The 144,179-nt window shown below is 40.9% G+C and overlaps 5 protein-coding genes across 7 annotated transcripts; 3 read left to right on the forward strand and 2 right to left on the reverse strand.

Annotated features, from left to right (window-relative positions):
* Positions 1-9,012: 9,012 nt before the first annotated feature.
* Positions 9,013-14,635, reverse strand: LOC120056565 (myotubularin-related protein 8-like). Of its 3 annotated transcripts, none has more exons than XM_039004751.1 (14): positions 14,457-14,635; positions 13,876-13,998; positions 13,407-13,569; positions 13,131-13,288; positions 12,826-12,954; positions 11,556-11,690; positions 11,328-11,460; positions 11,047-11,156; positions 10,737-10,862; positions 10,553-10,602; positions 10,156-10,356; positions 9,904-10,032; positions 9,626-9,752; positions 9,013-9,532 (listed from the first exon to the last, which is right to left on the reverse strand). In XM_039004751.1, exons 1-14 carry the CDS (start codon positions 14,478-14,480, stop codon positions 9,326-9,328), a joined length of 1,815 nt encoding a protein of 604 aa, XP_038860679.1. In that variant the 5' UTR covers positions 14,481-14,635; the 3' UTR covers positions 9,013-9,325. The 3 variants fall into 3 exon arrangements, with proteins under 3 accessions (XP_038860679.1, XP_038860678.1, XP_038860680.1); XM_039004750.1 differs by having other exon boundaries at positions 9,013-9,535; XM_039004752.1 differs by lacking the exon at positions 14,457-14,635 and having other exon boundaries at positions 9,013-9,535; positions 13,816-13,914.
* Positions 14,636-24,277: 9,642 nt separating this feature from the next.
* On the forward strand, positions 24,278-40,753 carry LOC120057175 (probable ribonuclease ZC3H12B). The gene is made up of 6 exons (XM_039005650.1): positions 24,278-24,669; positions 36,012-36,802; positions 36,957-37,096; positions 37,475-37,709; positions 37,795-37,901; positions 38,001-40,753. Exons 1-6 carry the CDS (start codon positions 24,472-24,474, stop codon positions 39,443-39,445), a joined length of 2,916 nt encoding a protein of 971 aa, XP_038861578.1. The 5' UTR covers positions 24,278-24,471; the 3' UTR covers positions 39,446-40,753.
* A 2,987-nt stretch (positions 40,754-43,740) lies between these two features.
* LOC120056566 (ribosomal biogenesis protein LAS1L-like) lies at positions 43,741-45,156 on the reverse strand. Its single transcript, XM_039004753.1, has 2 exons — positions 44,770-45,156; positions 43,741-44,595 (listed from the first exon to the last, which is right to left on the reverse strand). The coding sequence occupies exons 1-2, from the start codon at positions 44,831-44,833 to the stop codon at positions 44,309-44,311; spliced, it is 351 nt and encodes a 116-aa protein (XP_038860681.1). The 5' UTR covers positions 44,834-45,156; the 3' UTR covers positions 43,741-44,308.
* Positions 45,157-62,047: 16,891 nt separating this feature from the next.
* LOC120057176 (moesin-like) lies at positions 62,048-99,729 on the forward strand. Its single transcript, XM_039005651.1, has 13 exons — positions 62,048-62,316; positions 78,164-78,247; positions 84,598-84,693; positions 84,804-85,078; positions 85,184-85,267; positions 91,438-91,584; positions 91,743-91,839; positions 92,514-92,677; positions 93,089-93,219; positions 93,497-93,657; positions 94,008-94,100; positions 98,914-99,144; positions 99,281-99,729. Exons 1-13 carry the CDS (start codon positions 62,305-62,307, stop codon positions 99,443-99,445), a joined length of 1,740 nt encoding a protein of 579 aa, XP_038861579.1. The 5' UTR covers positions 62,048-62,304; the 3' UTR covers positions 99,446-99,729.
* A 12,898-nt stretch (positions 99,730-112,627) lies between these two features.
* On the forward strand, positions 112,628-113,957 carry fdx1b (ferredoxin 1b). Its single transcript, XM_039006109.1, has 4 exons — positions 112,628-112,794; positions 113,157-113,284; positions 113,442-113,571; positions 113,852-113,957. The coding sequence occupies exons 1-4, from the start codon at positions 112,628-112,630 to the stop codon at positions 113,955-113,957; spliced, it is 531 nt and encodes a 176-aa protein (XP_038862037.1).
* Positions 113,958-144,179: the final 30,222 nt, after the last annotated feature.

A 144,179-nucleotide genomic window follows, 5' to 3' on the forward strand; every position in this document is an offset into this window, starting at 1 on the left:
ATGAGTCCTCACACATTAAAATAACAAAAGGACTGGTCCAGTCGGTAAATCAGTTTAATTTGAACATACCCGAGACCCGTGGCAATTATATCAGACCCGACCCAGATCTGAGACAAAAGTCAGAATTTAGGACCCGGACCTGCTCGGATCCCAGGTCAGATCTCAGAATTTTGGGTCTGGTGGACCCGTGAAGACCTCTACCATCATCTAACCCTACACATATCAACACTATACCTAACAAAAACTATCCCTACCAGATCCTAGTCCAGGCCAACGGCCTGGGAGGTTGGAACCAATTCTCTTAACGCCCTTGTAGATCATCTGCACTAAAATCTTGTACACCCAAATGTCTCTGCTGCTGCCACTACCGCATCTATTTTCTGGGATTTATGCTCCATCAGTGCAGTACAATTAATAACCATAGGATTTCTTGTGTTTCTAGCTATCTTACTAAAGCCCATCCTCTCTATTCAGGCATTCTCACTCAGTTGAATCACGCACCTTTGGGCTATCCTCTTGGAAATGTTAAGAACGTTGAAGCTCATCTACTGCGCTTCTATACAATTTAAAAACTCTAAAAAGCTATTTGGAGAAGAGCACATTGGTTGCTGTGGCTTCATTCACCTCAGTTGATTTATACGGAATAAAATATTAAAATGCAACAATTTCAAAGATTTTACTGAGTTACAGTTCACATAAGGAAATCTGTCAATTTAAATAAATTCATTAGGCCCTAATCTATGGATTTCACATGACTGGGAATACAGATATGCGTCTGTTGGTCATAGATACCTTTAAAAAAAAAAAATCGTGGAGTGGATCAGAATACCAGTCAGTATCTGGTGTGACCACAATTTGCCTCATGCAGCGCAACATTTATTTCACATGGAGTTGATCAGGCTGTTGATTGTGGCCTTTTCAATGGTTGTGCAAAGTTGCTGTATATTGGCATGTTGATCCAGAGCACCCCAAACATGCTCAATGGGTGACAATTCTGGTGAGTATGCAGGCCATGGAAGAACTGGGAAATGCTCAGATTCCGGAAATTGTGTACAGATCCTTGCGACATCAGGCAGTGCATTATAATGGAACTCTATTCCACATCAGGTAACTGAAGCAAGCAGTAGAATCAGATTTAAAAAATATTTAAAAAATGCACCTTATGGAACAGCAGTGACTGAAGAGACACACACACATTTACACATAACACACACACTCTACACACACATGGATTTTGTATTGTAGATGTGTGGTAGTAGAGTAGTGGCCTGGGGGAACACTTAATGTGTTGTGAAAAGTGTTATGAAATGTTATGTCATGCCATATTTGTTATTGTATATAACTGCCTTAATGTTGCTGGACCCCAGGAAGAATAGCTGCTGCCATGGGGATCCTTAATAAATACAAATGTTTTGTACACTCAGTGTATTTTTCTCTGCAAGAAAACATTCTAGCATAGGCCTATACAATGTCTAAGCCATGTTTACATATTGATTTCACAAACATATTGCACTTTATTTTAGTGTTGTTGATGAGTAATCGTGTTTTCATTTAAGAAAATACTGTGTTGGTATTCCTGATTGTGCTCTTATCAGGCATTATGACTCATGATCATATATGGAATCAGGAATACCAACACTTCGTATTTTCTTAAATACACAAAAATGAACTACCGCAAATGTTGGCATTTAATTTTCCACTGTACCCGAAACGTGATTCCAAAACCGCAAAACTTACCGAACCGTAGGTAGGGTGAACCGTTACACCCCTAGACGTAGTACGCAATTTTCAGGGACCACTTTTGGCTTGTGAGATTTACTTTCAGAACTACTGGCTAAATGTGTAAAAAAAAGTACAGGAGAATTCCTTTAAAGGGATGGAGGGCGAAAGAACAACGAAAGAAACACAGAGATCACCCATTGCTGCACTGCTATCACACATTTTCCAACTCATAGACCTTTAAGAAAATCACGGATAACTTGTCACCCCCAGGTGAGCCCGACCAACACCCCTGGCTCATGGACTATTTACTTCTACTCCTGTCTAGTATACAAGATGGCTACTGTACTCATTTTCACCACACTTTGTTTTCAACAGGCCTATTTGTAAATGGTGTAAACTGAGGGGATAAGGGATACTTAAACTGGCTACACATTATCAACATGGCAAAAGCTCCATAGCATATTGATTATCCCTGGACAATATTGCATACTCGGCAGGAAACGTCCAATTCCATTTATAACTGGTATCCCAACTACAAACCATTTTAGTTGTAGGAATCAAACATTTACAGTGGCCTGCGAAAGTATTCACCCTTCTTGGCATTTTTCCTATTTTGTTGCCTTACAACCTGGAATTAAAACAGATTTTTTGGGGTTTGTATCATTTGATTTACACAACATGCCTACCACTTTGAAGATGCTAAATATTTTTTTGTGACACAAACAAGACAAAAAAACAAAACATGAGCATGCATAACTACTCACCCCCCCAAAGTCAATACTTTTTGCAGCAATTACAGCTGCAAGTCTCTTGGGGTATGTCTCTATAAGCTTGGTATATCTAGCCACTGGGATTTTTGCCTGTTCAAGGCAAAACTGCTCCAGCTCCTTCAAGTTGGATGGGTTCCGCTGGTGTACAGCAATCTTTAAGTCATACTACAGATTCTCAATTGGATTGAGGTCTGGGTTTTGACTAGGCCATTCCAAGACATTTCAATGTTTCCCCTTAAACCACTCGAGTGTTGCTTTAGCAGTATGCTTAGGGTCATTGTCCTGCTGGAAGGTGAACCTCCAGGCCCAGTCGCAAATCTCTGGAAGACTGAAACAGGTTTCCCCTCAAGAATTTCCCTGTATTTTGCACCATCCATCATTCCTTCAATTCTGACTAGTTTCCCAGTCCCTGCCAATGAAAAACATCCCCACAGCATGCTGCCACCACCATGCTTCACTGTGGGGATGGTATTCTTGGGGTAATGAAAGGTGTTGGGTTTGCACCAGATAGCGTTTTTCTTGATGGCCAAAAAGCTCAATTTTAGTCTCATCTGATCAGAGTACCTTCTTCCATATGTTTGGGGAGTCTCTCACATGCCTTTTGGAGAACACCAAAGATGTTTGCTTATTTTTTTCTTTAAGCAATGGCTTTTTTCTGGCCATTCTTCCGTAAAGCCCAACTCTGTGCAGTGTACGGCTTAAAGTGGTCCTATGGACAGATAACCCTGAAGGAGCTGCAAAGCTCCACAGCAGAGATTGGGGTATCTTTGGTATTTTTGTTGCCTCTCTGATTAATGCCCTCCTTGCCTGGTCTGTGAATTTTGGTGGGCTGCCCTTTGTGTTGCAGGTTTGTGGTGCCATATTCTTTCCATTTTTTAATAATGGATTTAATGGTGCTCCGTGGGATGTTCAACATTTGGGGTAATTTTTTTTATAAGCCAACCCTGATCTGTACTTCTCCACAACTTTGTCCCTGACCTGCTTGGCAAGTTCCTTGGTCTTCATGGTGCCGCTTGCTTGGTGGTGCCCCTTGCTTAGTGGTGTTGCAGACTCTGGGGCCTTTCAGAATGTTTTCCATTTTTTCTTTTTAGAATTTTTTGAAACAAGTAATTTTTTTCATTTCATTTCACCAATTTGGACTAATTTGTGTAACACCATTACATGAAATCCAAATAAAAATTACAGGTTGTAAATGCAACAAAATAGGAAAAACCCCAAGGGGGATGAATACTTTTGCAAGTCACTATATTCTGATCATTTACTAAAGGGTCAACGGAAAAGACAAAATGCCCATCATTAAGCAAAGGGATTCAATTAGGAGTCCAACACATGATTCTCTAGCTCAAAAACAAATACCATCACACACACAGATTTTGGGTATACATTTTAGAATATTCGGGAAAATTATATTGTACAGAAATTGTTCTCATCAGCATTGTGTTCATTGCTCAACTTTTGATTGAAAATTGATTGCTCTTCCTGCACAGTGACATTGCAGTATATTAAATTCCCTTTACATTTAACATCCTACACATTTCCATTACATTATATCAATTTAACTGCTTACAAATTCCCTTTATACACTAGAATGAACTTCTCACATTCAAAGCCCCTTGAAATAATGGAAATGGTTGCACCCTCTGGCTGGTGTTTTTTTTCTTGCTGCATCTCACAGGTTGCACTTGATTTTGGCTTGGAGAATGTAAACAGAATGTAATTTGCTCCATGCTACAATGACACACAGTCCATTCAGATACAATATTGCCGTAAAAATGTGGTATGGCAACTCAAACAAATAAAAGTGCAATCCTTTTGTTGGAAATAATTTGTTGCAGTTGATCACAAACAATGCATTATCACAACCTTGAAATCACAAACGAGAGAGAACACTTTATATTACTGGCCTCAATATTCTAGAAAAACCTGCTAAAAAATATAAAGAACTCATTTGATCATTGCTTTTAAATTCACACATGCCTCATCTCTGGTACAGCCTCTTTTGTACTCTGACATGTTTGAAAAAGATCCATGCATTGCAATTTGTTCAGACTGTGCTATTCTTTCTACATAAACAGAGTTTTGCATTTATTTGGTCCCTTTTAACAAAATGGCATTTCAAGAAAAAGGCAGATATCAATTCATTAAAATGTTATTGCAAATACCAAAGACACATGTAGAGCATATTCAGTATTGTTGCAGTACAATAAAAGGGCATTATAAAATGCACAAAAACAACTATTTTCAGTGAATGTCTCTCATTAAAACTGCAATATGTAACTTTTTGGGCGACCCAACCAAAGTCACATAGAAAAGTGAGTTACAGAGCTGTCATTCTCATTAAAAGCAAGTCTAAGAAGCGGTATATCTGTTCTATGTGCACTACTTCTATGCTTCCCGTTCTTAAGTTTTGTTTGAGTCTTTCACTTTCGTTTTGGTACACCAGCTTCAAACAGCTAAAAAAACAATATTTTTGGTTATGGAAAACATATTTTACTAGCGGGATAGATGGTGCAATGATTCTCTACACAATGACTATTTTGTGACACTGATATAAGGCAAACTATTTGAATTTTAGCAACCAGGAAATGGTAGAGCGATTTCAGCATATTGCACCTTTAACAATCATTACATCGCAAAATCAAACCAAACTTTGGTCTATACTTTTACAGCATATTCCCTTTGTTAGGGGAGTATTTCAGTATCCTTGATTCAGTCTGGCCCTGTTAACCTGCTGTCTGAGCATTATGACAACTTTATTAAGTGTTTGAAGTATCTACAGTTGAAGTCGGAATTTTACATTCACTTAGGTTGGAGTCAATAAAACTCGTTTTTAACCACTTCATAAATTTCTTGCTAACAAACTATAGTTTTGGCAAGTCGGTTAGGACATCTACTTTGTGCATGACACAAGTCATTTTTCCAACAATTGTTTATAGACTGATAATTTCACTTATAATTCACTGTATCACAATTCCAGTGGGTCAGTTTACATGCACTAAGTTGACTGTGACTTTAAACAGCTTGGAAAATTCAAAAAAATGTCATGGCTTTAGAAGCTTCTGATAGGCTAATTGACATAATTTGAGTCAATTGGAGGTGTACCTGTGGATGTATTTCAAGGCCTACCTTCAAACTCAGTGCCTCTTTGCTTGACATCATGAGAGAATCAAAAGAAATCAACCAAGACCTCAGAAAAAACATTGTAGACCTCCACAAGTCTGGTTCATCCTTGGGAACAATTTACAAACGCCTGAAGGTACCACGTTCATCTGTACAAACAATAGTATGCAAGTATAAACACCACGCAGCCATCATACCGCTCAGGAAGGAGACGCGTTCTGTCTCCTAGAGATTAACATACTCTGATGCGAAAAGTGCAAATCAATCCCAGAAAAACAGCAACGGACCTTGTGAAGATGCTGGAGGAAACAGGTACAAAACTATCTATAGCCACAGTAAAACAAGTCCTATATCGACATAACCTGAAGGGGCGCTCAGCAAGGAAGAAGCCCCTGCTCCAAAACCGCCATAAAAAAGCCAGACTACGGATTGCAACTGCACATAGGAACAAAGATCGTACTTTTTGGAGAAATGTCCTCTGGTCTGATGAAACAAAAATAGAACTGTTTGGCCATAATGACCATCGTTATGTTTGGAAGAAAAAGGGGGAGGCTTGCAACCCGAAGAACACCATCCCAACCGTGAAGCACAGGAGTGGCAGCATCATGTTGTGGGAGTGCTTTGCTGCAGGAGGGACTGGTGCACTTCACAAAATAGATAGCATCATGAGGCAGGAAAATGATGGGGATATATTGAAGCAACATCTCAAGACATCAGTCAGGAAGTTAAAGCTTGGTCCCAATTTTTACTATTTTCTACATTGTAGAACAATGGTGAAGACATCAAAACTATGAAATAACACATATGAAATCATGTAGTAACCTAAAAGTGTTAAACAAATCAAAATATATTTTATATTTGAGATTCTTCAAAGTAGCCACCCTTTGCCTTGATAAAAGCTTTGCATACTCTTGGCATTCTCTCACCCTGCTTCAACTGGAATGCTTTTCCAACAGTCTTGAAGGAGTTCCCACATATGCTGAGCATTGTTGGCTGCTATTCCTTTACTCTGCGGTCCAACTCATCACAAAACATCTCAATTTGGTTAAGGTCAGGTGATTGTGGAGGCCAGGTCATCTGATTCAGCACTCCATCACTCTGCTTCTTGGTCAAATAGCCCTTACACAACCTGGAGGTGTGTTGGGTAATTGTCCTGTTGAAAAACAAATGATAGTGGGACTAAGAGCAAACCAAATGGGATGGTGTATCTCTGCAGAATGCTGTGATGTGCCTTGAATTCTAAATAAATCACTGACAGTGTCACCAGCAAAGCACCCCCACTTCTCCTCCTCCATGTTTCACGGTGGGAACCACACATGCGGAGATCATCCGTTCACCCACTCTGCGTCTCACAAAGACACGGCGGTTGGAACCAAAAATCGCAAATTTGGACTCATCAGACCAAAGGAAAGATTTCCACCGGTCTAATATCCATTGCTCGTGTTTCTTGGCCCAAGGAAGGCTCTTATTATTGGTGTCCTTTAGTAGTGGTTTCTTTGCAGCAATTTGACCATGAAGGCCTGATTCACGCAGTCTCCTCTGAACAGTTGATGTTGAGATGTGTCTGTTACTTGAACTCTGAAGCATTTATTTGGGCTGCAATCTGAGGTGCAGTTAAATCTAATGAAGGTAACTCTGGGTCTTCCTGTGGCGGTCCTACTCATGAGAGCCAGTTACATCATAGCACTTGGTTTTTGCAACTGCACTTGAAGAAACTGCATTGACTGACCTTCATGCCTTAAAGTAATGATGGACTGTCTCTTTGCTTATTTGAGCTGTTCTTGGCATAATATGGACTTGGTATTTTACCAAATAGGGCTATCTTCTGTATAACAACCCTACCTTGTCACAACACAACTGATCGGCTCAAACGCATTAAGGAAAGAAATTCCACAAATTCACTTTCAACAAGGCACACCTGTTAATTGAAATACATTCCAAGTGACTACCTCATGAAGCTGGTTGAGAGAATGCCAAGACCATGCAAAGCTGTCAAGGCAAAGGGTAGCTACTTCGAAGAATCTCAAATATATATTTTACCTTTATTTAACTGGGCAAGTCAGTTAAGATCAAATTCAATTACGTCTCAGGAACAGTGGGTTAACTGCCTTGTTCAGGGGAAGAACAACAGATTTTTACTTTGTCAGCTCGGGGATTCGATCTTGCAACCTTTCGGTTACTAGTCCAACGGTCTAACCACTAGGCTACCTGCCGCCCCATATAGAAATATACTTTGATTTGTTTAACACTTTATTGGTTACTACCCGATTCCATATGTGTTATTAGTTTGTCTTCACTGTTATTCTACAAAGTAGAAAAAAAATAAGAAAAACCCTTGAATGAGTAGGTGTGTCCAAACTTTATATAACTTACAAAAAAAAAATATATATATATAGGGCATTCCGAAAGTATTCAGACCCCTTGACTTTCTCCACATTTTGTTACATTACAGCCTTATTCAAAAAATGGATAAAAAAATAAATAATAATAATCCCCCTAATCTACACACAATATGACAAAGTGAAAAAAAACAGGATTCTAGATTTTTTTTTAAATGTATAAAAAATTAAAAGAAATACATTATTTACATAAGTATTCAGCTATGAGACTCGAAATTGAGCTCAGGTGCATCCTGTTTTCATTGATCATTCTTGAGATGTTTCTACAACTTGGAGACCACCTGTGGTAAATTCAATTGACAAAATTATTTGCAAAGGAACACACCTGTCTATATAAAAGGTCCCATAGTTGACGGGGCATTTCAGAGCAAAAACCAATCCATGAGGTCAAAGGAATTGTCCGTAGACCTCCGAGACAGAATTCTGTCGAGGCACAGATCTGGGGGAAGGTACAAAATAAATTCTGCTGCATTGAAGGGCCTCCATCATTCTTAAACGGAAGAAGTTTGGAAAAACCAATAATCTTCCTAGAGCTGGCCGCCCGGCCAAACCAATCAGGCCTTTACAGTAGAGTGGCCAGACGGAAGCCACTCCTCAGTAAAAGGCACATGACAGGCCGCTTGGAGTTTGCCAAAAGGCACCTAAAGGAATCTCAGAACATGAGAAACAAGATTCTCTGGTCTGACGAAACCAAGCATACAGCCAAGACAATGCAGGAGTGGCTTCGGGACAAGTCTCCGAATGTCCTTGAGTGGCCCAGCCAGAGCCCGGACTTGAACCCGATTGAACATCTCTAGAAAGACCTGAAAATAGTTGTGCAGCGACACTCCCCATCCAACCTGATAGAGCTTGAGAGGATCTGTAGAGAAGAATGGGAGAAACTCCACAAATACAGGTGTACTAAGCGTGTAGATCGAGGCTGTAATCACTGCCAAAGGTGCTTCAACAAAGTACTGAGTAAAGGGTCTGAATACTTATGATTTTTTTTAATTTTTTTTTTTAAATAAGGCTGTAACGTAACAAACTGTGGAATAAGTCAAGCGGTCTGAATACTTTCCAAAGACACTGTATTTATCCCCCCAAAAAGGTTGACCTCTTCTTTAAATTGTTAAATAAATGTTTAACTTCTATGGCTGCTAAAGAATTGGATCAGAATTTGTTTCATCAATAAGGCTGTAATTTGCTCAGTCAACTAACAGATTGGATAATCAGGCCACAAGCTTAACTGCTTCAGTGGTTATTTCAGAGGAACTTTGTCCCGCCTCTGACATCTTTGATCTCCATAGAAACAACTGTGCCCTTTGTGGCAGTAACTCAATTTTCTATAGCTACTGGTTCCATCTTCTCGCTCCCTGCAGTAGGCACCAACTCTATTTCAGCCTCCTCCACTGCAGCGCCATTCATGAGTGGTTTAGCATTTTCGGCTGTGTGGCTAACCGATTCAGGAGACAAAGAGGTTTGTTCAGGTGGCGTGCCTGTTGGACTGCCCTGATCTGCCAGAACCCCATCCATGACTGCCAACTGCTACAGAGGAATGAAAACATTGGAGAAATGTATTCAAGCCACCCGAGAAAGCTTTTACATGTGCCATTAGAAAAATCTATATCCACTTACTCTCTGGAGATCTGTCATTTTCTTCTCACCCTCTGCCTTTTTCTGTGTTATGGTTAACAGGTGATCCAGAATGGACTGCTTTGGCTGCATGCCCTTGTCAAAATGATTATACATGCCACACCAAAACCTGTCAAATAAATAATGCAATTGGTATTCTATCAAATTAAACACAAATTCAAATGTTTGAAAAAAATACTCTGTACAGCTATTGCTCATGTACATTGACAATATATTGATTTGCTCATAGTGGAAAACTCAGGAAACCAATGAGAACTTACTTGAAATTCAACGGCAATGTGCTTGGCCTCAGAACCTCCCTCCCTAATGAGCATTTGTGCAGAGGATTTCTGTACTGATGGCGGTTCTCCCAGAGAAACGGCCAAACGGAGAAGGTCCTCTCATAAAGTCTGAAAATTTAAAGGATCAATTGTTCACGAACAGATTAAAACCTCCAAATCGGAAATTACTATTACAGAAAAGGAAATCAGATGTCTGCATAGGCACTGCAGTTTATTTCAGGGACTCCTCACCGCATCTCCTCTCGCTCTCTTTGGCAGTTGCCAATGAAATTTCCAAACTGGCAGGAGTAAACATGGTTGTGGATTTCCAAAAGGTACTTCTCGTTGTACTCAAATCCACAGGGGTACTGCTCCATGAGATTCCAAAGACATTCAATGAACTGGGTGAATACAGGGGACACCTCCTTGGGATCCCCATCCACATGCCCACACCTGCAACTCAATATTATATCTGTTATCTTCTTATGTCCTATGTACACCATGAAGATCTTATGTTAAGACTTATCTGGGTTTTAGCTTGTCCGATAGTTCAGTTGTTTTCGTCTCAAAGTTGTGTAATTTAGTAGACACCAACATGGTTAGAAGATTAGATGATTAGCCTTGTTCCAAATATATTAGATGTTAATACCTTTGCGTGAATTTATGACCCATAGATATCCATTCTTTTTCTATCAAAACCTAAAATAAGAAATAAACAGAACGGGAGTTTAAATAGTGTTCAAATTATTATATTTTGTAGACAATAACTGTGCTGTCCAGCACACAAATACTCATATTGTCAAGATACTGTAAGCAAACCACTCTGTTCTCACCATGAGTCCCTTAATGGTACGATAGAAGGGGTCCAAGAGGATGCTGGCCAGAGAACACACCTGGGCTGTGCGATCCCAGCCATCTGAGCAGTGTACAAGCACACTAGCCTTATCCTCAGCCAAAGCCTTAGCAGAGACAAAGGATAGCTCAGAACCACATCATACACGCTAGTTTAAAAAACTAGATGGATACAGAGAAAAAAGGATAATTTGTTTTCATACATTTCTATGGTTATAGGTACTAAATAAGAATGTGTTGCTGCGTTTATATTGAACTAAGAAGATCGCTACATGGCAGGATGTCTATTACCTTAGCAAGAAATACTCCAGCATCCATCACAGCCTTGATGTGACGCAGCCAACCAGAATTCTCCAATCCCGTCAAGTAGTCACTCATTGTTGGAGACTTCATAGCACACACTGAAAACAGAAGATGAGAACTAAGCACCTTATAAACTTGACTTTGTCAAGCATGAACTTTGCCTGGTCTTTAGTCCATGCTGCAAAATGACTTTTCACTTTAGTAAATGATTAATAAGTACATCCGATGATTATGGTTCATCGTTTTAATGTGAGAGCAATGACAGTAACCTTCCAGAAGCTTCTGCAGACTGTTCCTCATGACATGGATATTCTCAATGCCCACAAACTGAAAGCGGATGTTTGAGTAGTTGTCCTCATTCTCGTATCCCTTCCCTGCTGCTCTATTGGCCATGGCATTCAACTGGGGAAAAAAACAGGATGGTTCAGGTTAGGATGGGGCAAATGAAACATACAGGGGAAATTAGCAATACAATTATCTGAAAGCGTGTTTATTACCTTAGGCCTGGTATCCACCACATACATGAAGGTGCTTTTGGGATTAGCCCGGCTGATTGCCTGTAGCATCTCCTCATCTTCTACACATCGACCACTTAACCCGGACAGGGGCTGGCTACAGCGGCAAATGGCAGCCTGGTAGATGAGGGGGAAACCAAAACAGCTTCACCATGAAGTGCATTTGGAATGCCATTGTAATCATTAACCCTCCTGCTGTGTTCCGGTCGAATTGGACCGATTTACAAGTTCCCTCTGAAAAATGTAGTTAATTTAATCTGATTGTCATAAGGTTCCATGACTTTGTCCACACCGGGCATCTGAACACACAAAATACATTTTGATAATTTTCATTACATTTTGTGTGTTTTATTTAACTTTTGTACACCTGTGGTGTTCCCGGTCAAAAATGACCAGTCATTAGAAATGAATGGGTGAGACTACAATTAATGTATAAAATTGAGTTCAGGCACATGCCCATTCATCAGATGGACACACTTCCTCTCCCAGACCCCCAAATGCATGTGTGTTTGAACACACACACACACACACACACACACACACACACACACACACACACACACACACACACACACACACACACACACACACACACACACACACACACACACACACACACCTCTCACTCCCCTTCTTGGCTTCCATGGCAACCCCCACGGGAACCTTTCCCCAATAGAATCTTCCCCCAAACGGGAACCACACCTGTTGGCATTCTCACAAACAATTGCAACATTGTCTCAATAATATATACAACTTTTCTCACAGCTCTGGTACATAAAGCTTTTTTGAGACCTTGCTCACGATTCATTCTGTGGCAGCACAATGACCAAACGATATACTGTATGTGAGGCTCTTGACCATATCTTTGAGTCCTCACCAGTGGACAATATGTTTCATCTGAGTATTTGTAGTCAAAATAATCCAAACATTATGCTTTTTTTAAATTCAAAAACTAGTTGTATGAGTTCAGGTCAATGAGGCCTACAGGCCATAAATAGGAAATAGAAGTTCAAAACATGTGAATGTTCACAAGAACTTAAGTTGATAAAAAGATCTAACAACATTAGGTGATAATATATGTATTATTATGGATTTTTAATCAGTTATAATGGGACGGTAATTTTGGACTGGGAAAACAGAATTAATTAACGTGAAACGAACACAACAGGAGGGTTAACAGATACAGTAAGTATAGCATGAGAGCAGAGATGAGACTGACCCTTGCATTAAATAAGGGAGAGTCTGAACTTACATTACTTTCCTTGTGGTAGTAGGAGAGAGTAGGAATGCGCCCCCTGCTCCTGAATTTGGCACTCCCAAAGACTGTGCCCTTGCTTGCGGTTTTAGGAATGCCCAGTTCTGAGTGATATGTGCTGCAAAGCTAAGCAATCCAGAGGGAACAAAACAATGTGTGCATGCATTAGTTGCAAATGCCTTTGCTTGATGAAAGAGCTAATGCAAAACTAAAGAATTGCATGGGGGAGGCAAGACAGCATTTGTTTGACAAAAAAACAAATCCAATAAAGAGTCTGAAAGGCATATGATTGCTTAACTTACCTCATAGTTCTTGTTGAGGTCTGTCATTTCCCAAAACTCATTGGGCAATCCCATTCTTTTGAAATCCATGGCTGAGTCAATAAAGCCCCAACCATTTCTTCTCTCATCATCATCTTGTTTTGGGTTGTAAAGAAAAGCATACAACTCTTCCACTTTCCCTATAAAAAAATGGCCAATGTTACTGTAAAGACGAATTGTATAAATATTAACAGTGGATCATAATTGTGTTTTTCCCCGAAAGGGAGGAGGGTTGATCTGGAATGCTACTGTAAGTACCTGGTTGGGAGAGTCTGACCAGGGACTGATGAACATTTTGGCAGTCCCTCTCACTGGAAATGACAAAGTGAGCCACATGGAAATTCTTGCAGGAAATGTGAAGTGGGCATCCCATGGCTGTAAGAGGGAGTTTCTCTACTGTGGCTATGAGATGGTGTAACATCTGGTGAAGATGAGAGAGAAACCAAAAACTATTAATCTTGAGTCCTGGCTTTTAAGTTCCCTACCACTTCAATATTGGCAGAAACCCAGATAGGTGTAGACCTAATATTTGTGTCACCACCCCTGCTACCAAGGGGCATATAGTTGCTTACACACCAACTTAGCCTACATCCTATCCAGTGCCTTCATATATGTGAACAGTGAAGGTGTACATAGTATGGGAAAGGGCCATGGGTTGCTTTCATACCAGGCAATTACACCCCTTTGGCACTCAACCCTTGCCATGCTCTCTGAGCAAGTGTCATACCCAGGTTTCCTTGCGAGTGTTACAGGAGGTCTCCACAAAGATTAGATGGGTTGCTGTTAGATAGAGAGTGCCAATGGCTGGCTTCTTTGCAGTGTATCGATCCAACAATTTCACTTCTTCCACCTGTCATTTCAAATAAAAACGACATTAGGACAGATTGAGTCACCACATGCCATTCTCTGAATAACAAATATCAACAGGTGAATATGAATGGCTGAGAAATAATTTCCAAGCACTCTTACTAAAACCAACACCAGGAAATCCTGGAGACCTAGAGGTTCCAACACAGGTATGCTGACATGCAGGAATGTAACTTTAGTTAACTAACTAGCTGTTGCTTGTTGTGACTGTCCGTCTCATGACAACTATAGTAGCTAGCTAGCTAACAATCAAACATTACTAACTTAACAGTGTTATGTAGCTAAATCAGAGAGCAGGCATATGATTCCGTTTTAAAACTATCCTATGAAACGTAACAGGCTAGATAACGAAGTCAGGTAATGTTAGCGTAGTTGCTATCTAACTAGCGTTAGTTATTGCCAGTTAGCATCACTGGCTAACGTTAGCTAGTGGCCACCTACCTTTGGCGTTAAAATGTGCTCCATCGTCCAATGCCAAGAAATGGGTGCTGGTCTAAACAAGATTCATTTTTTAAAAGCGACTTTTTTCTTATTGTCGGTTGCTATTTCCCGAAGAAACTTAGCACATTCTGTAATTCTGCCTTCCTACCTAGCGCCAGCCAGCCTAGCAATAAAATGTTGGTACGTTCAAGGTCGCCTAATTTGTAAGGAACTTCCTCTATATTTGGAACTTTTAGCAGGGTCCTCCTGTTTCAAGCGAAATGTTACAAAGTTAGTAAAATTTTACAGTGTAGCAGTTTTCAAATTCATGTAGCCATGTGTCATTTGTGCTACAGTAGGACCATTTGCACATGAAAGAAATGCCTACCAGACACATGCATGACTTAGTAGTGTGCCTTTGTACAGCATGTGTATGTGTACAAAATGTCTGGACATCAATTACATGCATTTGCTGAGACAGCTTATTGGCTTTTTCAAACACACCCTCATCACTGTTCCATTTTTGTCAATTTGCTCTGATTTTAGCAAGGGTAAAATACCAAAGTTGTGCTGATGTGAGATATTATTGTACAGCTGCAAAATTGGTACTTTCAATTATATGAAATACAACGCTTGATTAAATCATAAGAACATCCTACTCTTGTTTATGCTTTTGTTGTAATCTCGATGTTGTTTAAAAAAATAATATAACCTAAAGCTTTAATTAATTATGTTTAGAAAAGGTTATGAATGCTTTCAAAGAAAATCACTCACTGTATAAGCCCCTTTTCAGTACATGACACATACTACGTCACGCACAGAAGCACGGGACTTTAGGATGCAGAAAGAAAGCCATCACCATCTGTACCCGTTATGTATAGCCTATATTTACGTAGTTATTACTTATAAACAACAAAAACGTTTTGGGGTTGTAATACGCTTGCAATGTTATTTGGATTATTGCTTGAAAAATTGCTCAGATTATATTTGGTTGTGATCTTTGCAAAATACCTATTTTGGATGCAGCAGTTGTTAGTTTGAATGCTAACGCTCATTGACAGGCTGGAAGCAAAGCTAGCCAAAGAGCCATTATACTGGTTTATTTGTATTTTTTTTGTAAAACACAGTTGATTTGCGATGATGACACAAACAGTATATTAAGTAGGACATTCATACAGATCTTACAATCTAATTATAATCTAAAAGTATTGTGAAATGCACTCATAAGCAACATGTAAATGTAGTTTTTTTTTACCCTGGTGGTCTATGAGAACTCCTTGTTTTCTGAAAGCAAATAAACTATGCAAAATATGTTTTGCAAGTGATGGATCAAGTAGCCTGTAGTTTTGTAGACTTTTTGAATGGTCTTCAAGGAGCAAAAACATAGCGCAATGGTCTTCAGCGCAAAAACCTAATGAAAAGGCATCTGGTAGAAGTAAATTGATCCACCATTGTATAGTTAGTTGGCCATTCCTATGGGGGAGGTGAATGGGGATTTGGGGATATACACTGAAAATAAGGTCCGAGGTTAACACAGGTTTAGGAGATCTTATACCTTTTGTTCTATGAGATAATTATCAGTCAGTTAAAATTACTTTCATTAATTATTAAGCCTTTGTGTGCTTTATGTGCTTGTTTTGATTAAATGCTTAAACATTCACAAAAAGTGATGTTGCAGATTAAGATACTCTCATTCAACAAAATGTATAAGATCTCCTAAACCTGTGTTTACCACAGACCTTATTTTCGGCGTTTATCCAAAAACAGTACAAAAAGCCCATTAATTTCCCCATCGGCTTCGGCCAACGAGCCATGGCGGAGTTAGCCGCCATTAGTCCCTAAAAAAAGACACCATTACTATTGCTCTGGAATGTCAAGATGGATATTTATAATGGGCGTGTTCCTCTGCCCAGGCGTTGCTGATGCATGCCAGATTTTACAGCGCCTGGATATAATATTTTAGATAGGGTACTGTATCAGCTAACCACATCATATATTATAGCAATCTGGTGCCAGACGGCACAATCGATGACTGAGACTGCCGCGCAGAAATATCAGCCCACAGAGAGAAGCACGAGATTGAACTTCACTCAACTTTCTAGAGCACTGGTCACCAAACGGTCGATCTCCAATGCATTGCTAAATCGATCGCCAAACATTTCTGTAAAAAAAAACAACGATGAAGCCTTGTGTTCCTATTTGGTTTATTCGTTTTGGGCTCTTGGGGGTAGATGCACCTGATTCAACTGCCCTGCGCGCCAGGAAGGCAAACTGTTGACATTTTGAACCATTTCATGTGTCTGAAGGTATAAACTCTGCCTTCCCGGCGGGCCCAGAGAGCAAATCAAGTGCACTATAGGTCTACAGCTGGCCAATCGAATTGCTCAGATTATCGTGTCTGCAGTATTGTAGCAGGCGTAAGAGAAAGCTACAGCAAAATTGATACTGTGATATTTCAAAACGTTTAAAACCATGACTAGAGAGACTGTCAACGAATACAGAAAATAGTTGCTGTTTTTACGAGTGAGTTCATGTTTAAATTCTTACTCAGCACAGTCAACACTTTGTATTCAACACTTTTATAAGCCATAAAATGTGCATTCTTCCTATTTCCACTCAGTGCTACAACAAGCAGTGCAGCAGTAAAGATTGAGTAGGAGAGTGTATCTATAGGCTTGTTGTCACGTTCCTGACCTGTTTTCTCTTGTTTTTGTATGTGTTTAGTTGGTCAGGGCGTGAGTTGGGGTGGGCATTCTATGTTATGTGTTTCTATGTTTAGGTTCATTGTCATTTAGCCTGATATGGTTCTCAATCAGGGACAGGTGTTTTACGTTTCCTCTGATTGAGAACCATATTAAGGTAGGTTGTTCACACTGTTTGTTTGTGGGTGGTTGTCTTCCGTGTTTGTGTCTGTGCATCACACGGGACTGTTTCGTTTGTCGTTCATGTATGTAGTCTGTTCCTGTTCGTGCGTTCTTCGTCTATTGTAAGTTCTCAAGTCAGGTCTGTCTACATCGTTTATTTGTTTTGTAGTCTGTTGAAGTATTTTTGTGTTTTCGTCTTTACTTTAATAAATATCATCATGTCGTATAACAACGCTGCGCTTTGGTCCAATCCCTACTCCTCCTCTTCGGACGAGGACAACCGTTACACTTGTGCTGTTATTATTAGCGGCTTGGGTCTTTTTTAATATCGAGGAATATTTCACTTTCTCTGTTCATATGAATAACAACATGAATTTGTGCATGAGGCAAAAATAATGCGGCGAGACTCGATGAGACTCGAGTCGCCCCATCAGCTGGAAGACGGTGTCCCTTTTTGGTCAGTGTCAGTGGAGGAAAGGGAGAGTGGAGGGATGTTGAGAGGCGGACCCTCAGTCTGCTGCTCTCTCCCTAAAAGTAAAGAAACCTTAACAGAAAATGACTCAAGTAAAAGTGAGTCACGCAGTAAAATACTACTTGAGTAAAAGTCTAAAAGTATTTGGTTTTAAATATACTTAAGTATCAAAAGTAAATGGAATTGCTAAAATGTACTTAAGTATCAAAAGTAAATGTAAAAGTATAAATCATTTCAAGTTCCTTATATTAAGCAAACCAGACAGCAAAATGTTCTTGGTTTTTTATTGATGGATAGCCAGGGACACACTCCAACACTCAGACATCATTTAAAAACGAAGCATTTGTGTTTAGTGAGTCCACCAGATCAGAGGCAGTAGGGATGACGGGATGTTCTCTTGAATTGGAATTTTCCTGTCAAAATGTAACAAGTACTTTTGGGTGTCAGGGAAAATGCATGGAGTAAAGAACATTATTTTATTTAGGAAAGTTGTAAAGTAAAAGTTGCCAAAAATATAAATAGTAATGTAAAGTACAGATACCCAAAAAAACTACTTAAGTATGTCACGCCCTGATCTGTTTCACCTGTCCTTGTGCTTGTCTCCACCCCCCTCCAGGTGTCACCCATCTTCCCCATTATCCCCTGGGTACTTATACCTGTAGTCACTGTTTGTTTGTTGCCAGTTCATCTGGTTTATTCAAGTCAACCAGGGGTTTGTTTCAGCTCCTGTTTTTCCCTCAGTCTCTTTTTTCGCTTCCTCTTGGTTTTGACCCTTACCTGTCCTGACTCTGAGCCCACCTGCCTGCCCTGACCCTGAGTCGAGTCTGCCTGCCGTCCTGTGCCTTTGCCCCTACTCAGGATTACCGACCTCTGCCTGACCTGACCCTGGGCTTGCCTGCCGTACTGTACCTTGGCCCCACTACTCTGGATTATCGACCCCTGCCTGCCTTGACCTGTCGTTGGCCTGCCCCTGTTGTTGCAATAAACATTGTTACTACAACACAGTCTGCACTTGGGTCTTACCTGAAACCTGATAAGTAGTACTTTAAAGTATTTTTACTTAAGTACTTTACACCACAGATGCTGGCACCTCAGCCCAGTAAAATAACAATAAAAAGCAAATTATTTAAATGTGTGATAACTCAGCTGTGCCTCACAAGTAATACAACAACGGATCTATTACCGGTCTGATCATATAGCCTACCTCAAATGTTTAAATATAATTTAAAAAAATGGCCCGAACAACAATGCATTGGCAGGTCAGTTCAAGCAAAGCCAATATACTGTGATAATGTATTGGGCCTATGGCTTACTGCACAAACCTCATTGCTACAGTACTGTTTTTAATTGGTTAATGTTGCAACTGCTTACGTTTTTTTTAAAGTAATGTTAAAAAAAATCTGAGGTAGATCTCAGCTTGCATTTTGACTCAAAAAAGGTTGGTGGTCACTGTTCTAGAGTGTTTGTAACTGTAGTCTTCGTCCTCCTCGCTAGAGGAGTAAGAAATGTCGGACCAAGATGCAGCGTGGTAAGTATCCATTTTAATAATGATACTTGAAACAACAAACAAAAACAATAAACTGACGAAATAAACGAAGACGCAACAGTCCCGAAATAGTAAACACAGGAACAATCACCCACAATACAAAACAGGCTACCTAAATATGGTTCCCAATCAGAGACAACGACTAACACCTGCCTCTGATTGAGAACCATATCAGGCCAAACACATAGAAATAGACAAACTAGACATACAACATAGAATGCCCACTCAGATCACACCCTGACCAAACAAAACATAGAAACATACACAGCAAACTATGGTTAGGGCGTGACAGTGTTTCCTGTTAATACTATCAACGTTTCCCTTTACTGTGGCAATTGTGATCGAATCAACACAATATTATATATTAGCAACACAATAATATTTTCAATGCAACATACCGAAACAAAACAAACTATGCAAGAGATTTTGTTGTAGGCAGAACGCATCGGATTACGATTCTATTGCATTGACACACACTACTCAGCTCATACTCTACAGAGACCAGTGCAACATAAACAATCATAGCTGCAGTAGGCCTATATGCAAATAGACCATTCCATATATGGATCTGTGCCATTTACTTTGAACTGAACTGTGTTTACAGCATGAGCGGTCATGAGTAGATGCTTGTTTTGAAATCAAAGCGAGAGCTGCATGTAGCCACGTGTGCACATTTTGATCATATCCTTTGCTAGTTATTGAGTTATTAGCCCAGTTATAGATAATTTGTAGTCAGCAACAGGGGAATGATTGATTCCTACAAGAGCACAAAATGTGTACATTTCTAGGCATCTTTGAAAAGCAAGTCAAGTAAAGAGCTTTTTTAAAATCTTAACTGGGCAGTGTTGTATTTTGAGACAGGCTTGAATAAGCTAAGTAGCCAATAGGCAAAGGGTAACATAATTTGTCCATTATATGTAATAATGGTATTGGAATAATAATGTATTTTATTTTGTAAAGTGTTTTCTTGCATCAATACAATAACATTTTCAGTCACCTCCTTGTCTGAAGGACAAGTGGATAAACAGGTTAATGTCAAGCCCGCAATGTTTTTTTCAAAAGTCTCATGGAATGTAGGCCTACGTTGAACACTACACATTGGCTGCTACTGTAGGCTGAATGATAGAATAGCTATTTCCATGGTAAAATGTTATGGGATGCATTTTCTCCATTGTTTTTGATGGTAGGCAACTGGTAGGTCTACATTATGATGAAATAGCCACAGTAGCCTACATGGCCACTGTTAAAAAACTGTAACTTAAAGCTGGTACAGCCTCAGTGTTCACAGTAAACACATGCTGGCAGTTGCACAGAATTGTCACAACGTTCAAGCTTGCGCTCAGAGGACCTGAAATTTGCTCAGTGCCAAAATAAATTACAGGGAACATTGGTCATCATGTTATTAGCAGAGATTTGGTATAGCACAAAGAGATTAAATTGCAAACCATTAGCATTCAACTAACAATGCTAGCCAGTTTAGGATTTTGGATGCTAATTTGCAAGCTTGTTTTTACTGAGGCTGACTTGCTAGTAATGTCCCTTAACATTGCAATGGATTTCTCGGATGGGGCATATAGAATATGTATTATTTTCCCCTGCTGTATGATACATTTAAATGTAGAGGGTAGTGATCATTGAAATAAGAATGAATATAACAGGTGTCCCCATTTAAGAGAATGATGGCACAATGGGTGGACAGGCGGCCATTGCGAGTGTATCCATTAGAGCAAAGCAGGAAGTAAAAGCAGGAAGTGTAACCATCAATCTGTGCTGTGATTTGTTGAATCAACTCAAATTACATTAAAAAAAATACATTCTATTGCATGAGCCAAATCAGTTAGCATAATTTGAATGAACATTCTACAGTACCATATCAATTATTACATCACTGTCAAATTACCAGGGTTAGAGGTTCCAAGCCCATTCTATTCATTCTTATTTCTATAGTAGTGATCCTATAAGGGCATAGAACATATATTGTATCTTGACTGCTATCAAGAAGAAATCTCTCTGAAACACTATTATTACAATACAGCAACAACATTTGATTAGGTTAGTTAGGTGTTTATGATATAGAAAGCATACACAAAACAATGTCACTTTCCTTCAGCTCATCACACATGAAAATATACTACAGTACTTAATATAGAATTCTGTAGTAAACTGTAGAATACTATACTACACACTGTAGTATCACTTGATCATGTGTAGTACTTACTATAAAATGTTGTAGTATTATGTAAAATACTAATACTACAGTATTATCTGAAAAAAACAATGTTGTAAATACTACAGTAATGTCCGCAAAAACACTAAATTGTTTTTAACGGCCAATTCCCCTCCCCGTATGCCAATTTGTGCCACCCATAAGTGAGAAACCTACATGCAAAGTATAGATAATATATTTTGTTCCCTACAAGTTATTGTCACGCCCTGACCTTAGAGAGCCTTTTTATGTCTCTATTTGGTTTGGTCAGGGTGTGATTTGGGGTGGGCATTCTATGTTTTTGTTTTCTATGATTTTGTATTTCTATGTTTTGACCGGGTATGGTTCTCAATCAGGAACAGCTGTCTATCGTTGTCTCTGATTGGGAACCATACTTAGGTAGCCCTTTTCCATCCTTTCAGTGTGGAAGTTGTCTTTGTTTGTGGCACTATAGCCTTAACCTTCACGATCGTTTTTGTATTGTTTATTGTTTTTGTCGGCGTCATCCTAATAAAAAGGAATATGTACGCTCACCACGCTGCGCTTTGGTCCTCTTCATTCGACGGACGTGACAGTTATAGAAAAGAGCAAAAGCTCTGAACTATCCATTCAGACCTCAGTCCTACCAACCTACAGGTTATGGAAAATTTGATCTTTTAGTATTTACCCAGTAGGTTTCCTCAAGTAGAAAGCCTCCACTTGTATGTAAAAGATAATACAACTAAAACACTATGGTAAATACTACAGTATTTTCTGCAGAAATACTACAGTGAATACTACCGAATACTACAGTCCATAAAACACTACAGTATACTACAGTCCAAAAGCACTACCGTAAATACCAAAGCATACTGCAATCCGCAAAAACACAACATGAATTACAGTACTACAGTACATACTACACTATTCACTGTAGTGTTTCTGCTGACTTTAGAACCTAAAACCACTACAGTGAATACTAGTGAATTCTGCAAAAACACTACAGTGAATAATATAGTATTTTTAGTAAACAGTTGAGGGATGGAGCTGGAGAAATGTAACCACTCTCAATCTCTGGATGCAAGAACAGAGTAAAACAAGGCTATATTTTGTGTTTTGATGATGTAAGACAGTTGAACTCAGCTCGTGAAGCATTAATAAGTTGTATTCTTCAAGAATCAATGGGTACATATCATTAATTTAAAAGTAAGAAAATGGATGTAACAATCGCAGATTGAAAGAAAGAAAGTCTACATTGTAGCATTAAACACATCCTCCCTAAACTCCTCCTCACAATTTTTGTTTGCACTGAATGGAGAGGGGTATTCTACAAAGCAGGTTCAACGAGTTAGCCAGCTAATTTGCCTAAATTAAATAATAAAAAATGTACACAGTCTAACCATTATGTGCCTCACACGCAGCCATATGTGAACTATTTGATGCCTCCAGAGCACACAATGCTAATGGTCCAACAGTCTTAGATAGCCACTACATGTACAGACACCAACTGGTCTATTCCATCCCGCAGTCTACAATGCACACAGAATAGTTGTACACAGGTGTCATGATATGATGCGATTACACCTCTATAGACACTTTTTTTTGCCACATGACACAGAAACGAGCAGCAGTAAAATGGTATTTGGAAAACAAACATAGTTGATCATATTGGTGGACACTTTGCATCGTACAGTCATTTGTGAGTCCCCACTTGTTGTACTAAGAGTTATCTATGGAGAGAGTACATACAGTACATTTTGGTAACATGTTTATTATCCACTGATTTCAGTGCATATTTATGTGTAAATAAAATTATTTTCAGCATTTTTGTTCAAACTGATCCTATAATAATGATTCCAAACTGTCTAAAATCCCACCGTAATAAAGGTGACTAATACATAGTGTGACAATCATCCCATAGGCCTATATTGCCAAAATGACTCATGACATTGTAAAATTAATGCCATGGTAGAATGCTAGAACAATAGCCTTCCAATGTTTTGGGCTGCAAACAAGCTATATCTTCAGGATAGCCAGGAGATTTGGAGTTGAAGTATTTTGTGATGTATACCCTCCTATAAGTTTTTAAAAGAGTGTCCTTGCTGGTGTGTGGGGAAAAACAGTGGGAGGGAAGGACAATCTCTTCACACAGAGGAGATTTTTTATTTATTTGTATTTTTTATTTAACCTTTATTTATCTAGGCAAGTCTCTTAGCCTACTAATAGATTGGTAGGCCTTGTCTCTTGAAAATTAGTTTGTGGAAGTGAGGGATAAGTAAATAGCATAAGAGGGCACAGCTGGGGACTGAGAGGATGCACACATAATCAACTACCTTATGACGGTCATTAGTGTTGTTGAGACAAAAACAGTTTTTACATAGGCCTAACATTTCAGTTCAGCATGCACATCTTTAGATACAATGCCCACCAAACTTAGTTAATGTAATATACTTTGATGCCACACATGAGTCAGCCAACTCGTAGCTTACTTTTTTTTGTTTTTTTTGTTGCTGAAAATAAATAAATACATAAATAACCAACTTGAATATACAGTTGAAACTGTCTCTGTTGATCAAAGTAACCTGGCTATATGAAGCGGTAGTGATGATCAATTCATTCTCGAGGCATTGTCAAATCTGATCGTCTGCACAGCGGGATAGTAAAAAGACGACCTGGAACGGCACCAGATTATTTCTTTTCCGTTTCACTGGCCTGCCCGGGTGTATGACTTGTTGCTAAGTTACAGTCTGTGGGAGGCAGACAAAAATGATGAAGGGAGGGGATGATGAATGATATTTAGCTATAGTAGCTTGCTAGCTGTGTTTATTATTTGCAGTAATGTTCGTAGATAGACTATAATAGCTAGCTCAATTTGGAACTTTCTGAACAAGACATCATAGCTAAGGTTAATAAATTCGTTTGACGGCTGAGTGCATTATATTTGTGGGTCGTTGATTTACCATAAATAAATGGTTTTGGAGTTGGCAGTGCCCGCAAATGCAGGCCCTTTGCTTCACCGCTCCATCCCGCACATTGAGCGTATTTTCCGGGTGAGGGTCAGCTACGGATCCGCGGAGTCAAGCTGCGACAGCGCAAATGTCAGCACCAGCAATATCATAATAGTACGTGTCGCGGAGGGCAAGGAAGATGACTACACCAAGGCAAAAGTAAGATAACTTTGCTGGAACGCTACTGTTAATGTTTGCTTCGTGTTTTTTAGCTAGCTACCGGCAACGCGTTAGCCGCATAGAAGCGGTCAACTAGTTAGCTAGATAAGTCAGCTAGCTAGCTAACGTTAGTTGATCTACTCTGGACTGGTGTAGTTAGCTTTCACTGCAGGCTAGTGTTTGCTGTTAACTAGCTTGCTTCTTACTATATTCGCTAGGCTAATATTAAACTAACGTTAATCTCGCTTGTGGTGGATTTGGTCATGTATGACTAGAGCTTCATGTTTACATGTACGTTAACGTTAGTTATTGTTTTCTGGTAGGTAACGTTAGCTAGCTAGTAAGTTTAACTAACGTTACTGTCAACAACATTCTTAGCTAACGTTACTTTCATGAGGCGCAATATTAACTGTTTTGTGCTCTAACAAGTGCTAGCTAGCTAAATTAACTTGTTTGAGTATTTAAAAAATATATATAAATGACTTTTTTTACATAGCTGAAATAATGTTTCTGTTGGAAGCTTTCCAGCCAACTAAGTTAACTGGCTAAGCTAGTCTTTACATGTCTCAGCTACTAGCCAATGTCATCAGAAGGAAGAATTAACGTTAGTACTGTTTAACTAGGTAGATGTGTGTTGTATGGTAAACTATGATTGTGAATTAACGTTAGCCTAGCTACCTTTTGCAGAAATGTTGCTGAAACAGAGCTTATGCAAAATAAACTATTCGAATCTAACGTTAGCTAGGTAGTTAGCAACGGTAGTTATCTAATATTATTATTAATCGTTGGTGTCTATGTAATCAGCACTATGAACACTTCTAACAAATTCTTCACACCTAGTAGCTACTTCAAAATACCCCTTATTTGACCTTTTATGGGGTTTGACTTCCAGGACTTAGGCTACTCATAGTGTTGAACCGTTAATGTTGTGTGCTTCAGAACAATGTTCAGGTGTGTACCTCCATTACTGCAGCATATCTGTACTTTGCATCCTCGCTGTGGGGCCTCAGTTTGGCCAAGCATCTTAGTCCTTCTGACTGCACATGCTCCACTTGTTGCTATGATACAGGGCTGCACAAGCCTGTGCATGTGCAGTGCTTGAGTGGCCTTGCTGTGTCTCAGCCTGTGATGTGGAGGTGGAGGAGAAAAAAAGATGGGGCTTCTTTGTTGTTTCATGCTGCTCTGCTCCTCGACAGTTATGTCATTTTGTTCCAGGAAATTCCAACACATCAGTATTGTTGTGAGGTAGCTACCGGGTTTCCTGCAAATACACAAATGTCTGTGTTGACTTTGTGAGGACACCTATACAATATCTGCCACTTTTGTTATAGAATGGGTTAGCCTCTTCCCAATATGTTGTCTTTTTATATAATGTATAGCCTAGTTATTCTTATGGAAATAAACGACTTTGTCCTTAGGATGAAGTGCAGTAGTTTCTCAAACCAGATCTACTCCAATATCTTAGGTTGTGTACTGTCCTGACTCTCACTTTCTATAATAAGAGGTGGGGAAATAAGTAGGCTATCTAAATAAGTATTATTTAGGCTATCCAAGGTTTTAAGCTGTTGTGCACATGTTCATTAGGACTTTAGCTGCATAAGGCTTATCATATGACTAAATCGTAGTAGAAAGACTACTAGAGATGGAAATTTCCTGTTAAGTGGTTATCAAATACCTATTCACAATGTGGAGGTTAAATCTGAAAATAGGATGATGCAATCTGTACAAAACTGGGGGAATGATGTAGCTATGAACTGAATTGTTTGTTTCTTGTGTGCAACTTATTACCTCTGTTTAACATTGTAATTCTCATATTTTTAGGCACGCTACGTTAATCGTGTTTGCCAGGCTGCCTAGAGAAAGATGGGCTCTGTTTTGTGTTAGTCGTGACTGCTAAAAAGCAGTTAGCTGATGACAGGGCTGCGTTGCTAGGCAACCCATGTCATGGGCTGAGCCTCTTGAAGCAGGAATGGAAGTAGCTATCTACTATCTATCTGCAAGACCTGGGGAAGTACTGCTTTCAGTAGCACATGCATTTGGTGTCCAGTTTTTTTTTTTTAAGCACTTGGATCTGTATGCATATTTGGATACAAATTAATAAAGGTTTTTAAATGCTCATGTAATCTCAAATGCATTTCAGTCTTTACATTCTGTCGATTTACAATGGATAAGATTGAGCTATTCATTATTTAATTTAGGGGCTCGAGTGGTGCAGCAGTCTAAAGCACTGCATCACAGTGCTAGATGCGTCACAACAGACCCTGGTTCGATCCCGGGCTGTAATAGGGAGTCCCAAAGGGCGGCACACAATTGGCCCAGCTTTGTCCTGGTTAGGGTTTGGCCAGTGTAGGCCATCATTTTATATGGGGCGGCAGGTAGCCTAGTGGTTAGAGCGTTGGACTAGTAACCGAAAGGTTGCAAGATCGAATTCCAGAGCTGACAAGGTAAAAATCTGTCGTTCTGTCCCTGAACATGGCAGTTAACCCACTGTTCCTAGGCCGTCATTGTAAATAAGAATTTGTTCTTAACTGACTTGCCTAGTTAAATGTAAAAAAATATACATTTCAATATTTTATTTTATACAATTGCAACATTGGCACCATCATGCATTAGCTTGCACTGATCCAGCAGAGTTCTGAGACATTTTTACAACTCATTGAAACTCTGAAAATAAATACTTGGGCAAATGTTACCAGATATGATGATAATAGGGCTGCATTACGGTAGGCAGCTAATTGTTAAATTACACTTTCCATCCTTACCTTGGAAGGCCACTGTCTCTGCGCTGATCACCTGTGAGTGAGACAACGCTAGCTAGCCAATGGGAGCGTAGTAGAACGCCCCTCTGAATAACTGGGCGTGGTTTTGGCTTAACTGCGTTGGGAAAAAGAAAGATGCACCCAGACTATTTGCATTGCCCCCCCTCTTTTACGCTGCTGCTACTCTCTGTTATTATCTATGCATAAGTCACTTTAATAACTCCACCTACATGTACATATTACCTCAACTAACCGGTGCCCCCTGTATATAGCCTCGCTATTGTTATTTTACTGCTGATCTTTAATTTTTTACTTTTTTTTAACTTTTACTTTTTATTTCATTTTTTTTAAAGGTATTTTTCTTAACTGCATTGTTGGTTAAAGGCTTGTAAGTAAGTATTTGACTGTTTATTCGGCGCATGTGACAATTTTATTTGATTATTTATATTTCAGTTTTTACTTTTCATGGGGAGTTCAGGGGCCTTAGATTTCCCCTAGAGAGGCATTGGGCAACATAGACTGAGCGTTGGCGGTAATCACCTGGTGCAGTTCTGAGTTCCGGTAGACCCTTGCATCACGCACTGTGCTGGGATAGGCACTAAATACATTGGTGAAAAGCATTTTGTCGTCGCATAGAGGTGCATAGAATGGAACGACTTTCAGTTGACATGCAGTTTGTCTCGGTATTCTCGGGTGGCCTTGATGGGAATGTGTGTTCCGCAATGGCTCCGATCCCCCCCAGGGAACTTAGTTGCCTTTGTGATGCCACTGATGACTTCTCGTGCTCTGGCCCTTGAGAGATGAGATACAGCTACGATCACCCTTTGGAAGCAGGCTTCGACCGTAGATTTAGAGACATCTAACCTGATGCCGATTCCCCTGCACAAAGGAATATAATGTATATTATGATATTATATACATTATGATGTAACTGTTATAATAACATAACGCTGAAGCAATTCAATCTTTGCCAACTAGGCCTATCAGTCATGATTTGAGATCAAATCCAAATGATGCTGCAGTAACATGCAGTTTGTCATTACCACCACAAGGCGTCAGAGCTACAATGTACCTTTTAATGACAGTTGAAAGGTCATGTCAATATAATGTAAACAAGACCGATCGACCATCTAGCAGGATGAATTTCTGGTGAGTTTTATTGCAGATCGCTTGCTGTTTATTTTATAAAATATTTTGAGTAACAGTCTGGCCCTGTTACCCTGTTGTCTGAGCATTATGACAACTTTATTAAAGTGTTTGAAGTATCTACAGTTGAAGTCGGAAGTTAACATTTACTTAGGTTGGAGTCATCAAAACTCGTTTTTCAACCACTCCACAAATTTCTTGTTAACAAACTATAGTTTTGGCAAGTCGGTTAGGACATCTACTTTGTGCATGACACAAGTCATTTTTTCAACAATTGTTTACTGACAGATTATTTAACTTATAATTCACTGTATCACAATTTCAGTGGGTCAGAAGGTTACATACACTAAGTTGACTGTGCCTTTAAACAGCTTGGAAAATTCCAGAAAATTATGTCATGGCTTTAGAAGCTTCTGATAGGCTGATTGACATAATTTGAGTCAATTGGAGGTGTACCTGTGGATGTATTTCAAGGCCTACCTTCAAACTCAGTGCCTCTTTGCTTGACATCATGGGAAAATCCAAATAAATCAGCCAAGACCTCAGAAAAAAATGTGTAGACCACAACTCTGGTTCATCCTTGGGAGCATTTTCCAAATGCCTGAAGGTACCACGTTCATCTGTACAAACGATAGTACGTAAGTATAAACACCATGGGACCACGCAGCCGTCATACCGCTCAGGAAGGAGACGTGTTCTGTCTCCTAGAGATGAACGTACTTTGGTGCGAAAAGTGCTAATCAATCCCAGAACAACAGCAAAGGACCTTTGTGAAGACGCTGGAGGAAAGGGATACAAAAGTATGTATAGCCACAGTAAAATGAGTCCTATATCGACATACCCTGAAAGGCTGCTCAGCAAGGAAGAAGCCACTGCTCCAAAACCGCATAAAAAAGCCAGACTACGATTTGCAACTGCACATGGGGACAAAGATTGTGCTTTTTGGAGAAATGTTCTCTGGTCTGATTAAACAAAAATAGAACTGTTTGGCCATAATGATCATCGTTATGTTTGGAGGAAAAAGGGGTATGCTTGCAAGCCGAAGAACACCATCCGAACCGTGAAGCACGGGGGTGGCAGCGTCATGTTGTGGGGGTGCTTTGCTGCAGGAGGGACTGGTGCACTTCACAAAATAGATGGCATCATGAGGGAGGACAATTATGGGGATATGTTGAAGCAACATCTCAAGACATCAGTCAGGAAGTTAAAGCTTCGTCGCAAATGGGTCTTCCAAATGGACAGTGACCTCAAGCATATTTTCAAAGTTATGGCAAAATGGCTTAAGGACAAAGTCAAGGTATTGGAGTGGCCATCACAAAGCTCTGACCTCAATCATATGGAACATTTGTGGGCAGAACTGAAAAAGCGTGTGCAAGCAAGGAGGCCTACAAACCTGACTCAGTTACACCAGCTCTGTCAGGAGGAATGGGCCAAAATTCCCCCAATTTATTGTGGGAAGTTTGTGGAAGGCTACCTGAAACGTTTGACCCAAGTTAAACAATTTAAAGGGAATGCTACCAAATACTAATTGAGTGTATGTCAACTTCTGACCAACTGGGAATGTGATGAAAGAAATAAAAGCTGAAATAAGTAATTCTCTCTACTATTATTCTGACATTTCACATTCTTAAAATAAAGTGGTGATCCTAACTGACCTAAAATAGGGAATTTTTACTAGGATTAAGTGTCAGGAATTGTGAAAAACTGAGTTGAAATGTATTTGGCTAAGGTGTATGTAAACTTCCGACTTCAACTGTAGGTCTAATTGTATGTTGTTGGTCTGTGCACGTGTATGGACTACAGTGGCTAGCTGTGATGGAATTGGCTAGTTATGACGTTGCTTATCCATGGTGTGGTACTGTAGATTGACAACTTTGTCAAGTTCTGTACCTTTTTTAAAATTGAACCTTTAACTAGGCAAGTCAGTTAAGAACACATTCTTATTTTACAATGCCTGCCTGACTACCCTCCCCTAACCCGGACGCTAACCCGGACACTGGGCCAATTGTTTGCCTTGTGATACAGCCCGGGATCGAACCAGGGTCTGTAGTGATGCCTTTAGCACTGAGATGCAGTGCCTTAGACCGCTGCGCCACTCGGGAGCCTCTGCCACATTCATGATTATTTTAAAATGGCACAACAATATTCACCCGAATGAGTCCTGATTTCCTAGTAACCACAGCACAATCATGAGCTGCTTGTCTGCTAGAATGAATGGCAAACAGACTGCCTGGTTGGTTATTTGGGTAGCTGTGTCCTCGCAGAGGGTTTGGAGGTGCCCCTTTTTAATTCTGATGTGCATTTTGAAGTCCTCATCAATGTACATACAGTACCAGTCAAAAGTTTGGACACACCTAGTCATTCAAAGGTTTTTCTTTATTTTAAATGTTTTCTACATTGTAGAATAATAGTGAAGACATAAAAACTATGAAATAACACATGTAGTCATGTAATAACCAAAAAACTGTTAAACAAATCAAAATATATTATTATATTTGTGATTCTTCTTCTTCATCCTTTGCCTTGATGACAGCTTTGCACACTCTTGGCTTTCTTTCAACCAGCTTCATGAGGTTGTCACCTGGAATGCATTTGTTACCTGGTATGTTAACTGCTCGGCCTCCGACCGCAAGGCACTACAGAGGGTAGGGCGTACAGCCCAGTACATCACTGGGGCCAAGCTTCCTGCCATCCAGGACCTCTATACCAGGCAGTGTCAGAGGAAGGCCCTAAAAATTGTCAAAGACGCCAGCCACCCTAGTCATAGACTGTTCTTTCTGCTACCGTACAGCAAGCGGTACCGGAGTGCCAAGTCTAGGTCCAAAAGACTTCTTAACAGCTTCTACCTCCAAGCCACAAGACTCTTGAACGGCTAATCAAATGGACTATTTGCGTTGTGGCTCCCACCCCCTCTTTTACGCTGCTGCTATTCTCTGGTTATTATCTATGCATAGTCACTTCACTCTACGTACATGTACATATTACCTCGACTAACTTATGTACCTGTACCCCTTGTATATAGCCTCGCTACTGTTATTTTACTTCTGCTCTTTAACTATTTGTTCATTAAATTTTTTACTTGTCTGTTTTTTACTTGACACATATTTTTCTTAAAACTGCATTGTTGGTTAAGGGCTTGTAAGTAAGCATTTCACTGTAAGGTCTACATCTGTATTCGGCACATATGACAAATACAATTTTTGATTTGATTCAATTAACAGGTGTGCCTTGTTAAAAGTTCATTTGTGGAATTTCTTTCCTTAATGCGTTTGAGCCAATCAGTTGTGGTATACAGAAGATAGCCCTATTTGGTAAAAGTCTATTTTATGGCAAGAACAGCTCAAATAAACAAAGAGAAACGACAGTCCATCAATACTTTGAGACATGGTCAGGTAACGCAAAACATTTAAGAACTTTTAAAGTTTCTTCAAGTACGTTGCAAAAACCATCATGCGCTATGATAAAACTGGCTCTCAAGAGGACCACCACAGGGTTACCTCTGCTACAGAGGATAAGTTCATTAGAGTTACCAGACTCAGAAATTGCAGCCCAAATAAATGCTTCAGAGTTCAAGTAACAAACACATCTCAACAGGAACTGTTCAGAGGAGACTGCGGGAATCAGCCCTTCATGGTTGAATTGCTGCAAAGAAACCACTACTAAAGGACACCAATAAGAAGACTTGCTTGGGCCAAGAAACACAATAAATGGACATTAGAATGGTGGAAGTCTGTCCTTCAGTCTGAATTTGAGTTGGACCGCAGAGTGAAGGAAAAGCAGCCAACAAGTGCTCAGCATATGTGGGAACTCCTTCAAGACCGTTGGAAAAGCATTCCAGATGAAGCTGGTTGAGAGAATGCCAAGAGTGTGCAAAGCTGTCATCAAGGCAAAGGGTGGCTACTTTGAAGAATCTAAAATATATTTTGATTTGCTTAACAGTTTTTTGGGGGTTAGTACATGGTTACATGTGTTATTTCATAGTGTTGATGTCTCCACTATTATTCTACAATGTAGAAAATAGTACAAATCTAGAAAAACCCTTGAATGAATAGGTGTCCAAACGTTTGACTGGTACTGTGTGTGTATGTACAGTGGGGAGAAGAAGTATTTGATACACTGCCGATTTTGCAGGTTTTCCTACTTACAAAGCATGTAGAGGTCTGTAATTATCATAGGTACACTTCAACTGTGCGAGACGGAATCTAAAACAAAAATCCAGAAAATCACATTGTATGATTTTTAAGTAATTAATTTGCATTTTACTGAGGGAAGACATGACACTGGAGAAGGATGTCAAACCTACATCAACCACAATATTCAATAGTTACCTGCAACAGACACATCTGAGTGAACTACAGAGAACCCAAGCTGAGGATGAGTTGTGTAAATAGTAAAAAGAAAAAACGAATACAGACAAGGTGGACAAACAGAAAAGCAGCCCCACCCCAACTTCAACCATGCTAGCAAGACAGACAAGACCTCTTGATGGCGGATGGCTTGCTAATGAAGGGCAACAGAATAGTCAACAATGCAACAGGAAATTCTGGAGCAAGGACATCAAGGAATCACCAAGTGCATGGCAGAGCACGGCAGTCAGTTTGGTGGCCAGGCCTGTCTAAACCGATAAAGGAGACTGAGACAATGTAAAACTTGTGCAAAGGAAAGCTACAATGCGGCAAAACCTCTGACGCGCCTCTAAATAATAATAATAGTTTGGTGGGTGCTTATATTTGTCCTATTAAACACATGTATTGTGTATTATACGCATGTGTGAATTGGAAATGTAATTCCCAACTCTCCCTGAGACATCCTCGGGGGGAAGGGTCACGACCAGGTTCAGCCATGATCAACAGTGATCTTGGCGCAATTAACCTTAAGTGCCTTGCTGACAGATTTTTCACCTTGTCAGCTCGGGGATTTGGACTAGCGACCTTTTGGTTACTGGCCCAACACTGGCTCTACCCTCACGACCACGACAGAAAATAACTTCCAATGGAAGAAGTAGTGGTGGACTACTTCTCTCGCTACATTGAGGTAGCCACTCTGACCACAACCACAACTGTTACAGAGAGGGTGAAAGCAATCTTTGGGAGACATGGGGTCCCTGAGACCATAGTGACAGACAATGGACCCCAATTCTCATGTGACAAGTAATCCATGTTACCCCCAGAACAATTGCAAAGCAGAGCGGGCGGTGAGAACTGTGAAGGCCTTGCTGAAAATTGAGACGATCCTCACAAAGTGTTCATGGCGTACCATGCCACCCCTCTGGCTCATGGTGCGTCCCCTGCTCAGCTGCTGATGTGGCGCAACATCAGAACTCTTTTGCCAGTCAGTCCATCTCAACTCAAACCTGAGTGGCCAGACCTCAAGTCCTTTGAGAGGAAGGATAGGGATATAAAGGACAAACAAGCCGCCTGGTTCAACAGACGACGGAGAGCGCAGGAACCACCAAACCTTGTTCCAACGAGTCTGTATCAAGAAGGTCCCCAGCATTGGCATGGTCAGCAGCTCGGCAGACTCTAAAATCCTACAACATCGAGATGCCAACAGGCAGCCTGAGAAGAAACAGGTCTCAGCTACATGTCATCCCACAGAGCGTCCTACCAGACAACCCCACGACCACAAGTTCTGGTTGCATCATAAGACCTCCTTCGAGGATGAACTTAGAGACACGAGGGCCAGAATAACCCCCTACCACAGCTTAGAGTTTCAGGCTTCTGCCTTCTGGAAAAAAAAGAGCTCCTGAAAAATAAATTGGTTAAAGCTGCAATATGTAACTTTTTGGGCGACCTGACCAAATTCACATAGAAATGTTAGTTATAGATATGTCATTCTCATTGAAAGTGAGTTTAAGAAGTGGTAGATCTGTTTTATGTGCGTTATTTCTATGCTTCCATTCTTAAGTTTAGTTTTTGCATCTTTTACTTTGGGTTTTGTACACCAGCTTCAAACAGTTGAATACAATATTTTTGGTTATTGAAAATATATTTCACAGCGGTACTTGCTTGTTTTGTCACAAAATGAAATTAGTCAAAATATTAGAATTTTAGCAACCAAGAAATGGGGCGATTTCTGCATATGCACCTTTTAAAAAATATATATTGTAGTGACCCGCACAGACAGCTGTGTGTTATGTGTTAGGCTAGTAGGTGGTTGTGTTGTACCTACCAGTACCCAGTGTTCGCGGGGTCCGACATGTCAATCAACCTGCTATCTGCCAATCACGGGAATGCCTGGAATGTTCTGATGCCGGGCATCCTGGCGGTTGGCGGAGTGGCGTGGTCTTTATGATCTAGTCAGGTCATTACAATATATTTTTAATTGAACCTTTATTTAACTAGGCAAGTCAGTTAAGAACACATTCTTTTTTACAATGATGGCCTACACCGGCCAAACCAGGACGACTCTGGGCCAATTGTGCCCCGCCCTATGGGACTCCCAATCACGGCCGGTTGTGATACAGCCTGGATTCGAACCAGGGTGTCTGTAGTGATGCCTTTAGCACTGCAGTGCCTTAGACCGCTGCGCCACTCGGGAGCCCAATGTATCTGCCCTGATCTCAAGAGTTCTTAAAAAGTGTATTGATTTAAATCTGTCTTTACAAAAAGGAGGACGTGTAATGGTGCGCATTAATACATGTATACTGTGTCTCTGTTCAGTCCTAAACTCACAGTGGAGAGAGGGAGTGAGAGCTGGCAGTAAAACAGGTAGCCCTACTTTGCAGATACTTTCATTGCAAGAATCAGGATAATAGACATTACTGTTCACCAAATAAGGGTTTTAGAACCCAAAAATCTGCAGTAACGTGTAGCCTAATCACCGGAAATTACCTACCTGCGCAATATATGCTTTGGTAAAGAGGAAGGCGATGTCGGTGTATGTAATTTTTTGTTTTATCGTCCCAGCTCTTTCTTAACATTTACACATGCATTAGACATTAGTGATGGGGGGAAAATCAATACGATTACATATCACAATATTATTTTGGCATGATATTGTTTCGATAATTTGACTCTACTTTTTGGCTAGGTAATGTTAGCTAGTGCTAGTCAGCTGTACCTGGGACAAAACTACTGTATTTGTCATTCAATATCTTGTTCTCGATCTTCTTTTTAAATGGTGAGCCATCATGTTTTCAACACTTTTATTTCCATGACCGATACACTATATAATGCTCTCTCTTGTCTCTGCAGCAGACATATAGTGAGCAATATGTTTCGAAATTCAAATCGCAATAAAATCGCAGGACGGAATGGCAATGCATATAGAATCGCAATACATATCGCATCGGCACCTAAGTATCGTGATAATATCATATCGTGAGGTCCCTGGCAATTCCCAGCCCTACATGCATAGAATTTTTTACTTTTAGGCAGGGATGACATTTGGCCAGTTTGGCGTTTTTATCGACAATCACCCTTTGTTTTTTTCCAGGATTACATAGTTTCCTTAACTTCGCCAGCTCACCGAAAGAGAGAGCATCTAACGTTGGCTCAACACAAACAGCTGGTTGCGCTGAAGCCAGTCATCGAGTATGACTCTCAGGCTGTGGTGGAGGTGAGGGAGCATGTGGTGGACATCTCCGGTGGCGAGAGGAACGTGATGACAGCATGGTCGATGGTGGAGAAGATCAAAATGGAGAAACACCCTTGCAGGGAAGAGGCCTCTGAGCTGACTGAGGCCCAGCAGCCCAGTGGGGAGTCGGAGGAGGGGAACAGCTCAGAGAGTGAGTCAGAGCATCAGCTGCAAGTGAACAGCGGCAGCTGTAAGAGGACGGAGCTCTTCAGTGCCACCAAGCCTCACCGCCAGCTCTGTCGCTCTCCATGCCTGGACCGGCCCAGCTTCTCCCAGAGCAGTACTCTACCAGAGCTCCGCCCTGAAGACACTAAGGCCGCCGCAGTCCTCAAACAGGCCAGTGACCAGGTGTACCAAACCAAGATGGAGTTTGCCTTGAAGCTGGGATACTCAGGTGAACAGGTGGAGACAGTGCTGAACAAGTTAGGGGCTGCTGCCCTCATCAATGATATTCTGGCTGAGCTTGTGAGGCTTGGTAATAAAGGTGAACTGGAAGTTCAAGCAAGCAGTAACACAGGCATGTTGGTCTCCCGTGGAGGCCCCTGTGTCAAAGAGGCTGTCAGTCCGGAGGTGTCACTTGAAGATGATTCCGTGGATCCTTATGATAATCTCAGGCCTATTGTCATTGATGGATCGAATGTGGCAATGAGGTAAGTCTCTATTAGAATGTGGCAATGAGGTAAGTCTCTCATTTTGTACCTTACATCGTGCAAAATGTGTTCTGAACCATCTGTTTTTGAATGGCTGTACTTGAATTACCTTTACAAGCAGACCTTTTTACTATGTGGTTGTTTTGTTTTGTAGCCATGGAAACAAAGAGGTTTTCTCTTGCCTTGGTATCCAATTGGCTGTTGATTGGTTTGTGGAGAAAGGGCACAAAGACATCACAGTGTTTGTTCCTGCCTGGAGGAAAGAGCAGTCGAGACCTGACGCCCCTATTACAGGTACTAAAACTCTACTACAATTAGCCACATTTAGACGTACAAGCCCGAGATATTTTCTAAAAAGGTTGTCTATGTTTTGGGGGGAGGGTGTGTGTGTGTGTGTTTTATCAACGTGTATGACCATTGAGCTCAATTTTCCAGTGCAAAAAAAGCACCCACAGTGAGAAATTATTGTTACCATTTTAAATAGATAATTTTAAATGAACAATTATTTGAGTTTGGATTACGTTGGACTGCAATTTGTTTGTTTACAAATGTAATGGATATGAAAATATCAATGTGTAATCACGCAAACCACAGGTACATAGGCCTACAGAGTTCTGTGTAACAATTTGTACACTGCTGTTCTTGACTGATGTTTTAACTTTCATTTCACAGACCAAGACATTTTGCGGAAGCTGGAGAAAGAAAAGATCCTAGTGTTCACCCCATCTAGAAGAGTCCAGGGGAGGAGAGTGGTGTGCTATGATGATCGCTTTATAGTGAAACTGGCCTGTGACTCTGATGGCATAATTGTGTCAAATGACAACTACAGGGATTTACAGAATGAGAAGCCGGAGTGGAAGAAGTTCATAGAGGAGCGGCTGCTGATGTACTCGTTTGTCAATGATAAGTAAGTCATCAAAGCCCTTAGTTACTTGGGTAATGAGTGTAATTAACTACACAATAACTAAGCATATTCCCGTTTTATGTTTTAGATTCATGCCACCTGATGACCCTTTGGGAAGACACGGTCCAAGTTTAGAGAATTTTCTCCGCAAGCGTCCTGTTGTCCCAGAGCACAAAAAGCAACCTTGTCCATATGGTAGGTAGTCTCAACAAATAATTATATTGTATTTTTGTGGTTGTACTGCTGATGTATATATTGTTTAATTTGTGCTCTCTTTTATATCACCTTAAACAGGGAAAAAATGCACTTATGGACATAAGTGCAAGTACTACCATCCAGAGCGTGCAAACCAGCCCCAACGGTCAGTGGCTGATGAACTGAGGGCGTTTGCCAAGTTGTCTGCTGTGAAGACAATGAGCGAGGGGGCCCTGGCCAAGTGCGGCACTGGACCCGCCACAGCTAAGGGGGAGAGTGGCTCTGAGGCTAAACGTGTGACCCCGAAGCGCCAGTCTGACCCCAGCATCCGCTCAGTCGCCTGCGAGCCAGAGGAGAGACTGTCCGCTGTCCGTAAGCCTGAGGCAAATTCTGTTCCTTCCCTTGTGTCTGCCCTCAGCGTGCCCACCATGCAGCCTGCAAAGAGCCATGCGGCTGGTGCCTTGAACACACGATCAGCCAGCAGCCCAGTACCCGGCTCCCTCCAGTTCACCCACAGCTCTCTGGAGCACATGTCTAGTGTACAGTACCCACATCCACCCATCCTAGTCACCAACAGCCATGGCGCTTCTGTCACTTACAGTGAACAGTTTCCTAAGTACGATTCTGTGAGCACGGACCACGGATACTACTCTATGCTTAGTGATTTTTCTAACATGAGCATGAGTAGCATGCACAACGTGGACAGCTTCTGTAGCATGGAGCATGAGCACGGGGTTTATCTGAGAAATCCCAGCCAGCATTGCCCTGAGCCCTGCCTCAGCCACTCTAACAGTGACTCCTTTTCCTCTTATGGGGAATTATACATGAGCTCAGTGGACAGTAGCCTGGATGAGAGCATGAAGGCACAGCAGTCTCCTGCACAGAGCAGACTCCAGGCCTTCTCCCATGGGGGATTCCACCACGAGGCCCTGACCCGGGTGCAGAGCTATGGCCATGAGGAGCCCAAGCAAGGTCCATGCAGGAAGCAGTCCATATCCCACCTGGCACCGCATGTCCAGCACCCTGTTGTTGGGGCCCGGTCCAGCTGCCCAGGGGACTACCCCTTACCTCAGAATGTCCTCCCGTCCCAGTCCTCGCAGCCGGGACGCTCCCTGGGCATGACACGTATGGACAGCATCTCAGACTCCAGGCTGTACGAGAGTAACCCCATGAGGCAGCGCAGACCCCCACTGTGCCGCGAGCAGCACGCCAGCTGGGACCCGCTGCCCTGTGGCAGTGAGTCCTATGGATACCATTCGTACCCCCTGAGTAACAGCCTGATGCAGCCGTGTTGTGAGCGGGTGATGGTCCGCAGCATGCCTGACAAGATGGAGCAGATCTGGAGGTCTCCGTGGGAGAACCCGCCTCAAGCCGAGCACCAGGAGCGCCATGTCATCCCAGAGCACCTGTACCAAACATACCGCAACCTCTGCAACATCTTCCCCGCTTTCGTGGTGCACTCTGTCATGGAGAAAAACCCTCATCTGACGGACCCACAACAACTCGCTGCCGTCATTGTCACGAAGCTGAGGTCTTGCCATTGAGTATTTTCATTTTATTTTTGAATCTACAATTGTCTGAATAGTATTAGTACTCTACATTTGAAGTAAGTTATTTGATTGTCATCCAAACAATTTGTCCTCATGAAATTCACTAATGACTCACTTTGACTGATGGTTCACTCAATTCACTTTGACTGATGGTAAGATATTGAATTTGAATGAAGTCGTCCATTTTAATACAGAGCAGAATTATTTCACTATACGTAGATCATATTGTGCATATCTGACATTGCTGTAAATACTACGTGACTTTGTTGTTTGTGCAATTATTATTTTTGGGTAAAAGACAGAGGGAAGTGAGTGCAAGCATACCTCAGAGCATGAACTTTCACGTTTAATGGCCTTATATCTGAATGACCTCACTGCTCCAGTCATTGTTTAACGGGTTTCAATTAATATCCTAATGTAGTTGAGTTCAGTCTCCTTTGTGTTTTAAATGTTAAGCACTAAGTATTTAGAATGATATATATTTTCTCAATCTCACTTTACAAAGCTACTATTTTGATAGAACTTGCGAGTGCACGTACATAAGCAAGCCAAACTACAACTGGGAAAGATTATACTTAAAACATCTGTGCACATATAAAACACATGAAAGCCATTTAAAAGACATTTCAAAGCTGCTGAAATAATGCCAAAAATTGAGAATGAACCTTGTCATTATAAAGCGATCGTAGTTTTGATGCAGACAATTGATTGGCTAGTAGTGTAACATCACATCAGTGTTGTAAGACTTAACTGTTGATGTATTGTATGGCTGGCTGTGTTGATTAGTTACCTTAATGTAACTGTTACATGGAAATGATTGGGAACACTTTTGAGCGTGTATATATTCTTGTCTTGCACCTTGGGACCTGGCATGTGACTTGATGGCACATCCAGTGTTTAACGTGACTTATATTTGTAATTACTAAGGAACTGGTGAAGTCTCATCTGCAAAATGCTTTAAAGAAAAGCATCAATTTCCTTATTTATGCTGAGAGACAAGCCATGTAAATGAACACATAAAACGAAAACATCTCTGAATGTTATTTGCCCAAAATATTTTTCGGGCTTTGTTGAGTTTGTTTTTTCATGAACTAAGAGCAGGCCATGTTGGGCCTCTTGTCTCTTCATGAGAAGGTGTGACACACTGCCTAAATGTTTCTTCCTGTGAAACACTCAGAAAGCGAGGCTGTCGTCAGGGTTGTTTCTGGCATTTGGCTTACAGTTTGCGTGCCTACCTTTCCCCACACTACTTTCCCTCAAGTTTGAAAGGCTTCATAATGGTAAAGAAATAAAGACCCCCCCCCCCCCACACTTACACTAAGTGACATAAAAGTGGGAATAGACTACTGAAATGTGAAATTTGTTGGTTATAATGTAATCTGTCACGGAATCATGTTTCTTTTCTCAGTGAGTAAAATATCATGATCTGAAATCAAGGTCTTGGGCCATATCCAATGCACATTAGTATTTAGTTTATTTTGACATGGCATGTGCATGTTTCATACTTTTGATGATAGCAGAAAGCCCCCCCCACCCTCGCCTTTTGAAGTGCCGCAAACGACAAAGCCTAAAATGTCTAGAAATGACATTTGTTTGTTGATACAAATTGTATCTATTTCTTGATTGTAAAATATATTTCTGAAATGTATAGTATATTATAAAAAAATTGTTTTATTTAAGAAGAAAAAAATACAATGCCATAATGTTTGTGACACTATGTGTCACTGGGAGTAGCCCATTGGTATGTATTATTTCTTACTGGGCACAGTAGTTTATTTACAGGGACACTTACGTGCTACATAGAAGTGCACAGATACCCTGTGTGTAGCTGTAAGCATTGTGTCCTCTCTCTCTCTCTCTTTGTGTGTGTGTATACTAAAATTACCACTCAATGTACAGTTTTAATGTGCTATTAAACTTGTTGCATTAAAGTTTTTTGCTGTGTTGTAACCCAAGCAGCTTGATAAAAATATATATTTTCTGCTCTTTTCCTACATTGATACCATCCGTATTTAAATGTATTGACATGTATACATTGAAAAACATGCCAAATCTGGTTACATTTTAGTTGCTTCACAGAAAACTGAATAGATTGAAATGCCAGTCATAATTGCTTGGGTTACGAAACTTTGGGGGTTATTTGTTAAATTCTATAAAGAAAAAAGGATTTTACCCAGATAATACTATATTCAACTCTTAGTCTACTGACACAGTAAAGTCAAGTGACTGTGTGTCAGTATGATTAAGTGAGTATTTGAGACCGGTAATTTGTATTACCTCTGATTGGACAAGGGTAAAACGTGTGGAAAGGGATTTGATGAATAACCCTCTTTTTTTGGTAACAAGATTATATCTTTATTGATGTATGGTTTACTTTGGTAAATCTGTCACTCTCACAAATGGCACTTGATCTAGCCTTAAGTATTTTAAAGCATGTGAGATTATATTGGTTTTAGTTATATGTTTCAAATGAGAAATGTTATTTTAGCCCTGAGCATTTGTAATTACATTTGAATTTAAAAGATAGGCCTATGTTTGTGATGACTGATTTCACTCTATCTTCATATTGGTGGTCTCAGCAACTAGGCTTGCGGTTGATTTTATTGTTGGAATTGAACACAGCAGATAGAGGGTTGAAAAGCTACAGATATTTTCAATGTGTAGATTAACCTTGAATCAATGTTCTAAATAGACCAGCTCACCTGAAATTGTAAATTCTCTTATACACCACAATAGCAATTCTCAGGTACTATGAGATTTACTGCGAATTACTTCAGAAACAATATTATTGATGTGTGCTATTACTATAAATGATAAATGCGCTTACAAAGTCAGATTTGTGAATTAGTTCAGGTCTCATGTCCTAAAGCTAAATTGAACTGTCTTGTATTGTGGTTTTGCAATGTAAAAGGGTTATAAGAGTGAGTTGACAACTAGGTCATGTGTTATGAGCTGCAGTAGTTTGTTCTATTCTATGTTGAATGAAACGCATTGCTTTTAAATTGTTTTAAGTAAGAAAACAATTACAAAAAGACAAAAACACTGAACTCTTTGGGTCTGTTGGCTCAAACAAAATGTAAGTCTCTATGACCAAGTGTGTTTGTTTCTTCAAATAAAGCAAAACTATGTTTATAAGGTGTTATTTTGTTGGCCCTATCAAGCATTTCATCTTCTTTCAGATGTCACATTTTTAACAGCATTTTGATATTCTACAGCAGTCCCTCATCCAAGGGCCAGCAGAGGGGTGCAGGATGGCTGCTGACAAGTCACCATTGTATAGTCACTGAGGAGAGCTTGCAAGTATCCAGCTCATGTCTGCAAAGTAGTGTACAGTGTACACTACTCTGTATTCTGTGCTTATGACAAATTAACTTTGATTTATATGCCACTAGATTTAAAAAATATATAATAATAAACTGTTCTGACTGACTATAATTCATAAGAATTTATCAATTGTAATTCAGATACATATTAGTGGCATAAAAGTGATGAGGGGAACCTTATGTTTGCATTGATCTATTGCTTACTCATAGATGGGTTGGCTGAAAACGTCACAAACGATGTGCGTGCTTCCATGGGGCAGAGGTCAGCTGGTTGTGATTTTACTGGCTAGATTGATAGCAAGAATGACAAACTGCAATGTGTGCAATCGTAAGTGACTCGTTTCATCTTATTACTATGTCTTGTTTTGAGGTGTTTTGAGTGATTTCATGTCAATGTTAAAATTCGCTAGCTAGTGAACCAACAACTGTAACGATGTATTTGAGATATAAGTGGTCATTGTGCAAATGTATTTGTTTTCATTAAACAGTGGAGATGAAATATAGCTTACATGTTGTCAACAATGTAAGCCAGCCAACCTCATCTGTTTTGCCCCATGGTTGCGCATGCAATGTTTTTGTTGTTAAACAACCAACCCTTCTATATTTCTAGTTATATTTCTATGGAAGCCAACTGATTTAGAGTATAACTGATGTTTTGTTGTTTCTTAGCCTGCATGTGCATCGTGCTGACTTGTAATCTCCACCTGATGGTCAAACACGGTCATGGTAGAGAAGTTATTCACCATCAGGCCGGTCCTCGGCCTGGGACTTTCCCAAGTGTTCTTTCACTGGACTTTGTCTAAAGAGGCGAGAACACAAAATGCATTGTAAGTTGATTATTGTTTATCAATACAATCCTATTTAGATATAATTAAATAACATGGAATCAGAATATCCAATCACATTCATGTTCTGCAAATTGGCATGACAACTGAACTGACCTGTGCAAAGTTGCCAGGGAGAACCCCTGAGTTCCGCGGCCCTCTCGGCCAGGACAAATGGGCTCAGGTACTCTTGGACGTCCTCCATCCTCTCTGGCTGGGCCTTGCATGGGTCAGACACGGTGCCTGGGCACATCGTGTGAACCTGGCGTCTAGACTGCAGCCGCAGCTTCTCATGCAGGCTCTTCAGGGTGTAGATACAGCTAGGTTGAGATACAGCTAGGCTGATCTGCGTGCTCAATGGAAGGATCATACCCTGAGTCTGCTCCCTGGGTGTAGATACTACTCAGTCTGAGTAGCTTCTGTCAGGTGTCCAAAGGCATCAGGTGCTCCATGTCCACCAGGATACCAAAAGTTCAAACAGTAAGTCATTTTCAAACATAATGGCAGAAAATATTTGTCATAAGCTGGTACAGCGCAGTAGAGAATACAATAAGTGATGTGTGTACATAATTAAGTCAGTTGCTGCTGGAGCAGGTGAGGCATGGCCACACGGAGCGTTCAGACATGCTGCAAGGAGTTGCTGCCACCTCAGCTGGATACGATTCATGAAGATCTTGTCCTCCAGTCTGGCATTCCTTTGGCTTTTTGATTCATAATGTTATCAGGTAAATCTGGCACTGTTTTGTCTTTAAATTTAGTTTATTATTGGGGTAGAACATGATTGTACAGTTGGCGTTGCAGAGGATGACCTCAGAGATCCACCCAGCAATATAGAAGGGTCTGTGTTTCTGGACTTCTTCAGAGAGCTGCTGCAGCTCCACAAACAGTTTCTCCAGGAGGAAGTGAATAAAGAGCTGAGAGTTGAGAGCCTTCAGGAGGGGCAGCCAGAAATGCAGGACGACTCGAGGAAGGCCGGGAGCAGTGGGGTAGGCATTTTCTTAAAAAACGAAGGCATTCTTCTCTTAGTAAGGTAAGTGTGTATGGCTTACACTATTTTTGACATGACCCCAGTATTACTACAACATCCATTCATCAATAAATTAATCATAGAATTTACACAGATTTATTTTAAGAACTTTATTGGGGGAAAACAACCTAATCCCAGTCTTACCTGAGGGGTCAACACCAAGTGACTCCAGCTGTACAATGGTTGGAACCATGACTCCATCCTCCATCAATGCATATATTAGTATTTCACTATGTGGGGAAAAGAACAATGAGGGCCTGGAGCTTTTCCATTTCAATACAATTATTATTTGTTAAATACAATCTGATGCAGTTTGTCGAGTTGACATAACTATTACAATACCAATGAATGTGTTAACTGACTCAGACTAGTGCAAAGTGCTTGATCTGGGCAAGGATCCAGCTCATGTCTGCAGAGGGTGCTGGCCACAAGCTCTTCTGTTTGTCTTCCTCTAGAAATCCTTCAAATCAAATCAAATGTATTTATATAGCCCTTCTTACATCAGCTGATATCTCAAAGTGCTGGACAGAAACCCAGCCTAAAACCCCAAACAGCAAGCAATGCAGGTGTAGAAGCACGGTGGCTAGGAAAAACTCCCTAGAAAGGCCAAAACCTAGGAAGAAACCTAGAGAGGAACCAGGCTATGAGGGGTGGCCAGTCCTCTTCTGGCTGTGCCGGGTGGAGATTATAACAGAACATGGCCAAGATGTTCAAATGTTCATAAATGACCAGCATGGTCAAATAATAATAATCACAGTAGTTGTCAAGGGTGCAACAAGTCAGCACCTCAGGAGTAAATGTCAGTTGGCTTTTCATAGCCGATCATTAAGAGTAACTCTACCGCTCCTGCTGTCTCTAGAGAGTTGAAAACAGCAGGTCTGGGACAGGTAGCACGTCCGGTGAACAGGTCAGGGTTCCATAGCCGCAGGCAGAACAGTTGAAACTGGAGCAGCAGCACGGCCAGGTGGACTGGTAGTCCTGAGGCATGGTCCTAGGGCTCAGGTCCTCCGAGAGAGAGAAAGAAAGAGAGAATTAGAGAGAGCATACTTAAATTCACACAGGACACCGGATAAAACAGGAGAAGTACTACAGATATAACAGACTGACCCTAGCCCCCGACACATAAACTACTGCAGCATAAATACTGGAGGCTGAGACAGGAGGGGTCAGGAGACACTGTGGCCCCATCCGATGATACCCCCGGACAGAGCCAAACAGGCAGGATATAACCCCACCCACTTTGCCAAAGCACAGCCCCCACACCACTAGAGGGATATCTTCAACCACCAACTTACCATCCTGAGACAAGGCCGAGTATAGCCCACAAAGATCTCCGCCACGGCACAACCCAAGGGGCGCCCACCCAGACCGGAAGATCACGTCGGTGACTCAACCCACTCAAGTGATGCACCCCTCCTAGGGACGGCATGGAAGAGCACCAGTAAGCCAGTGACTCAGCCCCTGTAATAGGGTTAGAGGCAGAGAATCCCAGTGGAGAGAGGGGAACTGGCCAGGCAGAGACAGCAAGGGCGGTTCATTGCTCCAGAGCCTTTCCGTTCACGTTCACACTCCTGGGCCAGACTAAACTCAATCATATGACCTACTGAAGAGATGAGTCTTCAGTAAAGACTTAAAGGTTGAGACCGAGTCTGCGTCTCTCACATGGGTAGGCAGACCATTCCATAGAAATGGAGCTCTATAGGAGAAAGCCCTGCCTCCAGCTGTTTGCTTAGAAATTCTAGGGACAATTAGGAGGCCTGTGTCTTGTGACCGTAGCGTATGTGTAGGTATGTACGGCAGGACCAAATCGGAAAGATAGGTAGGAGCAAGCCCATGTAATGCTTTGTAGGTTAGCAGTAAAACCTTGAAATCAGCCCTTGCCTTAACAGGAAGCCAGTGTAGGGAGGCTAGCACTGGAGTAATATGATACATTTTTTTGGTTCTAGTCAGGATTCTAGCAGCCGTATTTAGCACTAACTGAAGTTTATTTAGTGCTTTATCCGGGTAGCCAGAAAGTAGAGCATTGCAGTAGTCTAACCTAGAAGTAACAAAAGCATGGATACATTTTTCTGCATCATTTTTGGACATAAAGTTTCTGATTTTTGCAATGTTACGTAGATGGAAAAAAGCTGTCCTTGAAACAGTCTTGATATGTTCGTCAAAAGAGAGATCAGGGTCCAGAGTAACGCCGAGGTCCTTCACAGTTTTATTTGAGACGACTGTACAACCATCAAGATTAATTGTCAGATTCAACAGAAGATCTCTTTGTTTCTTGGGACCTAGAACAAGCATCTCTGTTTTGTCCGAGTTTAAAAGTAGAAAGTTTGCAGCCATCCACTTCCTTATGTCTGAAACACAGGCTTCTAGCACGGGCAATTTTGGGGCTTCACCATGTTTCATTGAAATGTACAGCTGTGTGTCATCCGCATAGCAGTGAAAGTTAACATTATGTTTTCGAATGACATCCCCAAGAGGTAAAATATATAGTGAAAACAATAGTGGTCCTAAAACGGAATCTTGAGGAACACCGAAATTTACAGTTGATTTGTCAGAGGACAAACCATTCACAGAGACAAACTGATATCTTTCCGACAGATAAGATCTAAACCAGGCCAGAACTTGACCGTGTAGACCAATTTGGGTTTCCAATCTCTTCAAAGGTGGTGATTGATGGTATCAAAAGCAGCACTAAGGTCTAGGAGCGCGAGGACAAATGCAGAGCCTCGGTCTGACGCCATTAAAAGGTCATTTACCACCTTCACAAGTGCAGTCTCAGTGCTATGATGGGGTCTAAAATCAGACTGAAGCATTTCGTATACATTGTTTGTCTTCAGGAAGGCAGTGAGTTGCTGTGCAACAGCTTTTTCAAAAAATTTTGAGAGGAATGGAAGATTCGATATAAGCCGATAGTTTTTTATATTTTCTGGGTCAAGGTTTGGCTTTTTCAAGAGAGGCTTTATTACTGCCACTTTTAGTGAGTTTGGTACACATCCGGTGGATAGAGAGCAGTTTATTATGTTCAACATAGGAGGGCCGAGCACAGGAAGCAGCTATTTCAGTAGTTTAGTTGGAATAGGGTCCAGTATGCAGCTTGAAGGTTTAGAGGCCATGATTATTTTCATCATTGTGTCAAGAGATATAGTACTAAAACACTTGAGTGTCTCTCTTGATCCTAGGTCCTGGCAGAGTTGTGCAGACTCAGGACAACTGAGCTTTGGAGTAATACGCAGATTTAAAGAGGAGTCCGTAATTTGCTTTCTAATGATCATGATCTTTTCCTCAAAGAAGTTCATGAATTTATTACTGCTGAAGTGAAAGCCACCCTCTCTTGGGGAATGCTGCTTTTTAGTTAGCTTTGCGACAGTATCAAAAATACATTTTGGATTGCTCTTATTTTCCTCAATTAAGTTGGAAAAATAGGATGATCGAGCAGCAGTGAGGGCTCTTCGATACTGCATGGTACTGTCTTTCCAAGCTAGTCGGAAGACTTCCAGTTTGGTGTGGCGCCATTTCCGTTCCAATTTTCTGGAAGCTTGCTTCAGAGCTCGGGTATTTTCTGTATACCAGGGAGCTAGTTTCTTATGACAAATGTTTTTAGTTTTTAGGGGTGCAATTGCATCTAGGGTATTGCGCAAGGTTAAATTGAGTTCCTCAGTTAGGTGGTTAACTGATTTTTGTCCTCTGACGTCCTTGAGTAGGCAGAGGGAGTCTGGAAGGGCATCAAGGAATCTTTGGTTTGTCTGAGAATTTATTGCACAACTTTTGATGCTCCTTGGTTGGGGTCTGAGCAGATTATTTGTTGCGATTGCAAACGTAATAAAATGGTGGTCCGATAGTCCAGGATTATGAGGAAAAACATTAAGATCCACAACATTTATTCCATGGGACAAAACTAGGTCCAGAGTATGACTGTGACAGTGAGTAGGTCCAGAGACATGTTGGACAAAACCCACTGAGTCGATGATGGCTCCGAAAGCCTTTTGGAGTGGGTCTGTGGACTTTTCCATGTGAATATTAAAATCACCAAAAATTAGAATATTATCTGCTATGAGTACAAGGTCCGATAGGAATTCAGGGAACTCAGTGAGGAACACTGTATATGGCCCAGGAGGCCTGTAAACAGTAGCTATAAAAAGTGACTGCATAGATTTCATGACTAGAAGCTCAAAAGACAAAAACGTCTTTTTTTTTTGTTGGTAAATTGAAATTTGCTATCGTAAATGTTAGCAACACCTCCGCCTTTGCGGGATGCGCGGGGGATATGGTCAAATCAAATCAAATTTTATTTGTCACATACACGTGACAAATAAATAGCAAATAGCAGATGTTAATGCGAGTGTAGCGAAATGCTTGTGCTTCTAGTTCCGACAATGCAGTAATAACCAACGAGTAATCTAACCTAACAATTCCACAACTACTACCTTATACACACAAGTGTAAAGGGATAAAGAATATGTACATAAAGATATATGAATGAGTGATGGTACAGAACGGCATAAGCAAGATGCAGTAGATGGTATCGAGTACAGTATATACATATGAGATGAGTAATGTAGGGTATGTAAACATAAAAGTGCATAGTTTAAAGTGGCTAGTGATACATGTATTACATAAAGATGGCAAGATGCAGTAGATGATATAGAGTACAGTATATACATATACATTATATTAAGTGGCATTGTTTAAAGTGGCTAGTGATACATTTTTTATCAATTTCCATTATTAAAGTGAGCTGGAGTTGAGTCAGTATGTTGGCAGCAGCCACTCGATGTTAGTGGTGGCTGTTTAACAGTCTGATGGCCTTGAGATAGAAGCTGTTTTTCAGTCTCTCGGTCCCTGCTTTGATGCACCTGTACTGACCTCGCCTTCTGGATGATAGCGGGGTGAACAGGCAGTGGATCGGGTGGTTGTTGTCCTTGATGATCTTTATGGCCTTCCTGTGACATCGGGTGGTGTAGGTGTCCTGGAGGGCAGGTAGTTTGCCCCCAGTGATGCGTTGTGCAGACCTCACTACCCTCTGGAGAGCCTTGTGGTTGTGGGCGGAGCAGTTGCCGTACCAGGCGGTGATACAGCCCGACAGGATGCTCTCGATTGTGCATCTGTAGAAGTTTGTGAGTGCTTTTGGTGACAAGCCGAATTTCTTCAGACTCCTGAGGTTGAAGAGGCGCTGCTGCGCCTTCTTCACAACGCTGTCTGTGTGGGTGGAACAATTCAGTTTGTCCGTGATGTGTAGGCCGAGGAACTTAAAACTTACTACCCTCTCCACTACTGTCCCGTCGATGTGGATAGGGGGGTGCTCCCTCTGCTGTTTCCTGAAGTCCACAATCATCTCCTTTGTTTTGTTGACGTTGAGTGTGAGGTTATTTTCCTGACACCACACTCCGAGGGCCCTCACCTCCTCACTGTAGGCCGTCTCGTCATTGTAGGTAATCAAGCCTACCACTGTAGTGTCGTCCGCAAACTTGATGATTGAGTTGGAGGCGTGCATGGCCACGCAGTCGTGGGTGAACAGGGAGTACAGCAGAGGGCTCAGAACGCACCCTTGTGGGGCCCCAGTGTTGAGGATCAGTGGGGTGGAGATGTTGTTACCTACCCTCACCACCTGGGGGTGGCCCGTCAGGAAGTCCAGTACCCAGTTGCACAGGGCGGGGTCGAGACCCAGGGTCTCGAGCTTGATGACGAGGGTACTATGGTGTTAAATGCTGAGCTGTAGTCAATGAACAGCATTCTCACATAGGTATTCCTCTTGTCCAGATGGGTTAGGGCAGTGTGCAGTGTGGTTGCGATTGCGTTGTCTGTGGACCTATTGGGGCGGTAAGCAAATTGGAGTGGGTCTAGGGTGTCAGGTAGGGTGGAGGTGATATGGTCCTTGACTAGTCTCTCAAAGCACTTCATGATGACGGAAGTGAGTGCTACGGGACGGTAGTCGTTTAGCTCAGTTACCTTAGCTTTCTTGGGAACAGGAAATGTGGGAACAGCAGACTGGGATAAGGATTGATTGAATATGTCCGTAAACACACCAGCCAGCTGGTCTGCGCATGCTCTGAGGACGCGGCTGGGGATGCCGTCTGGGCCTGCAGCCTTGCGAGGGTTAACACGTTTAAATGTTTTACTCACGTTGGCTGCAGTGAAGGAGAGTCTGCAGTTTTTGGTAGCGGGCCGTGTCAGTGGCACTGTATTGTCCTCAAAGCGAGCAAAGAAGTTATTTAGTCTGTCTGGGAGCAAGACATCCTGGTCCGCGACGGGGCTGGTTTTCTTTTTGTAATCCGTGATTGACTGTAGACCCTGCCACATACCTCTTGTGTCTGAGCCGTTGAATTGCAACTCTACTTTGTCTCTATACTGACGCGTAGCTTGTTTGATTGCCTTGCGGAAGAAATAGCTACACTGTTTGTATTCGGTCATGTTTCCGGTCACCTTGCCCTGGTTAAAAGCAGTGGTTCGCGCTTTCAGTTTCGCGCAAATGCTGCCATCAATCCACGGTTTCTGGTTTGGGAATGTTTTAATAGTTGCTGTGGGTACGACATCGCCGATGCACTTTCTAATGAACTCGCTCACCGAATCAGCGTATTCGTCAATGTTGTTGTTGGACGCAATGCGGAACAAATCCCAATCCACGTGATCGAAGCAGTCTTGAAGCGTGGAAACAGATTGGTCAAACCAGCGTTGAACAGACCTGAGCGCGGGAGCTTCTTGTTTTAGTTTCTGTCTGTAGGCTGGAAGCAACAAAATGGAGTCGTGGTCAGCTTTTCCGAAAGGAGGGCGGGGGAGGGCCTTCTGCGACGCGGAAGTTAGAATAACAATGATCCAGGGTTTTACCAGCCCTGGTTGCGCAATCGATATGCTGATAGAATTTAGGGAGTCTTGTTTTTAGATTAGCCTTGTTAAAATCCCCAGCTACAATGAATGCAGCCTCAGGATATTGTCACGTTCCTGACCTGTTTTCCTTTGTCATGTATTTGTTTTAGTTGGTCAGGGCGTGAGTTGGGTGGGTTGGTCTAGGTTTGATTTTCTATGTTGGGATTTTGTGTTCGGCCTGGTATGATTCTCAATCAGAGACAGCTGTTAATCGTTGTCCCTGATTGAGAATCATACTAAGGCAGCCAGGGTTTCACTTGTGTTTTGTGGGTGTTTGTTCCTGTGTCAGTGTTTGGGCCACACAGGACTGTTTCAGGTTAGTCACGTTTGTTGGGTTTTGTAATTTGTAGTGTTTGTTGTTTTCCATTAAAACATGAATACTTACCACTCCGCATCTTGGTCCGATCCATGCTCCTCCTCGTCTGAGGAGGAGAACGACTACGACAGCCGTTACAGAAACACCCACCAAAACAGGATCAAGCGGAGTGGAGAAGGAAGGCAGGAACAACAGCAATGGGGAAAAGAGGAATGGACTTGGGAGGAAATCCTAGACGGTAAAGGACCCTGGGCAGAGCCAGTGGAGTGTCGCCGCCCCAAAGCGGAGCTGGAGGCAGCGAAAGCGGAGAGGAGGTTTTATGAGGCGAAAGCAAGGCAGAGCGGCTGGAAGCCCGAGAGGCTCACCCAAAAATTTCTTGGGGGGGGGGCTTAAGGGGAGGGTGGCGAAGCCGGGTTGGATACCCGAGCCAACTCCCCGGGCTTACCGTGGAGTGAGAGGGCGTCGTACTGGTCAGACACCGTGTTATGCGGTGGAGCGCACGGTGTCCCCAGTACGCGTGCTTAGCCCAGTGCGGGCTATTCCACCTTGCCGCACTGGGAGGGCTATCTTGGGCATCGAGCCGGGTGCCATGAAGCCGGCCCAACATATCTGGCCTCCAGTACGTCTCCTCGGGCCGGCGTACATGGCACCAGCCTTACAGGTGGTGTCCCCGGTTCGCCTGCATAGCCCAGTGCGGGCTATTCCACCTCGCCGCACTGGCAGGGCTACGGGGACCATTCAACCTGGTAGGGTTGGGGAGGCTCGGTGCTCAAGAGCGCGGGTCCTCCTTCACGGTCCGGTATATCCGGCGCCACCTTCCCACCCCAGCCCAGTACCATCAGTGCCAACACCACGCACCAGGCTTCCAGTGCGTTTCCAGAGCCCTGTTCCTCCTCCACGCACTCTCCCTGTGGTGCGTGTCTCCAGCCCAGTGCCTCCAGTTCCGGCACCACGCACCAGGCCTACTGTACGCCTCAGCAGGTCAGAGTCGGCCGTCTGCCCAACGCCGCCTGCGCTGCTTGCCTGCTCAGCGCTGCCTGAACTGTCTGCCTGCCCAGCGTGGTCTGAACTGTCTGCCTGCCCAGCGCTGCCCGTCTGTCCCGAGCCGTCAGAGCTGCCCGTCTGTTCAGAGCTGCCCGTCTGTCCCGAGCCGTCAGAGCTGCCCGTCTGTTCAGAGCTGCCCGTCTGTCCCGAGCCTTCAGAGCCGTCCAGCCAGGACCAGCCAGAGCCGTCCAGCCAGGACCAGCCAGAGCCGTCCAGCCAGGACCAGCCAGAGCCGTCCAGCCAGGACCAGCCAGAGCCGTCCATTGACTATAACTGCCTTTGAAGTGAGGGATCTAACATTAAGTAGCCCTATTTTGAGATGTGAGGTATCACGATCTCTTTCAATAATGGCAGGAATGGAGGAGGTCTTTATTCTAGTGAGATTGCTAAGGCGAACACCGCCATGTTTAGTTTTGCCCAACCTAGGTCGAGACACAGACACGGTCTCAATGGGGATAGCTGAGCTGACTACACTGACTGTGCTAGTGGCAGACTCCACTAAGCTAACAGCCTGCTGCTTGGCCTGCACACTATTTCATTGTGGAGCTAGAGGAGTTAGAGCCCTGTCTATGTTGGTAGATAAGATGAGTGCACCCCTCCAGCTAGGATGGAGTCCGTCACTCCTTAGCAGGCCAGGCTTGGTCCTGTTTGTGGGTGAGTCCCAGAAAGAGGGCGAATTATCTACAAATTCTATCTTTTGGGAGGGGCAGAAAACAGTTTTCAACCAACGATTGAGTTGTGAGACTGCTGTAGAGCTCATCACTCCCCCTAACTCGGAGGGGGCCAGAGACAATTACTCGATGCCGACACATCTTTCTAGTTGATTTGTTTCATCCTAACATCGTTGGTGCCGACGTGGATAACAATATCTCTATATTTTCTACACTCGCCAGTTTTAGCCTTAGCCAGCACCATCTTCAGATTAGCCTTAACGTAGGTAGCCCTGCCCCCTGGTAAACAGTGTATGATCGCTGGATGATTCGTTTTAAGTCTAATACTGCGGGTAATGGAGTCGCCAATGACTAGGGTTTTCAATTTGTCAGAGCTAATGGTGGGAAGCTTCGGCGTCTCAGACCCCATAACGGGAGGAGTAGGGACCGGAGAAGGCTTGGCCTCAGACTTCGACCCGTTGCTTAATGGGGAAAACCGGTTGAAAGTTTCTGTCGGCTGAATGAGCGTCACCGGTTGAGCATTCCTACAGCATTTCCCTCCAGAAGCCATGAGAAAGTTGTCCGGCTGCGGGGACCGTGCGAGAGGATTTATACTAACGTTACTATCTGTACTTACTGGTGGCACAGACGTTGTTTCATCCTTTCCTACACTGAAATTACCCTTGCCTAACGATTGCGTCTGAAGCTGGGCTTGCAGCACAGCTATCCTCGCCGTAAGCCGATCGTTCTCCTGTATATTATGAGTACAGCGACTGCAATTAGAAGGCATCATGTTAATGTTACTACTTAGCTTCGGCTGTTGGAAGTCCTGACGAACCATGTCCAGATAAAGCGTCCGGAGTGAAAAAGTTGAATGAAAAAAAGTTCAGTGAGGGAAAAACAAAAAATATAAACGGTAATTAAAAAGTAAAAACCGTAAAGTTGTCAGGTAGCAAAGTAAGGTTGGCAACAAAACGCACAGCAACACATAAACAAGTCTGCAAGTTGTGACCGGAAATGACGAAAAATCAAACGTCTACACAACAAAAGAACACCGCAATGGTGACCAAGCTCACAATTCATGTTCTGGGACCGAATGTATAGATCATAGAATTGAAAAGAGAAGTATAGTCTATGATTGCTTTGAGCCCTATTGCGTCACAACCGGAAAACACACATGCCACCTGTTTATTGCACCCACCCTACCCCTCAACACAACTTAATGGCATCACAGTAAAAGGCTGGGATGAGTACACAACCATATTCTATAAAAATTACTCTACAGTGATGTTAATAACAAAATGTCTCTCTTGAGAGGCCCTTGTGTATAGATGTGGGAGAGGAGATGCTGTGACGACTAGAGAACAGACAGAACGTCTTGACCCTCTATTAATATAGTATATTGAGTTGAGTGCACAAGTCTCACAAATCATAGGAAAAGTGTTATGGTGTGGTTATAAATGAATGACATTTTATTGGTCACGTACACATATTTTGCAAATGTTATCATGGGTGTAGCGAAATGCTTATGTTCTTAGCTCCTACGGTACAGTAATACCAGGCTGAATCACATCCGGCTGTGATTGGGAGTCCCATAGGGCGGCACACAATTGGCCCAGTGTCGTCCGGGTTTGGCTGGGGTAGGCCGTCATTGTAAATAAGAATTTGTTCTTAACTGACTTGCCTAGTTAAATAAAGGTAACATTTTTTTTTTAAACAATACATACAAATCCCAAAAAATAAAAATAAAGGAATAAAGAAATATAGAAATATTATAATGAGAAATGTCAGAATCTGGAATATAAATATAATGTGCCTTCAGGAAAGTATTCGTACCCCTTGACTTATTCCACATTTTTTGTGTACAGCCTGAATTTAAAATGGATTAAATAGATTGTTTCTCACCCATCTACACACAATACCCCATAATGACAAAGTGAAAACATGTTTTTAGAAATGTTAGCAAATTTATTGAAAATTAAATATCTAATTTGCATAAGTATTCACACCATTGAAGCAATACTTTGTAGAAGCACCTTTGGTGGTGATTATATCAGTGTCTTTTTGGATAAGTCTCTAAGAGCTTTGCACACCTGAATTGTCATAGATTTTCAAGCTGATTTAAGTCAAAACTGTAGCTAGGCTAGAACTAGAACATTCAATGTCGTCTTGGTAAGCAACTGCAGTGTAGATTTGGCCTTGTGTTTTAGGTTATTATCCTGCTGAAAGGTGAATTTGTGTCTGTTGAAAAGCAGACAAACAGGTTTTCCTCTAGAATTTTGCCTGTGCTTATAGCTCTATTCTGTTTATTTTTATCCTAAAAAACTCCCTAGTCCTTACCGATGACAAGCCTACCCATAACATGATGTAGCCACCACTATGCTTGAAAATATGAAGTGGTACTCAGTGATGTGTTGTGTTGGATTTGCCCCAAACATAACGCTTTGTATTCAGGAAAAAAAGTTAATTTCTTTACCACATTTTTTGCAGTATTACTTAAGTGCCTTGTTGCAAACAGGATGCATGTTTTGGAATATTTTCATTCTGTACAGACATCCTTTTCCCTCGGTCATTTAGGTTAGTATTGTGGAGTAACAACAATGTTGTTGATCCATCCTCAGTTATCATATCACAACTATTAAACTCTGTAACTGTTTTAAAATCTCCATTGACCTCATGGTGAAATCCCTTAGCAATTTCCTTCCTCTCTGACAACTGAGTTAGGAAGGATGCCTGTACCTTTTTAGTGACTGGGTGTATTGATACACCATACCAAGCCTAATTAATAACTTCACCATGCTCAAAGGGATATTCAGCATTTATTTTTTAAATGTTCTATCAAAAACCTTCCTTGTCATTGTGGTTGAATCTGTGCTTAAAATACACTATTCAATTGAGGGACCTTACAGATATGCGTATGTGTGGGGTACAGAGATGGGGTAGTCATTCAAAAATCATGTTAACCACAATTATTGAACATGGAATGAGTCCATGCAACTTTGTTAAGCACATATTTACTCCTGAATTTATTTAGGCTTGCCATAACAAAGGATTTGATTAGTTATTGACTGAAGACATTTCAGCTTTTAATTGTTTGTTAATTTCAAAAATTCCGCTTTGACATTATGGGGAATTGTGTGTAGATCAGTGACACAAAATCAACATTTTAAAAACAGGCTGTAACACAACAAAATGTGGAAAAATTAAAATGGTGTGAATACTTTCTGAAGGCACAGTGCATTACAGCCTTCTTCTAAAATGGATTAAATAGTTTCCCCCCCTCATAAATATACACACAATACCCCATAATGACAAAGGAAAAACAGGTTTTTAAAAATCACATTTACATAAGTATTCAATCTCTTTACTCAATACTTTGCTGAAGCACCTTTGGCAGCGATTACAGCCTCGAGTCTTCTTGGGTATGACGCTATAAGCTTGGCACACCTGTATTTGTGGAGTTTCTCCCATTTTTCTCTGCAGATCCTCTCAAGCTCTGTCAGGTTGGATGGGGAGTGTCGCAGCACAGCAATTTCCAGTCTCTCCAGAGATTTTCGATCGGGTTCAAGTCCAGGCTTTGGCTGGGCCACTCAAGGACATTCAGAGACTTGTCCCGAAGCCACTCCTGCATTGTCTTGGATATGTGCTTAGGGTCATTGTCCTGTTGGAAGGTGAACCTTTGGCCCAGTCTGAGGTCCTGAGCGCTCTGGAACAGGTTTTCATCAAGTCTCAATACTTATGAAAATAAGGTATCTGCTTTTACATTTTTAATATATTTGCAAAAATTCAAAAAAATCTGTTTTCACTTTGTCATTATGGGGTATTGTGTGTAGATTGATGAGGATTTTTATTTATTTAATCCATTTTAGAATAAAGCTGTAATGTAACAAAATGTAGAAAAAGGGATGGGGTCTGAATACTTAATCATATCTCTGATGATTATATTTCGGATTCTGAGCCTCAGCCTGAACCTATCCAGGCTGTATCACATCCAGACGTGATTAGGCCGGGGTAGGCCATCATTGTAAATAAGAATTTGTTCTTAATTGATTTGCCTAGTTAATAAATTAATAATAAATTAAATTAATAAAATACACCTCCGAGGCCTTAGCACAAAAAATACATAACGGTGCGCACTGCCTGTGCCACCAACAAATTAAACTGTGGCACCGTTTGGATTATCAGGATTATAAACACAAAATGTCATCACTGGATAATATACGCCATTTAGCACACACTTTTATTCAAAAGAGAGAGCAGGCCCTACATATAAAGCAAAAAAACAACATCAGCAATGCACTCACCAGATTTTGTTGTTTGTAACATGCACATGCTCCAACTGATACCATTGCGTGAAGACAAAATCTGACAATAACTGCTGTCGTGTCATATTGACACTTATATTCATTATAATGCCGTTATTGCTTTTGTATATGATTTTCACTATTAATCAAGCACACTTGGCGCTTATACTGTAATGATGTTTAGGCTACTGATGTTTTCATAATTTGACCGAGCATCTTGCTGACCATACGTCTTGGTGGTTGGTGTTTCAACACATGCTTTCTGTTTGATAGTTGTAACAAAGGCAATAAAATATATTGAACACTTGAATTTGTGTTGTTTTTACATATCTTACATTAACGTAAACTAATAAAATGCTTTTGTGTTATTTGCGTAAAAAATCGTATTCTACTGTTACCTAAGACCTTCATAAACACAACCAAATATTTATTTTTGCTTTAGCAAATATCACATGTATTAATTACACTGTTAGAATTAGCTTGAAGGGGCGGTTTTAGTTAATTTTTTATTTTTTATTGTGCAGTGTACAAATAAGAGGCCCCGTGAAAAAAACGTTCCCCCCTATGGAAATCAAATGCCCATCCATTTCAGGTTCATGATAGAAATGAGCGGACCAAGGCGCAGCGTGCGTAGAGTTCCACATATTTATTAAAGTGAACCTTCAAAACAACAACAATGATAAAATGAACGTGCAGTACGTAATGCACATTAGCACTAAACGAAACAATATCTTACAACGCAGGTGGGAAAGGGCCACACTAAGTATGATCCCCAATTAGAGGCAACGATCATCAGCTGCCTCCAATTGGGAACCATACTCACACCAACATAGAAATTAAAGACTAGAACACCCCCTAGTCACGCCCTGACCTAAAACACCATAGAGAACCCCGAGGGCTCTCTACGGTCAGGGCGTGACAATCCAGCTGATTCATTCTGCCTCCGGCCCTGCAATCACCCTACATTGTTGATTGTGTGAGTATTATTTGTAACAACGATTGCAAACAATACAGCTGCCAACCTGTCATGTGACATAATGTAACATTTGAATATTGAAACAAGTTAACAAAGCAATTCACATAGAGTTAGGACACTATGGCGATTCCTAACTCACGAGCGCTGTTCGATAAAGCAAAACCAGGTCGCCAGTGTGAAGTTATCCTGATCTGTCAAGTATCTGACATCTGACCAGGTTTGCTGTGCTTTCTAGATCGATATGAGTGTTGTCAGCATACCAATATTTTACATCAAGGAACCGCTGTTTTTTTACCGGAAAACAGCGGTGCAACCTCAACTGAACACAAACTAGCTACAAGCTAAGCTAACGCAGATCAACTATTCTGTGATTATCTAACAAAATAGTCATTTTGCAACAGCATAACATTATCTGAAGATCAAATACGTGTATCCCTTACCTAGCCAGACCTAGCTATCTAGCTGGCCGGCCGGACCTAGATTTCTGATATGCTGGAAGGCCAGCCGGAACTAGGTGTCTGACGTCTATATGCCCAGCCCGCCGGACCTAGCTTTCCAGCATGCCGGCCGGCAGGACCTAGCTATCTGGCCGGAAGGGAGGAACTAGCTATCTGGCAGGCCAGATATATTTACATTTACATATTTCCGTTAGGGAACGCCTACTAAACGCCATTTAAAAAAAACTTTTGCAAAGGGTAAAGTCTACAAAATGTAGTCCACTATGTAGTAATATTTCTTGAATTTTGAATAAAACCCCAGACTGCTATTCAATCATACAGTAATGAGGTGTAATTTATTCTCATACGTCTGCTGGCTGTTGTGGATTATAGGCCTATACAGGAAATCAAATATATTGTAGGCTACTATTATTATAGCTTTTGTACAGTACAGTCTATCTTACTGGTATCGACATCTGGCCCATATTTGTATGAGTGGTTACAGGCCTATCCTATTTCTGTAATTATTTCAGTAGGTGTCCATATTTGTCCATGGGTCAGGGGAAGTGGAATGAGGCTGGATGCAATAAGGTATTTGCATACACAAAAATTCACTTCATATGAAATCCAGATGATTGTATTGCTTGAAAGTCGACTTCAATAGGCCTGTTTTTCATATGGGTGTTACACATGTGTAGGACTGACTATGTGTCACAATACAAAACTCCTCTGAGGTTGAATCATTTTTGTAAAACTGTTCTTTATATTCAATCCATTATAGAAATTGAGCTCTAGATGTTTGTTGAAAAGAATAGGCAATAGGCAATGGCAGTTATCAAATAAACAATCCGGTGTGCCTGTCCCAGAAACAGTGTCGCTTAGGTGACTTTAAAAATTGCATTATTATAGCTTGATAAACTGGAGTAAAATTAAATGGCTACTTATAGTAGCCTAGCTGCCTAGTTGTAGGGTATGTGGGAAATTACATCAATCAGAATTCGGAGGGATATCCTGGCTTTAATTTATAGTCCAGGAATTTATACTGAACAAAAATATAAACGCAACATGTTAAGTGTTGATCCCATGTTTCATGATTTGAAATAAAAGATCCCCAAATTTTTCCATACTGTCACGTTCTGACCTTTATTTCCTTTGTTGTGTCTTTATTTAGTATGGTCAGGGCGTGAGTTGGGGTGGGCAGTCTAGTTTTGTATTTCTATGTTTTTCCTATTTCTGTGTTTGGCCTGATATGGTTCTCAATCAGAGGCAGGTGTTTTGTGTTGTCTCTGATTGGGAACCATATTTAGGTAGCCTGTTTTGTGTTGGGTTTTGTGGGTGGTTGTCTTCAGTCTTTGTGTGTCTGCACCAGATAGAACTGTTTCGGTTTTCACGTTTGTTGTTTTGTATTTTTGGAAGTGTTCAGTTTATTGTCTTTTATTAAACATGATGAACACTAATCACGCTGCGCTTTGGTCCTCTCCTTCCTCCACAGAAGAAAACCATTACACATATGCACAAAAAGCTTATTTCTCTCAAATTTTGTGCACAAATTTTTATTACATCCCTTCTAGTGAACATTTCTCATTTGCCAAGATAATCCATCCACCTGACCAGGTGTGGCATATCAAGAAGCTTATTAAACAGCACGATAATTACACAGACGCACCTTGTGCTGGGGACAATAAAAGACCACTCTAAAATGTGCAGTTTTGTCACACAACACAATGCCACAGATTTCTCAAGTGTTGAGGGAGCGTTCAATTGGCATGCAGGAATGTCCACCAGAATTGTTGCCAAATAATTGAATGTTCATTTCTCTACCGTATGCCACCTCAAACATCGTTTTAGAGAATTTGGCAGTATGTCCAATCGGCCTCACAACCGACCATGTGTAACCACGCCAGCCCAGGACCTCCACATCCGGCTTCTTCACCTTCAGGATTGTCTGAGACCAGCCACCCGGACAGCAGATGAACCTGAGGAGTATTTCTGTGCTCCTGCCCAGTTATCAGTGGGGGGAAAAGTACCCAATTGTCATACTTGAGTAAACGTAAACATGTTATTATAAAATGACTCAAATAAAAGTGAAAGTCACCCTGTAAAATACTACTCGAGTAAAAGTCAAAGTATTTGGTTTTAGATATACTTAAGTATCAAAAGTAAATGTAATTGATAACATGTATTTAAGTATCAAAAGTAAAAGTATAAATAATTTAAAATCCTTTACAATAAACAAACCAGATGGCACCATTTTTTTTTTTTTTTTTTTTAATTGACGGATAGCCAGGGGCACACGACGCCAACACTCAGACATAATTTACAAAGCATTTGTGTTTAGTGAGTCCGCCAGATCAGAGGCAGTAGATGACCAGGGATGTTCTCTTGAGAAGTGTGTGAATTAGACCATTTTCCTGCCCTGCTAAGCATTAAAAATGTAACGAGTACTTTTAGGTGTCGGGGAAAATGTATGGAGTAAAAATAACATTATTTTCTTTAGGAATGTAGTAAAGTAAAAGTTGTCAAAAATAAGTACGTAAGTACTTTACACCACTGCCAGTTATGTGAAATCTATAGATTATTATATCTTTTTAAATTTTTTTAACCTTTATTTAATCCGTAATCCATAGATCCATAATTTATTTATTTCAATTGACCGATGTCCTTATATGAACTGTAACTCAGTAAAATCGTTGACATTGTTGCAAGTTGCTCTTATATTTTTGTTCAGTATAGTTAAACTATTTACGTTTAACTGGAGTTTTACAAAGGCATAACGGGTCATGAGAATACAGGCGGAGTCTGCTGAAAACTACTTTTAGTATGTCTTCATTGCGTTGGGTGTGGTTTTTCAGTCACAGTGCTATTAGCAGGAAATCAAGCTCTGGACCACGACTTTGAGGCGAAACACAGAAATAGTAAAATACGAGTAGCCTTCTTTAGGTTGTGGGAAAAGTTTGAAATCAAACATTAACTGAACGTGACTGACGCTATTTCAGATTGCGCACCTTATCTAATGGACAAACGTTTTAGTTGACTCCATTGTTGCCATCATCCAATTCCTGACATCAGTGACTGAAGACCGAGAACTGCAAAAATGCCAAAGACGGTGAGTAATTTTTTTAGTGTTTGGGAACAGTTTATTTCCAACGTTCACATATACATAGACGTTATTTAAAACGCCACTCTGGTCAAAATGTATTCCGGTCTTGTTAGGTCGAGAAAGATAATTTAGCCCATGATAGAAGGTCAAATGTTTGGATTGACTACACTATATGTCTTCATAAGCATCTATTCGACGCAATAAACTAAATTAGGATACTGAATTTGTCTGACTTTGTATCCTAAAGTAGCCTAGGGCTATAGGTTCCGAAAAAGTTTCGCGCGCATCAAATGAATGAAACGTTTATTGTCTAAATCTTTGTCACCTATATTTTCCCTGCAGCATCTCCAAAACTTGTTTTATTAACGATTTCAATGAATTGATAGCTTACAATGTTGCCCAAAGTTCTTTTTTGTTAACCTATGTTTGTGTCAATTCTATTAACCGTTATTTTGTGTCAACCTATGCGCTATCGACAATCCCCCCTTCCTGGAACGTGATTGGCTTCCGAATGAACTTTAAAAGAAGTTGAATGGCGCTTCGTTGTGTTCATATCATCTCTATCCCTGTTCATAAACAATTGTCAGACATTTTTTACGTTATTATTCATATCAATGCGGCCTATTAGTTTGGGTTTTGTTTGCTGTGGGTTTACCGGAGGTTCCCATGGCCCATTCGTTGACGTTGTGTTTGTCTTTGTGGTACCCAGTAGTACAACAGCTAGCCTGACAGATGCACTCTTCAACAGTGAACTCCTATGGTAGTCTGTCCTATAGGATTGCTATTGCATGTGACCTGACCTGCATCATTCAATCTGCTCTATCAAAATGTAGTCTATACAGAATCTAATAGTACTTAAAGTTTGATCTATGGCAAACCTTTGTTAAGTTTACCAGGCCTGTGTGATTAGGTTTTTCCTACATAGCCGAGCCCAGGGAAATTTAGTTCAATGTAGAATCCACTGAATCAGTTCTATTGATGTTACATTGCATTGCATCTGTAATTGATATCATTTCTACATTATCTTTATCAAGTATTTACATCAAATTAGGAACATTGAATATGCTATTCTGTGTAGCATAAGCCTACTACATGATTCGCAAGACAGAAAAGTAAGACATCAGGATTTAAAAAAAAAATCACTGCGATCAAATGCGCCTCAGGTAATGACAGTAAAATAAAGTGCGGTGTTGTGACATTTAGCTTTTAAGACTTTTAACTCATGAGAAGATTATAGTTTTATTTATTTGTTATCTTTGTATTAACATGTCATTCATGTGTCCCCCTACCATTAGTGTCTTCTTTTGGCATTGTTACAGTTTCCCAAGGAACTGTAATCTAGTGACTCAAGGTTTCTGAGATTACGTCAGTTCCTTTTTAGCTATTTCCTGGCCTGCAGTCTCTTGACACTGCCACTGAAAGCCTTATTTGGTGTTTCACAGCACAGACTCCCCCTTCTCCGCCCTGCACAACTGCAACTGCATGGTCCTCAGCCATCGTTTCAGCACTTGAGAGTCGTTCTAGTAATTTCAGCAAGCCATGACGCCCACCATCTCAGATTGTTCTGAAATTGCTTCTGTAGTTAGAAACAGATAAGATTGGCATTCCTGCAACATTATTTATTGCATTATTTACCATAACTTTAAGGTAGTTGATTGTCCCCGAATTGGCCCTTTTAACCGTATCAGTCCCGATACCCCAGCAAAACCCAGGCTTTTCATTCATTCGTGTTTTACCATTTTCTTTCTAGGACAGCCAGGGTTTTTTATTTTTATTTAACCATTATTTAACTAGTCAAGTCAGTTAAGAACAAATTCTTATTTACAATGACGGCCTACCAAAAGGCCAAAGGCCTCCTGCGGGGATGGGGGCTGGGATTAAAAATACAAATAAATTAAATAAAAATATGGGACAAAACACACATCATGACAAGAGACAACACAACACTACACAACATGGCAGCAGCACAACATGGTAGCAGCACAAAACAGGGTACAAACATTGTTGGGCACAGACAACAGCACAAAGTGCAAGAAGGTAGAGACAACAATACATCACGCAAAGCAGCCACAACTGTCAGTAAGAGTGTCCATGATTGAGTCTTTGAATGAAGAGATCGAGATAAGATTGGGTTACTAGTAGAACGCAAAACAATTTGACATAAACAGTTGCAGTCATGGTCTGCCAAAGCAAAAACCTGATAAAAATACATTAATATGAATGCTGTAAGTACAGAAATAGTTTGCTCAGTGGGAAATTAATATCCAACTAGTCAGTGACAACTGTGCGGAGTTTATGACAGCAACTATGTGAGCTTATTACAGTATTATGACACTCTGTCCTGAGATTTCCTATGGTGTTCTATGTAGAAGAACCCCTTACCTTGTAATAATTATTGTGTAGCTTGTGAGCGTCATAGAGCAAACATGTTACACGTGCGTGTTTGTGAGAGTCTCAGCTTTTCATAGATAGCGTAATAGTTTTTAGCTCAAAGACTCAACAGACATTTTTGTAAAAAGACCCCGCCCCGGGCTCCTTCGGGATCAGCCATTGTCTCACAAACACCTCTCTATCTCAGCCCCCAATGGATACAGAAGAAAAAGACGAATCCAATTGTACAACCAATAAGTCTGTAGCTCAAACACACAATGTTTAAAAGTGGTTAAAAGTCTTAAATCACGCCCGCACAATAGTGGGATTCATTGGGTTAATTTATAGGATTCCCATAATATTTAATAATTATAGTACCCAACATCCGATTTGGATCAAACTTCTTCCTACTATTGAGTAAGACACGAGGAATACAATAAAATAGCCACCAGTGGACCCCCTACACCTATCCCACCCCAACAACCAGTATACAGTATAGTAGGTCTCTATGTCTGACAAGTAGTATGGAGCTGCAGCTTGGAGTATTACTTCTTCATCCTGTGTAATGTATTTCCTTTGAATATGGTGTTGTTGTTTTTTTCTCCTGTTAAGAGAGATTAGCCATTGTATTCGCATTAGTGTGAAAGTACCAGTTTTTGCCCACTAGGTGCCGCTGTTCCTCCTACCGCTACATAATTTTATCAATGTTGCTGGTCTTTTGTGTTTATTAAATGGAACACAACATTTTCTTTGCGACTTTGGGCAGAAAACAAATAGCTTTTGCTAATGATGAAAATAAATTGTGTAGTCATCCTCACAAGTCAAGCCAGTCCTCCATGAAAACATTTTAGTTCCTCCATGAAACCATCACCAGATTCACAGGGAATACATTACATAAGATGAAGACCAATCCTTCAAGCCGCAGCTCTATACTATTTGTTAGACATAGCGAACTGATACTGTATACTGGTTGTTGTGGTGGGTTTGGCATGTGGTGTGGTGTGTCCGGGGTTGGTTTTTGGAAATTTTATTGGCTTCCTCAAGTCTTATTCATTGTTGAGAATCAGATGTTAGGTGCTATATTTATTTAAGATTACTTAAGAATCCTATAAATTAAAAGGACAATTTGGGTGCAAATAGAGGTGCATTGATATAACATTTTTGGCCGATATCCGATATTTTCCTTGACAAAAAAACAAATACCGATAACCGATATTTACAATTTTAGTGGCCTTTTAAGCATTCTAGTACAGTTAAATAGTTAACACACACACATGGACACAGCGGTCTAAGGCACTGCATCTCAGTGCAAGAGGCGTCACTACAGTCCCTGGTTTGAATCCAGGCTGTATCACAACCGGCCGTGATTGGGAGTCCCATATTGCGGCGCACAATTGGCCCAGCGTCGTCCGGGCCGTCATTGTAAATAAGAATTTGTTCTTAACTGACTTGCCTAGTTAAATAAAGTTTACACACACACACACACACACACACACACACACACACACACACACACACACACACACACACACACACACACACACACACACACACACACACCACACTGACCAAAAAGTTATTTTGTTGGCATTTACGTATGTCCCCATTACCAGTAAAACATAATCAAAACCTATTTCTTTCACTTACTTGCTGTGCTGTTTCGTTGTTCATTTGTTCAGTTTAGAGGTCGACCGATTATGATTTTTCAACGCCGATACCGATTATTGGAGGGCCAAAAAAAGCCGGTGCCGATTAATCAAAATAAATAAAAAATAAATAAATAAGAAAATAAAAAATAAATAAATAAAATGTATTTGTAATAATGACAATTACAACAATATTGTATGAACACTTATTTTAACTTAATATATCAATAAAATCAATTTAGCCTCAAATAAAACGAAACATGTTCAATTTGGTTTAAATAATGCAAAAACAAAGTGTTGGAGAAGAAAGTAAAAGTGCAATATGTGCCATGTAAAAAAGCTAACGTTTAAGTTCCTTGCTCAGAACATGAGAACATATGAAAGATGGTGGTTCCTTTTAACAGGAGTCTTCAATATTCCCAGGTAAGAAGTTTTAGGTTGTAGTTATTATAGGAATTATAGGACAATTTCTCTCTATACAATTTGTATTTCATATACCTTTGACTATTGGATGTTCTTATAGGCACTTTAGTATTGCCAGTGTAACAGTATAGCTTCCGTCCCTCTACTCGCCCCTACCTGGGCTCGAACCAGGAACACATCGACAACAGCCACCCTCGAAGCAGCGGTACCTATCGCTCCACAAAATCTGCGGCCCTTGCAGAGCAAGGGGAACAACCACTCCAAGTCTCAGAGCGAGTGACGTTTGAAACGCTATTAGCGCGCACCCCGCTAACTAGCTAGCCATTTCACATCGGTTACACCAGCCTAATCTCGGGAGTTGATAGGCTTGAAGTCATAAACCGCGCAATGCTTGAAGCACAGCGACGAGCTGCTGGCAAAACGCACGAAAGTGCTGTTTGAATGAATGCTTACGAGCCTGCTGGTGCCTACCATCGCTCAGTCAGACTGCTCTATCAAATCATAGACTTAATTATAACATAATAACACACAGAAATACGAACCTTAGGTCATTAATATGGTAGAATCCGGAAACTATAATCTCGAAAACAAGACGTTTATTCTTTCAGTGAAATACAGAACCGTTCCGTATTTTATCTAACGGGTGGCATCCATAAGTCTAAATATTCCTGTTACATTGCACAACCTTCAATGTTATGTCATAATTACGTAAAATTCTGGCAAATTAGGCGGCCCAAACTGTTGCATATACCCTGACTCTGCGTGCAATGAACGCAAGAGAAGTGACACAATTTCATCTGGTTAATATTGCCTGCTAACCTGAATTTCTTTGAGCTAAATATGCAGGTTTAAAAATATATACTTATGTGTATTGATTTTAAGAAAGGCATTGATTATGGTTAGGTACACATTGGAGCAAGACAGTACTTTTTCGCGAATACGCACCGCATCGATTATATGCAACGCAGGACACGCTAGATAAACCAGTAATATCATCAACCATGTGTAGTTAACTAGTGATTTTGATTGATTGATTGTTTTTTATAAGATAAGTTTAATGCTAGCTAGCAACTTACCTTGGCTTCTTACTGCATTCGCGTAACAGGCAGTCTCCTCGTGGAGTGCAATGTAATCAGGTGGTTAGAGCGTTGGACCAGTTAACTGTAAGGTTGCAAGATTGAATCCCCGAGCTGACAAGGTAAAAATCTGTAATTCTGCCCCTGAACAAGGCAGTTAACCCACCGTTCCTAGGCCGTCATTGAAAATAAGAATGTGTTCTTAACTGACTTGCCTAGTTAAATAAAGGATAAATAAAGGTGTAAAAAATAAAATAAAAATTAGGCCAAATCAGTGTCCAAAAATACAGATTTCCGATTCTTATGAAAACTTGAAATCGGACCTAATTAATCGGCCATTCCGATTAATCGATCGACCTCTAGTTCAGTTGTTTCATTCTCAACCAGGATTTATATGGAATGCCATTTGGGTCTTTGCATGTCAAAAAATATACACGTCAAATAACACTATTTGACGTGTCAAATAACGCAACATCTGTTTCAGTAGCTATAGTTAGCTAGCTAACTATTTAGCTAGGTGTCATCATCTAAAATAACCCTAATTTATAAGCAGTTCTTATTTGATTAATGGTGGTCGGACCCATCTATGTGAAGCTTGCCACAATAAGGATTAGACACAATAGTGGACTTCAAAATAAAAGTATGGCATAATTCTACTATTTGTATTCATTTGCATTACTGTCAATGACATACTTTTACTTGGAAGGCAAACCGCAAATTCCACTGTTGTGCCTAATCCTTATTGTGGCTAGCTTCACAACACATAACCTGGTGCTGTGGAGCCTCACTAGCTAGATGAAGCTAGCTGGCTGCTTATAACGTTAGCTTTGGGCAACAGAGTTAAGTTGCTGACTAGCTATTTATTTTCATGAACTGAAGTTCAACTTCAATAGGCGAACATCAAGTGGGAACCTAGCTAATACTTACTCACGAGGATTCCTAAATCATTGCTAAAAATAATGAAAATGACTGCAGGTTCTACTGGTCATTGTTTTCAGGCTGGTTGTATTGGTGCTAGCTAGGTACCAAGCTAAAGCTAGCTACTCCAGAAGTTGCGGTTGAACAAATTATTCTTTATTACCAACGGGGTATTGTAACACATCGTGGCCGGTGTTTGCTTGTTTGCAGACTTTTTTGTACAGCTTTGACAGTGCTACAGTATCTTTTTTGACACTCATAGACCCAAACGGCGTTCCGTAGTGTGTATGTCGTGAAGCTAATAGCAGTGACGCCATTACTGTGTAACTCCGGTAGGGCAAGATCTGAAAAATAGCTCACTTGGTAGTGTGTACCGGTGCTCGACCAGTCAGCGAAAGCCAACATCACCCACGACAGAGAACGGTTGATTGTCAAGGGCAATATCTTGGCTTTAATGGGTTTCGCCTTTGAGTTGTCTCGCTGAAATTTTGTTACTCGTTCAAATGACTGCTCGATCCACACAGCAGACATTGTGGGCTAGTTTAGGAATCCTGTGTTACACGTATAGCGCACCATTTTACGTGGCGTCATTACGTCATGTGCCTACGTTATATAGGTATGCACGTCAGCTTTGACATCGGTTTTGCACATCGGGGCGTTAAACTAGACATCGGCCGATACCGATGTTGGCATTTTTAGCTAATATCGGCCGATTCCGATATGTTCACTGATATACCGTGCATCCCTAGGTGCAAATCAATTAGCTTAATTTCTCAGAGATCAAATTATATTTAAATAAAATGCTAATCTTATTTGTCTCTAACTACAGAAACGATTTCATCACAATCTGAGATGGTTGGTGTCAAGCCTCTTTCTTGTGCTTTTTTGATGTGGAATGACCCTTGATGTTTTTAAGCACTTCTACAGGTCACCCCATGTCAGAAACCAAATTGACTCCTGTCTCGTTAACAGATTACCCAGATAATGTTATAGTACATATGTTATAATATGCTATTTTACATAAAATAAAACTTCTTATTACATTATAAGACCCTTTCATCAATAAAACGTTACTTGCACTCTGGTTAACTTTCCTTTTGATGTACCTTTAGACTATATAACTCTACACATCACTAAGAAATGTGTTGGTATTCTATGAGGTTACTTTCCTTCAGAAATATGATATTCTAATCAACAGCCATTTCTACTTCTTACCGTCCATGCAGTGAACTACTATATTGGCTTGAGTATAATTGTGTTAGCTGAAAAGTGTTAGTTCTTCACAAACAACAAGAAAGAAACAAATTAAGTGGAAAGACCAGTGCTATGTAAGAAAGGGATTAAGCAGCTCTGTAAATGCACATAGCAGAGTTGAGATTAACAATTTGTAATAAACTAAGCCACAGGCGGTAGAGTGTGTGAAAGGCAGAAATTATGCAAACCTTTGGGGGCTTTAGCGCGTAAATGGAGAGTAACTGTGTGGCAGGTCTGACACGTCTCTCCCTGGCTGCAGAAAACCAACCAGTGAGTTGTCTTTTGTTGTTTTTTGTGTTTTTTTGTTGTTGATTTTGTTGTAATTTTGTTTCTAACACACCTCGTGTTTTACATAGGATCTCACCCTTGGTTAGCATAAAGCACTGCAGTATTACTTAGTAAGTGAACAATAATGATTCTGATAATGACCTTGTCAATATGTGCTGAAGTAGTTGCTTTTAAGATATTTGAATACACAGGAGATGGCATTATCTGTGATTCATGAACCTGTTTAGAAAAAAGAATAAGTCATAGTACAGTGAGTTTAACTAACTTGAATCTAATAGAGACTCACACATTCAACCTGAAAAATATCTACATAATTGAAAATGTAGTGATTCTGTAAAACTGACTTTAGTGGTAGTTTAGAACATGTTTGCTCTATGGAGAAGAGAGGTAATAGTTTGAGGCTAACCTAAATCTCAGAATTTCGTGGAATTAGAGTGAGCTTTTAGCTTCTACTTTGTGAATGGTTAAAATTCACCCCAAAACAGATACAAGTATATGTTACCAAGAATCTAACCACATAGTACTGTATAGGGATTATCCATCAGTTCCTGATTTCCACATATTTAGGATTTTTAAAATCCCCTTCAAAGTTTATTTGTTTGTATTTCAATCATCATATCAGTGAAATATTTGGCTTTTTGGCTTTGCCGAATTAAAAAAGACAGATGTCTCGAGGAGATAGTTAAAGGAGGAGGCATTCCAAAATGTTGGAAATAATCTTTTTTCTTTTCTTCTAGTGATTGGTGTCCCAGTTTATAATAATTTGCTGTCATAAAGTGTGCATACTTTACTGAAATACAGTCTATAGCTAAGGTTTTTTATAGCTTTGTTTTCTGCTCAGTATGAACAAACTCACGTTACAAGACAGAAAAGGCATTGAATGTTCCGAAGGGCAAAATGGAAACATTAACATGTATCCTTGGTCCTGTTATGATGAGTGATGTTTTGCTGCTGTTCTAATAATAGTGTGTGAGAAGTTTTTTGAACTCTGGCCATGCGAGACCCACCCTTACCGGGCAGAACTGCACATTCTTAGTTCCCTTTTCATGTGAGAGATGAACTATTTTTACCCAGAAAAGTCACTTCTTTACAATGACTGGCAGCCAAGAACCTGTTGGCCTGAACTACACAATGAAATGATGTCTAATCAGTAGGCTATGTCATGTTAAGCAGTCTGTTTGGTTGGCTGGGAAAATAGACAGTATAGTGTATGATTTAGGTGATTCATCAAATCATTAATGCAAATCCATTTTTAGCATAGTGACAGAGACACAATGTAGGCCTTACATGATCTTGTAGGGCAATTAACAAAGTTCAAAGAATCACTGAAGTTAGATTCAACTCACATTTGTGGTGTGACTCAGTTCATAGTTTATACCATAAAATAAATGGCTATGGTAATAGATAGTTATAGGCCCTAACTTGTTTACAAATATAAGTTGTCACTCATGGAATAGCCTTGTATCTTAATCATGGTGAAATATTTCCCAGTGCTCTGCAAATGCACTTAAAGCTTAATTTCACTGGCAAATGTTATGTTCATGTTGCCAAGACATGGATAGAGGAAATTATGAAATATCATCAGGCTAACCACTCCATAGAAAACTGGGCTCTGACTTTGTCAGAAATACACAGTTGCTTTATTCATCTCTCGCCCTACAAAGTTAGGTAAAATCTTTATGAGAAATGTGTCCCAGATATTGTTAAATCATACATTTAAAAAAAACAAGGAATTCAAATATGCACTGTTGAAGTAGAGTTGTATTTGTTTGAAAACCAACCATGTCAAGGGTTTGTACTATTCACTTGTAGATGGCTGAATGTGTCTGGGTCCTAGTTAGTTCCTGCTCCTACAGACCTTGGCCCAGTCACAGCTCTACTATACAGCCCTCTTGTCTGTGTGACGCCGCCAGGCCTCATTCCAGCCAAAGCTTTACTCTCTCCAGCTCCCTGCTCTGTCCCACCGGCCCGCCGGTGATGATAGGAAGTGGCAGGGTGACAAGTGGCCTGACCAGCGAATCGGGGCCTGCTGACACAGAGGGGAAAGAACGCAGCCCTAATCAGCCACACAACTGGAAAATAAGGCATGCTGTTGTGGCTCAGCTCAGGCGTACTGTCACCCCCCGTCCACTCCCCACACACTGAAATACAGGCTGGCTGATTGTGCATTTACCTTTTTGAGAGGAAAGAGAACATGGAGCCTTGTCAATATAGCTGTATTAATCACTCTCACAGCATAGGAAATATGTTTAGGGTACACAGCAGGAGAAAGCTTGTATACCATAAAACATCATAAAACAGACATAAGACTTACACACTTTTTTTGCATTCCTTTTATGGGCATACTGGCTATAAGTCTGCTGTGAGTGTTGGGCCATGATGTACAGTGCATTCGGAAAGTATTCAGACCCCTTTACTTTTTCCACATTTTGTTACGTTACAGCCTTATTCTAAAGTGGATAGAAAAAAATCCTCGTCAATTTACACACAATACCCCATAATGTCAAAGCAAAAACAGGTTTTTAGACATTTTTGCTAATGTATTACAAATAAAAAACATATCTTATTTACATAAGTATTTAGACCCTTTGCTATGAGACTCGAAATTGAGCTCCGGTGCATCCTGTTTCCATTGATCATCCTTGAGATGTTTCTACAACTTGATTGGAGTCCACCTGTGGTAAATTCAATTGATTGGTCATGACTTGGAAAGGCACCAACCTGTCTATATAAAGTCCCACAATTGACAGTGCATGTCAGACCAAAAACCAAGCCATGAGGTCGAAGGAATTGTCTGTAGAGCTCCGAGACGATTGTGTCGAGGCACAGATCTTGGGGAAGGGGTATCAATAAATGTCTACAGCATTGAAGGTCCAAGAACACAGTGGCCTCCATCATTCTTAAATGGAAGAAGCTTGGAACAACCAAGACTCTTCCTAGAGCTGGCCGCCCGGCCAAACTGAGCAATCGGGGGAGAAGGGCCTTGGTCAGGGAGGTGACCAAGAACCTGATGGTCACTCTGACAGAGCTCCAGAGTTCCTCTGAGGAGATGGGAGAACCTTCCAGAATGACAACCATCTCTGCAGCACTCCACCAATCAGGCCTTCATGGTAGAGTGGCCAGACCGAAGCCACTCCTCAGTAAAAAGCACATGACAGCCTGCTTGGAGTTTGCCAAAAGGCACCCAAAGGATTCTCAGACCATGAGAACCAAGAATGAACTCTTTGGCCTGAATGCCAAGCGTCACATCTAGAGAACCTGGCACCATCCCTACAGTGAAGCATGGTGGTGGCAGCATCACGCTGTGGGGATGTTTTTCAGCGGCAGTGACTGGGAGACTAGTCAGAATCGAGGGAAGATCAACGGGGCAAAGTACAGAGAGATCCTTGATGAAAACTTGCTCAGGACCTCAGACTGTGGCAAAGGTTCCCCTTCCAACAGGACAATGACCCTAAGCACACATCCAAGACAACGCAGGAGTGGCTTCGGGACAAGTCTCTGAATGTCCTTGAGTGGCCCAGCCAAAGCCTGGATTTGAAACCGATCGAAAATCTCGGTAGAGACCTTAAAATAGCTGTGCTGCGACGCTCCCCATCCAACCTGACATAGCTTGAGAGGATCTGCAGAGAATAATGGGAGGAACTCCAAAAATACAGGTGTGCCAAGTTTGTAGTGTCATACCCAAGAAGACGTGAGGCTGTAATTGCTGTCAAAGGTGCTACAAAGGACTGAGTAAAGGGTCTGAATACTTACAGTACCAGTCAAAAGTTTGGACACACCTACTCATTCAAGGGTTTTTCTTTATTCATACTATTTTCTACAATAGAATAATATTGAAGACATCAAAACTATGAAATAACACAAATGGAATCATTCATTAACCAACACTAGTGTTAAACAAATTCAAAGTAGCCACCCTTTGCCTTGATGACAGCTTTACACACTCTTGGCATTCTCTCAACCAGCTTCACGAGGAATGCTTTTCCAACAGTCTTGAAGGAGTTCCCACATATGCTGAACACTTGTTGGCTGCTTTTCCTTCACTCTGCGGTCCAACTCATCCCAAACCATCTCAATTGAGTTGAGGTTGGGTGATTGTGGAGGCCAGGTCATCTGATGCAGCACTCCATCACTCTCCTTCTTGGTCAAATAGCCCTTACACAGCCTGGAGGTGTGTTTTGGGTCATTGTCCTGTTGAAAAACAAATGATAGTCCCACTATGCGCAAACCAGGTGGGATGGTGTATCACTGCAGAATGCTGTTGTAGCCATGCTGGTTAAGTGGGCCTTGAATTCTAAATAAATCACAGACAGTGTCACCAGCAAAGCACCCCACACCATCAAACCACCTCCTCCATGCTTCACGTGGGAACCACACCACACTACTCTGTGTCTCACAAAGACACGGCGGTTGGAACCAAAAATAAAACATTTGGACCACAGGACAGATTTCCACCGGTCTAATGTCCATGGCTCGTGTTTCTTGGCTCAAGCAAGTCTCTTCTTCTTTTTGGTGTTGTTTAGTAGTGGTTTCTTTGCAGCAATTCGACCTTGAAGGCCTGATTCACGCAGCCTCCTCTGAACAGTTAATGTTGAGATGTGTCTGTTACTTGAACTCTGTGAAGCATTTATTTGGGCTGCAATCTGAGGCTGGTAACTCTAATGAACTTATCCTCTGCAGCAGAAGTAACTCTGGGTCTTCCTTTCTTGTGGCTGTCCTCATGACAGCCAGTTTCATCATAGGGCTTGATGGTTTTTGCGACTGCACTTGAAGAAACGTTCAAAGTTCTTGAAATGTTCCGTATTGACTGACATTCATGTCTTAAAGTAATGATGGACTGTCGTTTCTCTTTGCTTATTTGAGCTGTTCTTGCCTTGATATGGACTTGGTCTTTTACCAAATAGGGCTATCTTCTGTATACCACCCCTACCTTGTCAGAACACAACTGTTTGGCTCTAAAGCGTTAAGAAGGAAAGAAATTCCACAAATTAACTTTTAACAAGGCACATCTGTTAATTGAAATGCATTCCAGGTGACTACCTCATGAACCTCAGTGTTCCTGAGTGGCGCAGCGGTCTAAGGCACTCCATCTCAGTGCAAGAGGCGTCACTACAGTCCCTGGTTGGGATTCCAGGCTGTATCACATCCGGCCGTGATTGGGAGTCCAGTAGGGCGGTGCAAAATTGGCCCTGCGTCGTCTGGGTTTGGCCGGGGTAGGCCGTCATTGTAAATAAGAATTTGTTCTTAATTTAACTGACTTGCCTAGATAAATAAAGGTTAAAAAAAAGTTGGTTGAGAGAATGCCAAGTGTGTATAAAGCTGTCATCAAGGCAAAGGGTGGCAACTTTGAAAAATCTAAAATATATTTTGATTTATCTAACACTTTTTTGGTTACTACATGATTCCATATGTGTTATTTCATAGTTTTGATGATTTCTGTTTTTTATATATATTTGCACAAAAAAAAAGACTGGTATTTTGCTTTGCTTTGGGGTGTTGCATCATTATGCGGTATTGTATGTAGATTGATGAGGATTTTTTTTTAAATACATTTTTGAATAAGGCTGTAACGTAACAACATTTTGAAAAAGTCAAAGTTTCTGCATACTTTCCAAATGCACTAGTTGTCTGGACTGAGGTGATGATGGCTAACTCATCAGGTTTTGTATGCCTGCTGTTATATGAATCATTCTTCAATCAATTTGTTCATTTTTTTAAATTCCAGTTTTGGTATCATGATTAAGATAACCCAGTACTAGTATATGTGTTGAATAACCCAAAGCTAGTATATGCAAGTGTTTTTCTGTACATGACCAGCTACTTTGCTCATTTATATGAATCTGTAGATAGTCTTTCATCATGTGTTTCAACATTCCAGAGGTAAAAACCAAGTCTTTAAATAGGCTACTATTCCGTATAACACTTGTGTAATTACAAAAATGGTAGAGCTTGCTGTTACAAAAATGTTCATATTATTACTGTGTTACTGCACAGGTATTAGAGCAACGTTTTATCATAATCACATATTAGCCTACAGTGAATGTCGAATGAGAGCAGAACCGTGAGATAGAGAGCTATCCTCTTTGCATGCATGTACGTGTGTGTGGGTGTTAAAAAATCTAAAAGAGAAATTGTGCTGGTGTAATCACATCAATCAAGTGATCTCTGAGAGGCAGGCAGGCAAGCAGAAATGTGATGAATTACAGGATGCAGTCTCAGTGAGCCGCATGTTGGGTGGCTCGCCCTCGCCTTGCGAGGCCCAGCTACCAGAGGATGTGGTTACTTCCTGTAGTGGAGCAGCTTAGTAGAGAAAGAGAGCTGGGGGAAAACATGTCCCCTTAGTATGCTAAAACCAAAAACGTTTTTCTGCTGCAGCTACTCATTCAGAGAGGTATACTCAGTGGCTCAACTCTTTCATTTGACACAGTGCCAGTATAGTAGCTATATAGAGATTGTTTTTACTTCTGTGTAAAATCTTCTCCCAATAAATTCTGTTCAGTGTTCTGTTATCAAATTTCTGTTAGTGAACAAGTTTTAATGCATCATTAAGAGAAAAGACTGATATATTTTCCCTTTGGTTTCTGTGGAGTCAGTGTGCCTCTTTTTCTAATATAAGCTGATAATACCTCCCTCAGTAGGTTTCCTGACATTATTATTATAACATTTTTGGGGGGTTTGAGGCTGATCAATAATTTTTGTCCCCTTGTGCAATCGCCTCTCTCCCATACCTTTGAAACATTGTTATTGTCTGCCCCACCCTCCCCTCTCTAGTGAGTAAGGGAGTGTAAATTAACATGCAAGTAGTATTTAATGGAATAGTATGAACATGCAAAAAGTATCTCGAATTAAGACAAAAATGTTTCACGCTGCTTTGATAAAAGTTGTGGTTGAATATCAGCCTAAATCGTTGTATCAAATCAAATCAATTTATAAAGCCCTTCTTACATCAGCTGATATCTCAAAGTGCTGTACAGAAACCCAGCCTAAAACCCCAAACAGCAAGCAATGCAGGTGTAGAAGCACCGTGGCTAGGAAAAACTCCCTAGAAAGGCCAGAACCTAGGAAGAAACCTAGAGAGGAACCAGGCTATGAGGGGTGGCCAGTCCTCTTCTGGCTGTGCCGGGTGGAGATTATAACAGAACATGGCCAAGATGTTCAAATGTTCATAGATGACCATCCGACGATACACCCGGACAGTGCCAAACAGGCAGGATATAACCCCACCCACTTTGCCAAAGCACAGTCCCCACACCACTAGAGGGATATCTGTATTATGTATTATGGTTGTATTATGGCTTTTGGTTACCGCCGTCGAAGTAGTATTTGGAACCTAACTGATGTACTATGATGCATTAGCTGCCTGCTCATTAATCTGTTCCACTGTGATATTTTGGACACCATTTATTCTGAAACTATGTGTATCCACCCTGCTATAACTCAAAATCTTTCAAGAGATGTTATAAGTTACTCTGACAAAATGTTTAATCAAAAATAGTTTTTGCGAAGTTAGTGTGCTTATTTTCCTGGCCCTGTATTTTCATGTAGGTTCACTCCTGACCTGCTGTGAAAACCCTAATGCCTGGGGTCATAGGCAGATGATGGTTCATTCTAATGCCTATAAGGCCTATTCCCCATTGATCAATCAAAACATTACTTTTGTATTTGCATAAATCACTGTAAGGAACTCTATAACACTCTCTATAATGTAGATTGATTCTCAAATCAATCTCAAATTCTCAATCGGAGGCATCAAATTTATAAGCACATTTGTTGTAAATCAGTTATACCATCACATGTAAAAAGTAACATTTATTTTGACGGAATTCATTGGTTGTCAGTCATAGCGTACTAACTCTATTATTTTGGTTTCCTCAACAGATTAGTGTGCGAGTTACCACCATGGATGCAGAGTTGGAGTTTGCCATCCAGGCCAACACAACGGGAAAGCAACTCTTCGATCAGGTAAGAACATTGCTTGCTCTACTGAAACAAGGCAAATTACATGTTATTGCTGTGCTTTCATTCATTGCCAATCAGTGTAAATTGCAAGCAGGGGAATGGAAGCCCAGTTGTGGGACTGGAGTGGAGGGTCTATTTTAAGAGGAACTCTCACCCTCTCACTGTTCCTTTCATTGAGTCAAGCTGTGCTCTATGGCGTAGGCTCTAGTCTCTCTTCAGCTGCAGACAGAATGTTAGTCATAGAATCCACTGGCAGCACAAAGGAACTCCATTTCCAAGACAATAAAGGCACGCTTTGTCCTGTTAACTTTTCATTTGCACTTGCTTTCCAAGTGGGCAGAGTAATTTCCCCTGGTGAACATGTGCTCTCTCATTGAAATTACACCATTAGAAATACACTACATGACCAAAAGTATGTGGACACCTGCTCGTCGAACATCTCATTCCAAAATCATGGGCATTAATATGGTCCCCTATTTTATTTATTTGTATTTTTTATTTAACCTTTAACTTGGCAAGTCAGTTAAGAACAAATTCTTATTTTACAATACAGTATACCCTTTGCAGCTATAACAGCCTCCACTCTTTTGGGAAGGCTTTCCACTAGATGTTGGAACATTGCTGCAGGGACTTGCTTCCATTCAGCCACGAGAATTAGTGTCACACCTAGGGTTGTACATTTTGGGGAATATTCAGAGGTGGAAACTTTCCGTGGGAATTAACGGGAATATATGGGAAGTAACTGGAATATATGGGAATTAACAGAAATAAATGCAAATGAATATCAGTACCATTTAAATGTAGATGTTTTTTGCATTGGATATATTTATCATATCATATAGAGACAGAAACATAAACCTTTTACCTTATCATAAGTAGACATAATTGCAAATGATGAAATCCTTCCAATAGAAATAATTTAAAAAACATTTTAGTTACGAATTAAACTTTAATTAAGTGAGTTGACTCTTCACATGGGATGATTTCACTGAACAACAAAAGAAAGAGAATATTGAATGATCCCCAATGATCCATTGTATCTCCCAAAAACGTTTTCAACATCCATCTGTAAAATGATAGTCTAGAAACTAAAGCTGTGGTTGTCTTCCTCTCATGTCTTCTCCCTGGACCTCTTCAATGTCCACCTCTTGAACATCAGACTCTGAGGCCTCATCTTCACTGTCACTTTCCAACCTTGTTGAGGATGGCTCGTTAGCAGGCTCAAAAAGCCTCAAATTCGCCCGGATGGCCACCAATTTTTCAGCCCTTGTATTGGTCAGCTTGTTGTGTGCTTTGGTGTGTGTGTTCCCAAACAAGGACCAGTTGCGCTCTGAGGCAGCTGATGTTGGTGGGATTTGGAGGATGAATGGAGGCAACAGGATAAAGAGCCTCAGATCCACAAAGTCACTTCCACCAGGTGGCAGATGAGATAGCACGACTGCCATATTGCATCTCCATCACAAAGCCCTTGCTTGGAAGTGTACTTCTCCAGAATGCCAAGAACCGTGCCCTCATCCAGGTCAAGGTGGCGAGACACAGTAGTGATGACACCATAGGCCTTGTTGATTTCTGCACCAGACAGGATGCTCTTGCCAGCATACTTGGGGTCCAACATGTATGCTCCGGCGTGTATGGGCTTCAGGCAGAAGTCTTCACGCTTTTTGATGTATTTCAGAACTGCAGTTTCCTCTGCTTGGAGCAACAGTGGGCAGGGCACTACGGATTTCTTCTCTTACATCTGCAAGCAGATTCTGAACACCAGACAGGATGGCATTGTCTCCCTCAATCCATGCAATGGCTACTGCTATATGTTTCAGGAGTTTCAGGCTGCTTACCACTCTCTCCCAAAATACATAATCCAGGAAGATCCTCTTGATGGGGCTGTCCATATTGGCAGACTGTGATATGGCCATTTCTTAGAGACTCCTTCCCCTCCAGGAGACTGTCAAACATGATGACAACACCACCCCAACGGGTGTTGCTGGGCAGCTTCAATGTGGTGCTCTTATTCTTCTCACTTTGCTTGGTGAGTTAGATTGCTGCTATAACTTGATGACCCTTCACATACCTAACCATTTCCTTGGCTCTCTTGTAGAGTATATCCATTGTTTCAGTTTTCAGGGGCAGATTCAATGCATGAGCAGCACAGCCAATGGGTGTGATGTGAGGGTAGGACTCCTCCACTTTAGACCAAGCAGCCTTCATGTTCGCATCGTTGTCTGTCACCAGTTAAAATACCTTCTGTGGTCCATGGTCATTGATGACTGCCTTCAGCTCATCTGCAATGTAGAGACTAGAGGTCGACCGATTATGATTTTTCAACGCCGATACCGATTATTGGAGGACCAAAAAAGCCGATGCCGATTAATCGGCCAATTTTTTATTTATTTATTTGTAATAATGACAATTACAACAATACTGAATGAACACTTATTTTAACTTAATATAATACATCAATAAAATCAATTTAGCCTCAAATAAATAATGAAACATGTTCAATTTGGTTTAAGTAATGCAAAAACAAAGTGTTGAAGAAGAAAGTAAAAGTGCAATATGTGCCATGTAAGAAAGCTAACGTTTAAGTTCCTTGCTCAGAACATGAGAACATATGAAAGCTGGTGGTTCCTTTTAACATGAGTCTTCAATATTCCCAGGTAAGAAGTTTTAGGTTGTAGTTATTGTAGGAATTATAGGACTATTTCTCTCTATACGATTTGTATTTCATATACCTTTGACTATTGGATGTTCTTATAGGCACTTTAGTATTGCCAGTGTAACAGTATAGCTTCCATCCCTCTCCTCGCCGCTACCTGGGCTCGAACCAGGAACACATCGACAACAGCCACCCTCGAAGCAGCGTTACCCATGCAGAGCAAGGGGAACAACTACTCCAAGTCTCAGAGCGAGTGACGTTTGAAACGCTATTAGCGCGCACCCCGCTAACTAGCTAGCCATTTCACATCGGTTACACCAGCCTAATCTCGGGAGTTGATAGGCTTGAAGTCATAAACAGCGCAATGCTTGAAGCACAGCGAAGAGCTGCTGGCAAAACGCACGAAAGTGCTGTTTGAATGAATGCTTACGAGCATGCTGGTGCCTACCATCGCTCAGTCAGACTGCTCTATCAAATCATAGACTTAATTATAACATAATAACACACAGAAATACGAGCCTTAGGTCATTAATATGGTAAAATCCGTAAACTATCATTTCGAAAAACAAAACGTTTATTCTTTCAGTGAAATACGGAACCGTTACGGTTTTATCTTTTATCTAACCGGTGGCATCCATAAGTCTAAATATTCCTGTTACATTGCACAACCTTCAATGTTATGTCATAATTACGTAAAATTCTGGCAAATTAGTTCGCAATGAGCCAGGCGGCCCAAACTGTTGCATATACTCTGACTCTGCGTGCAATGAACGCAAGAAGTGACACAATTTCACCTGGTTAATATTGCCTGCTAACCTGGATTTATTTTAGCTAAATATGCAGGTTTAAAAATATATACTTATGTGTATTGATTTTAAGAAAGGCATTGATGTTTATGGTTAGGTACACGTTGGAGCAACGACAGTCCTTTTTCGCGAATGCGCACTGCATCGATTATATGCAACACAGGACACGCTAGATAAACTAGTAATATCATCAACCATGTGTAGTTATAACTAGTGATTATGATTGATTGATTGATTGTTTTTTTATAAGATAAGTTTAATGCTAGCTAGCAACTTACCATGGCTTCTTACTACATTCGCGTAACAGGCGGGCTCCTCGTGAGGCAGGTGGTTAGAGCGTTGGACTAGTTAACCGTAAGGTTGCAAGATTGAATCCCTGAGCTGACAAGGTAAACATCTGTCGTTCTACCTCTGAACAAGGCAGTTAACCCACCGTTCCTAGGCCGTCATTGAAAATAAGAATGTGTTCTTAACTGACTTGCCTAGTTAAATAAAGATGTACATTTAAAAAAAAAAAAAAATCGGAGTCCAAAATTACCGATTTCCGATTGTTATGAAAACTTGAAATCGGCCATTCCGATTAATCGGTCGACCTCTAGTAGAGACCGGTGTGCCTGTTGTCCCTTGTGTCTGTTCTCTTGTAGAATACTGGTTGAGGGGTGGAGATGATGTAATTAATTATTCATTGCCCACGAACATAGTGAGTGTTGCAACTGAGGACAGATGATTTTTACGTGCTTCAGCACTCAGTGGTCCCGTTCTGTGAGCTTGTATGGCCTACCACTTTGCAGCTGAGCCATTGTTTCTCCTAGACGTTTCCACTTTACAATAACAGCACTTACAGTTGACCAGGGCAGAAATTTGACGAACTGACCAGTTGGAAAGGTGGCATCCTATGATGGTGCCACGTTGAAAGTCACTAAGCTCTTCAGTAAGGCCATTCTTCTGCCAATGGTTGTCTATGGAGATTGCATGGCTTTGTGCTCAATTTTATAAACCTTCCAGCAACGGATGTGGCTGAAATAGCCAAATCCAATAATTTGAAGGGGTGTCCACATACTTTAGTATATATATATTGTACATCGTGATTCTAAACTGCCTTGACTGAGGTTTGGTGATGGTGTGATGTGCAGGCAGTGGTGGTGTGTATAAACATTGTCTTCTTAATGGGAAACACCCCTACCAGGCTGTTGACACAGCCAATGTAAACACAGCAGATGTTTCTTGAAGGCATTCAGTTGTACAACTGACTAGGTATCCCCCTTTCCCTTTCCTTTCTCCAAGGAATTTAATGCATGAGTGGTTATCAGTCCCTAACCGTCTCAAACTTTTCTGCCATGCCTGTTTGTGTGAGGAGAGGAGAGGTTTTGGTCCCACCAGTTTTACAGTGGCTCTCTCAGACAGAAATATGTCATGGCTGTATGGCAGGCCAGCCTGGCCTCAGAGAATGTCTGTATTGTTTTAGCAAAAGTGCCAGACTCTTGAATCACCCCCAAGGCATCCATCACCAATGTTATTATGGCTGTTGTGTCATCCCTATTTCACTTCATGCTTATAATCACATAGATTTTTTGTTTCTCTTACATTTATTATGATAGATGTTTATGGGCCCACAGACCCCTCCCTGTAAGTGGCAGTTGGTGTAGTGGGCAATCTGGGCAGAGGACTAGATGACTCCCTCCACAGCCATTAGATAAGAGTTTCCACTGTATTTTTACTCGGTCTATCAGACAGTGAGCTGTAGTGGGCAGAAATGCTGGAGCACAAAGTTTAACGTGTGACTCAATTCTTATTTCAATCTAGTTTTGATAATACATACAATGGGTGCCTTTCACTAGTTAGCCTAATGGATCCAAATCTTCTGTTTGTTTGTGTGTGAGTGTGAGAGAGAGATGATCTACTGATATAACAAAAAAAGAGTACCAATGTTTAGGGTAGAACATGAGGAGTTAAGTTATGTTGAGCTTAAACTGTTGTTCACCACGTAGGTCCAAGCAATTACTCTTAGGAAATGGCTGGCAACTGCATTATCCCTCAGGCCAGCATTTATTCATTTATATCCAATTTTGTGAATGAGTGTGTTTAAAAATTCAAGCAGTTAGCATACTATTTTAGCATTGTCGATAGGTTTAGCTTTGAAATGGGTATTTGATTCTGTATTTTTTTTAATCTGAAAATGAAATCACGCACGTTATTCATTTTAAAGATAAAGATTCCTCTCCTTGTTCAGGCGGTGCTCGGCGGTCGGCGTCGCCGGCCTACTAGCCATCACCGATCCATTTTTCTTTTTCCGTTTGTTTTGTCTTTGGTTCATTCACACCTGGTTTTCATTTGCTTTAATTTCTGTGTGTATATTTACTCCTGTTTCCCGCTTAGGTTTGTGCAGGATTATTTTCATGTTGCTCGTTGAGGTTTTCCTCAGTTTATTCACGTGTGCACAGTGTTGTAGGAAAGTAAGGAGTGTTGTTTTTTCTCCTTCCGTGAGTGACTGTGTGTTCCTATGTCTTGGCTGTTTATTGGTATTGTACCTGACCCAATTTGGACTTGCCTATTAAAGACGCTACTTTGACATCTCTGCTCTCCTGCGCTTGACTACCTTATCTGTAGCGACTTTGTACTGAGGTAGCTAAGTTGAATATCTAAGTACTAAGCTAAGATGTTTCTGTATTCATTTCCTCAGTATAATTTGATATAACTGTATAGAAAGACTAAACTTGAGAGGATTAAATCTTCAGATTCTTTTAAATGAATGACTCAACCATCATGCACCATTACCTAAGTTAAAACCTGACCTGAAACAAGAATGTCATGTAACACTGTTTTCACAAACAATTTAACACAGTTAACCCCTGTTAAGAGTTGGGTTACATTTAAAAAAAATTGTGTGCCCTAAGGTTGTGAAGACAATCGGACTGCGGGAGGTGTGGTTCTTTGGTCTGCAGTACCAGGATACAAAGGGTTTCTCGACATGGCTCAAGCTCAATAAGAAGGTGAGCGCCTCCATTTAAACAAGGATATAGTGAACAAGGCTTCCGTGCCACCTTAAGTAAAAGAGAAACTGCTCCTGGCGCCTCCACTAATCTTTGACCCCTGGCCCTAGGTGACAGCCCAGGATGTAAGGAAGGAGAGCCCACTGCTGTTCAAGTTCCGGGCCAAGTTCTTCCCTGAGGATGTGTCAGAGGAGCTGATCCAGGAGGCCACCCAGAGGCTGTTCTTCCTGCAAGTAAAGGAAGGGATCCTCAACGATGACATCTACTGCCCCCCGGAGACGGCTGTGCTGCTGGCCTCCTACGCCGTGCAGGCCAAGTACGCCGATTACAACAAGGAGATTCACTTGCCAGGATACCTGTCCAGTGAAAAACTGCTGCCTCAGAGGTGAGGCCTCCACCATCTCTAGAGTCTACATAACACCTTTTGATTGCACCTTCGTACTCTCTCATGTTTTTATGGTGTCATATCATTTTGTCTTTGTGTTTTTAGGGTCTTGGACCAACACAAGCTCAACAAGGAGCAGTGGGAGGAGAGAATCCAGGTGTGGCATGAGGAACACAAGGGCATGCTCAGGTACTGAATCACACACACACATTACTTACTCACCCCTCCTATCTCTGTTGTCCCTGGCCTGAGAAACATCTCTATTGGTTTCAATTGAAAGTTGAGTATCTCTGCACAGTAGGACATACCACATCATGGTGAAAATTGCTTAAGCTTCTGTCATAGAGTGAATAGATTTGCACTCTGAGAGCTTGATGATGTGAAAGCATGTGCTGTGATGTTTTGAAGCATCCTGACCATCAACTCCTATTAACAACTATGGCAGCTACCTAGCTGGAAGTCTTCAAATAACTTAACTGCTTGTGTTCCTTCTGTGCTTACTTTGGTGCATTTTTTAGATGTAAGTGGCGTATTTTCAAAACTCTTGAAGGCCCAGTGCAGTCAATAACGTGATATTCCTGTGTTATATGTACAGTATATTTCCACACTATGAGGTTGTGAAATTGTGAAAATAATGATAATGCCCTTTTAGTGTAAGAACTGTTTGAAAAGACCGGCTGAAATTTCAGCCTGTTTTGGTGGGATGGAGTTTTGGCCTGCCTGGTGACATCACCAGGTGGTAAATTAGTTAATAGACCAATAAGAAAGAGTGTTCCAAATCTCTTTGCCAATAACAGCTAGATTTCAGTTTTCCCTCCCCACTTAGACCACTCCCAGATTTTGTAAATTATTTTTACCATTTGAATTTAAATCAATCACAGTAATGTACTTAATTGTTACCCGGAAAGGATTTGATATTGAGATAAAAACGTCTGCATTGGACCTTTAAAAACTGGAAACTAGTGATGGGAAACCAAGGCTTTCTAAACCCTTTTGGGGCTTTCACCAAATTGTGGTGCCATTTTTTTTTATTACACTGATCTTTTAACACATTATTGACATCTGCTGAACAGGAATAAATTAGCGTTTTTTAAATGTTTATATAGACCTGTTTTCCCATTGCATCTATCAAAACTTTGTGGCGCAATGGATGGGTGTGAGTGTTGGTAAACTAAATTTAGTTAGAATATGGGGTTTGCATCCCACATTCTACTTCCCCTATTTGCCTCCAGGTACGCTATGCTTTCTAAAACTGCATCCGTGGTATTATTTAGGATGCTGAAGACAAAAGATGATCGTAGGCTACACTAAATAAAACGAATTATTTGAACAACAGTGGGAAGATGGGTTCACAGTAAATTATTTTTTAACTATAGCCAAGATTCAATCTTGTGCCTATGCCTGTGTCTTATCCCAAATCTCCATCCCTACCTACTGAGCTACCGTTTAGGTGCTATAAACTGAAAAACATCTAAGTAAATTGGTAAATAAGGTGTCCAGTAGAGGTTGGTGTTTGAAAGCAACTTTGTATCAAAGAAAGCACCACGGCAAAATCAGTGGGATCTCGCATTTTGCAACAACAGTTTCGAAAAAGCATGTGATCAACCGAAGCTTCAGACGCCATTGATCATGTGGTAATGTTACTTTGAAATTATCCGTCAATGGTATATGCTTCGAAACTAGTAATAAATCAGTAGTGTGACGTTCGAAGCTTCAAACGTCATCATCACGTGGTATTGTTACTTTGATACAAGCATCGTTACATTGTGTCCAATCAGTAGTGCTTTGAAAACTGCATCGGAGCGTCGGAGCTCTGGTATCAATCGTCCAATCACTACTCTAAACTGATGTTCAGAACATTTGATTGTGTATTCATTGGAGTTTAACACATCTTTCACCCCTGAGTCATTCATGCAAAATCTAGGTTTTTCGTGAATCTTTTGTGAAATATCATGAGAGCATTTTACCATAACTTGACATGCACATTTATTTGTTTGCAAACCACAATTTGTTTCATTTTAATCCAATGGCATGTTGTGAGCATGTTGAGAAATACAGTTTCATTATCCTACTAGGGGTATTGTTAAGTAGTTGGCTATGGTAAAAACAGAAGGAGTTTGAATGGCTGATGAGCTTTCTAAAACTCCCATCCATATAGAAATTAAATATGACATGAAATTACTCGGGATCTATATACAATGCCTTCGGAAAGTATTCAGACCCCTTGACTTTTTCCACATTTTGATAGGTTACAGCCTGATTGTAAAATTGATTAAAATGTCCCCCCCCCCCCCTCAATCTACACACAATACCCCATAATGACAAAAGAAAAACTGTTTTAGCGATTTTTTTTTTCTTCAATTTTTTTTGCCGGAAATATGACATTTACATAACTATTCAGACCCTTTACTCTGTACGTTGTTGAAGGACCTTTGTCAGCGATTACAGCCTCAAGTCTTCTTGGGTATGACGATACAAGCATGGCACACCTGTATCTTGATGTTTCTCACATTCTTCACTGCAGATCCTCTCAAGCTCTTTAAGGTTGGATGGGGAGCGTTGCTGCACAGCTATTTTCACATCTCTCCAGAGATGTTTGATCTGGTTTAAGTCCGGGCTCTGGCTGGGCCACTCAACTATATTCAGAGACTTGTCCCAAAGCCTTCCAGTCCCTGCCCCTGCCCCTGAAAAACCTTCCCACAGAATGATGCTGCCTCCACCATGCTTCACCGTAGGGATGGTGCCAGGTTTCCTCCAGATGTGACGCTTGGCATTCAGGCCAAAGAGTTCATTCTTGGTTTCATGAGACCAGATAATCTTGTTTCTCATGGTCTGAGAATCCTTTAGATGCCTTTTGGCAAACTCCAAGCGGGCTGTCATGTGCCTTTTACTGAGGAGTGGCTTCCGTCTGGCCATTCTTCTATAAAGGCCTGATTGGTGGAGTGCTGCAGAGATGGTTGTCCTTCTGGAAGGTTCTCCCATCTCCACAGAGGAACTCTGGAGCTCTGTCAGTCACCATCGGGTTCTTGGTCACCTCGCTGACAAAGGCCCTTCTCCCCCGATTGCTCAGTTTGGCCAGGTGGCCAGCTTTTTCTTGGTTGTTCCAAACCTCTGCTACTGTGTTCTTCCCCAGGTCTGTTCCTAGACATAATCCTGTCTCAGAGCTCTACGGATAATTCCTTTGACCTCATGGCTTGGTTTTTGTTCTGACATGCACTGTCAACTGTGAGACCTTATATAGACAGGTGTGTGCCTATCCAAATAATTTCCAATCAATTGAATTTACCACAGTTGACTCCAATCATGTTGTAGAAACATTTCAAGGATGATCAATGAAAACAGGATGCACCTGAGCTCAATTTCGAGTCTCATAGCAAAGGGTCTGAATACCTACAGAAGCAAAAAAAGTATGTGAACCCTTTGGAAATACCTGGATTTCTGTGTAAATTTGTCATAAAATTTGATCTGATCTTCATCTAGGTCACAACAATAGACAAACACAGTCTGCTTAAACTAACAACACACAAACAATTTTACGTGTTCAGGTCTTTATTGAACACACCGTGTAAACATTCACAGTGTAGGGTGGGAAAAGTACATTTTGGACATTTCCTCTTCACAGAACTGTTTCAGTTCAGCAATATTTTTGGGATGTCTGGTGTGAACTGCTCTCTTGAGGTCATGCCACAGCATCTCAATCGGGTTGAGGTCAGGACTCTGACTGGGCCACTCCAGAAGGCGTATTTTCTTCTGTTGAAGCTATTCTGTTGTTGATTTACTTCTGTGTTTTGGGTCATTGTCCTGTTGCATCACCCAACTTCTGTTGAGCTTCAATTGGCGGACAGATAGTCTAACATTCTCCTGTAAAAAGTCTTTATATACTTGGGAATTCATTATTCCGTCGATGATAGCAAGTTGTCCAGGCCTTGAGGCAGCCCCATGGCGCTCCCTCCACCATACTTTACAGTTGGGATAAGGATTTGATTTTGGTGTGTTGTGCCTTTTTTATCCACATATAGTGTTGTGTGTTCCTTCCAAACAACTGAACTGTAGTTTCATCTGTTCACAGAATATTTTGCCAGTAGCGCTGTGGAACATCCAGGTGCACTTTTGCAAACTTCAGACGTGCAGCAATGTTTTTTTTGGACAGCAGTGGCTTCTTCCGTGGTGTCATCCCATGAACACCATTATTGTTTAGTGTTGTACGTATCGTAGACTCGTCAACAGAGATGTTAGCATGTTCCAGAGATTTCTGTAAGTCTTTAGCTGACACTCTAGAATTCTTCTTAACCTCATTGAGCATTCTGCGCTGTGCTCTTGCAGTCATCTTTGCAGGACGGCCACTCCTAGGGAGAGTAGCAACAGTGCTGAATCCAGGCTGCATCACATCCAGTCGTGATTGGGAGTCCCATAGAACGGCGCACAATTGGCCCAGCGTCGTCCGGGTTTGTAAATAAGAATTTGTTCTTAACTGGCTTGCCTAGTTAAATAAAGATTCAATTAAAAATAAATGAAGTTCAGATCAAATTTGATATGGAGAAATTCAGGTCATTCCAAAGGGTTCACATTCTTTTTCTTCTCACGGTATATAAATAAGGTATAGATTAATGAGGATAAACAATTTTTTTTTTTAGATTAAGACTAATGTAAGAAAATATTGAAAAAGTCAAGGGGTCTGAATACTTTCCGAAGGCACTGTACGTCCATTCATTTTTTATAACTGGTACCGTTTACCTTCAGACAAGTCCCGTGGCACGCGTACGTCAATAGACTCTTAAGGATTCTGGAACAGTGACTCGAACAAAACTATTTATAAAGTGATATCTGATTAAATGTATGGTGGTGAAGTTGCATACCGCAACACTGATCCCTGCAGAAACTAAAGAGTGCATTCAAAATCTACTCAGTACACAATTGACAGAGATACTGCATGGTTGATTTCTGTATGACGTTTACCAGTGCGTGCTGTAGTAAAGTGGAGCTGTTTTGCTAAAAGTACATTTTGTCTTATGCCTAATTGTCTTGATGAAGAGAGTTTAGAACACTTTTTATGCAACTGCTACAGAACTAAAGAAATATGGGATCTGATGAGAAGTTTTGATTTTGATGTAGGTGTCTTCGATACTCATATAGATGACAATACTAAAGAATGATGGTGGACAATAATATGCATTGTGAACAATAAGATTTGGAAGACAAGCTGCATTGACTATGAAACAACTTTTTGTCCCCTCGAACTCTATTTTTAAACAAATCAAAACAGAACTAGGGCGGCAGGTAGCCTAGCGGTTAAGAGCGTTGGGCCAGTAACCGGAAAGTTGCTGGTTCAAATCCCTGAGCTGACATCTGTCGATGTCCCGTTGAGCAAGGAACTTAACTCTAATTGCTCCTGTAAGTTGCTCTGGATAAGAGCATCTGCTAAATGATTTAAATGTAAACTAAAAAGAAGAAAGCTGGCCTACAGAAACCTCCATGGACACTATTAAATCTGTAAACTATGTAATGTAATTATGAACGCATGTATTGATGTAGAAGCTAAATTGTATTTATATGAACTAGCCTATTATGATTGTAAAAAACTGAAATAAGTGATTTTAAAGATGTATGTTGGTGTAGCATGGTGTTGAATGCCATTTCTGCCCCATGCAACATTGTACAAGATCACATTTTCCACATGACTTGACAACTGATACAGTATCGCCTTTCTCTCTAATTGATTCATCAATGAAATTCAGATTTGTGGAATATATTGCTATATACAACCATTTATTTCAGCAGTGCATTGTACACTACACTATAATTCCAAATGGTAGCACATACAGTGACTCGTTCCACTTTGTCCTATTGAAACACACTGGCTGATGGAGAATTATGATATAGTATTTACAGCCACATCCATATATGATTTGGTTTTACCTTCCAACATAAATTGATGTCAAATTGATACATTTATTTTACAGTGTTCAGCAGTTATCAAACTATATACATGTACGTAAACTAGGCACTACATAATTTTTGTTCAGTAGTTATCAGTTTAGAACAGTTTGATTAAGTGATAGTTAAAGGTATTGTTAACAAATGACAAGCAAATTATATCAAAAGTAATGTGAATATTACATTTTGAAAAGCAGATACCTAGATTGAATATGTATGCAAATTGAAAGAGTGATTTGGTGCAGTGAACAAATTACTTTGACTTCGTTTTTTTGTACTCAATCAATTGAAAATGTACTTGTTTTTGAAACATCTGTTTTGATTTTTGTGCTTACAGTTGTGAAAATGTACCACATACTTGTGAACATTGCACCAGTCATTGAAAAAAAATAAAGGATTTAATGTAATTTGTAATACTTCCACAGAGAGGATTCAATGATGGAGTACCTGAAGATCGCCCAGGACCTGGAGATGTACGGTGTCAACTACTTCAGCATCAAGAACAAGAAAGGATCAGAGCTGTGGTTAGGAGTGGACGCCCTGGGACTCAACATTTACGAACAGAATGATAAGTGAGTGAAATATACCCCACAGGGGTACTCAAACATATGGGACTGAAATATGTTAAACATATGCTGTACAAACTTAGGTACAATGGTTGTTTTCTGATTATGACTAAGTGCAAAATAGTGCAAATATCACTGTTTATATGTTATTTTTGCCTCAACAGGATGACGCCTAAAATTGGATTCCCATGGAGTGAAATCAGGAATATTTCCTTCAACGACAAGAAGTTTGTCATCAAACCCATTGACAAAAAAGCACCAGTATGTAACCACCTCTCTGTACTCATCCATAGTTTATAAGATTATACAGTATCTCCTAGGGACAAAAAATAATTATTGTTGCCATAATTATATTTAGAAAGATTACTGGTATGGACTGGTCTCATAGATCAGACATAACATAGTAAACATACATCTCGGACACTGTAATTAGTATATGTTACATTTGGTATGGTTACATAAGTTACTTGAGGAAAAAACGAATGTCTAGCAACCCAAAGGTTGCATGTTCGAATCTCATCAAAGACAACTTTAGCTACTTAGCTACTTAGCCATTACTTTTTAGCTACTTAGCATGTTCCCCTAATCTTAACCCTTTTAGCTAACCCTTTACCCTAACCTTAACCTAACTCCTACCCCTAACCCCTAGCGCCAGCTAATGTTAGCGTTAGCCACCTAGCTAACATTGGCCACAACAAATGGAATTCTTAACATGCAAATTTGTAACATATTGTACATTTTGGAAATTCGTAACATATTGTACGAATTGCAATTCGTTACATATTATACAAAATGGATGATGGACATCCACAATATAATACATACCATACGAAATGTAACAATTCATACTAAATGGAGTGTCTGAGATTTATGTATAAAATAATACGAAATGCTCTGAGACCACGTTGGATAGTCAAACATGCTTTCTCTTCTAGGACTTTGTATTCTATGCTCCACGACTGCGTATCAACAAGCGCATCCTGGCACTTTGCATGGGCAACCATGAGCTGTATATGCGTCGCCGCAAACCAGACACCATCGAGGTACAGCAGATGAAGGCCCAGGCCAGAGAGGAGAAGAACCACAAGAAGATGGAGAGGTCAGTGTCACCACCACCACACACTCAAGCTACTGCTAACATGAGTCTATTTCAAGACATCAGACCTTTGGTTACTCCTGCCTCTGTATTTGTGTCGTCCTTGTACAAGCCCAACAGCAATGCTCAAAAAGAAAGCTGAACATGAAGGGCATTTGTGCATCAATTGATAGTTTCGAACATTAAAATCAGCAGACTGTTGTGGGTGTCAACTGGTGGCCACTGGCCACACATGAGGGTCTTTGTTATGAGTGGATTTTTCTTAAGAAAGTAGCCATCAGAACAATGACAGATCTATTTAGCTAATGTTTAGGTTGGCCTATTGTCTGATAAAGAAGGCTTGACAATGTTAGGAAGTTGTACATGTTCCCTCCCTTCTATATCCCTGTTTACTCTACGGCCTCTGTCCACCAGGGCACTGCTGGAGAATGAAAAGAAGAAGAGAGAACTTGCTGAAAAAGAAAAGGAAAAGATTGAAAAGGAGAAGGAGGAGCTTATGGAGAGACTGAAACAGATTGAGGAACAGACAAAAAAAGCTCAGCAAGGTTGGAAACACCCTATTTCTGTAGTATGAACAAACTATTATCTTTACTCTTAAAGCTAGGAGTCTTATAAGTGTGGTTGTTCATAGCTTTTTATTGATTGTTGTCGAAATACACATAAGTTGTGTGTGTTCACCCAATACAATGTAAAGCACTGTAAGGCCTAATTTAACCTTTAGTCTTGTTGAGGTAAAACATATTTTGCAAGAGAGATTAATGAAGCCCTAGCTACAGTACACGTAATTCATTCTGTCTATTATCATCATTACTGTGTGTGCAGAGTTGGAGGAGCAGACACGGAGGGCCCTGGAGTTGGAGCAGGAGAGGAAGCGTGCTCAGGAGGAGGCGGAGCGTCTGGAGAAGGAACGCAGGATGGCTGAGGAGGCCAAGACCGCCCTGCTCCAGCAGTCTGAGAACCAGATGAAGAACCAGGAACACTTGGTGAGTTACACACACACACATTAATGAACAGCACACGCAGTGTCAGCACGTAGCATTGTGCTACAGAGTGATGAGCTGAGTAAAGTGATGATTATTAATTACTGTAGTTCATTCATTGGAATATAACACATCAATTATTATTTGTATTGTATAGAAACATGTATTATCATGATAGTTCATATTATTATTCTAGAAATTGTGAAATGTACGAAAATCATTGTTTAACTTCTAGTTTTCTAACTGTGGTAGTCTTCACATGGTTTGGAAATTAAAATAAGCTAACATCTGTTGAAACTTTCAAATCCAAATTCATGGAAAGAAAGTGAAAATAAAAAAATGTGTTTCCACAGGCCACGGAACTGGCTGAGCTGACCTCAAAGATCTCCCTACTGGAGGACGCCAAGCAGAAAAAGGAGGATGAGGCAACGCAGTGGCAACAGAAGGTGTGGTCTCAGCTACTGCTCTCTTCATTCACCTCCCCCACCTTCTCAAATGGTTTAGTCCCATGTGTCATTAAACTATAGTCAATGTTACAGTAATTCATCCATTAGAAAAAAGTAAAAATTAGGATGAACCATAGCCTAACATTAAAGCTTAGACCTGATTTGCTGTTCTGAAGTTATAGCAGTTGGGCACTGTTTTAAGATACGATACTTAGACTCCCTCTGGTGCAGGGCATTGCTCCATAGGAAGGGCCCCTCCTCTCCTCCCTGTGGACATGGTGACTCATGCTGTGGTGTGGGCCTGGTTGTAAGGGGAGGGTTCTCTTTCTTTACGTTAGGGAAATCCTGTTTGCCTGGGAGGATATCTTTCACCCCATTGTGCTTTCCCCCCTATTTTAGCATTTGAAAGAAAGCAAATCTAAATGGCAGGTCCCAAATGTCCTGTGATTGTGCTGTCTAGAACAAACCCATTTTCATGCGATGGATTTATGATCTTAGACTGTCACTGATTGGTGCACCTGTCACCCAGGGAATGAATGTACATTTTGGGTCCATTAGGACTGTAGAATCTTATGGACGTCATATTTCTTCTGCCAGGGGGCAACAGCAAGATGGCGCCGCCAGAGAGGGTCGCCTCGCTTCTAGTCCTTACGAAACTATGCAGTATTTTGTTTTTTAATGTTTTATTTCTTACATTGTTAGCCCAGAAAATTGTACGTTTTATTACATACAGCCGGGAAGATCTGTTTGATATCAAAGCGACGTCAACTTACCAACATTACGACCAGGAATATGACTATCCCGAAGCGGATCCTTTGTTCGCACCACCACCCAGAGCATTTGATGTGATCCTAGAGGCAACGTTGCCGCAGAAGAGGTCAACCGAGCGGCCTCCTGGTCAGACTTCGGAGATGTGCACTCCACCCACCGCTTCTGAGTATATTACTCGCCAATGTCCAGTCTCTAGATAACAAGGTGGACGAAATTAGGGCAAGGGTTGCTCTCCAGAGAGACATCAGGGATTGTAACATACTCTGTTTCACAGAAACATGGCTCTCTCGAGATATGTTGTCGGAGTCGGTACAGCCACCGGGATTCTTTATGCGTCGCAACGACAGAAATAAAGATCTCTCTGGGAAGAAGGGCGGGGGTCTATGCTTCATGATTAACGATTCATGGTGTAATCATAACAACATACAGGAACCCAAGTCCTTTTGTTCACCTAACCTAGAATTCCTCACAATCAAATGTCGACCATATTATCTCCCAAGAGAATTCTCGTCGGTTATTGTCACAGCCGGGTATATCACCCCTCAAGCCGATACCACGACGGCCCTCAAGGAACTTCACTGGACTCTAAACCATATCCTGAGGCTGCCTTTATTGTAGCTGGGGATTTTAACAAAGCAAATTTGAGAACAAGGCTACCTAAATTCTATCAGCATATTGATTCTAGCACTCATGCGGGCAATACACTGGATCACTGCTACTTTATCTTCCGCGGCAGATACAAGGCCCTCCCCAGCCATCCCTTCGGCAAATCTGACCACAACTCCATTTTGCTCCTCCTATCCTATAAGCAGAAACTCAAACAGGATGTACCCGTGACAAGAACTATTCAATGCTGGTCTGACCAATCGGAATCCACGCTTCAAGATTGTTTTGATCACACAGACTGGGAAATGTTCCGGGCAGCCTCAGAGAATAATATTGATTTATACACTGATTCAGTGAGTGAGTTTATAAGGAAGTGCATTGGAGATGTTGTACCCACAGTGACTATTAAAACCTACCCTAACTAGAAACCGTGGATAGATGGCGGCATTCGCGCAAATCTGAAAGCGTGAACCACCGCATTTAACCATGGAAAGATGACTGGGAATATGGCTGAATACAAACATTGTAGTTATTCCTTCCAAAAGGCAATCAAACAAGTGAAATGACTGTATAGGGACAAAGTGGAGTTGCAATTCAACAGCTCAGACACGAGACGTATGTGGCAGGGTCTACAGGCAGTCACGGACTACGGAAAAAAAACAATCCACATCACGGACACTGATGTCTTGCTTCAAACTAAACAGCTTCTTTGCCAACTTTGAGGATAATACAGTGCCACCGACGCGGCCCACTACCAAGGACTGTGGGCTCTCCTTCTCCGTGGCCGACGTGAGTAAGACATTTAGAAGTGCTAAACCTAGCAAGACTGCCGGCCCAGACAGCATCCCTAGCCGTGTCCTCAGAGCATGTGCAGACCAGCTGCCTGGTGTGTTTACGGACATATTCAATCTCTCCCTATCCCAGTCTGTTGTCCCCATATGCTTCAAGATGGCCAACATTGTTCCTGTACCAAAGAAGGCAAGGTAACTGAACTAAATGACTATCGCCCTGTAACACTCACTTCTGTCATCATGAAGTGCTTTAAGAGACTAGTCAAGGATCATATCACCTCCACCTTACCTGCCACCCTTGACCCACTTCAATTTGCATACCGCCCCAATATGTCCACATGAGATGAAATCGCCATCATCACATAACGCTGCCCTATCCCATCTGGACAAGAGGAATACCTATGTAAGAATGTTGTTCATTGACTACAGCTCAGCATTCAACACCATAGTACCCTCCAAGCTTATCATTAAGCTTGAGGCCCTGGGTCTCAACCTCGCGGTGTGCAATTGGGTCCTGGACTTCCTGACGGGCCGCCCCCAGGTGGTGAAGGTAGTAAGCAACATCTCCACTTCGCTGATCCTCAACACTGGGGCCCCACAAGGGTGTGTGCTCAGCCCCCTCCTATACTCCCTTTTCAGCCATGACTGCGTGGCCATGCACGCCTCCAACTCAATCATCAAGTTTGCAAACAACACATCAGTAGTGGGCTTGATTACCAAGAACGACGAGACAGCCTACAGGGAGGAGGTGAGGGCACTTGGAGTGTGGTGTCAGGAAAACAACCTCTCACTCAATGTCAACAAAACAAAGGAGATGATCGTGGACTTCAGGAAACAGCAGAGGGAGCACGCCCCTATCCACAACGACGGCACAGCAGTGGAGAAGGTGGAAAGTTTTAAGTTCCTCGGCGTACACATCACGGACAAACTGAAATGGTCCACCCACACAGGCAGTGTGGTGAAGAAGGCGCAACAGCGTCTCTTCAACCTCAGGAGGCTGAAGAAATTTGGCTTGTCAGCGAAAACCTTCACAAACTTTTACAGATGCAAAATTGAGAGCATCCTGTCAGGCTGTATCACCGCCTGGTACGGCAACTGCACCGCCCACAAATGCAAGGCTCTCCAGAGGGTGGTGCGGTCTACGCAACCCATCACCGGGGGCAAACTACCTGCCCTCCAAGACACCTACAGCACCCGATGTCACAGGAAGGCCAAAAAGATCATCAAGAACAACAACCACCCGAGCCACTGCCTGTTCACCCCGCTACCATCCAGAAGGCGAGGTCAGTACAGGTGCATCAAAGCAGGGACCGAGAGACTGAAAAACAGCTTCTATCTCAAGGCCATCAGACTGTTAAACAACCACCACTAACATTTAGTGGCCGCTGCCAACATACTGACTCAACTCCAGCCACTTTAATAATGGGAATTGATGGAAATTATGCTGCGCCTTCTTCACAACGCTGTCTGTGTGGGTGGACCAATTCAGTTTGTCCGTGATGTGTACACCGAGGAACTTAAAACTTTCCACCTTCTCCACTACTGTCGATGTGGATAGGGGGGTGCTCCCTCTGCTGTTTCCTGAAGTCCACAATCATCTCCTTTGTTTTGTTGAGTGTGAGGTTATTTTCCTGACACCACACTCCGAGGGCCCTCACCTCCTCCCTGTAGGCCGTCTCGTCGTTGTTGGTAATCAAGCCTACCACTGTAGTGTCGTCCGCAAACTTGATGATTGAGTTGGAGGCGTGCATGGCCACGCAGTCGTGGGTGAACAGGGAGTACAGGAGAGGGCTCAGAACGCACCCTTGTGGGGCACCAGTGTTGAGGATCAGCGGGGTAGAGATGTTGTTACCTACCCTCACCACCTGGGGGGGCCCGTCAGGAAGTCCAGTACCCAGTTGCACAGGGCGGGGTCGAGACCCAGGGTCTCGAGCTTGATGACGAGTTTGGAGGGTACTATGGTGTTAAATGCTGAGCTGTAGTCGATGAACAGCATTCTCACATAGGTATTCCTCTTGTCCAGATGGGTTAGGGCAGTGTGCAGTGTGGTTGCGATTGCGTCGTCTGTGGACCTATTGGGTCGGTAAGCAAATTGGAGTGGGTCTAGGGTGTCAGGTAGGGTGGAGGTGATATGGTCCTTGACTAGTCTCTCAAAGCACTTCATGATGACAGAAGTGAGTGCTACGGGGCGGTAGTCGTTTAGCTCAGTTACCTTAGCTTTCTTGGGAACAGGAACAATGGTGGCCCTCTTGAAGCATGTGGGAACAGCAGTCTGGGATAAGGAATGATTGAATATGTCCGTAAACACACCAGCCAGCTGGTCTGCGCATGCTCTGAGGACGCGGCTGGGAATGCCGTCTGGGCCTTCAGCCTTGCGAGGGTTAACACGTTTAAATGTTTTACTCACCTCGGCTGCAGTGAAGGAGAGCCCGCAGGTTTTGGTAGCGGTCTGTGTCAGTGGCACTGTATTGTCCTCAAAGCGAGCAAAAAAGTGATTTAGTCTGTCTGGGAGCAAGACATCCTGGTCCGCGACGGGGATGGTTTTCTTTTTATAATCCGTGATTGACTGTATTGATTGATATTCCTTCTCCTGAATCAGTTCATACATACCATGAGTCATTAACATTTGTGGCTGCCCCCCTCAGGCCTGCATGGTGCAGGAGGACCTGGAGAAGACCAAAGAGGAGCTGAACAGCAAAATAATGGCATCACACATACAGGAGCCTATGCAGGCCGAGAACGAGCATGACGAGAACGACGAGACCAGCGACCAGGCCAGTGCCGAGTTCACGGGCGGCATCTCCTACAAAGACCGCAGCGAGGAGGAGCGTATGACCGAAGCCGAGAAGAACGAGCGCGTGCAGCAACACCTGCTGGTGAGTGAGGGTTGCATCACTCTTTGTGATATTGTAGAGATTACAAGAATGGGGCCTATAAACATGTCCCGGTATGCCTGTGTTGTTGTGTGAGCCGTAGTGAGACTTGGCAGTAATGTTATCTTTCCTCTACCAGGCTTTGAGCTCGGAGTTGGCCATCGCTCGAGATGAGACCAAGAAAACCGCAAATGACATCATCCATGCGGATAATGTGAAAGCGGGACGGGACAAGTACAAGACCCTCCGGCAGATTCGGTCGGGCAACACCAAGCAGCGTATAGACGAGTTTGAGTGTATGTGATGTATCTTGTTTGCAACTACTATAACCTCCACAGCGGTGCCATACTTGGTCCATTCATTCTAGACTGCAGACCTGCCTCACACAAGCTACAGTGCCTTTTACCCAAACAAGACCAGAATACATATCAAAAAGCAACAAAAAAAAGTACAGCAAAATGTATATGAATAATGGTGCACAAATCACATTACAAGTAATGTTATTCAGAATTATGAAATAAGTGGATGTATCAGGGACATTTTTTATAGAAGAATGGTTTAAAGTGAATACAATTTGATAATACATTTTTCCAGCCTTTGAATTTGGGTTATAGATGGAGCGTGTTTTTATTGACTATAATTTAGTTATTTTTGTGATTCATCTCTCACACTGTTTTAAACTAAAAATGAACAAAACAACTCAATGCAGGACAGCTGCAATTACGTTATGGTTGGCCACATTTTAGGTGTCATTATTTCAGAGCAGGTTTGTTTGTTTTGAAGTGGACCTATTACTGTAAGCATTTTCCACAAATTAAGAGAACATCAAACTGTAATTAGATTTTAGTTTTTTATTATATTCTAATCTTAGGCATTTAAAGAGATTGTTGTCTTTCTAAGAGAAGGACATCTTTGTTTGGAAACTCAACAGTATTACTTTTACATAAGATTTTATTAAGTCCATATGAAATAAGCGCTGGAATACCACATGTTCCATTTTCAGAGAGACACATACCTCTGAATGACTCTTTATAGACCAAGTGTATCTGCTATTCCATATAGCCATGCACACTAGTAGCTACCATGATTAGGAGTTTCTTTTTGTATATCAATCCTTTGCTAAATATTTTATTATATGGAATTTGAAGAAATATGGTTCTAAGGCCTGCCTTGAAGGATTTATTTTGTAATTTGGATTTTTCAATAAAACAGGTTGATGTGTAAAAAGATGGATGTCTTATGAAATGTAAAGTTGTCTGCATGCTTCCCATCCGAAACAGTTCAAAATAGTTTGTGTATATATTATGACGACATGTTGTGACGTTTTGGTCTTCTGCAATGTTTGTTTTTTGGGCTGTTCGTGAACACAATTTTAGTTCCTTGAGGTAAACTGAAATTCGGTAACTGAAGTCTATGCGTCTTCATCATTGGTCAACAGTAGGGATTATTCAATCAAGTGTTTGTTGTCAGTCAGCGTGAGACAACTCGTTTTCATGCAAAACAAAATCACTTGAGAAATACTACAACAAACATCTTAGATGTAAAATTGCGCCACTAAAACCTTATTTTAGATTAATTCAGATTATTTTGAGGAAGTGTACACTGGCTAAAGCGCCTCAAGAGGGACAACGAGTAGTGTAACGACCCTGGGTTTATAAGAGCGGATATCGACTCTGCCGCTTGAGCATGTTTTTGCGGCACAGTCGATAGCGCGCTGGAATTCGGGCTAGAAGGTCGAGGGTTCGAGACCTTCTCCTTGCCTGTTTCATTACATTATAAACCCAGGGTCGTTACACTACTCCCTCCTTTCAAAGAGCGCATCCTCGCGTGACTTGGATCTCAACGTCAAATAGGAACGCGCTTACATGCCACGCGCCCATATTGCCGCTACTTTTCATTTTTCAAGCGAAGGTCTTTTAAGGGAGTATGCGAGGCACAGACGTTCACTTCGCCGAGCTGAGTTTGGCTAGGAGCAAACCGAACCTAGTATGCAGATGTAGCCTTTTGTCAACTCAATTATATGCATGACTGGAAGCCACCAGCCAGAATCAAAACAAGGATGTTACAGTACAGGCAGTGCTTTCTCTTCAGCAAACATTTGCTGCTAGTCTTCATTTCAAATGTCATTAAAAGCAGAAACGACACAGTTTTATGTGTTATGTTTTCCCTTTTCCTTATTTTTTTGTATGATCTCAGAAACAGGAATTTTGGGCAAATGCCGGATGGGCTGGTCCATCTTTAGCCAAGTGGGAACGTCCAAATATGTGTTTTTGTGCAGATGTATCATTATTTGGCTGATAATTGGGGCCTCAATGAAAAGAAAAATGGTTTGTAATGTCAAATTTCGAGGTTGCTCCAAATGTCAAATTTCAACATGTTTTTGACACCGTGGGTTGACTCCTGCTCAGTATCATTCCATTTCTCCAAACGTCAATTTTTTTAGTTGCTCCAACCATCGAATTTAATAGGTTATGAGTAAAGGTTTTGGATAGGGTAAAAAATATAAAAATAAACAAGTGTCAACCTGTGGGATCAAACACACAACCTTCAGATCCAGAGTCAAGCCTACTTGATGGTAATAGCGCTCACAGTTGCCCCTAGTGACCGGTTTTGAAGGTATTTCCCGACGTCCTCGGGACATGGATAGACCTTCAATTTCAAAGTCGCTCTTGCCTCTGCCTGCACTGAAACATTCTGTGAGTAGCAGCCATAGACTGTAAAAGCAGGGCATATATGAGTGCATCTGATGTAGATTAGGGGAGATGGGGGCTATACCGGGGATATAGGCTACTGCATGGGCGATTGGCCATCTGGCAAATCCAAGATGGACCATTTTTTTGTTTGGTGGGCAGGTCATATAAAATAAAAAATGGACAAAAAACAAAAAGGTATTTTTTTTAATTATATCTGCGTGGTTTTCTCTGTTATAATATATATATATTTTGAACATTTGCCGTGATCAGATGGGCCGGCTCGGTTTTCCGATTGGCTGAGCTGAGGATGCGCAAAAAATTCACATTCATAGTCAAACGCGCATCAGCTCAGATAATGTATCATGAAGCACGGAAAGGGGGTGCATTTTCTTGAGGCCGACGCTGCTAAATATGTGACATTTTTATTTTCTAAAAGTTCTTATATTTTTTTATTGAATCATTTAACTAGGCAAGTCAGTTAACAAATTCTTATTTACAATGATGGCCTACCAAAAGGCCTCCTGCGGAGACGGGGGCTGGGATAAAAAATAAAAAATAGGACAAAACACACATCACGACAAGAGAGACACCACAACACTACATAAAGAGAGACGTATGACCACGTATGACCAGTTTGCAGAGGAGTAGAGTGCAGTGATGTGTCCTACAAGGAGCATTGGTGGCAAATCTGATGGCTGAATGGTAAAGAACATCTAGCCCTCGAGAGCACCCTTACCTGCCGATCTATAAATTACATCTCCGTAATCTAACATGGGCAGGATGGTCATCTGAATCAGGGTTATTTTGGCAGCTGGGGTGAAAGAGGAGCGATTAAGATAGAGGAAACCAAGTCTAGATTTAACTTTAGCCTGCAGCTTTGATATGTGCTGAGAGAAGGACAGTGTGCCATCTAGCCACACTCCCAAGTACTTGTATGAGGTGACTATCTCAAGCTCTAAACCCTCAGAGGTAGTAATCACACCGGTGGGGAGAGGGGGATTCTTCTTACCAACCATATGCTCTTTGTTTTGGAGGTGTTCAGAACAAGGTTAAGGGCAGAGAAAGCTTATTGGACACTAAGAAAGATTTGTTGTAGAGCGTTTAACACAAAATCAGGGGAGGGGCCAGCTGAGTATAACACTGTATCAACTGCATATAAATGGTTTAGAGAGCTTCCTATTGCCCGAGCTGTGTTGTTGATGTAAATTGAGAAGAGTGTGGTGCCTAGGATCGAGTCTTCGGGTACTCCCTTGGTGCAGGCAGTGGCTGAGACAGTAGATGTTCTGACTTTATACACTGCACTCTTTGAGAGATGTTAACAATTCAGGCCAAAGACCCCTCAGAGACACCAATACTCGTTAGCCGGCCCACAAGAATGGAATGGTCTACCGTATCAAAAGATTCTGCTGATCCAAGTGCTGTGACTGTGTCTGTGCTGAGAAATTATGCTAGGTTTAGCAGTGACAGATCAGCAGCTGCTGCAAAAAACCGTGCAGTTGAGGTAGGGAAAAAACAGAAAGACACACATACTGACACAGATTAAGCCTACTGCTGCCAGTTGATATTTTTGCTGTATATTGTATGAAATAGTAGGCTAATTAACACATAGGCCTAATTAGGGAACGGGGGATTTGGGAGAACACATATGACAGACACTAACTTGCAATAGCGTAAAAAGTTGTTAGATATACTTTAATAACACATAAGCCAATAGCCATCTTTTATACATTATATACGGTGCTACTGCTTTTTATTAAATACAAGCAGTGGCAACCCATCATTCAGGACAGGTGGGGCAGAGCCTGTTTTTTGTATTTTTGTTGCCTGCTTTCCATTTTATTTTGGCATTCATACATTTCACATATCACTTTGCAAACAATGTAAAAAAATGGAGTTAATAAAGCCGAATACAAACATGGTCTCTTTTTTGCTTTCTTGAGTAAGGCAGCTCCGAAATGCAGGTGTTTCAGCCTAGCTCAGTGCTTTTTGTGGTGGTGGAAAATACGGAGCGTAAGGGTTGGTAATGTTCTCTAGTTGCGCCGTGATTAGGTCAGTGTTCTGTCACTCATGGGGACACTACGTCACCGCAAAATCTACGGGGATAGCTAAAGAATTCAACTCCCTTGGGTGCTGCCATAGATTTACATTAGAAAAGGTCGAATACATTGGGCACGCTGTCAATCCAGGATGACTTCTGCAGCGTTCAAAACAACTGAAAATTCGGAACTGCGAAATCTCAGACTTCAGTTAGTTCAAGACAACTGGGAAAATGAGCTCCAACTGGGAAAATACGTTTTGAACAGTCATCCAGCTCAGAATTCCAAATCGTGAACTTGGGCCTATTTCTAGAGCTCAGACCTGAAGATCACTGACGTCATGATTTGACCTTGTTTTTCATAGTTCCCAGTTGTCTTGAAAGCACCATAAATCTTGAGAATGCCAGACTTTGAAGACAAAGTTTGTGCACAAAGGACCGCCACACCACCTTCCTATTCAAGTGAGCACAGCACAACAAGGTGAGTCCAAAAAGGTATTGTATTCTGCTGCATAAATTATGTAATATGCCAGGGAGATATATATACTGTAGCTAAGAAAGTAATACTAAGTGTATGTTGTGTAGTAAGCTGTTAGTAGCCCATGTGCCTCACCCTAATCATTTGATCCCTTTCCCCCTCTTAACTTAGCCTACTGTTCTGACTTGGTGGTGCACATGTAGTCTATAGCCTGTTTCAGAGAAATGTAATCATTGAGAGCTTTTATTATCTGCTTACATGACCCCTTTATTTATCCTATGGTTCTGACTTGCTGTAGATGGAGAATACTGTAAGAACGGCCCATGTTTTGGATTCTTTCGCTGTAAATTTCAAAAGTGCTAAACAAATAGTTATATTGCCTACGTCCATCCTAGCACGCTCATTAATGTCTTAATTGAAATTACGGATAGCCTCTTATCCGCTCATCATTCCCTTATGCCATGGAAGTACAGTACATTCAGAAAGTATTCAGACATTTTCCACATTTTGTTACGTTACAGCCTTATTCTAAAATGTATTAAATCGTTTTTTTTCTCATCAATCTACACACAATACTCCATAATGACAAAGCAAAATCAGCTTTTTAGGAATTTTAGCAAATGTATTAAAAATAAAACACTGAAATATCACATTTACATAAGTATCAAACCCTTTATTCAGTACTTTGTTGAAGCACCTTTGGCAGCAATTACAGCCTCGAGTTTTCTTGGGTATGACGCTACAAGCTTGGCACACGTGTATTTGGGGAGTTTCTCCCATTTTTCTCTGCAGATCCTCTCAAGCTTTGTCACGTTGGGTGGGGAGCGTCGCTGCACAGCTATTTTCAGGTCTCTCCAGAGATGTTCGATTGGGTTCAAGTCTGGGCTCTGGCTGGGCCACTCAAGTATATTCAGAGACTTGTCCCAAAGCCTCTCCTGTGTTGTCTTGGCTATGTGCTTAGGGTCGGTGTCCTGTTGGAAGGTGAACCTTCGCCCCAGTCTGAGGTCCTGAGCGCTCTGGTGCAGGTTTTCATCAAGGATCTCTCTGTACTTTGCTCCATTCATCTTTCCCTCGATCCTATCTAGTCTCCCAGTCCATGTCACTGAAAAACATTCCCACAGCATGATGCTGCCTCTATCATGCTTCACCGTAGTGATGGTGCCAGGTTTCCTCCAGACGTGACGCTTGGCATTCAGGCCAAACAGTTCATTTTTGGTTTCATCAGACCAGAGAATGTTGTTTCTCATGGTCTGAGAGTATTTAGGTGCCTTTTGGCAAACTCCAAGCGGGCTGTCATGTGCCTTTTACTGAGGTGTGGCTTCTGTTTGGCCACTCTAGCATAAGGCCTGATAGGTGGAGTGCTGCAGAGATGGGTGTCCTTCTGGAAGGCTCTTCCATCTCCTCAGAAGAACTCCGGAGCTCTGTCAGAGTGACCATCGGGTTCCTGGTCACCTCCCTGACTAAGGCCCTTGTCCTCCGATTCCTCAGTTTGGCCGGCGGCCAGCTCTAGGAAGAGTCTTAGTGGTTCCAAACTTCTTCCATTTAAGAATGATGGAGGCCACTGTGTTCTTGCGGACCTTCAATGTTGTAGACATTTCTTTGGTACACTTCCCCCAATCACAATCCTGTCTCGGAGCTCTACAACCAATTCCTTCGACCTCATGACTTGGTTTTTGCTCTGACATGCACTGTCAACTGTGGGACCTTATATAGACAGGTGTGTGTCTTTCCAAATCATGTCCAATCAATTGAACTTACCACAGGTGAACTGCAATTAAGTTGTATTGAAAAAAAGGTGCTATCTAGAACCTAAAAGGGTTATTTTGGCTGTCCCCATAGGATAACCCTTTGAAGAACAATATTTGGTTCCATGTAGAACCCTTTTGGGTTCTATGTAGAACCTTTCCATGGAGGGTTCTATCTGGAACCAAAAAACTAGTTCTCCTATGGGGACAGCTGAAGAACCTTTTTGAAACCCTTTTTTTCTAAGAGTGTAGGAAAAAACATAGACACAGATGTACTGCCAATTCCTTAAAATGTTGGCTCTATATGTAATAGCAATGAACACTTAGGAGTGACAGACAGAGTGAGACAGACAGCATGACACAGTGTCAAAGAGTGACAACAGAAGAGCACAAGGAGAAGCACAGACAGATAGAGACAGAGTGACTGCAGAGAAGATGCAGAGACAGACTACACTACAGGGAGGCAACAGAGGCACAGTTATAGTTGTGAGTTGTATCTCCAGCTGTGTTTTTACCTGTTGTATTTGTCTTAAAACAGGAGCTGGTCAAAAATAACTGGTTAAAAAAAGAGGAGGACTATGTTTCACCGGTCCCTGGTACAGTAAAAGTTGATAAACGCTGTACTATAGTGTACTGCCTATGTTATGTGTCAGTAGCCTTACTACCTGTGTGTTTAAGTAGCGTGGAGTTGGGGTTTTGGTTGAATCAATGGCAATGTGAAACCAATACAATGTAACATATTATCAAACTCTGATTTGAATTATAGCTCAGAACCATGTGTGAAAATGCCCTTAGAAATGTCTGGACCGATTTCTGGTCCCAGTCCGTCCCTGTCTGCTTTCATTTTGGCCTGCATGTAAGAAAGCCCTTGAAATAAACTGAACAAAAATATAAACGCAATGCAACAATTTCAAAGATTTTACTGTGTTACAGTTCATATGAGGAAATCTGTCAATTTAAGTAAATTAATTAGGCCTTAATCTATGGATTTCACATGACTGGGAATACAGATGTGTATTAAAAAAATACCTCACAATGGGCCTCAGGATCTCATTGCGGTATTTTTGTGCATTCAAATTGCCATCGATAAAATGCAATTGTGTTCGTTGTCTGTAGCTTATGCCTTCCCATACCATAACCCCACCGCCACCATGGGGCACTCTGTTCACAACTTTGACATCAGCAAACCGCTCGTCCACACAACACCATACATGTGGTCTGCAGTTGTGAGGCTGGTTGGATGTACTGCCAAATTCTCTAAAACAAAATTGAAGACAGCTTATGGTAGAGAAATTAAATTATCTGGCAACAGCTCTGGTGGACATTCCTGCAGTCAGCATACCAATTTGCACGCTCCCTCAAAATTTGAGCCATCTGTGGCATTGTTTTGTGTGACAAAACTGCACATTTAAGCGTGGTCTTTTATTGTCCCCCGCACAAGGTGCACCTGTGTAATGATCATGCGGTTTAATCAGCTTCTTGATATGCCACACCTGTCAGGTGGATGGATTATCTTGGCAAAGGAGAAATGTTCACTAACAAGGACGTAAATAAATTTGTGCACAACATTTGAGAGAAATAAGCTTTTTGTGCGTATGGAACATTTATGACATCTTTTATTTCAGCTCATGAAACATGGGACCAACACTTTACATGTTCAATTTATATTTTTGTTCAGTGTAGATGCAATATTCTTCAAGGAATGCAATATCCTGCAGGGACACTAGAGGTCCTTGGTTGACCAAGAATTGTATTCAAAACTTCAGAAAGTGTTTAATTCTCAGCACGCTGTGGAATCTCAGAAAAGTCTTCTCTTGTTTGCATGTAGGCTACCAGAATACGTTAAACCCCTAAATCAAATCCTGTTTTAACACTTGGACAGATGACTCATTTATTCAACATCATTCATATTTTTTTATTTTTAAGTTCCCTTGAATTATATTGTATTCATCCTTTGTACAACAAAAAAGTGTATATTTACTGTCACAGTACCCAACCTCCTGACACACTATCAACTCAACAGGCTGGGAGAAGCACAGGGTAGGCCTTATAGCATAACCCTTGTAGTAGTGTAGGTGTTAAATGCCTTGCTCAAGGCCACAAGGGTGGTATGGAATGGCACCATCCCTGGGTGTAGATCTTTTACATACATTAGCTAGCTGGGCTTGATTGAGCTTGCTTGGCACAATGGATCAATTGATAAGTCCCAAAAGTGCAAACCCCACCCGCCCATCTGGCAATCCAGGCAGGCTCAAGCAAACGCTAAAAGTATTTGAAAGATTTCAAGTACTATTTGAACCAAGGTCTGGGTGGCAACAGAGCAATTATTTGCCATTGTAATGTGTTAGTATACAACCTTAGCTGAGACCTGAAGACATACACTAGCTCCACAAACGAATGCCTAGCCCCTAGCTCAGCCGGCGAACACAGTCTTGTGGTACGCAGAAGACCTGAGCTTGAACCCACCTAGTCAGTAACCTAGCAACCATCTCCTGTACCACCATCAACCAGGTTTTTTGTTGTTGTACTATAATGAAAAGGGACTTTTATTTAAAAAACTTATGAATTATGTTGAATAAATGCATGAATGATACTGCAACATTCATAAAGGTATCATGACTGGTTTTATAAAAATGTTGTGAATAACTTATGGATACCCTTCATATAAAGTGTTATCATCAAAGCAACATAACAACACAAACTATGTACGTTTACTACTTCTTCAATGGATGGTAAACATCCGTATGTTGGGGGGGAAATTAAATATGACACAGAGAATGTTGATTCAATCATGCATTTTTACCTGGTAGGATGAGAGTAGTTGATCCAGTGTTACAGACACTGGTATATAGGTGCATAAGATGTGTGCATAAGATGTGTGCATAAGATCTGCACCCAGAAAGATACTCTCCTGTAGTTATTTTTTGTTTTGCAGTGAGTTGAATGGAAAAACATAACTGGAGATCATTTTTCAACAAGCTGAAACACAGGGCTGTGTTATCTGATGTCTGTCTTTGAAGGTTATTGCATTCAATATCCTGCATCGCAGCCTGTTGTAGCATATATGGTAGCATGTGCATATTTCCACACGTCATTGGGCATCACATAGACACAGCTGTAATTTGTACGTAAATTATGTTTTGCTTATGCTGCCTCGTGTTGTTAACCTTTAGCAAATCTTGCTGTAATGAGTCTCCTATTTATGAGAGGGGAGAGGTGAAAAACATAAACATACTTCTATTAAAAGTCCATGCTTTGCCAATTTATTAAAATCACCGCCTACAGTTGATGTCCCGCAAAGTCAAAATATAAAGACTGTACTCAACTATAATGACCTAATGAAGTGTAAAATCAATGTTTTGTTAGGATGTTGTTATCATTGAGCAAGTTTGTCAGGGATACTGAGAACTCCAGAGACCTTGGTCATGAAGGACAGGGTTGCATGGTAACAAGGACACCAGTGGCCATCAATGATTTATATACAGTACCAGTCAAAAGTTAGGACACACCTACTCATTCAAGGGTTTTTCTTTATTTGGACTATTTTCTACGTTGTAGAATAATAGTGAAGACGTCAAAACTATGAAATAACACATATGGAATCATGTAGTAACCAAAAAAGTGTTAAACAAATCAAAATATATTATTTTAAGTAGCCACCCTTTGCCTTGATGACCGCTTTGCACACTCTTGACATTCTCTCAACCAGCTTCATGAGGTAGTCACCTGGAATGCATTTCAATTAACAGCTGTGCCTTGTTCAAAGTTAATTTGTGGAATTTCTTTCCTTTTTAATGCATTTGAGCCAATCAGTTCTGTTGTGACAAGGTAGGGGTGATATACAGAAGATAACCCTATTTGGTAAAAGACCAAGTCCATATTAAGGCAAGAACAGCTCAAATAAGCAAAGAGAAACGACAGTCCATCATTACTTTAAGATATGAAGGTCAGTCAATCCGGAACATTTCAAGAACTTTGAAAGTTTCTTCAAGTGCAGTCACAAAAACAAGCGCTATGATGAAACTGGCTCTCATGAAGACCGCCACAGGAAAGGAAGACCCAGAGTTACCTCTGCTGAAGAGGATAAGTTCATTATAGAGTTACCAGCCTCAGAAATTGCAGCCCAAATAAATTATTCACAGAGTTCAAGTAACAGACACATCACAACATCAACTGTTCAGAGGAGACTGCGTGAATCAGGCCTTCATGGTCGAAATGCTGCAAATAAACCACTACTAAAAGACACCAATAATAAGAAGAGACTTGCCTGGGCCAAGAAACACAAGCAATGGACATTAGACCAGTGGTCTGGAGTCCAAATTTGAGATTTTTGGTTCCACCGCAGTGTCTTTGTAGGTGAACGGAGGATCTCCGCATGTGTGGTTCCCACCGTGAAGCATGGAGGAGGAGGTGTGATGGTGTGGGGGTGCTTTGCTGGTGACACTGTCTGTGATTTATTTAGAATTCAAGGCCCACTTAACCAGCATGACTACCACAGCATTCTGCAGCGATACTTCATCCCATCTGGTTTGCGCTTAGTGGGAGTATCATTTGTTTTTCAACAGGACAATGACCCAAAACAGGGCTATTTGACCAAGTAGGAGACCAAGAAGGAGAGTGATGGAGTGCTGCATCAGATGACCTGGCCTCCACAATCATCTGACCTCAACCCAATTGAGATGGTTTGGGATGAGTTGGACCGTAGAGTGAAGGAAAAGCAACCAAGAAGTGCTCAACATATGTGGGAACTCCTTCAAGACTGTTGGAAAATTATTCCAGGTGAAGCTGGTTGAGAGAATGCCAAGAGTGTGCAAAGCTGTCATCAAGGCAAAGAGTGGCTACTTTGAAGAATCTCAAATATAAAATATATTTTGATTTGTTTAACACTTTTTTTGGTTACTACATGAATCTATATGTGTTACTTCATAGTTTTAATGTCTTAACTATTATTCTACAATGTAGAAAATAGTAAAAATAAAGAAAAACTCTTGAATGAATAAATGTGTCCAAACTTTTGACTGGTACTGTATATACTAGATGACTGTTAGGGTTTGCTGTTTTGAAGCCACTGCGCCTCCATCTTGGCACTCCCCCACTATTGTAAATAATATTATAGAAATTAACTTATTAATGGCTACATTTGTTTTTGCAACGTTTATTCTATTACAGACACCTTAATGCATACTTTTAAATGATATGCTAAACATACCAATAATTTTTTTTATATATATAAAAATATTTTCCTTAAAGTATAATGTTTTGAAAGTACAAATGTTACTGTCCCCGTGACAACAAAAAATACTTAAATATATGTAATTCTGTCCTTGAAACATTTAATTGAAAAACTGTAGAATTCCATTCATTCCTATGGAGGACCGCTCCGGGCAGTACCAATATGGCTGACCGGTGGCTTCAAAGCCTCTCCATGGCCAAAACATAACATCAGCAATTCAGGGTTTGTATACATCATTGGTTGCCATGCAAACCTGTCCTTAGACAAAATGTATTGACACAATACTGCTCTCACATTGAGCATGACATGTTCATCCACTCACAAAGCAGTTGGCTTAGTGGAATAACTTTGTTGTTAGACATGCATTTTCTAAAATGATGTGGTCAGATTTGCTGTGAGCTCGTAAAGGTCAGAGACACCCTCGGTGTGAGGACCATAATAAAACATTTCTTGACCTCGTAAGTTAAAGAACAATAAGGTCATTTGTTTAGTTGTTTGAGATTCTAGTTGCTTTCTCCTGCCACTGTGTACTTGCTCAAGGCACTTAACCCCTAAACTCCTCCAGGGGTGCTGCACTGTGGTTGACCCTATGGCTGACCCTGCTCCAACCTTTGTGCGGATGTGTGTATATTGTCTAGCCTTAACAAACATTAAGAGCTAACCCTGACCATTGTACAACCTAATGTGCACATAATGTACTTGTATATACATTCCTAGAGGATGATATGTGGGCCAGTTTTCTGTGAGCTCCTGTAAAAATGTGTTCCCTCCAGCAACAAGAGTAGAACTAAATGAAATTATAAAACGTTACATTTTTGACATTCTAAAACTTAAAGCAGGTTTACAATGGCCACACATCATTATACAGACAGTAGATGAGACAGATGTTCAACATCTTGTAGGTAATAAAGTCTTATAGGTTATCCATATAGTCACATACAGGTGGCTGCTCCAAATGAAATTAAATTAGGTTTATAACTAAGTTTTCTGGACAGAGATGGCATTCTTTTTTCAATGAAAAACAACAGCATATTCTTATGAGGAACAAATAGCTCTCATCATAAGTCATTGAGGAGGCATACTTGAAGATCTACGATGACTTACAGTTTGACCTTAGGGTTGATGAGATGTGTAATTCTTATAGATGTTAGCTAAACCATTCTCTGCCACCTGCAGAGCTGAGGTTAGGTTATCTATGCTAGGCCTTGGCCCTTCTTGTGGGCTGAGTTCTACTCAAGGCTGATGGTATTCACCAGAGGCCCCCTTACCACTCAGTCCACAATCGACACGCCACAGGCCAACATGGCAAGGTGTTTGCATCTCGGCTCCTTCCTTTTCACTAAGATGGTCAATACACCCCGTATCTCAATGGGAGTCAAAACTTGCCTCATTAAAATCTGGACCCCACACAGCCAAGGCAAAGCCATCAGCATCCACTCGGCCATACACTCCGACTCTGAAAATAACAGGTAAGTGATTTGAAATTGCTTATAGGACCATAACATTATCTGCTAAGGTTAGTTTATAGGTCTCTTGAAACCATATATTTTATCATCTGCTGTACATTTTAATTATGTATTCATACTGTTCTTTCTCTGTTCTTACCCAGAGCCATATTATAGTGAGTACCTCTACAATGGGTGATAATATAATAACTGCTGATAAATGTTAATTCAGTTGGCTGAAGATGAAAATATTTTAATAGGCTTTGATACAATACATCCAGAAAGACCGCTAAATGTTCGACCTTTTCAAACATATTGATTAAGATAAATTATATGTACTCTTTATCTGGAAAGTCATGGCTTATAACAAGCTCTGATTTTTACAGCTTGTCGGAGGAAAAAGTCATTATACACTTTATTAACCAAGATGGCATCAAAACCACCACTGCTGTTACTGAAGGACAGACCCTGTTGGATGTTGTCGTAAACAAAAACTTGGACATAAGTGGTTTTGGTATGTAAACAGGAAAAATAGACAAGTAAAATATGAATATGTTTAGCAAATATGTATCACTGTATGTTGCATTTACAGTATAAATGCCATCTACTATCCAGGTGTCTTTAAGGATTTTCACATATGTCCCTTTATTGTCTCGTCTGTTGTTCTTCAGGTGCATGTGAGGGGACATTAGCATGCTCCACCTGTCATCTCATTTTTGACAAGACATTTTATGAGAAGATGGAACCAACGGTGGATGAGGAGATGGATATGCTAGATCTAGCTTACGGGCTTACCAAGACGTGAGTTTCATTTTGAAATGATAAAGTGTCCTTCGCTGTCCTTTGCTTGTGGAAATGTTATGATTTACATACGCAATCACAGTTCAATCAAAACAGGCACACACAATAAATGTTGATTTAATCCGGTCAAAACAGAAACAAGTGGTAGGGCCTCACTGCTGAACTGACATAGACACAACAAAGTGCAGGAAATTCGGTAGTTCAGTAAAACAAATCTGGAGTAGTTTATATAAATGCTCTGAAATCATCTGTCTGCCTCTAATCTGCTTCTGATTGACAGGTCCCGTCTTGGTTGCCAGGTGACAGTGCAGAAGTGGATGGATGGTATGACTGTCCAAGTGCCCCAAGAGGTGAGGGATGCTGTGGGATCTAAAGGCAGCCAGTGATCCTTCATGTAACCTGCTACACCTCTCACCTACTGTACCAAGTCTAATCATCATCATAATCAAACATCTCCAGAAACATCACTCAGGACCACTCTGACATGTATTACCCTTTGCTCTACCAATCAACTAGCTTCTGTTGGAGAATCGGTTGTAACAATTACATATTACCTGTACATTGCATACAAAATGGCCTGAAGTGGCATGCATTAAGAAGACATTCCTGTAATTATAAATAGTAAGTTATTAAATGTTACAAACATTGCCTGTAGTTCAATGACATGTCACCTAGCATGCTGGCTTTATAAAAGGAAACCATTGGAAATATGGAAGCACATTAAAGTGGACTATCTTTATTCAGCAGTTCTCTGAAAAGTGCCTTCAGAAAGTATTCACACTCCTTGACTTTTTCCTAAATGTGTGTTACAGCCTGAATTTAAAATTGATTCAATTGAGATGTTTTGTCACTGGCCTACATCCAATACCCCAAAATGTCAAAGTGGCATTATGTTTTTTAAATGAAAAACAATTGTACAAATTAATACATTTTTTAAAAGTTGAATGAGTCAATAAGTATTTAAATTCCTTTGTTATGGCAAGCCTAAATAAGTTCAGGAGTAAACATTTGCTTACCAAGTCACATAATAAGTAGCATGGACTCACTCTGTGTTCAATAATAGTGTTTAACATGATTTTTGAATCACTACCTCATCTTTGTACCCCACACATACAATTATCTGTAAGGTCCCTCAGTCGAGCAGTGAATTTCAAACACAGATTCAACCCAAAAAAACAGGGAGGTTTTTGAATGCCTCGCAAAGAAGGGCACCTATTAGTAGATGGGTAAAAATAAAAAAAGCAGACATTGAATATCCCTTTGAGTATGGTGAAGTTATTAATTACACTGGTGTATCAATACACCCGGTTGCTACAAAGATACACGCGTCATTCCTAACTCAGTTGCCGGAGAGGAAGGAAACTGCTCAGGGATTTCACCATGGTGTCAATTGTGACTTTAAAACAATTACAGAGTTTAATGGCTGTGATAGGAGAAAACTGAGGATGGATGAACAACATTCTAGTTACTCAACAAAACTAACCTAATTGACAAAGAGAAAGGAAGTAAGCTTGTACAGAATAAAAATTATCCAAAATATGCATTCTGTTTGCGACAAGTTCTAAATTAATACTGTAAAAAATGTGGCAAAGCAATTAGGTAAATGCGATATTTCTGTATTTCATCTTCAATAAATGTTCAAAAATTAAAACATGCTTTCACTTTGTCATTATGGTGTATTGTGTGTAGATGGGTGAGAAGTATTATTATTTTTAATTCCTTTTTAATTTAGGCTGTAACACAACAAAATGTGGACTAAGTCAAGGGGAATTAATACTTTTTGAAGGCACTTTCTAAACCACATAAAATTCCCTTTAAGTAAGTAAAACAAATGTGTTTTCATCCAACTACATTGTGTGAAATTTGACCCACTAATCTTTGTGCAAAACAATAAGTTGTTGCAATTAATAACCCTGCATATTTTAAATATGATGTCTAGAAAGTTGGGACTGAGAATGCATGGAAAAACATATGCAGAGAGTTTTGAGGAGAAATGTGATTTATTATAGGTGGTGCAATAAACATAGGCATATACAGGTTTGTAGCAACTGATAATGTAATAACTGCCAGTGATGTAATAGCTGCTAATAATGTAATACATTTTGCATTCATAATGTAATAAATTGCCAATAACCTAATAACGTTATATAGCTAATAAGCTTTTATTACATTATGCATTGATGAATACATTATGGAGTGGGTAAAAGTTTTTTCATTAATAGTGTAATAACTTTTAACCAATGATGTAATAACAACCTTAAAAATAAATACTAAATCTATATTCACTCTTTTTCATGCATATCAAGTGTCATGTGTAATAGCTGACTACACACCAAACCACATTCCTGAGTCGTTATTTGATATTACTAAGGGAATGTAACCAGTGGGCTAATGTTGGAGAGCTCATACTCATGTTTCTCAACAGACATAAACGGGCAGATCGTGGTATTTAAATTCTGACACACTTAGATATTGCAGATAATACAGTCCCAAAATGTTGTCATATCTACCAGAACATGTAAAATGAAGCTGTGAAAGTAACTTTGTATTAAAATGTTTCTTGTACTGGTTGACCTGAAAAATAAAAATGTGTAACACTTCCATATGTGGCTCATAAAGGGACTGTAAAGGTAAAAAGTAGTGGAAAAAAACACAGATTTTGGCCTTGGTCCAATGGGTTATGTGTGAGTGAGTGAGTGAATGAGTAAGTGAGTGAATCAGTCAGCCAGTCAGTCAGTCAATCTGTGAGTGAATCAGTGAGTTTGTCTGTCTGACATGAGTCTGGTTCCATCTCCACTCTGTAAGGCAAAGTAGCCTGGTCAATCCTGGGATAAGGAGGAGTGAAACTCCTGTTGAATATTTTTGTGATCATTAGAATTTGGCTAATCACATGACTGCAAGGTTTGTCTTCAAATTGAGGAGTGTTGTTGTTTTTTCTCTCTGAAGACATTGGATGTTTATAAGGTCAGAATGGAAGTGTAATAGTTACACCCTCCCTTTTGTGGCAATGGATGCAAATACAAACTGTTCCTCAAGTGTGTTATTACAGTATTGTATTAAGTTATTACAATATAGATGTTTTTTTACACACTTTATAATGTAATAATCGATAATAATGATTACATTATGTGCAAAAACGTTATTACGTTATGCGTTCTGCATATTTATTAGTTTATTGGCAATTTATTACATTATCAGCATTACAAATGTAAAAATTATGAACCGCTATTACATTATTGGCAGTTATTTCATTATCAGTTGCTACAAGATCTGAAAAGGCAATTATTTCCCCCCCTGATTGTTACAGTGATATGAAGGTTCACGCCATATTGGATTCTCATTAACAGTTGCTGTTCTTAGTGTTCTAGGATAAAACATGCATAAAAACAGACAATGATTAAAGTGGTGCAGTATACATGCGTTATAAATAAAGGTTAAAATCCAGGCATGTCACATGATTGCACAAAACACAGGGTCCTAGTTATTACTGTATGTGTTTAAGACTGTTATACAGTGCATTCGGAAAGTACTCAGACCCCTTGACTTTTTCCACATTTTGTGACGTTACAGCTGTATTCTAAAATTGATTAAATTATCCCCCCCCTCAATCTTCACACAATACCCCATAATGACTAAGCAAAATAGGTTTTTAGAATTCTTTGCAAATGCATAACAGAGAAAAAACTGAAATATCATATTTACATAAGTATTCAGACGCTTTACTCAGTACTTTGTTGAAGCACCTTTGGCAGCGATTACAGCCTTGAGTCTTCAAGGTGCTACAAGCTTGGCACCACTGTATTTGGGGAGTTTCTCCCATTCTTCTCTGCAGATCCTCTCAAGCTCTGGCAGGTTGGATGGGGAGTGTCGCTGTACAGCTGTTTTCAGGTCTCTCCAGAGATGTTAGATCGGGTTCAAGTCCGGGCCCTGGCTGGGCTACTCAAGGACATTGGCTGGGCGGCCAGCTCTAGGAAGAGTCTTGGTAGTTCCAAACTTATTCCATTTAAGAATGATGGAAGCCACTGTGTTCTTGGAGACCTTCAATGCTGAAGACGTTTCTTGGTACCGTTCCCCAGATCTGTGCCTAGACACAATTCTGTTTCGGAGCCCTACGAACAATTCCTTCGACCTCATGTCTAGGTTTTGCTCTGACATGCACGGTCAACTGTTGCACCTTATATAGACAGATGTCTGCCTTTCCAAATCACGTCCAATCAATTAAATTTACCACAACCAAGTTGTAGAAACAGCTCGAGGATAATTAATAGAAACAGGATGCGCCTGAGCTCAATTTCGAGTCTCATAGCGAAGGGTCTGAATACTTATGTAAATAAGGTGTTTCTGTTTTTGTTTTTAATACATTTGCAGAAATGTCAAAAAAAGTATTTTTGCTTTGTCATTATGGGGTATTTTGTGTAGATTGATGAGAATAAAATACTAATTTAATCCATTTTAAAGTAAGGCTGTAACATAACAATACGTGGAAAAGTCAAGTGTTCTGAATACTTTCCGAAAGCACTGTATCAATGCATCTATATATATATATATATATATATATATATATATGGAACACCTTATGTACACTGTGTGTGTGTGTATGTATATATATATATATATACACATACATACATACATACATACATACATACATACATACACACACACACACACACACACACACACACACACACACACACACACACACACACACACACACACACACACACACACACACACACACACACACACACACACACACACACACACACACACACAGTGTACATAAGGGTGCAAAATGGCACTGAACTGTTCAAAAACAAAACTTTTTTTTTAACTCACTATTATTCAATGCGATTTGTGTTGTAATTCTTCTTTAATGATAAAAGTTAGAATCAGGAAAATATGAACACCATGCAATCGCTTAACATTATTTGGAACTCAGTTTGGATAATTTTCCATCTCATGTATTTACATTTTTTACAGCTATTTTGTGTGTTAGCTGAACTATATTTGTAAAAGTGTTTGCTCGTATACAAATTGTGCATGTTATACCTAATTTGTCTCACATTTTTCTTTTTCCCCTGACATATTATCCCTATCATCTTCTTGAGCATGTCACAGTACCTCCAGTAAACACACACATGACATTGAAGGCAAGATGTCTGGTCCTTATTCATAGCTTCAGCCATTTGCTATACAAAAGCATTAAGCATCCCCATTCAGTTGGAAGAGGTGCTCTGTCTGAGTGGTTTGCATAAATACCATTCATTTCCTCTAAGCAACAACCCACAGGACATTGCAGAGACTGTTGAAATTGCTTATCAAGCTGACTAGTTTGACAAAATTAACTGCAAGTACTAACCCATTGAGTCTTTACCATCTGACACGGTCTTACTCCCTTGCTTAACTTTCATTACACATTCATCATACATTTATCTGCATTCATCACTAATCCTAATTCCTGCATTTAATCTGCACCATTCTTCATTTAGAATTTAGCAAGAAATACGTAGATATTTACACACAAAGAGGGAGGTAAAGTAACCCTTGATTATCTACATTCTGATAAGCCATTATAAAACACCAAATGATGAGCATTTGTACAATCAGACAACTGATTCCTCACCGTGTGATAGCTTTGTGGCATTTTCTGTTGGTTCAGCCATTTTACTTTGCTACTGGAGTTTACTTACAAGTTTTTTTTTCAATTGCTTTTGCATCCGAGTTGCCATTCTTGTTGTCACTTGAGCTGAAGTATTCTCTCACAGTGTTTCTGACAGTTGCTGGCAGTTTTATTCTTATAGTGTGGCTGATTGTGGTTGCAGTATTGTGGCTGATTGTGCTTGCAGTTTTGGCATTGGTTTTAGCTGATGTCTGGGAGAGAGGGGTGCATCCACCACCCAACTGTTCAGGGACCACCTCACCACAGTCAATCTCTGTTTTAGTCTTTGCTCCTTTCTCCTTGTTGTTGACAGATTGTCTGATTGACACAGACTGAAGGACCAGTGGAGTGTTTTGACCATAGAACACTGTCTGGGGTATGTGGACCTGCATACTCTGACCGAGCAGTTCCTCATTTCCCTGATGTTCTGTCCCTGTGTCAGACACCAGAGAGACTCCACACTCTTCCACAGATTGATCAGACTGTTTCTTCATCAGCATTCTGTTAGAGGTGTAAAATGTAATTTTTGTCCCCTTCACCTCTTCTTTGTTGACAGCCTGGTTGTTTGTTTTTCTCAGCTGTATGTGTGTAATGGATATTTCTTTGGTCTGGCCTTTTGACTCTGACGTCTCAAACACTTTATCCTTCTGGCTCTGGTGCACCTGCTCCCCACTCCAATCAGAGATAAAATTCTCACTGTCATCTGGTTGAGAGACAGGGCTTTGACGATTCTCACCTTTTAAACTACAGAGGCTTTGCGTACGCAACTGGTAGTCTTCTCTATTCTGAATGCTAATAGAACGGTAATGCTCCTTGTCTTCCTCTCCCTCATCATACTTATTATACAAGTCCAAAACCTCGGGTGCCTGAGCCACTGCCACTGGGAATGTCATGCTCCAGTCTTTTGGGAATTTCTTCGGGGTGTCTGGGGTGAGAGGGCGTAACCGTGCCGACATGCCGAACAGGAAGGGTAGGGAGCTGGGCTCGTTGGGAGAGGACACAGAGTCAGAGCAGAAGGAAAAGGCACTGTCTATGGAGCTCAGAGAGGAGGCAGACGGTGAGGTGGCTGTGGAGGACAGGCTGGAGAAACTGGACCTGTTGGACATGGCCAGCCTCTGGGCAGGGTGCCAGAACCTAGAAGCTACCTGAGGGGACCTCCAGAAGGCATACCTAGATCTGCTGCCACCTACCCTGGGACTGCTGTCCCCCTTTAGTAGTCCCTTAGCGTGGGGTTTGTGTTTGTGTTGGGAGTGGTCTGCACAGCCACACATCACTGCCGCATCGCAGCTGGACTGACGGGCAACAGGAGTGTGGATCTGGCTTTGGGACCCTGACTGGGGAGAAGCCAGAGACACACTGGGTTCTGAGGAGCAGCGGGCTGAGCGAAGACTCTGGGTCCCCATCAGGGAGCATATAGACCCACTGGAGAGTGAAGACATAAAGTCTAGATTTCCACAGCTATAAGCACTTTCCTCACTCACATGTAGCTTTTTCAAGGAGTCAACCTCATTCAGAAGGCCCAAATTCTCTTTCTTCTCTTTCAAGACCAGTTTCCCTGGAGACAGGAATAAAGGTTCCCTGTTAGGAGAGTGAAGTCCTCCTTGCTTCTCCCAGTCCAAATCATCAGACAAGTAGAGCTGCTGGTAAGACTCCACTGAAAGAAAAAACACGTAAGGATCAAAGCGAGACCACATGGTTACCATGAAAATGCAAAAAAATTAAAAATAAACCATATGTTGTCTAACAAAGATCTCACCCATGACATCGTCTACAGTTCCTTGTTCACAATTTGGCTTAGTAAAAATGCACTCAACATCTTTACCAAAAATGGCTGGGGTGTTTTCAATGAGTAGTTGGATGAGAGCTGCAACCTGCAATGGAGACATGAAAACACATTGAGGCAGAAACCGTTAACAAATAGGAGATACAGGAGATGAACATACACTATCTGCTCATGCTAACTATAACACCAGAGTCATTAATGAGGTCCAATGAAAATTACTCTGTCACGCCCTGGCCTTAGTATTCTTTGTTTTCTTTATGTTTTTTAGTTAGGTCAGGGTGTGACAAGGGGAATGTATGTGTTTTGTAGTGTCTAGGGGTGTTGTATGTTTATGGGGCAGAGTAGAGTGGAGTTTTCTAGTTATGTCTATGGCTGCCTAGATTGGTTCTCAATCAGAGACAGCTGTCATTCATTGTCTCTGATTGGGAGCCATATTTAAGGCAGCCATGGGCAGTAGGCTTTTGTGGGTAGTTGTCTATGTTGTACGTTTGTAGCTTGGGTTTGCACTTACGTCTTTAGCTTCACGATCGTTCGTTTGTTTTGTTCATTTTGTAATTGTGTTCGTTACGTGTTTTTTCCTTCTCTAAAATAAAAGAGATGTATTTTGCACACGCTGCGCCTTGGTCCACTCTATCTCAAGAAGACGATCGTGACATACTCTCAATTCAGTGTATTATTTCAATTTACACCAACAAAAAAAAACTTATACAGTGAGCTCCAAAAGTATTGGACATCAAATATTTGTTGTTGTTTTGGCTTCAGATTTGAAATGATTCAATTATTATGAAGTTCAAGTGCAGACTGTCAGCTTTAATTTGAGTGTATTTTAATCCATATCGGGTGAACCGTTTAGAAATTAGAGCACTTTTTGTAGATAGTCCCCCCATTTAAGAGGACCAAAAGTATTGGGACAAATCTACATTATGTGCATTATTAAAGCAGTAAAATGTTACGTATTTGGTCCCATATTCATAGCACGCAATGACTACATCAACTTATGACTGTACAAACTTGTTGGATGCATTTGCTGTTTGTTTTGGTTGCGTTTCAGATTGTTTTGTGCCCAAAAGAAAGGAATAGTAAATAATGTATTTGTCACGTTCCTGACCTGTTTTCTGTTGTTTTGTATGTGTTTAGTTGGTCAGGACGTGAGCTGGGTGGGAATTCTATGTTGTGTGTCTAGTTTGTCTGTTTCTATGTAAGCCTGGTGTGGGTTCTCAATCAGAGACAGATGGTAGTCGTTGTCTCTGATTGAGACTCATATATAGGAGGCTTGTTTTGTGTTGGGATTTTGTGGGTGTTTGTTACCTGTCTCTGTGTTTGTGTTCTGCACCAGATAGGTCTGTATCGGTTTTGCACATTTGTTATTTTGTAGGTTGTTTGTAGTGTTTCACTTGTGTTTGTATTAAACATGTTTAACACTAGCCGCGCTGCATTTTGGTCCTCTCCTTCACCCCTGGAAGAGAACCTTTACAGTATTGTGTCATATTGGAGTCACTTCTACTGTAAATAAGAATAGAACATTTCTACATTAATGTGGATGCTACCACGATTAGGGATAATCCTGAATGAATCGTGAATGATGAGTGAGAAAAGTTACTGAGGCATAAATATCATGTGATATTTGTGCATCTGTAACTTTCTCACGATTCACTCAGGATTTTGCGGAATCATGGTAGCATCCACATTAATGTAGAAGTGTTGAGAAACATTATATTCTTATTTATGGAAAAGTGACTCCAAAATGACACAACATTATTTACCATTAATTTCTATTGGGCACAAAATAATATGAAACACAACCAAATCAAACAGCAAATGCATCCAACACGTTTGTACAGTCACAAGCTTAATGCTTAATGCAATCATTGCGTACTAGGAATATGGGACCAAATACCTAACTTTTTACTACTTTAATACACATATAAGTGAACTTGTCCCAATACTTTTGGTCCCCTAAAATGGGGGACTATGTACAAAAAGTGATGTAATTTCTAAATGGTTCACCTGATATGGATGAAAATTCAAGCTGACAGTCTGCACTTTAACCTCATAGTCCTCATATCCAAAGTGCTGGAGTACAGAGCCAAAACAACAACAAAATGGTCACTGTCCCAATACTTATGGAGCTCACTGTAGCTTATAACTTACACTTTGATGTTTTAAGAACTCTGGAGAACTGTTTTTATCTTTGTGATGTTTCACAGCAACACAAACGTCAAACACTAGATCAATGTTCTGACGTTTAATTGGCAGAAGAATCGCATTGGCCAAATTGTGTCGCAGACAAAATCATTTACCAGTTAGACATTTTTTGATCCTCTACAAATTAGACTTAATTGATTTCTTAACCTTGACATCATGTTGCCTTTTAAAATGATTATTTTAGCAATAAGCTACTGAAGAGATGATGCCTATTCCAAAAGCTGTACCGAATAAGAAACCACTGGACACACACTGGTTGAATCAAAGTTGTTTTCATTTCATTTCAATGAAATGACATTGAACCAACATGGAATAAATGTTGAATTGACATCTGTGCCCAGTGGGAACTGACAATTTCAGCATATATACATTGAATTGTATATTTTGCATAATCATTATATTATGCATTAATACATAAACTCAGCAATTCACTAGGGATTTATTACTGCATGTGTGTGTTTCATTGAAGCCTTAATAAAGTATTATATCTTTGATTATATTTATAAAATAGAATAATAGATAACATGCTCACTCTCATATTATTTTTCAGAAGTTGTCGGGTGCTAGATTCTCATAGTCCATAGCAATAGAGATGGTCAGCACACAATAAATAATCTTCAATAATTCATTTATTTATCTGTGTAAGAAATACAGAGAAATAAAAGAATACATGAATTATTAAAGATTATTTATGGTACTTATAAAATGTCCATAGGGTACTATTGTTGTTGGACAGGGGAGCCCTAAGTAGATCTACCTTTTTATTGGACTGACTCTCCTCCTCTGGCCCAGTAGGCATGGGCAGCCACAGCATGTTGGGAGCGATACAGAGAGACAGGTTTAAAGCGTTCATCTGGTTCTCCTGCGAGCTCTCCTGGATGTGATAGAGAAGGGCGAACAGGTAGCGGAGCAAGGTAACATTATCCTCTGGAAGCTGGCTCAATAGCCTGAAGGGGACAGAAAATGGAGTACCATTAATATCCTAACGGCTAATTGAGGCCAGTAATGGAATGGGTGAGTGGCTGATGCACACAATGATTCAAACCTTGAAACCTGTGACTGGCAGAAAAGTGAAAAAAAAGGACATATCAAAGAATAGTCTTTAATAGAGGTTAAATGCCCTCAATAGAATAGAAGAGCAGTGGTTTGCAATTCAGCTAAATTCATTAAATCATTTTGTGCATCTAGAATAACACACAGAATTGTATTGCTTGTTTTTTAATTCCAATAGCCTTCTCAGCACTTCATGTCCTGTTTCAAAGTCATTCAATATCTGTTTGTTATCTTAATATCTTTGAAAAACACACATTAGGCACATTAGAGCAATTTCAACAACACGAAGAGATATATTTATTGATGTGTTTTTCCCCAAGTAAATTTACTGTATGTACTGTGCAGAAGTGGAATTTACTAAAGACAGACAGACTAAAGAATGGTATATGAACAGGACTGAACACATTCACTAGGGTGTTATTCTGTTGTACAATTTTCAATATTGTTCTGTTTCTGCTCACTGTTACCCAAATGTTTCCTATCTAATCTATAAATCAATTTTTTACCCTGTTTTCTTCCCAATTTCATGGTATCCAATTGGTAGTTACAGTCTTGTCTCATCGCTGCAATTCCCGTAAGGACTCGGGAGAGGCGAAGGTTGAGAGCCGTGCGTTCTCCGAAACACAACCAAGCCACACTGCTTCTTGACACAGTGCCCACTTAACCCGGAAGCCAGTCGCACCAATGTGTCGGAGGAAACACTGTGCACCTGGCGACCGTGCCAGCGTGCACTGCGCCCGGCCCGCCACAGGAGTCACTAGTGCGCAATGGGACCAGGACATCCCTGCTGTCCAAACCCTCCCCTAACCCGGACAACACTGGGCCAATTGTGCACCACCCCATGGGTCTCCCGGTCGCAGCCGGCTGCGACAGAGCCTGGACTTGAACCCAGAATCTCTAGTGGCACAGCTGAATCTCTAGTGGCACTGCGATACAGTCCCTTAGACCACTGCGCCACTCAGGAGGCTTCAAATCCCATAGAATAGGTAGCCACCTATTCAAGTGGAAAAATCTCAATAAAACAATTGTAAGCAGATCCATTATATCAGAGGTGGGTGCAGAGGGTGGAGTCTTTTGTTTCATCCCTGCTCTAACACAATTGTCTCAGTTTATCAAGAACCATATGACAACTCCTTTATTTTAGCCACTAATCTATTGTTGGTAAACAAGTAAACAGATGTATGAATCTCTCACCCTTTTATCAAGTCAATCTTGTCTTCAATATCATCAGCCGCCATGACCTCCATCCACTTCTCATACAGACCAGTACTTAGCACACTGCCAGGGATGTTGCGCAGAAAGTCCTGTTCATTCAAATATAAGTCCTAGCAATCAAAATCTATACAGTACAGTATGAAAATGGTTATTTTCTTACTTTTGGTCCTCCATTTTAACATGTTACTGTTACTGCTGGCCATAAAATTTCAGTTTAAAATCCAATGCAGGCAAGTAAATAATCTAAAACATAAGTGAGACTTCAGAAAGCAATTACAGTGATGACTGATGCAGCAACAAACACAGACTCCCCCTCCAGCTGAACACTGTTGCCAGAGTTCAGTCTTTCCTTCAGTTCCCGGCATGTCTTAGCATTGGCTGAGCGCCGGAAGATCCCTGTGGTGGTGGGGCCCTCATGATACAACAGATACAGCATGTCCTGTATGGAGAATAGACCAGACATGTAGTAGTTTGCAGGCGCAATTACAAGCTGTGAATAATTTGCCCACCATGACTGATATTATCCTAATTTGCCCATCATGACTGGAATTATCCTCACTGCTTTCCCAGCAGTAGAGATTAATACTTTATCATTTTTCATATTTGAGGGGGATCACAACTCACCATGATGGGTCTGGGTAGGGTTCCATGATGACAGATGGAGGACAATGAAAGACCAAAGAGCTTGTGAGGAGTTGTGGGGGATTCAGGATATCCACCTCCTTGGCTGCCATGTCCTCTTCTCAGAGCCCAGTCTAACAGAGACTTCTTTCTCTTTATGTGTTTCTGAAAGGAATCTGTTGGAAATTATGAACAGCGCATTCTTTAGAAACTCTGAGTGACAGATAGGTGGTTGTCATTCAATCAAACCTGCTTTTAGCCAAACAAAAATATTAAAATGTCATTTTGAGTAACAAATCAACGCAATTCCCAGAGGGGAACACACCAAAAAAATTATATATAATGTCAAATAAGGGTTATTTGGCTCGTAACGATAGCGTAACTCTTTTTGGTGCTACAGTATATACTGTAGAACACTTTTCAAAGATTCTGAAAAGAACCATGTTCATAAGGTTCTATATGTAACCTTGTTTTGTGATGTAAAGAACTCTTTCCTAAGGTTCTATAAAGAACCATTACCAAAAGTTTCTATACTGAACAAAAAGATGAATGCAACATGTAAAGTGTTGGTCCCATGTTTCACAAGCTGATATAAAACATCCCAGAAATGTTCCATACGCACCAAAAGCTTATTTCTCTCAAGTTTACCGCACAAATGTGTTTACATCCCTGTTAGTGTGGATTTCTTTGCCAAGATAATCCATCCACCTGACAAGTGTGGCATATCAAGAAGCTGATTAAACAGCATGAACATTACAGAGGTGCACCTTGTGCTGGGGACAATAAAAGGCCACTCTAAAATATGCAGTTTTGTCACACAACACAATGCCACAGATGTCTAAAGTTTTGAGGGAGTGTGCAGTTGGCATGCTTACCGCAGGAATCTCTACCAGAGTTTTTGCCAGAGAATTGAATGTTAATTTCTCTACCATAAGCCACCTCCAAAGTCATGTTAGGGAATTTGACAGTACGTCCAACCGGCCTCACAACCACAGACCACGTGTAACCACGCCAGCCCAGGACCTCCACATCCGGCTTCTTCACCTGCGGGATCATCTGGGACCAGCCACCCAGACAGCTGATGAAACTGTGGATGTGCCAACCGAAGAATTTCTGTACAAATTGTCAGAAACTTTCTCAGGGAAGCTCATCTGCGTGCTCGTCATCCTCACCAGAGTTTGGACCTGACTGCAGTTCAGCATCGTAACCAACATCAGTGGGCAAACCCCCACCTTCGATGGCCATTGGCATGCTGGAGAAGTGTGTTTTTCACAGATGAATCCCGGTTTCAACTGTACAGGGCAGATGGCAGAAAGCGTGTATGGAGTCATGTGGGCGAGTGGTTTGCTGTCGTCAAAGTAGTGAACAGAGTGCCCCATGTGGCGTGGGCTAAAGACAACGAATACAATAGCATTTTATCGACGGCAATTTGAATGCACAGAGATACCATGATGAGAGTCCCATTGTCATGCCTTTCATCCGCCTCCATCACCTCATGTTTCAGAATGTTAATGCACTGTCACAAGGACCTGAACACAATTCCTGGAAGCTAAAAATGTCCCAGTTCTTCCATGGCCTGCATACTCGCCAGACATGTCACCCATTGAGCATGTTTTTGATTGCCCTGGATCGACGTGTACGACAGCGTGTTCCAGTTCCTACCAATATCCAGCAACTTCCCACAGCATTGAAGAGGAGTGGGACAACATTGTACAGACCACAATCAACAGCCTGATCAACTCCATGCAAAGGAGATGTGTCTCGCTGCATAAAGCAAATAGTGTTCACACCAGATACTGACTGGTTTTCTGATCCACGACCCTACCTTTTTTTAAAGGTATCTGGGACCAAGAGATTCATATCTGCACTCCCAGTCATGTGAAATTCATAGATTAGTGACTAATATATTTATATATTTCAATTGCCTGATGTCCTTATATGAACTGTAATTCAGTAAAATATTTTTAATTGTTGCATGTTGTGTTTATATTTTTGTTGTTCTGTTGTTAGAACCCTATTCTGGTACTACAAAATATATATATAATTTGTATGGTGCTGTAAAGTACACTTTCTTATTAAGGTTCTCTAAAGAACTATTCTCAATTTCAAAGGTTCTATAAAAAAGTTTCTGCCATATAATATTGTTTTGTGTTGAATAAAAAATCCATAGATGCTATTTTTGTGTTGGTTGACAAGTTGAATCAGGTGTGCTAGCACTGGAATAGATCAAATACATGGAATGGCAGGCTGTCGCCGAGGAGAGGTTTTGAAGAACTTTAATATCCTACAGTTTCTCTGAAACTTAGCTGAACAAGGACATGGATAATAGCTTTTTTTTCTGTGCATCGGCAGCACAGAACGGCAGCGTCTGGTAAGCTCATGGGGGGTGGTATGTGTCTCTTTGTTAACATCATCTGGTACGCAATCTCTAATATGAAAGAAGACTTGATGTTCTGCTCGCCTGAGTTAGAATACCTCATGATAAGCTGTACACCATACTAAGAGTTCTCATCTATATGTCTATTTACCAGCACAAACCGATGCTGGCACTAAGATGCTGGCACGCATTCAACAAGCTGTATGAGGCCATAAGTAAACAAGAAAATGCTCATCCAGAGGTGGTGCTCCTAGTGGCCGGTGATTTTAATGCAGGAAAACTGAAATCCGTCTTACCAAATTTCTACCAGCGTGTCACCTGTGCAGCTGGAGGTGAAAAAACTCTAGATCACTTTTACTCTTCACACAGAGATGCTTACAAAGCTCTCCCGTGCCCTCCTTGTGGCAAATCTGACCATAACTCTATCCTCTTAATTCATGATTACAAGCAAAAACTCAAAACAGGGAGTCCCAGTGACGCGCTCAATATGGAAATGGTCTGATGAAGTGGATGCCAAGCAACAGGACTTTTTCGCTAGCATGGACTGAAAAATATTCTCGGAACTCATCTGATGGCTTTGAGGAGTTTACCACATCAGTCACTGGCTTCATTAATTAGTGCATCGACCACATCATCCCCCAAGTGACCATATGTACATACAGTGGGGAGAACAAGTATTGGATACACTGCCGATTTTGCAGGTTTTCCTACTTACAAAGCGTGTAGAGGTCTGTAATTTTTATCATAGGTACACTTCAACTGTGAGAGACGGAATCTAAAACAAAAATCCAGAAAATCACATTGTATGATTTTTAAGTAATTAATTTGCATTTTATTGCATGACATAAGTATTTGATCACCTACCAACCAGTAAGAATTCCGGCTCTCACAGACCTGTTAGTTTTTCTTTAAGAAGCCCTCCTGTTCTCCACTCATTACCTGTATTAACTGCACCTGTTTGAACTCGTTACCTGTATAAAAGACACCTGTCCACACACTCAATCAAACAGACTCCAACCTCTCCACAATGGCCAAGACCAGAGAGATGTGTAAGGAGATCAGGGATAAAATTGTAGACCTGCACAAGGCTGGGATGGGCTACAGGACAATAGGCAAGCAGCTTAGTGAGAAGGCAACAACTGTTGGCGCAATTATTAGAAAATGGAAGAAGTTCAAGATGACGGTCAATCACCCTCGGTCTGGGGCTCCATGCAAGATCTCACCTCGTGGGGCATCAATGATCATGAGGAAGGTGAGGGATCAGCCCAGAACTACACGGCAGGACCTGGTCAATGACCTGAAGAGAGCTGGGACCACAGTCTCAAAGAAAACCATTAGTAACACACTACGCCGTCATGGATTAAAATCCTGCAGCGCACGCAAGGTCCCCCTGCTCAAGCCAGCGCATGTCCAGGCCCGTCTGAAGTTTGCCAATGACCATCTGGATGATCCAGAGGAGGAATGGGAGAATGTCATGTGGTCTGATGAGACAAAAATAGAGCTTTTTGGTCTAAACTCCACTCGCCCTGTTTGGAGGAAGAAGAAGGATGAGTACAACCCCAAGAACACCATCCCAACCGTGAAGCATGGAGGTGGAAACATCATTCTTTGGGGATGCTTTTCTGCAAAGGGGACAGGACGACTGCACCGTATTGAGGGGAGGATGGATGGGGCCATGTATCGCGAGATCTTGGCCAACAACCTCCTTCCCTCAGTAAGAGCATTGAAGATGGGTCGTGGCTGGGTCTTCCAGCATGACAACGACCCGAAACACACAGCCAGGGCAACTAAGGAGTGGCTCCGTAAGAAGCATCTCAAGGTCCTGGAGTGGCCTAGCCAGTCTCCAGACCTGAACCCAATAGATAATCTTTGGAGGGAGCTGAAAGTCCGTATTGCCCAGCGACAGCCCCGAAACCTGAAGGATCTGGAGAAGATCTGTATGGAGGAGTGGGCCAAAATCCATGCTGCAATGTGTGCAAACCTGGTCAAGAACTACAGGAAACGTATGATCTCTGTAATTGCAAACAAAGGTTTCTGTACCAAATATTAAGTTCTGCTTTTCTGATGTATCAAATACTTATGTCATGCAATAAAATGCAAATTAATTACTTAAAAATCATACAATGTGATTTTCTGGATTTTTGTTTTAGATTCCGTCTCCCATAGTTGAAGTGTACCTATGATAAAAAATTACAGACCTCTACATGCTTTGTAAGTAGGAAAACCTGCAAAATCGGCAGTGTATCAAATACTTGTTCTCCCCACTGTACATATCCCAACCATAAGCCATGGGTTACAGGCAACATCCGCACTGAGCTAAAGGCTAGAGCTGCCTCTTTCAAGGAACGGGACACTAACCCGACGCTTACAAGAAATCCTACTACGCCCATCAAACAAGCAAAGTATCAGTACAGTGGCTTGCGAAAGTATTCACCCCCCCTTGGCATTTTTCCTATTTTGTTGCCTTACAACCTGCAAGTCTCTTGGGGTATGTCTCTATAAGCTTGGCACATCTAGCCACTGGGATTTTTGCCCGTTCTTCAAGGCAAAACTGCTCTAGCTCCTTCAAGTTGGATGGGTTCCGCTGGTGTACAGCAATCATTAAGTCATACCACAGATTCTCAATTGGATTGAGGTCTGGGCTTTGACTAGGCCATTCTAAGACATTTAAATGTTTCTCCTTAAACCACTCAAGTGTTGCTTTAGCAGTATGCTTAGGGTCATTGTCCTGCTGGAAGGTGAACCTCTGTCCCAGTCTCAAATCTCTGGAAGACTGAAACAGGTTTCCCCTCAAGAATTTCCCTGTATTTTGCACCATCCATCATTCCTTCAATTCTGACCAGTTTCCCAGTCCCTGCCTATGAAAAATGGTATTCTCGGGGTGATGAGAGGTGTTGGGTTTGGGCCAGACATAGCGTTTTCCTTGATGGCCAAAAAGCAACATTTTAGTCTCATCTGCCCAGAGTACCTTCTTCCATATGTTTGGGGAGTCTCCCACATGCCTTTTGGCAAACACCAAACGTGTTTGCCAGCTTCCTTAGACTAACTAAATCACGTTTTACAGAGGGCAAGATACACAAACTAATAGTATAATAGAGAAAACATGTGGATTCATATTTAGAAGCAACGTGGAAAGCAGTATTGTTATTTTTTATATATACAGTGGGGCAAAAAAAGTATTTAGTCAGCCACCAATTGTGCAAGTTCTCCCACTTAAAAAGATGAGAGAGGCCTGTAATTTTCATCCTAGGTACACCTCAACTATGACAGACAAAATGAGGAAATAAAATCCAGAAAATCACATTGTAGGATTTTAATGAATTTATTTGCAAATTATGGTGGAAAATAAGTATTTGGTCAATAACAAAAGTTTATCTCAATACTTTGTTATATACCCTTTGTTGGCAATGACAGAGGTCAAACGTTTTCTGTAAGTCTTCACAAGGTTTTCACACAATGTTCCTGGTATTTTGGCCCATTCCTCCATGCAGATCTCCTCTAGAGCAGTGATGTTTTGGGGCTGTTGCTGGGCAACACGGACTTTCAACTCCCTCCAAAGATTTTCTATGGGGTTGAGATCTGGAGACTGGCTAGGCCACTCCAGGACCTTGAAATGCTTCTTACGAAGCCACTCCTTCGTTGCCCGGGCGGTGTGTTTGGGATCATTGATCATTTGGAATGCCAACATGCAGGAATGCCCTGAATTTCCGGTCGCAATTGCACCCTCCTCTGGAGGAATTGTGTGCTACCTGCATGAGTGACAGAGGGTGGCGCTTGCTGTGTGTGGCCGAGGAGCATAAAGCAAGCGACCGCGGGAGACATCCTGTCTTGTTTGAACAGTGTAGAGAAGAGTGTTTTTTTTCCACTGGTGCTCCCAAAATGAAACTCCAGGTCGCACAGCTAAATGACCACTTAAAGAGTCATTATGGTTGCACATAGAACCATCACCCTTACCAAATAACTCTTGAAGAACCTTGTTTTCTAAGTGTGCAGACACAGACAGGGACAATACAGCCACAAAGGCATACATGAAAAGACAAGGATGTGAGGAACTGATGTGTGGATACAGCCCTTCGACGTGGTATATTGGCCATATACCACAAACCCTCGAGGTGCCTTATTGCCATTATAAACTGGTTACTAACGTAATTAGAGCAGTAAAAATAAATGTTTTGTCATATCTGTGGTATACTGGAATGTTGGCCAATCAGCATTCAGGGCTTGAATCACCCAGTTTATAATCATGAATGAATGATGATGTGACCTGGATAGTCAAGTGGTTAATTAATAAGGCATCATGCAGAGAAATCGCCATGCATGGTTTTTCAGATTTACTTTCCGCATTTGTGCATAGAAATGACTGTGCAAAACAATTCAATTGGCATTTGAGAATACATGATTCATTATAAAGAGCAGCAAAAAGGTCATCTATAAAATAATTTGTATAATTTTTTTCTCACAATTTTATGCTATGACAGAGAGACAGTATGCTATGACAGAGAGACAGTATGCTATGCCTCCAACAAGCAATGGAACATTTAGAACACTGTCATTATTCTAATTACAGGAAGGAGACTCTGATAACATCTGTAGAACTACATGTGCTAGCGTGACAGGAAGTTATTTACTATCTCCATTATGAATAAACCACTTCCGTAAAGAGAGCTAGATAATTGACGTGTAGAAAGTAGAAACAAAATGCACTAAAGAAAATGACATTGTTTACCCCTGTGGTGTATCTCGGGGGAACTTAAAAATCAATACATGCCAGCATCTCTTTCTCTATCTCTCTCTGTGAAAGTTAATGAATGATTCACCTGCTCGACCATGTCCTCCCCCTTCAGCCTTTAGCCTAAGGATGAAGCGAGGGCCGGAAGTGTCTTTAAGAAGGTGATCAAGGTAGAGGCTCCCATCTACAGTCAGAATGTTGTTGGTGACTGCCGAGGCTTGGCAGTCCATTTCCCTCAAGGAGTTCAGGATAATACTGAAGGGATGCTCATGACCTGTCAGACACGACACGTGTAGATCAGTTTTTGTTGTTGTATAGAATTGGAAAATGCATTCACTCCCTGCTGCTACCATTTCTGTTTAGTTAAGGAATAAGGCACAAAGGGGTGTGGTAATGGCCAATATACCACGGCTAAGGGTTGTTCTTAACCACGACGCAACGCGGAGTGCCTGGATACAGCCCTTAGCCGTGGTATATTGGCCATATACTACAAACCCTCGAGGTGCCTTATTGCCATTATAAACTGGTTACTAACGTAATTAGAGCAGTAAAAATAAATGTTTTGTCATACCTGTGGTATACGGGAATGTCAGCCAATCAGCATTCAGGGCTTGAATCACCCAGTTTATAATCATGAATGAATGATGATGTGACCTGGATAGTCAAGTGGTTAGTGCTGCTGCTCCTGGTACATGTACATAACGCTGTCACGGTAGGACTGAATCCGGCTTATACTGCTCTGTGACCATTATCATTTTATCTTTCCTGGTAATCTGTCATTAGCTTACTATCTGTTCAAATAAACCCAACAAATCGAAAGGAGTGATTAAATTATATGGGAGATACATGATGAATCACAACCTCCTTATAATTACATGGGCTTAAAGACAAAGCAAATGTTAGATAAAAATGCTTGTAGTACCAGTCCTAAGCAAACATTTTTCAAACTGAGATCACCTACATTTCCCAGGGTCTATTTTTTCCAGTGTATCTCAGTTGGTAGAGCATGGTGCTTGCAACGCCAGGGTTGTGGGTTTGATTCCCACAGGGCACCAGTATGAAAATGTATACACTCACTACTGTAAGTCGCTCTGGATAAGAGTGTCTGCTAAAATATAAAAATGAGCATTGACTAAATTATATATTTTTCTACCAGCATTGACTTGAGAAAAATAGGTATCTGCCCTTTAGACAGAATAGCATGCGGTTGTATGAGACATTAATTCCAGACACACAAAGGTCCTCACGAATCCCTCTTCCGATCCCCAGGATTCCTAATATGCCTTGGCTTTGTGAGAGGCTCCTGTAGCCAGGTCGCAAGATTACAGTTTCAAGTCACAAACACTCCATGTGAACACACTAAGATGAGTACAGACAGAACCTGCCCGACTGAAATATTAGTTTGGGTAATCCTTTGACTAGACAGAAACTATGGTCTAAAATCCAAGCCAAGTGTGTCTTCATCCTGACTGTTTTTGGAGGCGTGTTTCAGTGCATAGTGATAGTACTATCACATTTCCTCACCGATAAGAGGATATGGGGCTTCCTCTCTCCCTGAGACTACCCAGAGGCGGTAGTCAGTGGGTCTGCCCTATGGGAGTAGAACAATTATGTTTAGGATGAAGAAAGGAAACTCTGAGTAATCTATAAGCCCAGGCATGGTCAGAGACAGGAAATGCCATTGTAAAGCATAAAATGTTGTCAATGATCCTTGTGTTCCTTTTCTGATACTCTTCCTGTCTTTTCTAAAGATCTATGAGTAAACATGTAGGCTAGTGGTAGCAGAATTTGATCTAAATTCTAAAGAGTAAACATAAAAAAATACAAATAAAAAGATTTACAACAGGTGTAATATTGCAGAGCTTGGTAATAGTAATAATAATAATGATATATTACTCTATAATTATAGTAAAATGTTTGTCAATACATAATCCAAACAAAACATTTGGATTACTTCTAATAATAGAACAAAGACATAATGAACACAGAAATTGGTGGCAACAACTCACAGTGAGTCTAAATTGTTGGGTGAGGATCCTGATGACTTTGTCAACGTCACATGTATTGTCCACATTCACAGTCGTCTAGATTAAAACACAAATAATTCCTTCATAATCTTATAGAATTGGAAAATATTTTCTGAGGTTACTTGAATAAATGTTATGTTAACTAGAAATAGTCATACATGTAATCATATTTCATTTAGAATGTGAACATTTGGGGGAAATAATCAATAAGCATCCGAGAAGTAGCAGTAGTTGTAGATGAGTGAATTCTCTTACCATTGCACTATTTCCAATGTCCATGAGAAGAACCTTCATGGTGAGATTACTGAGATATTCCACTTCCTTGGATTTTGTGATGTGCCTGTGCCAAATAGCACATGTGGCATATATTAGTGCTAATGTGCATGCATCAGATAGGTACAGTACATAATCCTATACATTTAATTTCAGAAATCATTTTCTATATTGTACATCTGGGTTTTGTGAGTATTTCCTTACCATTGTAAAGTGGAAAGCCACTTCTCCTTTGACTCCGATGAACTGATAGGGAAAACAAATGTCATATTTATTTCCCAAAATAGGAATCTAATTAAATGTCAAGTACTAACCAAAAATGATTAGATTGGAGTAGCCTACCTGAGAGTTACCACGTAATTGGTGTTAGGCCAGCCAATGACAAAGGAGTTCTTTGAGCACAGTTTTCTCTCTGCAACCTCTTCCGTGCAGGAAGCCAACCACATCTCACACAGTCTCACTCTCTCCTTCCGTTTGCGGCTTGTGGAAGACCTGCAAGACAACAGGTAAATACAACGATATCAGCAATCTATCAGGACAAATACAACAGTAATTGCAATCATCAATTCCACTTTATATTTTCATTTTGTTAAAGTGCCCCTCTCGTCCTAAGATAAATCTGTACAATTTACATAGTGGAGAAAATGATAACTTCTATTAAGTCATTGTTAGTTCTCATCTATTCTATTCATCTTGTTCAGTAAGTGAACATTATTTTTATATGCTGAGGACTAACTTTGATTTAGCGATGATGAGTGTGTCACTGAAGAGGAACAAGTGTCTCTCCTGGGTCTGCAGTCCAGTGCTGAGCTGCACGTGCTCTTCCATCACAAACTCTGCACTCTGGGACGTTAGGCTCTGGATCAGCGCTGCTCTTGGTGATGGGACTGGGACGGCATCCCTAAAGACAAAAACCACTCTGTAAAGGGGGCATCATGTCTCTGGCAATGAGACATGATACTGGACGTTGTTTCCCATCAAACAGGCATTTACAATACGTTCATCACATCACACAAAAAACACACAGGGGTTACATAAAGTGCCTTCGGAAAGTATTCATAAACCCTTGACTTACAGCGCATTCGGAAAATATTCAGACCCCTTCCCTTTTTCCACATTTTGTTGTGTTACAGTACAGCCTGAATTCCAAGGGGATGACATTTTTTTTTCTCACCCGTCGACACACAATACCCCATAATGACAAAGTGAAAACATAATTTTACAAATGTTTGAACATTTATTGAAAATGAAATACAGAAATATCTAATTTACATAAGTATTCACATCCCTGAGTCAATAGATGTTAGAATCACCTTTGGCAGCGGTTACAGCTGTGAGTCTTTCTGGGTAAGCTTTGCACACATGGATTGTACAATACTTGCAAAGTATTCTTTAAAAAAAATATGTAATGTTGGTTGTCGATCATTGCTAGGCAGACATTTTCAAGTCGATTTAAGTCAAAATTGTAACTAAGCCACTCAGGAACATTCAATGTCGTCTTGGTAAGCATCTCCAGTGTATATTTGGCCTTGTGTTTTAGGTTATTGTCCTGCTGAAAGGTGAATTTGTCTCCCAGTGTCTGTTGAAAAGCGGACTAACCAGGTTTTCCTCCAAGATTTTGGCTGTGCTTAGCTCCATTCTCCATTCTCTTCTCCATTAATTTCTTTTTACCCTAAAAACTCCCTTGCCAATGACAAGCATACCCATAACATGATGCAGCCACCACAATACTTGAAAATATGAAGTGGTACTCAATGATGTGTTGTGTTGGATTTGTATTCAGGACATAAAGGACACACATTTTTTCCGTTTTACTTAAGTGCCTTATTGCACACCGGATGCATGTCTTGGAATATTTTTTATTCTGTACAGGCTTCCTTCTTTTCACTCTGTCATTTAGTATTGTGGAGTATGCTGTTAATCCATCCTCAGTTTTCTCCTATCACAGCCATTAAACTATGTAACTGTTTTAAAGTCACCATTGGCCTCATGGTGAAATCCTTGAGTGGTTTCCTTCCTCTCCGGCAACTGAGTTAGTTATACTATCCAAAGTTGAATCCATAATTTTCCCAATGTTCAAAGGGATATTCAATGTCTGCATTTTTTTGGACCTATCTACCAATAGGTGCCCTTTGTGAGGCATTGGGAAACCTCCCTGGTCTTATTAGAGATAATTGTGTGGGGTACAGAGATGAGGTAGTCATTAAAAAATCATCATCTTAAACACTATTATTGCACACCGAGTGAGTCCATGCAACTTATCATGTGACCTGTTAAGCAATTTTTACTCCTGAATTTATTCATGCTTGCCATAACAAAGGGGTTGAATACTTATTGACTCAAGACATTTCAGCTTTTCATTTTTTATTAATTTGTACAAATATTTCTAAAAACATAATTCCCCTTTGACATTATGGGGTATTGTCCGTAGGCCAGTGACACAAAATCTCAATGTAATTTTAAATTCAGTCTGTAACATAGCAACATTTTTAAAAAGTCAAGGGCTATGAATGCATTTTACTTTGTAGATGAGGGGAGTTCTTTACTAATTAGTGACCTTAATTTATCAATCAAGTACAAGGAAGGAGCTAAAAACCTGCAAACACTCAGCCCTCCATGGAAAGAGTTTGTCACATGTGCACTACACTCGGGACCCCGAGTGGCGCAGCGGTCTAACATGCTGATTCAAACATTGCACCTACACTCAGTGGCGGATTTAGGTATAGGCGACATGGGCAGCCGCCCAGGGTGGCATCTTGCCGGGGGCGGCACAGGGCGCCCGCACAAAAACATTTATATTAAAAAATTACAAATAATAATAATATTCGGAATGGTGACATTTGCACAATCGGTTTTCTATCGCTCATTTGCACGTCACGTCAATGATATCATGTCACCGTGTGGGACTGTGGGTCAATTAACCTTGTCAGAGTGGGCACCCTGATTCTAGTTTGTGAGCTAGGTAGGCTACTGTCTGGGAAGGTCTCCCACTCAGAAGTACGAGATGGGGAGGGGGGCGGGGGTAGGTTGACCTCAGGTCTCCCCACTGGAAGTCCGAGGAAGGGGGAGCGGGGGAATCTATCAAATAGCGCACCTCTAACTTTGTACAGTACTAATGTAGTTGTGCAATTTAGTTTGTGTGTTTCTGTAGTATAGTGGAATCGTGGAATAATCAGGTTCTCTTCTTTATAAGTGTGTTATTCTATTTGTGTATTTGAGTGATATAGGATTTGTGCAATTTAGTTTTATTTGTGTGTTTTTTGTTAGCAATAGGGTAATAGTGTAATAATTTGATTCTCTTTTTTATTTGTGTTTATATAATACAATTTGTTTCTATTTGTCTTTGTTTCTTATTTTTGATATTTATGAGTCTTATTTTTGTATAGATTTTTATATTTAAATCCTTTCCCCCCCCTTTTTTTAGTGACTGGCTACCTGCTTTTATTTGTGGCTTAGAACGCTCTGCAAGTAGCCTAGTGGTTAGAGCTTCCTCGGGTGGCAGGTAGCCTAGTGGTTAGAGCGTTGGGCCAGTAACCGGAAGGTTGCTGGATTGAATCCCCGAGCTGACAAGGTAAAAATCTGTTTTTCTGCCCCAGGAGCATGGCAGTTAACCCACTGTTCCCTGGGTGCCAAAGACGTGGATATTGATTAAGGCCAGCTAGCAACAGCAAGCTAACTAAATAGGACAAATTAGCTTTTTAAAATTTTAATTTAACCTTTATTTTATCAGGGAGCCCTGAATTACATAAATTACTGTCACGACTTCCGCCGAAGTCGGCTCCTCTCCTTGTTCGAGGCGGCGTTTGGCGATCGACGTCACTGGCTTTTTAGCCATCGCCGCTCCATTTCTCATATATCCATTTGTTTTGTCTTGTTCCATACACACCTGGTTTTCATTCCATAATCACTGCATGTATTTAGTCCTCTGTTCCTCTCCATGTCTTTGTGTGTAATTGTTTATTGTTATGTGGATATTGTCAGGCACCATACTTTTGTTATGTTCCGTGTTTTTGGCACGTTTATGTTTTTATGTGCTGTCATTTTTGGACCGTAATTAAAGTGCGCCTGTTTACTACACTCTGCTCTCCTGCACCTGACTCCGCCTCCCGTACACACCCCTAACAATTACAGAACATACACACATCACATATAAATACAAAGAAAGAAAGTAAAACGCGGTCCTAAAATACAAACAAATTCATCAGTATTAAGTTGCTCAATCAGCTTTCTGAATTGCCCTAGTTGCACCAGAACATCACATTTAAGAACATTTTGAAGATTGTTCCATAAATAAGGTGAATGAAAACTAAAAGCTGATTTACCTAACTCAGTAAAGACCAAAGGAATTTCCAGAGTGTGGTAACTCGTATGTCTAAAGTTTAGTTATGATGTTAGGTGCAGTGGGGCTTTATGTAAAAGGACTTTATAAATGAAAACATAGTAATGTACGTGACATCAAAGCCAGCCATCCAACTTTCTGTTTGAGAATGCAGTGATGAGTACTAAAATTGTCTCCCGTAATAAAGTGCAGTGCGCTACATTCATATAGATGATGTTGCCATAGTCTAGGAGCGATAGGAACGTTGACTAAATAATCTGCTTTCTACTATTTAGCGAGAGGCAGGACCTGTTTCTTTCAAAGAAGCCCATTTTTATTCTCAGCTTCTTAAAAACCTCTCTAGGGTATGTGGAACGGTAGCGTCTCACCTCGTCAACAACCAGTGAAACTGCAGGGCGCCAAATTCAAAACAACGGAAATCCCATAATAAAAATTCCTCAAACATACATGTATTTTACACCATTTTAAAAATACACTTGTTGTCAATCCAGCCACAGTGTCCGATTTCAAAAAGGCTTTACGACGAAAGCAAACCAAACGATTATGTTAGGTCAGAGCCAAGTCACAGAAAAACACAGCCAGTTTTCCAGCCAAAGAGAGGAGTCACAAAAAGCAGAAATATAGATAAAATTAATCACTAACCTTTGATGATCTTCATCAGATGACACTCATAGGACTTCATGTTACACAATACATGTATGTTTTGTTCGGTAAAGTTCATATTTATATCCAAAAATCTGAGTTTACATTGGTGCGTTATGTTCAGTAGTTCCAAAACATCCGGTGATTTTGCAGAGAGCCACATCAATTTACCGAAATAGTCATCATAAATGTTGATGAAAATACAAGTGTTATATATGGAATTTTAGATCCACTTCTCCTTAATGCAACCACTGATTTAAAAAAAACTTTACGGAAAAAGCAAACCATGCAATAATCTGAGTACGGCGCTCAGACGACAAATCAACCCAAAGAGATATCCGCCATGTTGGAGTCAACAGAAGTCAGAAATAGCATTAGAAATATTCACATACCTTTGATGATCTTCATCAGAATGCACTCCCAGGAATCCCAGTTCCACAATAAATCTTTGTTTTGTTCGATAATGTCAATCATTTATGTCCAAATTCCTCCTTGTTGTTTTGCGTTCAGTACACAATCTAAGCTCACGACGCGCGTGCAAGTCCAGCGGAAAGTACGGACGAAAAGTCCAAAAAGTTATATTACAGTCCGTAGAAACATGTCAAACGAAGTATAGAACCAATCTTTGGGATGTTTTTAACATAAATCTTCAATAATGTTCCAACCGGAGAATTCCTTTGTCTTCAGAAATGCAATGAACTCAAGCTAACTCCCACATGAACGCGCATGGTCAGCTCGTGGCACTCTGGGAGAGACCTTACTCAATCCCCTCTCATTTGCCCCCACTTCACTTCACAGTAGAAGCATCAAACAAGGTTCTAAAGGCTGTTGACATCTAGTGGAAGCCTTAGGAAGTGCAACATGACCCCATTTCCACTGTATCTTGGAAAAGCAAAGAGTTGAAAACCTACAAACCTCAGATTTCCCACTTCCTGGTTGGATTTTTTCTCAGGTTTTTGCCTGCCATATGAGTTATGTTATACTCACAGACATCATTCAAACAGTTTTAGAAACTTCAGAGTGTTTTATATCCAAATCTACTAATAATATGCATATCCTAGGATCTGGGCCTGAGTAGCAGGCAGTTTACTCTGGGCACGCTTTTCATCCGGACGTGAAAATACTGCTCCCTACCCAAGAGAGGTTAACTAACTCAACAATATACAGTACTATCCAGATATTTGTAAGCGTGGACACGATATACAGTGCCAAATAAAATACAATTTAATTGGTCATATACACATATTTAGCAGATGTTACTGCGGGTGTAGTGAAAACGAGAGTGTGCAAAGCTGTCATCAAGGCAAAGGGTGGCTACTTTGAAGAATCTAAAATAAAGTATATTTTGATTTGTTTCAGACTTTTTTGGTTACTACATGATTCCATATGTGTTATTTTATAGTTTTGATATCTTCACTATTATTCTACAATGTAGAAAATAGTAAAAGTAAAGAAAAAACCTTGAATGAGAACGTGTGTCCAAACTTTTGGCTGCTACTGTATATACAGTGCATTCGGAAAGTATTCAGACCCATTTACTTTTTCCACATTTTGTTATGTTACAGCCTTATTCTAAAATGGATTAAATAAATATTATTCCTCATCAATATACATGCAATACCCCATAATGACAAAGGAAAAACAGGTTTTTAGAAATGTTTGCAAATTTATTAAAAAAACAAAAAACAGAAATACCTTATTTACATAAGTATTCAGACCCATTGCTATGAGACTCAAAATTGAGCTCAGGTGCATCCTGTTTCCATTAATCATTCTTGAGATGTTTCTACAACTTGACTGGAGTCCACCTGTGGTAAATTCAATTGATTGGACATGATTTGGAAAGGCACAGATCTGTCTATATAAGGTCCCACAGTTGACAGTGCATGTCAGAGCAAAAGTCAAGCCATGAGGTCGAAGGAATTGTCAGTAGAGCTCCGAGACAGGATTGTGTCGAGGCACAGATCTGGGGAAGGGTACCAAAACATTTCTTCAGCATTGAAGGTCCCCAAGAACACAGTGGCCTCCATCATTCTTAAATGGAAGAAGTTTCGAACCACCAAGACTCTTCCTAGAGCTGGCTGCCTGGCTAAACTGAGCAATCGGGGGAGAAGAACCCAATGGTCACTCTGACAGAGCTCCAGAGTTCCCGATGGTCACTCTGGTCTGATGAAATCAAGATTCAACTATTTTGCCTGAATGCCAAGCGTCACGTCTGGAGGTAACCTGGCACCATCCTTACCTTGATGCATGGTGGTGGCAGCATCATGCTGTGGGGATGTTTTTCAGCGGCCGAGACTGGAATACTAGTCAGGATCGGGGGAAAGATGAACGGAGCAAAGTACAGAGAGATCCTTGATGAAAATCTGCTCCAGAGCACTCAGGACTTCAGGTTGGGGTGAATGTGCACCTTCCAACAGGACAACAACCCTAAGCACACAGCCAAGACAATGCATGAGTGGCATCTCTGGACAGACCTGAAAATAGTTGTGGAGCGTCACTCCCCATCCAACCTGACAGAGCTTGAGAGGATCTGCAGAGAAGAATGGGAGAAACTCCCCAAATACAGTGTGCCAAGCTTGTAGCGTCCTTTTCCTGAAGACTCAAGGCTGTAATCGCTGCCAAAGGTGCTTCAACAAAGTACTGAGTAAAGGGTCTGAATATTTATGTAAATGTGATATTTCAGTTTTAAATTTTTTATACATGTAATCAAATTTAGAATAAGGCTTTAACGTAACAAAAAATGTGGATAAAGTCAAAGGGTCTGAACACTTTCCAAATGCACTGTATGGACACCATCCAAAGTACAGTATGCTTAAATCAGACTTATTTTTATGTGCTCTAGAGAACAACATATACTTAGTATTACCTGCATTCAGTACTAATTTCAGGTCATTAAAGTTTTCTGTATACAGTGAAGGCAGAATGTAGTTCAAATAGAGCCTAGGCCAATTGAGAAAAGCCTTTGAATTAGCAGTGAGTGATCAACAGTATCTAAAGCCTTTGACAGATCAATGAAGAGAACAGCACAATGTAGCCTTTTATCCATACAGTTAACTTCATAATTTATAACTGTCACGTCTGCTCCCGCAGAGGGCGCCAGGCTGCCCTGCATCACACACTCTTATCATCCATTACGCACACCTGCCTTCCCTCGTCACGCGCATCAGCGATATTGGACTCACCTGGACTCACTCATCCCCTGTTATTACCTCCCCTATATTTGTCAGTTCCCCAGCTCTGTTCCCCGCTTCTGCATTGATTTACTTTTGTTTGTGTTACTTGTTTGCTGACGCTGTTCCTGTCTCGTTCCATGTCCGTTCTTTATTAAATGTTTGACTCCCCGTGCCTGCTTCGTCTCTCCAGCGTCATTCCATGTGACAAAATGCAGAAGCCAACACACAAAGCATCGGGGAGTACTGGCGTTCCGGTTGGTATGGTGTCATCGGCTCTGGGTCGCCACCGATGGAACCGGGGGTGCCTAGCCAGCTCGCCGGGCTTCCACGCCCTAGCTTGCTCGAGAGGTTTCCTTACCCCGGTTGGCTCTGGTGGCGCCCATCCCACGTTGGGCCTCAGCCGGATCGTCAGTTCTTGTTCGCCCAGCCGGTCCAGGAGTTTTTTTTGTTTGTTTTTTGTTTTGTTGGTGACATTGGGGTGGATTCCGCCGCCGATGGAACCGGGG

This window comes from Salvelinus namaycush, chromosome 12 (genome assembly GCF_016432855.1).
Source record: "Salvelinus namaycush isolate Seneca chromosome 12, SaNama_1.0, whole genome shotgun sequence".
NCBI lineage: Eukaryota > Metazoa > Chordata > Actinopteri > Salmoniformes > Salmonidae > Salvelinus > Salvelinus namaycush.

What these genes read in the sequence shown, in the direction of transcription:
- LOC120056566 (XM_039004753.1), bottom strand. Translation starts at nt 44,833, where the DNA reads ATGGAGGATGGAGTCATGGTTCCAACCATTGTACAGCTGGAGTCACTT. An exon ending in ACTTGGTGTTGACCCCTCAG is followed by an intron (nt 44,596 to 44,769) that starts GTAAGACTGGGA and finishes TCGTTTTTTAAG; the next exon opens with AAAATGCCTACCCCACTGCT.
- LOC120057176 (XM_039005651.1), top strand. An exon ending in GAAAGCAACTCTTCGATCAG is followed by an intron (nt 78,248 to 84,597) that starts GTAAGAACATTG and finishes GTGTGCCCTAAG; the next exon opens with GTTGTGAAGACAATCGGACT. An exon ending in ATTTACGAACAGAATGATAA is followed by an intron (nt 91,585 to 91,742) that starts GTGAGTGAAATA and finishes TTGCCTCAACAG; the next exon opens with GATGACGCCTAAAATTGGAT.
- LOC120056565 (XM_039004750.1), bottom strand. Translation starts at nt 14,480, where the DNA reads ATGGAGCACATTTTAACGCCAAAG. An exon ending in ACACTCGCAAGGAAACCTGG is followed by an intron (nt 13,570 to 13,875) that starts GTATGACACTTG and finishes CATCTTCACCAG; the next exon opens with ATGTTACACCATCTCATAGC. An exon ending in GGTCAGACTCTCCCAACCAG is followed by an intron (nt 13,289 to 13,406) that starts GTACTTACAGTA and finishes ATTTTTTTATAG; the next exon opens with GGAAAGTGGAAGAGTTGTAT.
- fdx1b (XM_039006109.1), top strand. Translation starts at nt 112,628, where the DNA reads ATGGCAAGGTGTTTGCATCTCGGCTCCTTCCTTTTCACTAAGATGGTC. An exon ending in TCCGACTCTGAAAATAACAG is followed by an intron (nt 112,795 to 113,156) that starts GTAAGTGATTTG and finishes TGATTTTTACAG; the next exon opens with CTTGTCGGAGGAAAAAGTCA. An exon ending in GCTTACGGGCTTACCAAGAC is followed by an intron (nt 113,572 to 113,851) that starts GTGAGTTTCATT and finishes TCTGATTGACAG; the next exon opens with GTCCCGTCTTGGTTGCCAGG.
- LOC120057175 (XM_039005650.1), top strand. Translation starts at nt 24,472, where the DNA reads ATGGTTTTGGAGTTGGCAGTGCCCGCAAATGCAGGCCCTTTGCTTCAC. An exon ending in ATGACTACACCAAGGCAAAA is followed by an intron (nt 24,670 to 36,011) that starts GTAAGATAACTT and finishes GTTTTTTTCCAG; the next exon opens with GATTACATAGTTTCCTTAAC. An exon ending in TACTCGTTTGTCAATGATAA is followed by an intron (nt 37,710 to 37,794) that starts GTAAGTCATCAA and finishes TTTATGTTTTAG; the next exon opens with ATTCATGCCACCTGATGACC.